The 144,179-nt window shown below is 42.0% G+C and overlaps 2 protein-coding genes across 3 annotated transcripts; one reads left to right on the plus strand and one right to left on the minus strand.

Moving 5' to 3' along the window:
- The first annotated feature begins 1,852 nt into the window (after window positions 1–1,852).
- LOC135505948 (inositol-trisphosphate 3-kinase B-like) lies at window positions 1,853–57,444 on the plus strand. 2 transcript variants are annotated; one of them, XM_064925226.1, is made up of 8 exons: window positions 1,853–2,290; window positions 4,326–5,515; window positions 42,596–42,695; window positions 43,086–43,299; window positions 44,490–44,694; window positions 46,797–46,898; window positions 51,110–51,181; window positions 53,795–57,444. In XM_064925226.1, the coding sequence occupies exons 2-8, from the start codon at window positions 4,457–4,459 to the stop codon at window positions 54,014–54,016; spliced, it is 1,974 nt and encodes a 657-aa protein (XP_064781298.1). In that variant the 5' UTR covers window positions 1,853–2,290; window positions 4,326–4,456; the 3' UTR covers window positions 54,017–57,444. The 2 variants fall into 2 exon arrangements, with proteins under 2 accessions (XP_064781298.1, XP_064781299.1); XM_064925227.1 differs by having other exon boundaries at window positions 4,329–5,515.
- Window positions 57,445–58,724: 1,280 nt separating this feature from the next.
- On the minus strand, window positions 58,725–89,810 carry stum (stum, mechanosensory transduction mediator homolog). The gene is made up of 3 exons (XM_064925228.1): window positions 89,462–89,810; window positions 64,714–64,893; window positions 58,725–62,935 (listed from the first exon to the last, which is right to left on the minus strand). The coding sequence occupies exons 1-3, from the start codon at window positions 89,628–89,630 to the stop codon at window positions 62,901–62,903; spliced, it is 384 nt and encodes a 127-aa protein (XP_064781300.1). The 5' UTR covers window positions 89,631–89,810; the 3' UTR covers window positions 58,725–62,900.
- Window positions 89,811–144,179: the final 54,369 nt, after the last annotated feature.

The following is a 144,179-nucleotide window of genomic DNA, read 5'->3' on the forward strand; positions in this document are numbered from 1 at the left end:
TTTCTTGATGCAGTAGCCATAACAGCTTCATGAACCATAATCTGTTGTTGATCTATAGAATGTCTGATCATCAATATGGCTATCATTCAGGCAGTTGAAAATTTGAATTACAAGCCCACTCCACTCTGGCATTTATTTTCTTTATTCTATCAATCACAGGATAAAGTCAGCCTCCGTAACATGTATTGTTAATCGTTAAAAGAGAGACCATGCACAGTGCACTTTATCTGACATTTGACAAATGATGACCACCAACATCTGCATAGGTCAGGGACAGATATAGATTGTTTTTCTCTACCTCAGTCAACAACAGATCTGGGTAGTGCCCTGCAGCCATAGCTTTCCATGTGGTCTTTATTGACACACAGGGCTATTGTCTCAAAGTTCACCTCATGATACCCTCCTTATGGGGCATAGAAAGGTCACATGATGTGATGTCTGTGTATGACAGGTGCACACATTAGAAAGTTAATTTCATGTTTATGACCACTTGTAAGGTACACACACACACACACACACGTGCATATGCAAACATTTACATCAAAATTCATAGTTCCACACCTTTTTTCCAGTGTTTATGTGCTGTGGTTTAATACAATCGGACTTTCTTGGCATCAGAAATGTCTATTTTTTATGTTGTTCTGATGAAGTATACACCACAGTAGATCTGTGGCTATGTGTCTAAAGCGTGTGTAAAGGTTCTCTCCTTAGTAACTTCATAAAAGTGTCAGAGTTGTGTGGGGCTGCAAGCTGGACATTGTGCATAAACAGACACTAATATAGTCAAACATGAGGCAATCATGTTCATTTCACAGCCACAATGACTTAACCTGGTCTGAAATCGTAAGGGATGAAATATAGATGTTCATACAGCCTATCAGGCAGCCGGGCCCATTCAAATCAGAAAGGCCACTAGTGTTGTACTGTATCTTCCTTCCAGTTTATTCTGCCAGCTGACACACTTCTTTTCATTCTACGAAATTGTCATTTGTTTGGCTGCTAATCTACGAAGTTATGGGGTAGAATTTACGTGGGTGAGTAATGACAGCTTAACAGCAAATGGCTGATTTCATTTTACAAAGATCTGTTCACACACATTGTGCACAATGTACCTTGTGTGGTAGGCTACTACAGTTGCTTTCAAAAAGGTTAAAATGGTCATTGATATCATATGAGTAAAATACATAATTATGAATGATCCATTTTTCTAAGTACAATTGAGACATTTAAACAACTTGCCTACAAGACAAACTAGAATAATTAATGTATGGTCTGATTTGATAAGCTGGCTGATGAGCCATTAGAGGAATGACCACCTTGACCACTTACCCCTAGAGCCACAAGCATAAGACAAAAGCAAATACAAGCAATATGGTAAATATATGGTAAGAGCACAGGCAGGACATGATATTATCATGTTGTAAAATGCTAATATTTAGCCTACTGTAGGTATATTTACTGTAGGTAAGCCTATATTATATCATATTTATTAAATATAACAGTTGCTGTAAAAACAAATAAAGCAATTAAAACACTGTTTGATCAAACAGTGATAAATGATCCATAATGTTTGAACATTTCGTTATATTGACAGGTAAAACGCCACCTGTTGCATGGTTTGTGGCTGTACAAACGATGCAGAAGAAAATAAAAAAAAAAACATGCAGAAATGTTTGGTCCTACATGATATTAAATATGTTTTGTGATATTAGCCTATAATATCACCAACGAGAAGAGTTAATCGTCATTGTCCTGGGTTTATCGAATAAATGTCACTCCAATTAAGTTTTATTATGTGATGACCCAAACAGATACACTAGCCCAGACAACAGAGTCGTCGTTGAAGTCAAAACTCAAGGCTGTGTGCGTATCGAGCTTTATCCTTCGCTAGGCAATTGGAGAATTGAGGGAAAAGCTGCTTGTTGCGTAGAAATTAATGTAAGCGTCTACTTCCTTCCTGCTTTTTGAAGTACACTACTAAGCAAACAACGGCCTAGTACTACGCCGACGCGAAGGGTTGAAGAAGTCAAGGGGTCATAAGAGCAAGTATTTTGGACACGCTGTGGGAGAAAAAGTTTATTTATAATTGAACTGGCCTTCCTTTTGCTTGTGAGGGAATAGGGAGATTGTGTGCTATGTGAAATCCGCTTAATTTAAGAGATGTTTAGTGTTCTGAATCGCGCTGAATTGCACTCAGTGCTGTAGACTTTCTGGACGGCTTTGAGGGTTGGACAGCCACGGGTTCGATATAGCAGGACTGCTATTAGGACGAGGTGTCTGTGAGTACAAGGTAAGACTTGCACTTACCATCTCCAATGAGTATGTTTAGTGTCATTCAAATTTTCCAAGCAAGGTGTCAGCATAAATAAAAATTTAGCTGCGTGGGTAAAATCTATTTAGATTAAACGCTCTTTATATTAAAGCTTTTTAGCCTTTATTTACACCTACACTGTTCACAAAAATAGTATTGTGAATAAGAAATACGTTATAGGCACTCAACGTAGCTATTGGCAACAAGGAAATAAGACAACAACATTAATTGCGCACAACGGAGTAACAGCAGCAAGTTGCTATTTGGTTATAACAATGTTACAACTGTAAAGATATAGCCCAGATGATGATGATGATGATGATGATGGTGATGATGACGAACAATAATAATACATATTTGTATTAGTGTTGTTATTATTTCAAACAAGGTCAGAGAAAATATTACTAATGATAGTTACTAATTGGCATAAGGCTTATAAACTTCTGCACGTTTGCTATTGGTTTCTTTTTGCTATTAGATTAAGAGTAGCTCAAGGCGATTGGCTAAAGAATGTCATAATGGTAATGATTGAATCCCAGTATGCGTTGTAACAACATTGTCAAATTGAGCTTGCAGTAAAACCCACATGGCAGCTAGAGTAACGTTAGATCACCACGTGCTTATTGTACTGGGGAGCGTTTGCTTTATGCCATGTGAACCAATTATTGTCAAAGTTGAAACATATATAATCACAACAAACGTAACTTGTAAATCATCGAATATGAGTTTGATAATATCCCAAGAAATACAGTCGCCACAGTAAATGTGTTGTATGGACCCGATTCATCTTATCATTGATTGGCACATCCTCATGTTTTTGTCCTTTCCTCTTTTCCCCTCATTTCGATGGAAATGCCAGGTCATAGAAAGACCACCAGGGAGTTCAGTTAGTCAGTGCTGACTAGCATGGAGGCTTCATGGGAACCATCACAGGCGCTACTCCCTCCATAGATACTGGAAGTGTCACTTTGCCTCTGAGCAGTGTGGGTCTGACTGGGAAAAAGAGGTGCTTGGTAGACAGAAACTGACCCGCCCAGGCACCTGGCCACAGGCACAATGGTGTCCCTGTGAATGCCTGTTTCTCTTCTTACTTGGTCCACTTTAATGTTGGCTGACATCTGCCTGGCTCGGCCCCCCCTTCTCTGCCTCCAGACCCTCACCATGCTTTGGGCTGATGGTGGGGACTCTGGGGGGGTTGTGTGGGGAGCCACACTGCTGCTGTTATTGAAGCATTATGCCACGTTAACCGACATTTCAGTTTGAGGTGAACAGTAGTATTTTCTGTAAGGTATGTCAGTGTAAAAATCTACTGTATGGAGAAGTGTGTCATTTTCAAAGCAACTAAAACTAATTTAGAACCTACATCATTCACGGGAAAATCCCAAACCCAACTCTGTGTGGTAAAGTTAATAGGGACTCATTTTGAAATGTTAAGTCAATGTTCTGTTTGTGTGACATACATTCACCAGGGTTGATGTTATTCTGGCTTCTGATCCAGGGTATTTCTATTCATTAGGGATCCCCATTACTCTTTCTTGGGTCCACACACATAACAAATGTGCAGTGAATACATTACAGTGAATACATTACAGTGAATACATTACAGTGAATACATTACAGTGAATACTGATATGGTTTGTTGCTTTCTCTCTCTAATACTAATGGCAACAAGTAAATCTATTCTTGTGTCTCATTATCTACAGTAGATTTTAAGTAGAAAAAGTTCAACTCTGGGTATTTTCTTAGCTAGAGAAAAAGCAAACACATGATTATTTCTTGGAACATTGATTTGTATCTTGTAAATAGGCAAGTTATCCGCCTTGCTTTGGGAAGGATTGCTACCTTTGTGAGGGATTTGCTGGATAATATTTGTAGATCAAAGTGAAAGTCCACACGCACCAGTGTGGGAAATAAATGTTATTCTTATTCAAATGCAAGTCATAAAATCACAGCCTTTATTGAAGCTTTTACTGTCTGTGTTTTGTTTTTCCTCTTCAACAACTCTCTTCCATAGAAGATTCAGCAGGGAATTCCACCTCTCCTCTCACATACCCCACCAAATGCTATGGTGGGGTGTAGACACCAGAGCAGCAACCAGGACTAGGGCTCGATGGGAGAACATACTGACAGTGCCAGCCTGATACTATGGCTGCTTATGCCCTGAGCAGTCTGATTATGATGAATGGCAACAATCTGACGAGTGCGAGCAGCCCTCGGACTGGGAGGCCTGTGCTGCATGTGCCAAACCGCTCCACCTACTACAGCCCTGGTAGCCTGATTCCTGGCTCCCCTGGGGGCTCCTTCGTCTCCCCCTCCTCTCCAGACCCCAGCAGCCCCAGGGCCCGCTCCCCCTGCCGCCACCCTGAAACCTTGGGGGAGATTGTGGGCAACTGCGTCCGCCGGCTCAGCAACAATGGAGATGATGAGGCCCCCAACTGGGAGGTGAAGCGCACGGTGCAGCTCCTGCAGATCCACCAGGAGCTCCTGAATGTGGAGGTCAACAAAAAGGTGGGTCTGTTTGAGGCCCACATCTTGAGGGCCCCGTGCAGAACAGTCCCAGCCTCCAAGCCCAGCCAGCCCGCCGAGGTGCCTCCCCCTAACCCCCCACAGAGAGACTGCCCTCCAAGCATTTCCAAGGAGCTCCAGAATGGGAAAGGGTGTCTCTGCTTGGAGGAGGGAGTAACAGGGAACGGCAGAGTGGAAAATAACACGACTGACCCAAATACGGAACAGGGCAGTCTGCTTGTGAACAAATCAGCAGGAACTTGGGCCCAAGCTGACAGTTCAGCAGGCAGTTATTCCCCAAGTTCACTGGGGGTTGGCAGCTTCTTGGCAGGCAGCAACAGCGAGCACCCTGTGGAGTGGGCCCAGACCTGCCTGACAAAGGCAGGAGCAGAGCCAACAGAAACCCAGCCACAAGCACCCTGGGCCAGCAGGGAGGGGAGCTGCCCAGAAGTGGGGACCACCATCCCAGCCGTCATAGTCACCGACCACGGGATGGAGGCCCAGGGAGAAGGCTGTGATCCGGGCAGTGAGCCCCAGCAGAGCCCCAGGTCATCCCGAGGCTTGAGGAAGCTGTCCTCCTCCTCAGCTTCCTCCACAGGCTTCTCCTCTTCCTGGGAGGAATCAGAGGATGACATCTCCAGCGACCCGGATAGAGCCGAGGGACTGTCACTTGCCTTCCTCAACACCCAGCAGAGAGCTGTGAGTAACACACCTTCATTAAGGAACAAAGTAAAATATTATTTACTTTGTCACTTTACTTTGTTTACTTTGTCATCAATTCAACCTCTCTTTCACATTGAATGAGTTTTGGCTTACATTTGGTTTATTGTTCAATGGAATAGGGACTGAAGTTGATAATAAAAATGTTTAAGAAAGCTTTGGAATAATGTGACAATTCTGTTTCGCCACATTTAAGAGCATGCATTTAGGGCCGACTCTCCCATCTCTAAATGAACTTTTAAGTTCGTTAGAGGGCCTCTCTTCACCAAGCTCTTTGTCATACGGCGCTCTTGCAACAAACCGGTCGGCATCCTCCCTGAGGACCGGTTGACATTCTCACAAACAAAGGTACTTCTGTGTCCCCGTCGTCAGCCTCAGACACTTTGACTCTGAGCGCTGTTGAACGGCCTTCAAAGGGGAGGCTTAAAGCACTGTTTATAAATGAGGGGGCTGTGTATACATTACTGGAAGAGTTTGCCTGGCCATGATTTCCACCTGCTCGATCGGCAATGATTCAAAACAATGCACCGCAATTTGCCTCCCGTAAGTGTTATTACCAATAAATGTTTGTAGTGGTGAGTGTGAACTGATGGAGGAACTGAGACATTAATTGCAATATACCTCAGAAATCGTCTGTGATAGTTTGCCATCTTCTAGAAACCTCCTTGGCCTGTCTAGGTCTGACTCTGACTCTACGTTGGAGATGCGTCACTGGTTACCGTCATGCAGCTGGAGCACACAGACACAGGCCTTCAGTGGCAGACTAAAGTAGCAGGATAATGGGTCCTACATGACATACAGGATGTGCTCCAGATGCACACAGGGCTGCTGAGGGGAGGACGGCTCATGATAATGTCTGGAATGGAGCGAATGGAATGGCATCAACCACATGGAAACCATGCCCTGATGGAGACATGCCCTGTCTGTCGAAACGTTGGATATTAGGTTATTCAATTATTGCATCTGAGCTCCTAGAGTGTGCGGCTCTCCTTTCATTTTTCAAGTGTTCTACTCCGCTAGCCAGCACCTTGCCTAAATAGGTGTGCATTTCTTTCTCCTCTAGATTGATGTATTTGAGGCCATTCCACTCTTTGCGCCCAAGTCATTACCACGAGCCTGTCCTCCTCCATTAAGGTGCCACCAACCTCCTGTGGCCAGGAGATCCATGTGATGTCTTATCTGGTATAAACACCGGAATCAAAACACTTCATTGTGCCCATCTGGCCTGGCGATAGCAAACAAAATAAATATGTGAATGCAGAGCAGAGCGGCAAGGCCAAGATGGCCAAGATAGCCTTGAAGTTAAGTGGATGGAACTGCGCTGGTTTTGTGAAGGCTGTTTACACTGTAACGGATTTGCTTTGGAGAGGAATGTCTTGCTTTGATGTATCCATGACAGCGAGGCAGCCCTCTCTCTATCAATTCTGGCCCATGTCTGAGAAAAGTGTAAGTCTCAGAAAAAGGGAAGATGCATGTAGCAAGCTACGTGATGGCAGAACCATCACCTAGGAGACCTCTGCTTAATAATGAGAGATATTTTCTTGCACTTTATGATACACTGATCTGTAACTGATCTCTTGCAGTGAGCTCAAATAGGTGGATAAGGTGTCTGGAGTGTAGACAGGAGAAATTAACTCAGCTTGAAAGGGCATATTTGGTTTTATAAAGGGGTTAATTAGATTGAATTCTACTTTACAATGTATTCATGCTACTTTACAATGTATTCATGCTACTTTACAATGTATTCATGCTACTTTACAATGTATTCATTCTACTTTACAATGTATTCATGCTACTTTACAATGTATTCATGCTACATTACAATGTATTCATTCTACTTTACAATGTATTCATGCTACCTTACAATGTATTCATGCTACTTTACAATTAGATCAAGTTAACTGGGTGTAACTGTGTAAATAACAGGATAACTGTGTAAATAACAGGATAACTGTGTAAATAACATGATAACTGTGTAAATAACAGGATAACTGTGTAAATAACAGGATAACTGTGTAAATAACATGATAGGATAACTGTAAATAACAGGATAATGGTGTAAATAACAGGATAGCTGTAAATAACAGGATCATGGTGTAAATAACAGGATAGCTGTGAAATAACAGGATAACTGTGAAATAACAGGATAACTGTGTAAATAACAGGATACCTGAGAAATAACAGGATAACTGTGTAAATAACAGGATAACTGATAAATAACAGGATAACTGTGTAAATAACAGGATACCTGAGAAATAACAGGATAACTGTGTAAATAACAGGATAACTGAGAAATAACAGGATAACTGTGTAAAAAGATCAAGACCCTCTAGGACTAGGGCTACATTATTTTGTTGATCTGAAATAGAAGAAGTTACCTGTGTTCTCTCTTCTTGTTCATCAAGTTCATCACTGTATAGTATCTTCTTTATTCGGACAAATTCAAAAGTTTTATGTGATTGTTAGTTTGGGACAGTACTGTTGTAGTTGAACCTTGTCCATTCCCTGAAATGTCTTCGTCACTTCTCTTCCCAACTCAACAGCTTCTACACCCAAGCCATTAAACTGCTGAACAATTCATAAATATTGCCACCGGACAATTTACATTGACCCTCCCCCTCTTGTACACTGCTGTTACTCGCTGTTTGTTTGTTACCTGTGCATAGTCACTTCGCCCCACCTACATGTACCGATTACCTCAACTAGCCTGTTCCCCTGCACACTGACTCGGTACCAGTGCCCCCTGTATATAGCCTCGTTATTCTTATTCTTATTGTGTTACTTTTTATTTTAGCCTACTTGGTAAATATTTTCTTTTTCTTGAACTGCACTGTTAGTTAAGGGCTTGTAAGTAAGCATTTCAGGGTAAAGTCTACACTTGTTGTATTCGGCGCATGTGGCAAATACATTTTGATTTGATTTGATCAAAGTTGACTGAAAGTTCCCTGGAAGAGGAATCCAGCAGGAATATGTTTGTAATCATTTAAAAAGAGGCTACCATGTTACAACATCCTGATAACACACACCTTTTAGGCGCTTTCTTGGCAGGATTTAATATGCTTTGCTATTAGAGAAAGAAACAGAAGCTTAGTGAGAGATGTCATCTGTCATGCACTGGTATTCTCTCTGTACTATACATGTGAGAGAGAGAAAGAGAGAGAGAGACAGGAAGACAGTGAAGAACAGTGTCCAATAGGGAAAGGCAGCATGTTCCTCAGAAGACAAGATCATTCCTTAAGGTTTGGTTTACTTTTGATAGGGTTGATTATCGCAGAATGGAATGTCCCTGGGCAGGTATCCTTGTTTTCGCTCACACACTGAAAACCTCAGCTCTTCAAAACACTTCAACATGTTCTAGCATCTATCCCCTTCCTGTCCCAATCACAGAGGTGCATTTGGACAGGTTGTGTCACTCCTGTGGGAGTTTCCCTACATCTCAGGCCTATGGCTCGAGTGCCGTTCTATAGTCAGCGTGGGTCCGGAGAAGTATACATTAGACTAAAATGATGACAACTACTGAAGTACGTACAACACCAAACCTAGGACATTATAACAGCTCCTATTAAGACAGGAGCTGTCTACTTGCCTCTGTACCAATGAGGTTTCCCAATCCCAACAACAAAAGTAAAGGAAGAGTATGATTGAAAGGTTCAATATATATTGGCTTATTATAACTTACTTACATTGTGGTCCTCTGTGGCTCAGTTGGTAGAGTATGGCGCTTGTAACACAAGGATAGTGGGTTCAATTCCTGGGACCACCCATATTTAAAATGTATGCACAAGTGAATGTAAGTTGCTATGGATTAAAAAGTCTGCTAAAAGGCATATATTATTACTAAATGGTCTTTATAGCTCTATTGTGTATAGCATCATGTATTCAGGTTGCTTTTTATAACCTGGATATAGAACTAATGCTTTAGCCAAGTCCTTTGTCATGTGCTATTGAGCTGTAGTAGATTTTGGCATGACAACGAACACAACAGAGGAGTTTTGCTGGGGAACAAACTGATTGGCTACCAGGCTCACTAGGCCTGTATGCAGTCTTATTAGGTGGGTCCTCTTGGCTGCGGCCGGGCATAGTGACACCCGCTTGGTCGGGGTACTGAAACCATGTCACAGTGAAATCATGTCACGGTGGTGTCTCCTTTTCCTGTGCCGGCCAGAGGAGGAAAGAGCCCTGCGTGCTACAGCGAGCGACTCAGAGTAGAAGTCTAACAAGGTTCTCTGCAGTGCAGATGCAGAAGGCTTGTGGTTGCCTGTTGTAACAGACCCAATAACAAGTGCCCAGAGGAGCTGTTGTCAGCACTGTGTTGCAGGCAGGCATTTCTCTAGCATTGTAAAATAGTTCTACAGTGGTGCAATAACATTAGTCATTAGTTGGACTGACTGTTGCGCTAATATTATATTATGATGCCAAAAATACTATTACTCACATGCCAGAATACATACATAATTAAATTATATTTTTCTCCTGGACTGTGACCAGTTCTTGTTGTACCTGACAGATTTTCATGAATTGAATTTCAGTTCAAGTCCAGGCAGAATCCAAATGGCCAGACTCACAAGGAAGACTCACATTGGAAACCCCATGTGGCTTTATCTGTTGTGTTAGCTGTTTGTTGTTGTTGTTGATGCTTTGGTTTTTCCTGGTCACACCAGTGTAAAGGGCTGGGTAGTCAATGAGGCTGCAGTGACTGATGACAGCCTCCTGTCTCCAACAGGAAGGATGAAGGGGTTTCGTCCTAGGTTTTGGCCTCTCTAGGGAGTTTTTCCTAGCCAACGTGCTTCAACACCTGCATTGCTTGCTGTTTGGGGTTTTAGGCTGGGTTTCTGTACAGCACTTTGAGGTATCAGCTGATGTACGAAGGGCTATATAAATAAATGTGATTTGATTTGATGAAGGGCGCTTATCACAACCACAAGGCTGGACATGGTGTTGTGGTGCTAAGGCTAGCAGGAGGTGATGTGTTGTGGTGCCTGGGTTATTAGCAGGATAGTGACACTCACTCAGGGATTAGATGACCTCATATCCTTTGAACAAACACTTTATAATGAACTTATCTCACGTGTTCTAATGAGAGAGATTTACATGTTTTGTGTTATTGTTGTTTACTCAGGATTATTTGTTTAAATTAATTTGAATGATTTTGTATCGCCATTATTCCTTTTATCGTAGTTGGGTCAATGCAGGAGGAATAGTCAGTCTTTTATAATAGACTAAATATATTTTTTGACAGATAGGCAATCCTTTGAGCTCAGTGAGAGGGACATATGAAGTGTTACCCATCAATCCCCTTTCCTATCGCAGTTTTCACTATTCAGACGCAGCAGTGATGTTAACAAAATACACACGCACACACTTCTCAAACACACACACTTTTCAAACACACACACTATTTGGTCATGGTTTCAATCCAAAGGTAAACTTTCTAAACCCAAGTTAATTTAGGGGAAGGATCTTGAGGGCTCAGAAGCAATGGAAAAAGTAGCACTCCTGTGGTAGCCTGTTGCCTGGGAGACCATGTGACGTCAAGACGGCTTCAAACAGAGAGAGTTAGAGTGAGACTGAGTGTAATATTTACTTTGTATTGCTTATTTCACTTTTGTTTACCCATTTCACTTGCTTTGGCAATGTTAACATATGTTTCCCATGCCAATAAAGCCCCTTGAATTGAATTGAATTGAATTGAATTGAGAGAGAGCCGCACTGCTGGAGGGAGGGAGGGAGGGACCTGCTTTCTTATGCATGAGGCAGGAAGTTTCTTTTAATGTGTATGAGGCAGACCCTAATGCACAGCAGAGAGCTTAGCCTTGCTGGTTGAGTAGCCACGGTAGGGAAAGTACCAGCAAACTCCTAATCTGTTTGTGTTTACTAACTTATTCTGTCGACGTAGAAAAGGCGTTTGCATTTCTCAAGAGGCTTGTTAGCGGTTGTACTCAACTTTTAGAAGTGCAGATGCCTTACCAGTTCTCTACTTATTCAGCCTGGTCACATAGACTAGATGTAACATGGTAAACATACATCCAGGACACTCAAATGACTTTGATATGTGACGTTTGGTATGGTTACTTGAGACATAAGCTTACTTAAGGCAAAAACAAAAAGGTTGCGTGTTCAAATCTTATCACGGACAACTTTAGCATTTTAGCTAATTAGCTGCTGTACTTTGAAACTACCTAGCGTGTTAGCTAACCCTTCCCCTAACTCTAACCTTAACTCATAACCCTAACCTTAACCCCTAACCCCAAGCCTAGCTAAGCATCATCCACCTAGCTAACGTTAAACAAACAAATGGAAATTTGTAACATACACTACATGACCAAAAGTATGTGGACACCTGCTCATCGAACATCTCATTCCAAAATCATGGGCATTAATATGGAGTTGGTCCCTTCTTTGCTGCTATAACAGCCTCCACTCTAGATGTTGGAACATTGTTGCAGGGACTTCCATTCTGCCACAAGTTCATTAGTGAGGTCGGGCACTGGTGTTGGGTGATGAGGCCTGGCTCACAGTCGGCGTTCCAATTTATTCCAAAGGTGTTCGATGGAGTTGAGGTCAGGGCTCTGTGCAGGCCAGTCAAGTTCTTCCACACCGATCTTGACAAACCATTTCTGTATGGATCTCACTTTATGCACAGGGGCATTTTCATGGAAAGGGCCTTCCCCAAACCTTTGCCACAAAATTGGAAGCACAGAATCGTCTAGAATGTCATTGTATGTTGTAGAGTGAAGATTTCCCTTCACTGGAACTAAGGGGCCTGGCCCGAACCATGAAAAACAGCCCATGGCCATTATTCCTCCTCCACCAAACTTTACACTTGGTACTAGGCAAATCCAAATCAAATCAAATTTTATTTGTCACATACACATGGTTAGCAGATGTTAATGCGAGTGTAGCAAAATGCTTGTGCTTCTAGTTCCGACAATGCAGTAATAACCAACAAGTAATCTAACTAACAATTCCAAAACTACTGTCTTATACACACAAGGGTAAGGGGATAAAGAATATGTACATAAAGATATATGAATGAGTGATGGTACAGAGCAGCATAGGCAAGATACAGTAGATGGTATCGAGTACAGTATGTACATATGAGATGAGTATGTAAACAAAGTGGCATAGTTAAAGTGGCTAGTGATACATGTATTACATAAAGATGCAGTAGATGATATAGAGTACAGTATATACGTATACATATGAGATGAATAATGTAGGGGGGCAGGTAGCGTTTTCCTGGTATCAGCCAAACCCAGATTCATCCATCAGACTGCGAGATGGTGAAGCGTGATTCATCACTCCAGAGAACGCATTTCCACTGCTCCAGAGTCCAATGGCAGCGAACTTTACACCAATCCACCCAAAGCTTTGCATTGCGCAACAGTGGTTTTAGGCTAGTGTGCGACTGCTCGACTATGGAAACCAATTTCATGAAGCTCCCAACAAACAGTTTTTGTGCTGACGTTGCTTCTAGAGGCAGTTTGGAACTCGGTAGTGAGTGTTGCAACCGAGGACAGTCAGTTTTTACATGCTACGCACTTCAGCACTCGGCGGTCCCATTCTGTCAGCTTGTGTAGCCTACCACTTTGTGGCTGAGCCGTTGTTGCTCCTAGATGTTTCCACTTCACAATAACAGCACTTACAGTTGACCGGGGCAGCTATAGCAGGGCAGAAATTTGACGAACTGACTTTTTCGGAATGTTGCACCCTATGACAGTGTCACGTTGAAAGTCACTGAGCTCTTCAGTAAGGCCATTCTACTGCCAATGTTTGTCTATGGAGATTGCGGCTGAAATAGCCGAATCCACTAATTTGAAGGGGTATCCACATACTTTTGTATATATAGTGTATCATATGTATTCCAAATTCATAACATGCTATACGAATTGCAATTCGTAATATATCATACAAAATGATGGACATCCACAAATGAATACATACCATATCATAGTAAATGGGGGGAGACAGATGTATGTTTCATATGTTAGGTCTACCCCTGAGTCCAGGTTGATTTATTTGCAAGGTGTGTTATGAACGGTTTGTGAGAACAAGGGCCAATGGCTTATAAGGAACTGCCACTCACTCAAAAACCTTGTGTTTAGTATTGATAAACCTGTTAGATACCCTAAGGGTAAGGTAACCCCTGTATAGTTGATGCTGCCTGCCACAACGATCTACAGTGACATGCCGAGTTGAACTCCAGCAAATAAGTAGAGAGATGCTGCTTTGATGCGCTCATCCTTGAAGTGGATTCATAGCTGTTGATTCACAGCCCCTACTTGACTTTTATATCTGTAAACAACCTCTCCTCTTACTACCACAGTATACTACAGGTATAGTCTACCTAGATGATTCCTACCCCTGGCCCTTGCTTACTGTGTGTCTAACTCACACTGTTATTGAAGAAACACAAATGGTATACATCGAACAATTCTCATTACATAGAAAGCAAGTTATTTATGCATAGAGTGGAACAGAAATGGGACATGGAGTCCTCTAGTCTAGTTTATTGTGTGCATGCTTTCAGTCCAGGGGTGTTATTTACAAGTTTCCACATGTCTGCCTCTCTCAGGGTATCAGCATAATAAAGACTGTAATGACAAGGCATGATTTTAGCAGAGGCCTGTTAAAGGATTTCCTTGTTGTTTATGGCCTATTGCCAGTAACTAGCATGCTATATTTCCCCAAAAGGTGGCCAGGCCCGCAGGTGATTTTATTTGTCCCTCCAAGTTTTCTTGGATATAAAAGACTTTAAAAACACCAGGAAATGAGCTCAATATTTTGTTAATTGAGTATATCTGTTCCCAAGTATTGCCACACATAAATATAGTGGCATATGTGATCGTCTAGTAATGTAATCGAGGTTTGAAATGATTTGTTTAAAAAAAAAATACTATATCTGATTGGGATTGTTGCGGTCAATTTGCAGTGTTCAAATTATTTTTAATTATGTTTCGGCCCTCTTACCATCCGCTCAAAGAATCAGCCCACTGCTGAATGTAATTGAGGACCCCTTGTCCTCCAGGACTCGGTTGGTCGGTCGGTCTGTCGGTCTGTCGGTCTGTCTGTGTCTGTCTGTCTGTCTGTCTGTCTGTCTGTCTGTCTGTCTGTCTGTCTGTCTGTCTGTCTGTCTGTCTGTCTGTCTGTCCTCTGAATGGTTACTGTTGTGCTGAGGGAAGACTAAAGCCCGGATGAGTTAAGATCATATTCTCAGAGGCTTTACACATAGTTATTACATTCTACAGAACATTTAACCTGAGGATTAGAGATGAAAGTAGTTATCAGCTTTAAGTAAATGCATTCCTCATCTAGTAGAAGAGTGGTGAGAGATATACCATACAGTCATATGGCTGCACAGTAATATAATACATTTTGAGTGTTTGAAGAGTGACGAGCTGCTGCTGCCTGCCACACAATGACCTACATTGACATGCCGAGTTGAACTCCAGTAAATAAGCAGAGAGATTTGCTTTGATGCTCTCTTCCTTGAAGTGGATTCATAGAATTTGATTCACAGCCCCTCCTTGACTTGTGTATCTGTAAACAACCTCTCCTCCTACTACTACAGTATACTACAGGTTAGGGCTGGGCAATATATCTCAATGTTTTCAAACTTATGGGCGATTCACAATATATATCTTGATTGTTTTTCAATGTTTCAATGTAAGCCTTGTTGCACCATGTACTCTCACTACTGGTGTCCCCCAGGGCTTGGTTTCAAGCCCTCTCCTTTTCTCTCTGTACACCAAGTCACACGGCGTTGTCATATCCTCACATGGTCTCTCCTATCATTGCTATGCGAATGACCCTCAACTACGTTTCTACTTCCCGCCTTCTGACACCCAGCTGGCGACACGCATCTATTTCTGTGTGCCTGGCAGAAATCTCAACTTGGGTGTCGGCCCACATCATGAGTTCAACCTCGTCAAGACCGAGCTGCTCTTCCTCCCGGGGAAGGCCTGCCCGCTCAAAGACTTCTCCATCACAATTGATAACTCCACAGTGTTAAATGTAAATGTAGATAAGTAATCCTTCTCACCCCCCCCCCTTAATGATTTAGATGCACTATTGTAAAGTGGCTGTTCCACTGGATGTCAGAAGGTGAATTCACCAATTTGTAAGTCGCTCTGGATAAGAGCGTCTGCTAAATGACTTAAATGTAAATGTGTCACCCTCCCGAGTGCAAAGAACTTTGGCGTGTCTGTGGACAACACCCTGTAATTCTCTGCAAACATCAAAGCTCGCTCCTACAGGTTCATGCTCTACAACATTTCTAGAGTATGACCCTACCTCACACAGGAAGCGGCTCAGTTCCTAATCCAGGCACTTGTCCTCTCTCGCTGGTCTACTGCAACTCACTGTTGGCTGGGCTCCCCCCTTGTGCCATCAAACCCCTGCAATGTATCCAAAATGCTGCATCCCGCCTGGTTTTCAACATTCCCATTCCCTCGCATGTCACCCCGCTCCTCCATACACTCCACTGGCTTCAAGTCAAAGCGACAAGACCATGATGCTTACCTATGGAACAGGAAGAGGAACCCTACACCCCAACCCAAGCACTCTGTTCTGCCACCACAGTACTTTTGGCCCTCCCACCCCTACGGGAGGGCAGCACCAGCTCTGCCATGTTCAAGCTCTTCTCTGTCCTGGCACCCCAATGGTGGAACCATCTTCCCCCTGGCGCCAGGACAGCAGAGTTTCTGCCCATCTTCCAAAAACATCTGGAACCCAACCTCTTCAAAGAGTATCTTTAATAATCCTCCTCACCTTTATTTATGCCTGTGATATGTGGTTGTCCCACCTAGGTATCTTAAGATTAATGCACTAACTGTAAGTAACTCTGGATAAGATCGTATGCTATATAAAAATAGTAAAAGTAAAATGTAAATAACTAATTGGACCTCATCTTTGCTCAGATTAAGACAGTCAGAAAGACAGATTTTGTTGGCCAGTGGAATGTGTACTCTTATCTTCATAAGACCTCTTTTTTTGTCACTTCTGTCACAGATGTGGAAAATACTGTCGCCACTAACGAGCCCCTACCACTTTCCTATCTCTTGTAGAGAGGTTCCTTTAGAGGGGTTAAAAACCACTTCCTCTCTGTGCTCGGCGCCGTGCTCAGTGGAAACTTTAACTGCACCAATGAGGTGGAGGAGTCACTGTAGAACTGCGGCATGCCTTTCCTCCTGCTCAATATGGAACGCTGCCTGGGTCTCTATAGCAAAACAATAGCACGACGCAATGAGGTTGCGTGCTCTCCCCACAATACGGAGCTGCCTCTTCCAGTCCCCAACTATCAAACCTGGCTGTGCTATTAATAGTGTGCATGTAGAACGGCTGGAATGGAGAAAGAGGGATAGATGGTGAGGGGTAGAGAAAGAGAGAGGTCTTCTGGTCCATGGCTGTCCTGAAAAGAGTCGATGAACATTCACACCCATTCTATCAGGGCCCCGGTATACACTGGATGCCAAAACGTTGGTTCATTCAACTACAAATTAATATCAGGGAGTATAATAGAGTTTATGACAAACATGTGTGGGGACATGTATTCACTGGAGTAGACTATTTTGAGGAAAAATGGTTTAAAACCCACCATGGCTGAGACTTATTTACAGTAGGATAGAACAGTCATACAGGATTACGTGGAGAAGGGAGGATCTGTGGGCCTTTTAGGATGGATGAAGACTGTGGAACACTTGTTCAGAGGTTATAGTGAGCGTCGGCCCCCAGCCTCTGCCCTGCTGTGTTGCTTGTTTTGGTATGGTCTATCTAAACTATTTACCTCCAGCACTGGCCATGTGATTCTCATCACTGTGCCAGACCATTAGATGACTGTGACTGATGCACTGAGGAGCACTTCATATCCCAATGAAGGTGGTAATATCCAAATGCCATGAGCTTGACTACAATTCACCAGTTCTCGCTCTGCTCTGAGGATTTGATGAAGAAAAACACACTGCACATGGAGGTGTTTTGAATCTCAACGTCTTCATCAACAGTTACTGAACGAAATTAACAGAAAAATCCCATCTATTATCGCTTGAACACAGAATGAATGCTGCCTGCCTGCCTCCCTGCCTGCTTTGCTAGGATACAATGGCAGCTTGCTTACCTCTATTCATGCCTGACACTAGGTGAGTGATTGCTGCAGCACGGGAGAGACGGTAGTAGGAAAGTATTGTGGTTTCACGTGGTGCTAGCGGTGCTGTACTGAAAACTCAACAGAAGCTGATATGTCTTCATACCTACAGTTGAAGTCGGAAGTGTACATACACCTTAGCCAAGTACATTTAAATTCAGTTTTTCAAAATTCCTGACATTTAATCCTAGTAAAAATTCCCTCTTTTAGGTCAATTAAGATCACCACTTTATTTTAAGAATGTGACATGTCAGAATAATAGTGCAGAGAGTTATTTATTTCAGCTTTTATTTCTTTAATCACATTCCCTGTGGGTCAGAAGTTTACATACACTCAATTAGTATTTGGTAGCATTGCCTTTAAATTGTTTAACTTGGGTCAAACGTTTTGGGTAGCCTTCCACAAGCTTCCCACAATAAGTTCGGTGAATTCTGGCCCATTAATCCTGACAGAGCTGGTGTATCTGAGTCAGGTTTGTAGGCCTTGCTCGCACATGCTTTTTCAGTTCTGCCCACACATTTTCTATAGGATTGAAGTCAGGGCTTTGTGATGGCCACTCCAATACCTTGACTTTGTTGTCCTTTTGCCACAACTTTGGAAGTATGCTTGAGGTAATTGTTCATTTGGAAGACCCATTGCGACCAAGCTTTTACTTCCTGACTGATGTCCAGATAATTTTCCTGGCATCTGTTTTATGAAATGCACCAGTCCCCCCTGCAGCAAAGCACCCCCACAACATGATGCTGCCACCCCTGTGCGTCACGGTTAGGATGGTGTTCTTCGGCTTGCAAGCCTCCCCCTTTTCCTCCAAACATAACGATGGTCATTATAGACAAACAGTTCTATTTTTGTTTCATCAGACCAGAGGACATTTCTCCAAAAAGTACGATCTTTGTCCCCATGTGCAGTTGCAAACCGTAGTCTGGCCTTCTTCCTTGCTGAGCGGCCTTTCAGGTTATGTCAATATAGGACTCATTTTATTGTGGATATAGATACTTTTATACCTGTTTCCTCCAGCTTCTTCACAAGGTCCTTTGCTGTTGTTCTGGGATTGATTTGCATTTTTTGCACCAAAGTACGTTCATCTCTAGGAGACAGAACGCGTCTCCTTCCTGAGCGGTATGACGGCTGCATGGTCCCATGGTGTTTAAACTTGCGTACTATTGTTTGTACAGATGAACGTGGTATCTTCAGGCATTTGGAAATTGCTCCTAAGGATGAACCAGACTTGTGGAGGTCTACAATGTTTTTTCTGAGGTTTTGGCTGATTTCTTTAGATTCTACCATGATTTCAAGCATAGAGGCAAAGAGTTTGAAGGTAGGCCTTGAAATACATCCACAGGTACACCTCCAATTGACTCATATGATGTCAATTAGCCTATCAGAGGCTTCTGAAGCCATGTCATTGTTTTCTGGAATTTTCCAAGCTGTTTAAAGGCACAGTCAACTTAATGTACTGTATGTAACCTTCTGACCCACTGTAATTGTGATACAGTGAAATAGTCTGTCTGTAAACAATTGTTGGAAAAATTACTTGTCATGCACAAAGTATAGTTTGTTAACAAGACATTTTTGGAGTGGTTAAAAAAACAAGTTTTAATGATTCTAACCTAACTGTATGTAAACTTCCGACTTCAACTGCATTATCTGAATGTGAAGTCGGCTCGACTATTTGTCCTGTCTGTGTGGCTTGCGTTTAAATGTATAGATATATTGCCTTTAATTTTTTCTTATTTTGTTGTGTTACAAAGTGCAGTTAAAATAGATTTAATTGTGACGATCTACACAAAATACCCTGTAATGTCAAAGTGAAATAGAAATATTATAATATTTGTCCAAAATAAATAAGAAAAATAAAACACTATATATATTGATTAGATACGTTTTCAACCCTCTGAGTCAGTACATGTTAGAATCACCTTTGGCAGTCTATCTGGGTAAGTCTCTAAGAGCTTTTCACACCTGAATTGTACAATATTTGCATTATTCTTTTTTAAATTCTTCAAGCTCTGTCAAGTTGGTTGTTGATCATCGTTAGACAGCCATTTTCAAGTCTTGACATTGATTTTCTAACTGATTTAGGTAACAAATGTAACTAGGCCACTCAAAAACATTCAATGTCGTCTTGGTAAGCAACTCCAGTATATTTAGTCTTGTGTTTTAGGTTATTGTTCTGCTGAAAAGTAAATTTGTCTCCCAGTGTCTGTTGGAAAAAGTCTCGACCAGGTTTTCCTCTAGAATTTTGCCTGTGTTTAGCTCTATTCCGTTTATTTTTATTATAAAAAACTCCCTTGTCCTTACCGATGACAAGCATACCCATAACATGATGTAGCCACAACCATGCTTGAAAATATGAAGAGTGGTACTCAGTGATGTGTTGTTTTGTATTTTCCTCATACATAACACTTTGTATTCAAGTTCATTATTTAGCCACATTTTTTTCAGTTTTACTTTGTGTCTTATTGCAAACAGGATGCATGCTTTGGAATATTTCTATTCTGTACAGGCTTCCTTCTTTTCGCTCTGTCAATTAGGTTAGTATTGTGGAGTCACTACAATGTTTTTTATCCTTCCTCAGTTTTATCCTATTAAAGCCATTAGATACTTATTGACCGAAGACATTTCAGCTTTTCATTTTTAATTGATTTGTAAAAATGTTATTTAAATGTTTAATTTGAAAAAACATAATTCAACTTTGACATTATGGGGTATTATGTGTAGGCCAGTGACAAACAAATCTAAATGTAACCTTTTACTGCAGTGGGCTAAATCATGGTCACACAGTGTTTCTTGGTTGTCTTCAACAAATGTACTTTGAAACCAAAGTATACACTTCACAGACATGGTTATGGGCTTAAAGAAAAAAAGACACCTGACCATGTGAATAATTTGAGTTGAAATGTATTCAATTTTGAGTTTGCTTCCCAATATTACACTTTATATACATCATAGAAGACTGAAATATAACAAAATAATTTGACATAGAAACAACAGATATTCTGCTGTTAAAAAAAGAAAAAAGTATTAATTGTGAAATGATATATACAGTACCAGTCAAAAGTTTGGACACACCTGATCAAGTATTGCTATGCATAGATATAGTGGCATATGTGATTGTCTACTAATGTAATCAAGGTTTGAAATTATTTTGTTTTTGTGAAATACCATATCTGATTGGGATTGTTGCTGTCAATTTGCAGTGTACAAATTATTTTTAACTATGTGCCGGCCCTCCAACCATCCACTCAAATGAGAATCGTCCCACTGCTGAATGTAATTGAGGACCCTTGTCCTCCAGGACTAGGTCGGTCTGTCTGTCTGTCTGATTGCCCTGTGAATGGTTACTGTTGTGATGCTGCTGAGGGAAGACTAAAGCTTGGATGAATTTAGATCATATTCTCCAAGGCTTTACACATACAGTCAAAAGTTTGGACACACCTACTCATTCCAGGGTTTTTCTTTATTTAAAAACAATGTTCTACATTGTAGAATAATGGTGAAGACATCAACAATATGAAATAACACATATGGATTCATGTAGTAACCAAAAAAGTGTTCAACAAATCAAAATATATTTTATATTTGAGATTCTTCAAAATAGGCACCCTTTGCCTTGATGACATCTTTGCACACTCTAGGCAAAAAATACAACCCCTTGAATGAGTAGGTGTGTCCACACTTTTGACTGGTACTATATATACAATTTAAAAAATAAATTTTAGAACATTCCACCCATTTGACTGAAGGAAAGGGCTTCCCCATTTTAGCACAACAACACGTGTAAAATTAGTCAACAAGTGTGAATACTTGCTGAAGGACTGTATGTGCTCTATATCCTACTGTCATCATAATTGCCACAAACATGTACAGACAAACTTGGGCTCATCAAATCATTCAAAACACATCACCTGGAGCCAAGATCTGGATGTCAATGATGTGTGTAACATTTCAGATTTTTAAGAGCACAAAGCAGATTGAGAAAATCTGGAGAATAAATGCTTAAGAGAATTACAAATGAGTTTTAAGGTTCATTTGCCCATAACCTCAATATTGAACTAACTTAGTTTGATTATGACCAATGGCCACAATTGTCATAGATACCCAATGACGTAGTTTCAACTCATCTCAATACCTGGTAACTTCACAAATCTTTTCAACCTCTGTAGAATTTAGTAGACTAACTTGCATATGTAAAATGGCCTCAATAACCTAATTGAAACTGATTGATACAGCAGAAACAACTCCTCAATAGTATAGTCATACAAATCTGTCTCTGAGTCTGGATGCAAATACCTGACCATTTTCAGCTCTGCCAATGACAGAGTGGCCTTTAATGTCTATGTGTGGACACAATGGTTCATTATGCACTGCAAATACTACACAACTGCATAAGTAACAGCTTTAAGTGTTCTATCAAGGATTATGTTACTAAAAAGTAAACAATGACTAGATTTCACTTGAATGGATAGTACTGTCAGTTTTTCCCTCAAAACACATCTCTCCAGTGCTTGGCATGGCTGCTGAGTAGGAATAATGACAGGTACTGTATATTATGTGCTTCCTAACTTTGATGGAAGTGGAGAGAATTATTGAGTCCAGAGAGGAGCAGCAGAGCTGGGGGAATCCATCATCCCAGGAATACAGGAAAAGGAAGTTTCCCTGGGACAAATCACCCCAAATACGTCACACCACTGGAGGGACCTCAGATACTCTCTGAACACAACCCCAGAGAATCCTCAGGAAATGAGTTTATGTAAATAACCTACAGTGCATTCGGAAAGTATTCAGACCCCTTGACTTTTTTCACATTTGTTACGTTACAGCCTTTTTTCTAAAATGGATTCAGTACAAAAGTGTCCTCAACAATCTACACACAATACCCCATAATTACAAAGTGAAAACAGTTTTTTAGACATTTTTGCAAATGTATTACAAATAACAGAAATATCTTATTAACATAAGTATACAGACCCTTTGCTATGAGACTCAAAATTGAGCTCAGGTACATGTTTCCATTGATCATCCTTGAGAAGTTTCAACAACTTGATTGGAGTCCACCTGTGGGAAATTCAATTGATTGGACATGATTTGGAAAGCCACACACCTGTCTATATAAGGTCCTACAGTTGACAGTGCATGTCAGAGCAAAAACCAAGCCATGAGGTCGAAGGAATTGTCCATAGAGCTCTGAGACAGGATTGTGTCGAGGCACAGATCTGGGAAAGGGTACCAAAACATGTCTGCAACATTGAAGTTCCCTAAGAGCACAGTGGCCTCCATCATTCTTAAATGGAAGAAGTGTGGAACCTCCAAGACTATTCTAAATTGAGCAATTGTGGGAGAAGGGCCTTGGTCTGGGAGGTGAACAAGAACCCGATGGTCACTCTGACAGAGTTCCTTTGTGGAGATGAGAGAACCTTCCAGAAGGATAACCATCTCTGCAGCACTCCACCAATCAGGCCATTATGGTGGAGTGGCCAGACCGAAGCCACTCCTCAGTAAAAGGCACATGACAGCCCACTTGGAGTTTGCTAAAAGACACATAAAGGACTCTCAGACCATGAGAAACAAGATTCTCTGGTCTGATGAAACCAAGATTGAACTCTTTGGCCTGAATGCCAAGCGTCTAGAGGAAACATGGCACCACCCCTACCAGGGGATGATAGGGATGAATGTCCTTGAGTGGCCCAGCCAGAGCCCGGACTTGAACCCGATCAAACATCTCTGGAGAGACCTGAAAATAGCTGTGCACGATGCTCCCCATCCAACCTGACAGAGCTTGAGAGGATCTGCAGAGAAGAATGGGAGAAACTTCTCAAATACAGGTGTGCCAAGTTTGTAGTGTCATACCCAAGAAGACTTGAGGCTTTATTCGCTGCCAAAGGTGCTTCAACGAAGTACTGAGTAAAGGGTCTGAATATTATGTAAATGTGATATTGAAGTTTTTAATTTACATTTTTTTGTAAACATTTCTAAAAACCTGTTTTTGCTTTGTCAATATGGGGCTTTGTGTGTAGATTGATGAGGGAAAAATACTATTTAATCCATTTTAGAATAAGGCTGTAACAGTTGGCTGGATGTCCTTTCAGTGGTGGGTCATTCTTGATACACACGGGAAACTGTTGAGTGTGAAAAACCCAGCAGTGTTGCAGTTCTTGACACTCAAATCGGTGTGCCAGGTACCTACTCCCATACCCCATTCAAAGGCACTTAAATCTTTTGTCTTGCCCATTCACACTCTGAATGGCACAAATAAGAAATCCCATTCCCAATTGTTTCAATGCTTAAAAACCCTTATTTAACCTGTCTCCTCCCCTTCATCTACACTGACTGAAGTGGATTTATCAAGGACATCAATAAGGGATCATAGTTTTCACCTGGATTCACCTGGTCAGTCTATGTCATGGAAAGAGCATGTTTTGTACACATGATATATTCTAGTACTTTAGTTAGCCAATAGTCACACACTGAATCTTGATTCTAAAAGTAAACCACTGTGTGTTTTATGGATTTAGTGGCAGTTATAATCTGGATATGAAAATAAACAGTGATAACACTACTCTTGTACTACCAAGTGTTTACCAAGTAGAGCCTAAATACACTAAAACTCCATATTAGTCCACCCCCGTCCTCAGTCGTTCCTTCTCAGACAGAGCTGGGATTTAGTATGTTAACTGTGTGCTGTTGAGTGTCGGTCCGTCTGTTATGAGCCTTACCCCAAAAACGTCCAAATGATTTTGCCGTTATCCAATACATACAGTGCCTTGCAAAAGTATTCGGCCCCCTTGAACTTTGCGACCTTTTGCCACATTTCAGGCTTCAAACATAAAGATATAAAACTGTATTTTTTTGTGAAGAATCAACAACAAGTGGGACACAATCATGAAGTGGAACGACATTTATTGGATATTTCAAACTTTTTTAACAAATCAAAAACTGAAAAATTGGGCGTGCAAAATTATTCCGCCCCCTTAAGTTAATACTTTGTAGCGCCACCTTTTGCTGCGATTACAGCTGTTAAGTCGCTTGGGGTATGTCTCTATCAGTTTTGCACATCGAGAGACTGACATTTTTTCCCATTCCTCCTTGCAAAACAGCTCGAGCTCAGTGAGGTTGGATGGAGAGCATTTGTGAACAGCAGTTTTCAGTTCTTTCCACAGATTCTCGATTGGATTCAGGTCTGGACTTTGACTTGGCCATTCTAACACCTGGATATGTTTATTTTTGAACCATTCCATTGTAGATTTTGCTTTATGTTTTGGATCATTGTCTTGTTGGAAGACAAATCTCCGTCCCAGTTTCAGGTCTTTTGCAGACTCCATCAGGTTTTCTTCCAGAATGGTCCTGTATTAGGCTCCATCCATCTTCCCATCAATTTTAACCATCTTCCCTGTCCCTGCTGAAGAAAAGCAGGCCCAAACCATGATGCTGCCACCACCATGTTTGACAGTGGGTATGATGTGTTCAGGGTGATGAGCTGTGTTGCTTTTACGCCAAACATAACGTTTTGCATTGTTGCCAAAAAGTTCAATTTTGGTTTCATCTGACCAGAGCACCTTCTTCCACATGTTTGGTGTGTCTCCCAGGTGGCTTGTGGCAAACTTTAAACGACACTTTATGGATATCTTTAAGAAATGGCTTTCTTCTTGCCACTCTTCCATAAAGGCCAGATTTGTGCAATATACGACTGATTGTTGTCCTATGGACAGAGTCTCCCACCTCAGCTGTAGATCTCTGCAGTTCATCCAGAGTGATCATGGGCCTCTTGGCTGCATCTCTGATCAGTCTTCTCCTTGTATGAGCTGAAAGTTTAGAGGGACGGCCAGGTCTTGGTAGATTTGCAGTGGTCTGATACTCCTTGCATTTCAATATTATCACTTGCACAGTGCTCCTTGGGATGTTTAAGGCTTGGGAAATCTTTTTGTATCCAAATCCGGCTTTAAACTTCTTCACAACAGTATCTCGGACCTGCCTGGTGTGTTCCTTGTTCTTCACGATGCTCTCTGCGCTTTTAACAGACCTCTGAGACTATCACAGTGCAGGTGCATTTATACGGAGACTTGATTACACACAGGTGGATTGTATTTATCATCGTTAGTCAATTAGGTCAACATTGGATCATTCAGAGATCCTCACTGAACTTCTGGAGAGAGTTTGCTGCACTGAAAGTAAAGGGGCTGAATAATTTTGCACGCCCAATTTTTCAGTTTTTGATTTGTTAAAAAAGTTTGAAATATCCAATAAATGTCGTTCCACTTCATGATTGTGTCCCACTTGTTGTTGATTCTTCACAAAAAATACAGTTTTATATCTTTATGTTTGAAGCCTGAAATGTGGCAAAAGGTCGCAAAGTTCAAGGGGGCCGAATACTTTCGCAAGGCACTGTATGTGATATAGGCTACTGCATATTCCGCAAACAGAAACACATAAATGTAGCTAGCTATATACTCTCTTGGCTAAATAACATATACTAGCTCCAGTAGGCTAATCTTTTTGAGTGTAAACTATATATCTGTATTGTATTGCATTATACTGTATTATATTGTGTGGAATTACAAACATTGTTCAAACCATGATAAAGCAGAAGAGAACATGTGATTATGGTGCAGCACATGCGGCCTACAAAGTTACAAGTATAGGCTAGCTAATTTGATTTTTGACATATAATAGGGCCTATTTGTATAATTAGTAGGCTGTTGCATGTACACTTTTCATAATATTTCCCCTGATGTTATCAGCCTACCTCTTTTCTATTGTTGCTTCCTTCCTCGCTTTCAACACTTAAATACACTTTGTTGTCCTCATCTTCATCATTCTAATGACATCCCTTGAATACTGTAGGACCATAATTAGATGCAGAAGGCTATCACTTCTCTTCACAAAGATCGAATGGTTATGGGGTTAATAAATAACCGCTATAGACTACCCCCATCGCACATTCACTCTTCTAGCAAACTACCCCTGAGTTCCTTTGGCTGCTGTATTTAACATTCATCAAAAAAAGCTTGCGTCCCTCTTCAAATAGTCTATTGGTATAAGAAATGCAACAACAACAACAAAAAATATGTGCAGTAAGCTATTCTAGTCTAGCTTTTCCTGCATAAGGCTCCAAGAGCTAAGGAGCGTTCTTTAAGGAGAGAGGGCAGCGAAGCATAGTGTGTGCGTATTGTGCAAGACAGAGGATATAAATTAGAAACATATTATGCATAACCCATCATCAATTAGCAAAAAAATAGGCCAATGCTGCATTGAATGTATTACCTGAAAGAGGTAGGCGAGGACATCTATATATCAATCTTGAACAGGATTACCTATTTGCAATGCAATTTGAATGGAGTTGATGGAGAGAGAGAAAGACTTCTAGAGACTGCTTGCACATGCACTGATTTAAAGCAATGATATTCGAGTGATAGGCTGTAGCATAGACTAAGCTTCAGAAAATGCAAGCCTACCTGTCACAAGAATAAAAGTTACCATGATGAAATCTACATGCGCTCCATACTGAGATGGGCTGTCTGTTCATTACCTGAGTGTTGATGATTCATCATGCAGAGGCCGTAGAGAAGCCAGATTTCGACATTGCATATCGTTTAACAGTTCCATTTCACGCCATGCTGTTCAAATACATAATTTATTAGAATTTACTGGTTTCTCGCAGTTATTTATCCCGGGAAAAGGGAGTGGTTTTGGGCGTTAAATCCTGGTAAATCTTGGTAACCGTGTTCCCTCCATTCAACCCTAGTCCTGATGTGTGTTTTACATGTCACTACCTGAGCAGTCTGCTGTCTATGCATTGCCCACATGTTTGTGATTTGTGTGTTTAAGGAACAGGTGATTTGCATGGACGCAGAAGGCACATAGATTCAGACCTGACTACAGGCAGACAAGGCCATGTCTACGGACGCTGGGTCGCCTGCCTCTCATGTCCTCACTCTCAAAGTCATACCAACTCATTTGCATGGCCCTTTGTTTTTCTAAGGTGGTTTTGTGAAACAAATGAGCCATAAACCCTATTGTCCTGCCCCTGTGAAGCCTCAGATTATAGCCAGCAGCTTGAGAAGAAAGTGGAGAGACAGAGTGCAGCATCCATCCCATTCATCTATCACCATGTTGTCTTTCACATGTGGAGCCTGGTTGTCCCTGTGCCGGATGTTGTCTCAGCGTCTATCCTCTTCTTCCTCAGAGAGCTGCAGGTACTGTAACAGCAACTTGCTGGCTTTAGAGATCAGTTTATACTGAAGTGCCTGTTCAGTGTTTTCCCTATGATTATTTTCAGCAGTGGTGGCAAGGATAGCAGAGGGCAGAAATATATATTGAAGAAAAATTACAACATATTATTTTGTAGCGGTGGCAACAATTTAGCAGCGATGTCCCCCAATGAATATAGGGGAAACACTTGCCTTTTGCTTTATTTTATAGCAGTATAGAGGTGCTACTCTCGTTTATTAAACCAAAACTAATTCTGTGTTCTGTATGGGTCTTATCTCTATCCTGATAAAAAGTTATCATGTTTTGTAAGTTCTGATGGGTGGTCAGAGGTCATGAAAGGAATTCAGTGACATATGTATAGTGCTTTTAGATATGAGGAAATAGGTTATGACTGCAGTGCTTATATACTGTATGTATCTTATTCAGCATGGATAATATTGAATTAATAAATGCATAACATTTCTCTCTCACAAACTTCCATGAATACTTTTGACCGCACATGGTCATCTTGACCTGACATCCTCCCTCCACCCTCCTCCCTTTTCCATCCCTCCATACCAGAGTCGCTCCAGTCAGTTCCTGTCTCACAGACTCTTCCTGCATCGTCTGTTTCCCCAGTCTCCAGTCAGTTCCTGTCTCACAGACTCTTCCTGCATCGTCTGTTTCCCCAGTCTCCAGTCAGTTCCTGTCTCACAGACTCTTCCTGCATCGTCTGTTTCCCCAGTCTCCAGTCAGTTCCTGTCTCACAGACTCTTCCTGCATCTGTTTCCCCAGTCTCCAGTCAGTTCCTGTCTCACAGACTCTTCCTGCATCGTCTGTTTCCCCAGTCTCCAGTCAGTTCCTGTCTCACAGACTCTTCCTGCATCGTCTGTTTCCCCAGTCTCCAGTCAGTTCCTGTCTCACAGACTCTTCCTGCATCGTCTGTTTCCCCAGTCTCCAGTCAGTTCCTGTCTCACAGACTCTTCCTGCATCGTCTGTTTCCCCAGTCTCCAGTCAGTTCCTGTCTCACAGACTCTTCCTGCATCGTCTGTTTCCCCAGTCTCCAGTCAGTTCCTGTCTCACAGACTCTTCCTGCATCGTCTGTTTCCCCAGTCTCCAGTCAGTTCCTGTCTCACAGACTCTTCCTGCATCGTCTGTTTCCCCAGTCTCCAGTCAGTTCCTGTCTCACAGACTCTTCCTGCATCGTCTGTTTCCCCAGTCTCCAGTCAGTTCCTGTCTCACAGACTCTTCCTGCATCGTCTGTTTCCCCAGTCTCCAGTCAGTTCCTGTCTCTCACAGACTCTTCCTGCATCGTCTGTTTCCCCAGTCTCCAGTCAGTTCCTGTCTCACAGACTCTTCCTGCATCGTCTGTTTCCCCAGTCTCCAGTCAGTTCCTGTCTCACAGACTCTTCCTGCATCGTCTGTTTCCCCAGTCTCCAGTCAGTTCCTGTCTCACAGACTCTTCCTGTATCGTCTGTTTCCCCAGTCTCCAGTCAGTTCCTGTCTCACAGACTCTTCCTGCATCGTCTGTTTCCCCAGTCTCCAGTCAGTTCCTGTCTCACAGACTCTTCCTGCATCGTCTGTTTCCCCAGTCTCCAGTCAGTTCCTGTCTCACAGACTCTTCCTGTATCGTCTGTTTCCCCAGTCTCCAGTCAGTTCCTGTCTCACAGACTCTTCCTGCATCGTCTGTTTCCCCAGTCTCCAGTCAGTTCCTGTCTCACAGACTCTTCCTGCATCGTCTGTTTCCCCAGTCTCCAGTCAGTTCCTGTCTCACAGACTCTTCCTGCATCGTCTGTTTCCCCAGTCTCCAGTCAGTTCCTGTCTCACAGACTCTTCCTGCATCGTCTGTTTCCCCAGTCTCCAGTCAGTTCCTGTCTCACAGACTCTTCCTGTATCGTCTGTTTCCCCAGTCTCCAGTCAGTTCCTGTCTCACAGACTCTTCCTGCATCGTCTGTTTCCCCAGTCTCCAGTCAGTTCCTGTCTCACAGACTCTTCCTGCATCGTCTGTTTCCCCAGTCTCCAGTCAGTTCCTGTCTCACAGACTCTTCCTGCATCGTCTGTTTCCCCAGTCTCCAGTCAGTTCCTGTCTCACAGACTCTTCCTGCATCGTCTGTTTCCCCAGTCTCCAGTCAGTTCCTGTCTCACAGACTCTTCCTGCATCGTCTGTTTCCCCAGTCTCCAGTCAGTTCCTGTCTCACAGACTCTTCCTGCATCGTCTGTTTCCCCAGCGCGTCTCCATGGCTCCTGTCTGCTTCCTTCTAACACTGAGCTGTTTTGATCCGTCCCTCTGTCTGTGAGGGGTACTGCCGGCCGGCTTCTCCTGCACTCCTCCATGTCGGCTCGGTGCAGTGGCCCAGTACCTGTCAGTCTGTGTTACTAATGTCTTTTTAAGCACCCCCAACCACAACGGCTGGCAGGTTTTGTTTCCCATCAGCAACTTTGATACATACCAGAACCCCAGTGCCTGAGCTGAGCTGTGAGAGACTCAGATGAGCCACTCACTCTTCTTTCATCTAAACGCACAGAAATATCACAGAACACAGAGATACCTTCCTTTAAACCGTTAACTCAAAGGGAGAATGTATTCACAATGTTCCAACACTAGTGATGGATGGGGTTTGAGGATTTCTAAGAGATTTATTTTGAACAGAACTAGGTGGAGCCATTATATTGTGCTCACTACTTAGCTACTTTCTCACTATGGATGGAATAGCACCAAAAAGTGCTATTATAGATTGGATGCAGAGGAGTCTGGTGGGAGGAGCTATAGGAGGACGGGCTCATTGTAATGGCTGGAATGGAATTAGTGGAATGAAGTCAAACATGTGGTTTCCATATATTTGATGTGTTTGATAGCGTTCCGTTTATTCCATTCCAGCCATTACAATGAGCCAAATCTCCTATAGTGCCGCCCACCAGCCTCCTCTGCTCAGATGTACATGTACTGGGTTGTTCCACCAATTCAAGTCTTTTGAGATGTATAAGTTAGTCATTTTGTTGTTGATTTCACCATTTTTTTATGTCATAAAATGTTAGGTTGTTCAACTTCATAAAAAAACATGTTTTCCCTTCTCAAAGTTAAATAAAACAAAATACCTATAGTAAGTGGATATTTTAAGTGCCAAATAAATTAACAGGGTTGACAGGAACAGGGTTGACGATATCATCTTAAATCAGCCATACATCTTGTGACAGGGAGAATGGAAGCTTGTGTGCAACAGGGAGTGGCAATTGAATGCAAGCTTCACAAAAGCTATTTAAATTATAACATTGTAGCCTGTCTGTGGGTAACAGGGTTGACGTATTATACTCGATCTGCTCAGTTTTCCACCACAAAACACCAGAAAAATAGCCAAAACGAGTAGAACCAGCCCACCTGCTTTTACCCTGATTTCACTATTACATGTTGAATGTCTTTGAATAAAAAAAAGGAATAGTTTCACATCATAGGGTGTCCTTAAAATGAGGGGCAGATGTAGATGAATAAATCTTCAGATATTCCTTTGTCAGAGCAACAAAATACTGACTAGGGTTTTACAATGATAGTGAAAACATTTTGGGGTTAAGTGGGTTAAAATCTTCCTAGAAGTCACAGAGGGTACACTGAGGGACATGTCAAAATGACAGTGGTAGAAGTACCCAATTGTCATACTTCAGTAAAAGTAAAGAAATGTTAATAGAAAATGACTCAAAAGTGAAAGTCACAGTAAAATACTGAGTAAAAGTCTACAATTATTTGGTTAATATACTTAAGTATTAAAAGGATCATGGCAGGATGTTCTGGACTGGGGACCGTCGCTGGAGACCCCGGGCTGTGGCCCGTCGCTGTAGGCGCCGGACTGGGGCCCGTAGCTGGAGGCGCCGGACTGGGGCCCGTCGTTGGAGGTTCCGGACTGTGGCCCGTCGTTGGAGGCGCGGGACTGGGTACTGTCGCCGGACGCTCTGGACTGCCGAGGCGCACTGTAGGCCTGGTGTGTGGTGCCGGCACTGGTCGTACCGGGCTGGGGACATGCACCTCAGGGTGAGTGCGAGGAGCAGGAACAGGGCGTACTGGACCCTGGAGGCGCACTGGAGGCCTGGTGCATGCTGCCGGAACTGGTGGTACCGGGCTGGTGACACGCACCTCAGGGCGAGTGTGGGGAGGAGGCACAGGATACACTGGACCGTGGAGATGCATTGGAGATCCAGAACATAGAGCTGTCTCAATACGTCCTGGCTGGATGTCCATTCTAGCCCGGCAAATGCGAGGAGCTGGAATAGAGCGCACTGGAGACACCGTGCGCATCGCTGCATAACACAGTGCCTGACCAGTTACACGCTCCCCACAGTAAGCACGCTCCCCACGGTAAGGTCTCCTACCTGACTTAGCCAATCTCCTCGTGTGCCACCCCCCCAAAAAAATGATTGGGGCTGCCTCTCAGGCTTCCGTGCTAGCCGTGTACACTCATATTGTCGCCGTTCCACTTTTCTCCGGTATTTCTACTCCTTAGAACGGCGATACTCCCCAGGCTGCGTCCAGGATCCTGCTCCATCTAGTATATCCTCCCATGTCCAGGATCCTGTTCTGTCCAAAATCTCCTCCCAAGTCCATAACGTCTGCTCCTCCTTTTCACGCTGCTTGGTCCTGTTATGGTGGGTTATTCTGTCACGTTCGTCGTTTCAACGAGACCAAGGTGCAGCGTGATTTGAACACATTCTTCTTTATTAAAAAAGAACACTAAACAAACGAATAAAATAACAAAACAAATGTGCCGCTAATAAGAACGAGTGCTGACATTAAATCAATCAAATCAAATTTATTTATATAGCCCTTCGTACATCAACTGACATCTCAAAGTGCTGTATAGAAACCCAGCCTAAAACCCCAAACAGCAAGCAATGCATGTGTAGAAGCACGGTGGCTAGGAAAAACTCCCTAGAAAGGCCAAAACCTAGGAAGAAACCTAGAGAGGAACCAGGCTATTCGGGGTGGCCAGTCCTCTTCTGCCTGTGCCAGGTGGAGATTATAACAGAACATGGCCAAGATGTTCAAATGTTCATAAATGACCAGCATGGTCCAATAATAATAAGACAGAACAGTTGAAACTGGAGCAGCAGCACGGCCAGGTGGACTGAGGACAGCAAGGAGTCATCATGTCAGGTAGTCCTGAGGCATGGTCCTAAGGCTCAGGTCCTCTGAGAGTGAGAGAGAGAAAGAGAGAAAGAAAGAAAGAGAGAATTAGAGAGAGCACACTTAAATTCACACAGGACACCGAATAGGACAGGAGAAATACTCCAGATATAACAAACTGACCCTAGCCCCCCCGACACATAAACTACTGCAGCATAAATACTGGAGGCTGAGACAGGAGGGGTCAGGAGACACTGTGGCCCCATCCGAGGACAACCCCGGACAGGGCCGGGCAACTACACATAGCCAATAACCCACAAAACCAAAATGGAAAATGGCAACCTAAATAGGATCCCCAATCAGAGACAACAATAAACAGCTGTCTCTGATTGGGAACCAATTCAGGCCACCATAGACCTACATTTACCTAGACAATCACAAAACCCCATAGATATACAAAAACCCTAGACAAGTGAATTTACCTAGAGAATTCCAAAACCCCATAGATATACAAAAATACCCAGACAAGACAAAAACACACATACCACCCTCTTCACACCCTGACCTAACCAAAATAATAAAGAAAACTAAGATAACTTGAACAGGCAGTTAACCCACTGTTCCCAGGCCGTCATTGAAAATAAGAATTTGTTCTTAACTGACTTGCCTGGTTAAATAAAGGTAAAATAAAAAAATAAAAAAAATTAAAGGGTGTGACAATAAGTGCATGTATTGGACCATTTTCCCATCCTGCTAAGCATTCAGCATGTAACAAGTACTTTTGGGTGTCAGTTAAAATGTATGGAGTAAAAAGTACATTATTTTCTTTAAGAATGTAGTGAAGTAAAATACAAGTTGTCAAAAATAAAAATAGTAAAGTTAAAAAAACTACTTTATTTTTTAAATGTATTTATTTGACCTTTATTTAACCAGTTAGGCGAGTTGAGAACAAGTTCTCATTTACAACTGCGACCTGGCCAAGATAAAGCAAAGAAGTGCGACACAAACAACAACACAGAGTTACACATAAACAAACATACAGTCAATAACACAATAGAGAAAATCTGTATATACAGTGTGTGCAAATGAGGTAAGATAAGGGAGGTAAGGCAATAAATAGGTCATAGTGGCAAAATAATTACAATTTAGCAATTAAACACTGGAGTGATAGATGTGCAGAAGATGAATTTGCAAGTAGAGATACTGGGGTGCAAAGGAGCAAAAAAAAAAACAGTATGGGGATGAGGTAGTTGGATGGGATATGTACAGGTGCAGTGATCTGTGAGCTGCTCTGACAGCTGGTGCTTAAAGTTAGTGAGGGAGATATGGGTCTCCAGCTTCAGCTTCATTTTTGTAATTCATTCCAGTCATTGGCAGCAGAGAACTGGAAGGAAAATGAGGAATTGGCTTTGGGGATGACCATTGAAATATACCTGCTGGAGCGCATGCTACGGGTGGGTGCTGCTATGGTGACCAGTGAGCTGAGATAAGGCAGGGCAAAGACTTATAGATGACCTGGAGCCAGTGGGTTTGGCGACGAATATGAAGCAAGGGTCAGCCAACGAAAGCATACAGGTCGCAGTGGTGAGTAGTATATGGGGCTTTCGTGACAAAACGGATGGCACTGTGATAGACTGCATCCAATTTGCTGAGTAGAGTGTTGGAGGCTATTTTGTAAAGTCAAGGATCGGCCAGATAGTCAGTTTTACATTTTTGGCAGCATGAGTGAAGGATGCTTTGTTGTGAAATAGGAAGCCGATTCTAGATTTAATTTTGGATTGGAGATGCTTCATGTGAGTCTGGAAGGAGAGTTTACAGTCTAACCAGACACCTATTTGTAGTTGTCTACATATTCTAAGTCAGAACCATCCAGAGTAGAGGTCGACCGAATATGATTTTTCAACGCCGATACCGATTATTGGAGGACCAAAAAAGCCTATACCGATTAATTGGATGATTTTTATTTATTTATTTGTAATAATGACAATTACAACAATACTGAATTAACACTTATTTTAACTTAATATAATACATCAATAAAATAAATTTAGCCTCAAGTAAATAATGAAACATGTTCTATTTGGTTTAAATAATGCAAAAACAAAGTGTTGGAGAAGAAAGTACAAGTGCAATATGTGCTATGTAAGAAAGCTAACGTTTCAGTTCCTTGCTCAGAACATGAGAACATATGAAAGCTGGTGGTTCCTTTTAACATGAGTCTTCAATATTCCCAGGTAAGAAGTTTTAGGTTGTAGTTATTATAGGAATTATAGGACTATTTCCCTCTAGACCATTTGTATTTCATTAACCTTTGACTATTGGATGTTCTTATAGGCACTTTAGTATTTCCAGTGTAACAGTATAGCTTCCATCCCTTTCCTCACTCCTCCCTGGGCTCGAACCAGCAACACAACGACAACAGCCACCATCGAAGCAGCGTTACCCATGCAGAGCAAGGGGAACAACTACTAGAAGGCTCAGAGCGAGTGACGTTTGAAACGCTATTAGCGCGCTAACGAGCTAGCCATTTCACTTCGGTTACACCAGCCTAATCTCTGGAGTTGATAGGCTTGAAGTCATAAACAGCGAAGAGCTGCTGTCAAAATGCACATAAGTACTGTTTGAATGAATGTTTACTGCCTACCACCGCTCAGTCCAATACTTAGATATTCTAGCGTATATGCAACACGCTAGATAATATCTAGTAATATCATCAACCATGTGTAGTTAACTAGTGATTATTATTTCTTACCTTTATTTAACTAGGCAAGTCAATTAAGAACACATTCTTATTTTCAATGATGGCCTCGGAACAGTGGGTTAACTGCCTTTGTCAGCTCAGGGGTTTGAACTTGCAACCTTCCGGTTACTAGTCCAACGCTCTAACCACTAGACTACCCTGCCGCCCCCTAGTGATAACTAGTGATTATGATTGATTGTCTTTTATAAGATAAGGTTAATGCAAGCAAGCAACTTACCTTGGCTTACTGCATTCGCATAACAGGCAGTCTCCTTGTGGAGTGCAATGAGAGAGAGTCAGGTCGTTAATTGCGTTGGACTAGTTAACTGTACGGTTGCAAGATTGGCCATTCCGATTAATCGGTCGACCTTCAGTCCAGAGTAGTGATGCTGGACGGGCAGGCAGGTGCGGGCAGCAATCGGTTGAATTTAGTTTTACTTGCATTTAAGAGCAGTTGGAGGCCACGGAAGGAGAGTTGTATAGCATTGAAGCTCATCTGGAGTTTAGTTAACACAGTGTCCAAAGAAGGGCCAGAAGTATACAGAATGGTGTCATCTGCGTAGAGGTGGATCAGAGAATCACCAGCAGCAAGAGCAATATCATTGATGTATACAGAGAAAAGAGTCGGCCCGAGAATTGAACTCTGTGACACCCCCATAGAGATTGCCAGAGGTCTGGACATCAGGCCCTCCGATTTGACACACTGAACTCTATCAGAGAAGAGGTTGGTGAACCAGGTGAGGCAGTCATTTGAGAAACCAAGGCTATTGAGTCTGCGGATAGGAATGTGGTGAGTGACAGAGTCGAAAGCCTTGGCCAGGTTGATGAAGACAGCTGCACGGTATTGTCTCTTATCGATTGCGGTTATAATATCGTTTAGGACCTTGAGCGTGGCTGAGGTGCACCCATGACCAGCTCGGAAGCCAGATTGCATGCCGGAAAAGGTATGGTGGGATTCGAAATTGCCGGTGATCTGTTTGTTAACTTGGCTTTTGAAGACCTTAGAATGGCAGGGTAGGATAGATATAGGTCTGTAGCAGTTTTGTTCTAGAGTGTCTCCCCCTTTGAAGAGGGGGATGACCGGGGCAGGTTTCCAATCTTTGGGAATCTCAGACGATACGAAAGAGAGTTTGAACAGGCTAGTAATAGGGGTTGCAACAATTTCGGCAGATAATTTTAGAAAAAGAGGGTCCAGATTGTCTAGCCCTGCTGATTTGTAGGGATCCAGATTTCGCAGCTCTTTCAGAACATCAGCTATCTGGAGTTGGGTGAAGGAGAAATGGGGAGGCTTGGGCAAGTTGCTGTGGGGAGTGCAGGGCTGTTGACCAGGGTAGGGTGGCCAGGTGGAAAGCGTGGCCGGCCATAGAAAAATTATTATTGAAATGTTCAATTATTGTGGATTTATCGGTGGTGACAGTGTTTCCTAGCCTCAGTGCAGTAGGCAGCTGGGAGGATGTGCTCTTATTCTCCATGGACGTTTTGGAGTTTGTGTTGCAGGATGCAAATTTCTGTTTGAAAAAGCTTGCCTTTGCTTTCCTAACTGCCTGTGTATATTGGTTCCTAACTTCCCTGAAAATGCTAATGCCGTACGCCACAGGATGTTTTTGTGCTGGTCCGAGGCAGTCAGGTCTGGAGTGAACCACAGGCTATATCTGTTCCTGGTTCTACATTTTTTGAACGGGGCATGCGTATTTAAGATTGTGAGGAAAGCACTTTTAAAGAATAACCAGGCATCTTCTACTGAGGGAATGAGGTCAATTTCCTTCATGGATACCCGGTCCAGGTCGATTACAAAGGCTTGCTCGCTGAAGTGTTTCAGGCAGTGTTTGACAGTGATGAGGGGTGGTCGTTTGACCGCAGACCCATTACGGATGCAAGCAATGAGGCAGTAATCGCTGAGATCCTGGTTGAAGACAGCAGAGGTGTATTTGGAGGGCAGGTTGGTTAAGATGATATCTATGTTTGTGCATGTGTTTGCGGATTTGGGGTTGTACCTGGTAGGTTCATTGATCATTTGTGTGAGATTAAGTGCATCCAACTTAGATTGTAGGATGGCCAGGGTGTTAAGCATGTCCCAGTTTAGGTCACCTAACAGCATGAGCTCTGAAGACAGATGGGGGGCAATCAATTCACATATGGTGTCCAGGGCACAGCTGGGGGCAGAAGGTGGTCTATAGCAAGCGGCAACGGTGAGAGACTTGTTTCTGGAAAGGTGGATTTTTAAAAGTAGAAGCTCAAATTGTTTGGGCACAGACCTGGATAGTAAAACAGAACTCTGTGGGCTATCTCTGCAGTAGATTGCAACTCTGTCCCCTTTGGCAGTTCTATCTTGTCGGAAAATGCTATAGTTTGGGATGGAAATTTCAGGGTTTTTGGTGGCCTTCCTAAGCCAGGATTCAGACACAGCTAGGACATCCGGGTTGGCAGAGTGTGTTAAAGCAGTGAATAAAACAAACTTAGGGAGGAGGCTTCTAATGTTAACATGCATGAAACCAAGGCTTTTGCGGTTACAGAAGTCAACAAATGAGAGGGCCTGGGGAATGGGAGTGGAGCTAGGCACTGCAGGGCCTGGATTAACCTCTACATCACCAGAGGAGCAGAGGAGGAGTAGGATAAGGGTACGGCTAAGGGCTCTAAGAACTGGTCGTCTAGTATGTTTGGGACAGAGACTAAAAGGAGCCGGTTTCTGGGCGCGGTAGAGTAGATTCCATGCATAATGTACAGACAAAGGTATGGTAGGATGTGAATACGGTTGAGGTAAACCTAGGTATTGAGTGATGATGAGAGAGGCATTGTCGCTAGAGACATCAATTCAACCAGGTGATGTCACTGCATGTGTGGGAGGTGGAACTAAAGGATTATTGAGCAGGGCTGGAAGCTCTACAATGAAATAAGGCAATAATCACGAACCAAAACAGCAATGGACAAGGCATATTGACATTAGGGAGAGGCATGTGTAGCCGAGTGATCATAGGGTCCAATGAGTAGCTGGACGGGCTGGAGACATGGCGATTCAGACAGCTAGCGGGCCGGGGATAGCAGGCTAGCAGAAGGGCCTTAGAGGGACGTCGCGACGGAAGAAGTCTGTTGTTGTAGCCCCCTTGTGCGGTTATGTTGGCAGACCAGTTGTGATGGATCAGCAGGGGTCCGTGTAGTAAAATTGGTCCAGGCCAATTGGCAAAATAGGTAATGTAGCCCAAGGAGTGGCTGATGGGCCTCTTCAGCTAGCTGGGAGATGGGCCTAGCATAGGCTAGCTCCAGGCTAATTGGTGCTTGCTTCGAGACAGGGACGTTAGCCAGGAGAAGCCAATCGGATAGCAGCTAGCTAGCTGCAATCATCCAGGTGAAGAGGTTCAGAGCTTGCGGTAGGAATCTGGAGATATGGAGAAAAAGGAGTCCGATAAGCTCTGGGCCGCTGACCCCAAGATCAGTCAGTTTCCACCACCTGAAAGACGAGTGTTTCTGAAAGACGAGTGTGTGTGTGTGTGTGTGTGTGTGTGTGTGTGTGTGTGTGTGTGTGTGTGTGTGTGTGTGTGTGTGTGTGTGTGTGTGTGTGTGTGTGTGTGTGTGTGTGTGTGTGTGTGTGTGTGTATGTGTGTGTGAAAGAGAGAGAGAGATAGAGAAAGAGCACTGTGTGTTTTCATGCACTTACATGTATGTCTGATACTCTCTCACACCCACTGTAGTGTGAAGAGCAAGTTGAGTGACTCCCCCCACCGCTGGAGCACAGCAGCACAGTCTCGTGATGGAAAACCAAGCCAGCACTGAGAGGAACTCAGTGAGCGTATGAATGTAACTTAATCTACCGTGTTACTGAAAGCAGAAGTCCACTGGAGTGTGGGGAAATGGGGGGGGGGGTGGAATATACACACACATTTCCTAGACGCAATGCTCATTTTTTAGTTGAGTCAGCGACATTTAAGATTTTACTGCCCTATACCTTATAATCGCATCGAGATATAAATCCTTCCATGTATGGGAAGTTGCTTTGTCATTGTTTTTTCCAAGTCAGCTGAGAGAAAATATATAGCCAAGCATATACTGTATCTAACTCCTGATTAAGTACATTTTAATGGTACTGACTCTGAAGTATTGCTCTTAAACGTCTCACTGAGAGAGAAGGGGCTTCTTGTGACTGACTTCTGTTTGCCAGAATGGCTCTTGTTTGTGCGTTTGTCCTTGCTATTGTGTGTTTGTGTGTGTGAGGGAGGCCCTGAACTCCCAGGCTTGGAACAACGATATTACCCTGCTGGCTCTGGTGCTTGTGGGGAGAGAGACCAGAGTGCTGTGGTTAGTTGGTGGCTAAGGGAAACCCCACATCCATCCATGGTGGAGAGCAGCTAGTGGAGTGAAGAATGCACTGGCCATGCCAAGACGGAAAATTAAAGAGAGCTGTCTCTGGGACGGCCAGTGAGAGGGAAAAACACAGTGTAACCATCAGCAGAGCACAGCGACTAGGCTGGAACCGAAAAACACACTCTGCCATTAAATCAAAATCAAATCAAATTGTATTTGTCACATGCTTCGTAAACAACGGGTATAGACTAACAGTGAAATGCTTACTTACGGGTCCTTCCCAACATTGCAGAGAGAAAGAAAATAGAGAAATAATAGAAAAGTAAAACGCATAATAATAAATAGATAATTAGTAACAATAACTTGACTATATACGTACATGGGGTACCAGTGCTGAGTTGATGTGCAGGGGTACGAGGTAATTGAGGTAGAATAAAGTGACAGATCGTAAACAGTAGCAGCAGCATATTTGATGAGTCAAAAGAGTTAGCGTGAAAAGGGTCAACGCAGATAATCCGGGTAGTTATTTGGTTAACTATTTAAACTGTTTAGCAGTCTTATTGCTTGGGGGTAGAAGCTGTTCAGAGTCCTCTTGGTTCCAGACTGGCCGCTTGCCATGCGGTAGCTGAGAGAACAATCTATGACTTGGGTGGCTGGAGTCTTTCACAATTTTTAGGGCCTTCCTCTGACACCGCCTGGTACGGAGGTCCTGGATGGCAAGGAGCTCAGCCCCAGTGATGAACTGGGCCAAATGCACTACCCTCTGTAGCGCCTTGCGTCGGATGCCAAGCAGTTGCCATACCAAGTGGCGATGCAGACAGTCAAGATGCTCTCAATGGTGCAGCTGTAGAACTTTTTGAGGATTTGAATGCCCATGCCAAATATTTTTAGACTCCTAAAGGAAGTTAACAGTTTTAACTGGGGCTCATTAGCCCATGGCTCTGACCGTATGCCCTTAGTTAGATTGATACCATCCTAATGATTTGATAGCAGCAGACACTGAACACCTTTTCTCTGAGGCGATAGGCACTCCGTTGAAATGTCCTAGGCTAATGCCCAAATCGATGGGTACTAGATTGCCAAGAACAGTTAGCTAACCATCGGCAGCACTGGATTGGTGTGTGAATCTTACCATCTGGAGGTGTTTCTGCATGAATAAGTGCTCATTATGTGTACACTCTAAACAATACTGGGTTCTCAGGATGACCCAACTGCTTGGTTGCAGGCATTGGTCACTTAGTTGGGGTGTTTTCTTTAACAAGAGTAGGTTTGGGTTGTTTATGCTGGGTTATTGGTGCTGGGTTATTGAGATATGACCCAGCGAGTCAGATCAGGAGATTGGAGGCGTAGTTTAGTAGGGTCGTGGCTTTCATATAGTTATTTTTAGCCACCCGTGAGAGTAAATGTCATTGCTGTTTATCTATACACATGTTAAGGTTAAACATTTACATTTTTGTTGCTTACAGTTCCCTAAAAGCCAATGGAAATCCCATTGTTGGGATAGATATCAGCTTATTATAATATATAATAAATATTTTTTATATTCTAGAAGAATGTATAAAATTCACCCAAAAAGTTAAGGAACATTTCAACTGTAAAGTTAACATGACTCTCACTGGTGGCCAATAAGATCTATCTGAAATCCACGCCTCCAATAAGCCACTCCTCCTGAAAATAACCTGAGGATTACATTAAAAAAGACCCAGCTGCTAGATCAACCCAGCAGCATGAAAATAGAACTACACAATTGATGATTAAATGAACCCATGTTTGGGTAATCCCAACAACCCAACATGTTGGGTTATTCACGCAACCCAACTGACTGGGTCAAAATAACCCAGCGTGTGACCGGTCCAATATTTACCCAGAACTGGGTTACCAAAGAATCCAAATTGGGTTGTTTTTAACCCAGCATTGTTTGTGTTAGAGCAGCAAGAGCAACTAAATAAGCTTTTATCTCCAATCAATGAGCTGAATACTCACTTCAGACTTCAGACTGTTATTATGAGCTAGGTTGGAGGAAGTATATTATACAATTTTCTGAGTTATACTGAAATAACTGGTATTATCACTTTTCCCTACAGCCACAAATAGTTTAATTCGTTTCAAGTGGGAAAGCATTTGTACTCTAGTGTAAAAAACTACAGATTCTTCTCTTCAGCAGTCAGGTGGAGAGACATTGCAAATTATTTTGTTTTTGTTTCTACTTCTTGTTGCTGTTTCTACTTGTTGTTGTTGTTTCCTGTGGTCTGTAATAATTCTGTGGTGTATGCTAATATTGGTTCAAATGTGTGCCTGACTCTGTGACTGTCTTCTGTGAGAGAAATCCCTGTTTGAATCATAAACTGCTAAATAATACACTCAACTACATCAATGAATGACAACAAAAGGAGTCAAATGTTAATGTGTGGTGGGCTGTATTCGAAATGTAATAAAGTAACAATGCCGTCCACACACAACAGAGCATTGTTCTGTGTTTTTTGTCTCTTGTAATGCTTGTAATGAAAACAGACAAGGATTGTGCGAGGAACACAACGCACAGTAGGTTTACTCAAAGCGTCCTCTGTTTGTTTGTCCATACAGCACAAGTCATGGAAGAAGATCAAGAACATTGTCCACTGGTCTCCATTCGTCATGTCTTTCAAGAAGAAGTACCCTTGGATCCAGCTGGCTGGTCATGCAGGTAGGCCTCGACAACGCTGCCTCTGGAATGTGGGGATTCTGGGATAAGGCTATGGAAGGAATGTGTGTTCTGTGTTCCGCTCTCATTCTCCTGGCTGGATTTGATACGATGCAGTGGCCAATGGCCAGTGTGTTTGAAATTCAAATCTAGTCTCAGGCTAAGTGTTGGGATATACTTGCAAATCATATATTCAAAGGCTCAGTACTAGGGCATAACTAAAAGTTTCATCCTATTTGTATATACTGTAGCTAGGCTATCTGAAATGGAATGGTCCATTCAGAATCAGATACAACCTTTTCTTTAGCAACAGGACAAAACAAAGTAAAGCAGGCCTACTGTTAACACTGAACATCCTCTAATGTTTTTATTGAATGTTTTGGTTCCTCTCAGGCAGTTTCAAAGCAGGGGCTAACGGGCGTATCCTGAAGAAGCACTGTGAATGTGAGCAGCGCTGCTTGGATTCGCTGATGAAAGACGTGCTGCGTCCCTACGTACCGGCCTACCACGGAGATGTGGAGAAGGACGGGGAGAAGTACAACCAGATGGATGATCTGCTCTCTGAGTTTGACCTGCCCTGCGTCATGGACTGCAAGATGGGTGTCAGGTGAGTGTGGGTTGACGGACCTTTATTGGCAGGTGCATCTCTTTGTTGAAGTTACACATAGGCACATATCTCAGTTTACCCTCTGGATATCCTAATCTAAACTTTTTGGGGGTGAATGAAAATAGACCTTAGATCAGTGTTGGACATCATTATAGCTCTCAGATCTCTTTTTTTCCATTTTGACAGGTTAGGGTAAGGTCCAATATTCAATCAGGCAGACATCCATTAGGTGTAAGGTCTAAGAGTGATCATCACACTCCCCTAGAGAGGAGATATGTACTGTAGCCAGCTGGCCCTTCACAGACACACCATGACTTAAATCAGCCTGTATTGGGAAACAAGTATTGGGAAACAACTTCCATTCCTTTGGGTTCATTATTGGGCTGCCGAACTCCACATACTGTACGTGTTATCGTTGTCAAAATCTCCCTTGTTAAGTTTACATCAGATGTATATCAGATATGGGTATACCGAGACACTTTGCAAAGTTATTACTGACCAGTGAAATATTGAAGACTCTTCTGAGGCTCTTTGAACTGGGTGCTAACAGGTCAGGCTTGTTTTGCTACAGTATCCTGTACTCTACCGCTGTGACGAATAGCTTTGTTGCCGGGTGGCCTTCATCACTCTCCCAGCTATATCCCACTCCTCTCATCTCCTTTCCTCTCTAGCACAACTTTGGTTGTGTGAGCCTTCTCTGGAATGGCCGGAATGTTAGGAAATGATAAACCAGCCCCTCCAAACACAACAATTTGGTGCAGTGCTAACAGACTAAAGTCTGGCCTGTTCTTGAGGTAGGTGGCTAGTGAGAAGGAGATTTGAATCTAGGAAAGGTTAAGACAATCCCTTATTCAGGGATGAACTGAAGAGAAGGGAACCCCTCCTCCTGTCTTCACTGCAATAATAATTCTACAGTATAATTATTATGTGAAAGAAAACTGTTTCTCTTCTTCATTCACATGTTGTCCCCTGGGGCATGATCACTCAACGGCTTTGTCAAACAACATCTGAATGATCAATATTGTATTGCACAATGTGTGCACAGTGATTGTATTCTAAGAAGTAGAGTCAAATTATCCTTTATATTGGCTCATAAAAGGAAAATAATTTGGTTGCTGGACTGGTTACAACATAAAATCTCATTCAACAAAGTCAGTACCAAACAGATGTGGCTTCTCTGTCCACCAAAGGACGTACCTGGAGGAGGAGCTGACCAAGGCCCGTAAGAATTCCAGTCTGAGGAAGGACATGTACCAGAAGATGGTGGAGGTGGAACCCCTGGCGCCCACCCCCGAGGAGCAGGAGCAGCAGGCGGTCACCAAGCCTCGCTACATGCAGTGGAGGGAGACCATCAGCTCCACCGCTACCCTGGGCTTCCGCATCGAGGGCATCAAGGTAAGCGACGGGACAGATTATGTACTGGGGTATATACGGTAGAGCAGGGGTCGGCAACAGGAGTGTTTTTTGGGGGGGGATCAAAAATGACTATAAAATCACCAGGAATTCAGCAAGAAAATCGGTTTAATTAAGGAAATCTGTTCCTAGCTTTTGCCATGAATTTTCTAAAAAGAGACGTATATGAGCGTGTCTCAATGTAATCAAAGTTTCAAATAAAATAAAAAACATTTGGGCTTAGTTGTAGTAAATTTAGCAGAGTACAAATTATGATAATTATGTTCCGTCCCCCCGACCATCCGCTCTGACAAAAATGGTCCCTTGGCTGAATCTAGTTGCCTATCCCTGCAGTGGAGTGATGCATTGTGCTATAAAGTCATACTCTGTAAAACCAATTTAACAGTCCATTATTGGTGGAGTGATGCGTTATGATATAAAGTCATACTCTGTAAAACTAATTTAACAGTCCATTATTGGTGGAGTGATGCATTATGATATAAAGGCATACTCTGTAAAACTAATTTAACAGTCCATTATTGGTGGAGTGATGTATTGTGATATAAAGTCATACTCTGTAAAACTAATTTAACAGTCCATTATTGGAGGAAGTAAACACTATAGGAAAGGTGACCAAACACTCCATCTGTCAGTCTGTACAGTCAGTAGTTACAAGTTGATTTTATAATAATTAAAACAGTAATAATGTGAAATTGAGAGTATAATTCCACTTAGAAGGGCTGACCTTGATGGTCCTGCTTGGTTTGTGTACAGACGTACCCTGCAGTCGCCCCTTAATAGCATTCTTCATACTGAGGGTTGCCAGGGCCAACAGGAAGGAATACCCTCTATTTGGTGTCCGTGTGTATAGAGTGTTGCGTGTTTTTTTCACACATAGGGCCTGCTTGTGACACCTCTACTGACAGTAACTTCAGTTGCTGACATGTCCCATTTGCTCCTACACACCATCAGTCTCCTTCAAGCTGAAACTAATAGATTCAATGCAGCAGCAGCACACACAGACAGACAGACAGACAGACTGACAGACAGCCTGATCATGTGATTCTGCCTTAGTAAACCTAAGCACACTAATAATCCTATTCGGAGAAAGCTGGGTGCAACAACAAAAAGAGCACATCTGCAACATATTCTTCATAGGCAATTATTTTACATGGGTCTAATTCCTCCTAAAGCCAAGAGGGAGACATCCTGGCTATGTTTGGGCCATAACACCACCAGAAGCTGTCTCCTCTAATGAGGCCCTGATATTTGACTCTGGAGGGCTTTAGACAGATGTGCAGGATCAATAGTTCAGACTGGACTGGCAGCGTAGGGAGCAGTGGCAGCAACAGGGCTGTCCGGAGTTTCCACTCCTCTGTCTCTCTTTCCCGACTCCAGCCATGTCCATAGATGGCCACGGCCCGCAGAGCTTTGATGGCTCTCTCTGTTGTCATGACACCAGGGGTTGCCCTCGGAGACTGTCTGTGGAATCAAAAGGTTCTGTGAGTTTTTAGAGAGCACACAGCTGCTGTTGTGTCTGTTGGGCCCCAGCTCAATGCCCATATTATTGTCTGCCTGCATTTCTACGGAGACAGTAGATCACGGTAGAGCACGGTGCTGTGGTAGAGTTAGAATATGAGCACATTAAGTGTGTGGAGACACGTCCTCTTGTCTTAGATGATGCAAAACGTTGGGCCATTTTCCTGTTTTAGTCACCTCTTTCAGCAGAGTTTTGCTGCTTAATAGTATAGTATAGCACTGAGTAGTAGGAATAATGCTTCCCATCCGAAACTGTTTGGATGAGTTTGTGCATACAGTATATTATGACGACATTTTGTGATGTTTTAGACTTCGGGAGGTTTTTTTCGGCTGTCCGGGCAGACAATTATTTTTCTGGCGGCAAGCCGAAGTCAGTAGCCGGTGTCGGTAGCCGAAGTCGGTAGCCGAAGTCTTTAGCCTCCCCTTGAATAACAGAGGCCATTTGTATCAAGCTAGCAGTGTGTGTCACATGTATACGGGGGGACCTCAGACATCATGTAATTGTTGGAGGCCCCATCCTGCTCGACTCTAAAAATATCTGCCTTTCTTTCCCTTCGTCTGTGCAGAAGGAAGACGGGACGGTAAACAGAGACTTTAAGAAGACCAGGAGCAGGGAGCAAGTGACAGAGGCATTCAACGACTTTGTCAAAGGAAACCAGAACATCCTGGTGAGTGTGTGTGCATATGTCTCTGTGATTCTTTCAGGGTGTGTTTGTGTGTGAGCCGGAGCCCCTTAATGCTCCGGCAGACCTCTCCCTGCCCCATGGTTAAATGGCCCCTGGAGGGAACTCCCAAGGACTTCCACCTCTCTAATGGCCCAGGAAGTGAGGTCATAGCCGGGACGGCTGTGTGTGATTTAGGTCTCCCGGGGTCCTGGAAAGAGAGCAGGGAAATTAAACACTCAAACAAGATGTCCTCCATTCCACATTGGTTTGTCATGTGTTTATCTAGTACCACTAGGCCCTAGCCAAACACATTGTATCTGTCACTGTGTGGTGGGCCTTGGCCCTACTGTTGTGTACTTAACTGTCACTCATATGTGGTCTTCATCTCTCTCTCTACTAAGCTGAGCTGTTGTCCGATAGGGTTTTGCACTATGGAGTTATCATAATTCATAGAATGGTCTGTTTATGGGTAATGTTCTGTAATGAATACAGGGCCTGTATCCACAAAGCGTCTCAGAAAAGGTCCTAGGAATCCAGTAGCGGTGTGTCGGTAAAATCACTGTGGAAGCCAAGCCAGGAAAAAATTACTATTACATATTGCTATTGACCTACAACATAGTCAATCAAGTTAATGTTTCCAACAGTTTACTAAACATCTACTGATTTAGAACCACAGAGAGCTACAACAAGTGAGCACTGCATCCGCTATTCCAGCACCATTTCAACTTTTAAACATAATCAAATCAACTCGGCTATGGGGGCTGATTCCAATTTAGGAAATTACGCCTTTCTTACGCACGGCTTCCCTACCCAGTTCTCAGTAGTTGGTATTCAGACTTACCTTAGGCAGGTTCGTAATGTGCTTTGCCGGTGTGGTTCCCTTGCACTCGCTGAATAAATGTAATTCAACTGCTGAAAACCCTCCCACTTGCTGGCCAACATATTTTCTTGTGGAGTTTTCATTCAATAGGGATGTCAGTACATTTATCTGAAGCCATCTCTTTAAATATGGTTTACCTTTAATTGGACTTTTGTCCACAGACTAGAATACATTGAGAGAACAAGGTCATAAAATTGGGATCAAAGAAAGAATGCCATCTATGCATCTTTGTCTCCGTTTCAGCACCAACTGGTAAATAAAAAAAAATACTGTGGTCTTGTAGATTATTTAGGCACATTTTAGGGTTAGGGAAATGGTTTGGAGAGCCTTTAAGCACAACACATATTGATGAGTAAAAAATACAGTGGTTTGATTCATCTTGTTGTCATAATCAAGTTCAATCCATGAAATAATGGAAGGTGTAACACATGGAATGGAACGGATTGAAGATAAATGGACACTACTGTACAAATTGAAGGAAACTTACATTGAAGTGACAGTTATAAATGTATGTGGGTATTACTTATAGTGGCTAATATATTTTTTTTTTTACCCAATTTTGTGTTATCCAATTGTTAGTAGTTACTATCTTGTCTCATCGCTACAACTCCTGTACGGGCTCAGGAGAGACAAAGGTCGAGAGCCATCCGAAACACAATCCAACCAAGCCGCACTGCTTCTTAACACAGCGCGCATCCAACCCGGAAGCCAGCCGCACCAATATGTCAGAGGAAACACTGTGCACTTAGTGACCTGGTCAGCTTGCACTGCACCTGGCCCGCCACAGGAGTCTCTAGTGTGCGATGAGACAAGGATATCCCTACCGGCCAGACTCTCCCTAACCCAGACGATGCTAGGCCAATTGTGCGTCGTCCCATGGACCTCCCGGCCACGGCTGGCAGCGACAGAGCCTGGGCTCGAACCCAGAGTCTCTGGTGGCACAGCTAGCACTGCGATGGACAACTGCGCCACCCGGGAGGCCCAGCGGCTTATTTTTAACATGATACAAATTGTAAAAAAGAAGAGAGGAAAGCCTGGGCATAGGCTATAATTAAAACATTCTAAAGCGCATACATCAGCCCGGCAGGTTCAGCCCTAAAGAAGCCTATGGCTTGGGTGTCCAAATGTCATCCACGCAAATTATGAGGGCACACAATACAAATTCAGAACAATGGCACGACTATTTATAGCCTATTTCACTGTGGAAAAGAGGCCGCAATACATGTCATGATGATATGATTTTCGGGTTGATTCCATATGGCTGGTTTCACATTCGTCTCCAGGAATTATAAGGTCAGCAGGTAGCCTAGCGGTTAAGAGTGTTGGACCTGGAACTGAAAAGTTGCTGGTTTGAATCCCCGTGCAGTCTGTGTGAAAAATATGCTGATGTTCCCCTGGGGGAAGTACAGTAGTTAACCCTAATTGCTCTTGTAAGTCGCTCTGGATAAGAGCGTTTGCTGAAATGTACATAAATCGAAATATAGGGAACAATTGCTATTTGTATTTACAATCCCCTTATCCAAACGGATTACTCATTTACCTAGCTCTTGGAGAATGCTGTTATTTCTATCGGGAAAAAAGAAAGTACACTGAACATAAATATAAACGCAACATGCAACAATTTCAAAGATTTTACTGAGTTACAGTTCACATAGGGAAATCAGTCAATTGAAATAAATTCATGAGGCCCTAATCTATGGATTTGACATGACTGGGAATACAGATATGTATCTGTTGGTCACAGATACCTTCAAAAAAGGTTAAGGGCGTGGATCAGAAAACCAGTCAGTATCTGGTGTGACCACCATGTGCCTTATGCAGCACAACACATCTCCTTCACATAGGGTTGATCAGGCTGTTGATTGTTGCCTGTAGAATGTTGTCCCACTCCTCTTCAATGGCTGTGTGAAGTTGCTGGATATTGGCGGGATCTGGAACACGCTGTCGTACACGTCGATCCAGAGCATCCCAAACATGCTCACTGGGTGACATGTCTGCTGAGTATGCAGGTTACAGAAGAACTGGGACATTTTCAGCTTTGAGGAATTGTGTACAGATCCTTGTGACATGGGGCCGTGCATTATCATGCTGAAAAATGAGGTGATGGTGGAGGATGAATAGCACGACAATGGGCCTCAGGATCTCGTCATGGTCTCGCTGTGCATTCAAATTGCCATCGAAGAAATGAAATCATGTTCGTTCTCCGTAGCCTGCCCATACCGTAACCCGACTGCCACCATGGGGCACACTGCCATACATGCTGTCTGCCATCTGCCCGGTACAGTTGAACTAGGATTCATCTGTGTCCACCATGGGGCACTCTGTTCAACATGGGGAACTCTGCCATACATGCTGTCTGCCATCTGCCCGGTATAGTTGGACTGGGATTCATCTGTGTTCACCATGGGGCACTCTGCCATACATGCTGTCTGCCATCTGCCTGGTACTATTGAACTGGGATTCATCTGTGAAGAGCACTCTTCTCCAGCATGCCAGTGGTCATTGAAGGTGAGCATTTGCCCACTGAAGTTGGTTACGACGCCGAACTGCAGTCATGTCAAGACCCTGGTGAGGACGACGAGCGCGCAGATGAGCTTCCCTGAGACGTTTCTGACAGTTTATACAGAAATTCCTTGGTTGTGCAAACCCACAATTTCATCAGCCATCTGGGTGGCTGGTCTCAGACGATCCCACAGGTGAAGAAGCCAGATGTGGAGGTCCTGGGGTGGCGTGGTTACGCGTGGTCAGCGGTTGTGAGGCCGGTTGGACATACTGCCAAATTCTCTAAAACGGCGTTGGTAGAGAAATGCACATTACATTCTCTGGCAACAGTTCTGGTGGATATTCCTGCAGTCAGCATTCCAATTGCATACTCCCCTCAAACATGAGGCATATGTGGCATCTTTGTGTGACAAAATTGCACATTTTAATGTCCCCAGCACAAAGTGCACCTGTGTAATGATCATGCTGTTTAATCAGCTTCATGATATGCCACAACTGTTAGGTGGATGGATTATCTTGGCAAAGGATAAATGCTCACTAACAGGGATGTAAACTAATTTGTGCACAAAATTTGAGAGAAATAAGCTTTTTGTGTGTATAGAACATTTCTGGGATCTTTTATTTCAGCTCATGAAACATGGGACCAACACTACATGTTGTGTTTATATTTTTGTTCAGTGTATATCTGGTATCCAGTATAATAATAGTTTAGTTTATGTTTTTTTCTGTGTCCTTAAAATTGGATAAATACTGAAAACTTTTCAGCTCAGATTTTCCCACGTCACCCTGGGTAGTTTTAATAATAAAAATGCTTTCATCTGTCTGTTTTCAGAACTGTTATCTGCACCGACTGAAGGACATTAGGGACACTCTGGAAATATCAACCTTCTTCAAGACCCACGAGGTAAACAAATCTATTTTTTGAGTTGTAACATTTACCGAAATAGAAGCATTTGAGATCCGCCCATGTACCACTCAACTGATACAGGAGGCTACAAATCTGTGCAGTGGAAACCCATGAACAATGGCATCCACACAAACACCAACCAATCACAGGACATTGTTAATCTAAACAGGAAGCGTTGTCAGGCTTCTGAAGGTACTGTGGCGTTTCAGAGGAAAGGTTGAGACACAGGCCCTAGAACAAACCTCTCTGGAATAACTTATGTCCTGCTGCTTAGGTGGAGTCAAATACAGGGTGTGTACATTAAGTACAGGGTGTGTCTGTTAATCCCTCATTTATGCCTACTGTATTTGACTTTATCGTGACATTTTACGTAAACTCAGGAATAGCTGACTAATACGATTATTTGGAATCCCGTTTACATCGACCATCTGTCCAGACATACTGTAGTGAGACACAACCTGTAACATACAATAGTATTTTCCCCGTCACCTAACGACAGAAAGCATAGAGCTATTTGATCAAATATGTATCTGATTTTCTAAGTCGGAAGATAAAGTGTAACAGTAAATGAACTATGTGCATACAGTAGTCAAATACAGCTGAATCATGACTGACCTTTACAGTAATAAGAGGGGTGCTTGAAGAATGTTGATTTAATGGGCAGTTATTTACTTGGTGTAGATAACATACTTAACATGATTATATGTGGCGATTATAGACCATACTTAACAGGATATGCTTCATTAGGTATCTCCGACTTTATTCTTACATTTATTTTTGGGCTCCCGAGTGGCGCAGCAGTCTGAGGCACTGCATCTCAGTGCAAGGGGCATCACTACAGTCACTGGTTCAAATCCAGGCTGTATCACATCTGGCTGTGATTGGAAGTCCCATAGGGTGGTGCACAATTGGTCCAGGTTTGGCCAGGGTAGGCTGTCATTGTAAATAAGAATTTGTTATTAACTTATTTGCCTATTTAAATAAAGGTAAAAAAAAGAAAGAATTAAGCGCTTTGAGATTTGATGAAAAGAGGTATACACTGCCTTGCGAAAGTATTCACCCCCCTTGGCATTTTTACATTATTGTTGCCTTACAACCTGGAATTCAAATAGATTTTTGAGGGGTTTGTCTTGTTTCAACGCAACATGCCTACCACTTTGAAGATGCTTAATGTTTTTTATTGTGAAACAAACAAGAAATAAGACAAAGAAACTGAAAATTTGAGCGTGCATAACTATTCACCCCCCAAAGTCAATACTTTGTAGAGCCACCTTTTGCAGCAATTACAGCTGCAAGTCTCTTGGGATATGCTCTAGCTCATTCAAGTTGGATGGGTTCCTGCTGGTGTACAGCAATCTTTAAGTCATACCACAGATTCTCAATTGGATTGAGGACTGGGCTTTGACTAGGCCATTCCAAGACATTTAAATGTTTCCCCTTAAACCACTCGAGTGTTGCTTTAGCAGTGTGCTTAGGGTCATTGTCCTGCTGGAAGGTGAACCTCGGTCCCAGTCTCAAATCTCTGGACAACTGAAACAGGTTTCCCTCAAGAATTTCCCTGTATTTAGCACCATCTATCATCCCTTCAATTCTGACCAGTTTCCCAGTACCTGCCGATGAAAAACATCCCCACAGCATGATGCTGCCACCACCATGCTTCCCTGTGGGGATGTTGTTCTCGGGGTAATGAGAGGTATTGGGTTTGTGCCAGACATAGCGTTTTCCTTCATGGCCAAAAAGCTACATTTTAGTCTCATCTGACCAGAGTACCTTCTTTTGGGAGTCTCCCACATAACTTTTGGCAAACACCAAACATGTTTGCTTATTTTTTAATTTAACAATGGCTTTTTTTCTGGCCCCTCTTCCATTAAAGCCCAGTTCTGTGGAGTGTACAGCTTAAAGTGGTCCTATGGACAGATACTCCAATCTCCGCTGTGGAGCTTTGCAGGTCCTTCAGGGTTATCTTTGGTCTCTTTGTTGCCTCTCGGATTAATGCCCTCCTTGCCTGGTCCGTGAGTTTTGGTGGGCGGCCCTCTCTTGGCAGGTTTGTTGTGGTGCCATATTCTTTCCATTTTTAATAATGGATTTAATGGTGCTCCGTGGGATGTTCAAAGTTTCAGATCTTTTTTTATAACCCAACCCTGATCTGTACTTCTCCACAACTTTGTCCGTGACCTGTTTGGAGAACTCCTTGGTCTTCATGGTGCCACTTGCTTAGTGGTGTTGCAGACTCTTGGGCCTTTCAGAACAAGTGTATATATACTGAGATCACGTGACAGATCATGTGACACTTAGATTGCACACAAGTGGACTTTATTTACTTAATTATGTGACTTCTGAAGGTAATCGATTGCACCAGATCTTATTTAGGGGCTTCATAGCAAAGGGGGTGAATACATATGCATGCAAAATAGGAAAAACGACAAGGAGGGTAAATACTTTTGCAAGGCGCTGTATAAACATAATAAGTTACTATTATTATTAAAATGGCTACCATACACACATTCCAACTCTATTTGAAACTTTCTGTCCTAGCCTATTGTAAACATATTTTTTTGTTTTGGTCTCAGTGTTTTGAGGACTAAGATGGATCCCTCTCTCCTTCCCCAGGTGATTGGCAGCTCACTGCTGTTCGTCCATGACAAGCGTGAGCAGGCCAAGGTGTGGATGATAGACTTTGGGAAGACTACCCCTCTGCCTAAAGGACAGGTCCTGAGTCACAGGGCCACCTGGGAGGAGGGCAACCGCGAGGATGGCTACCTCTATGGCCTGGACCACCTCATAGACATTCTCACCCACATGGTGGTGACCCCAAAGCCAGACTCACTCTAAAAAGGGACTGTCCCCCCCCTCAACTCAATCCTAACCCCGACAGGACCACCACCTCGCACTACAATGACGCCTCTGATGTCCCCAAAAAGCTACCCCTCCCTCCCTTATTCCCCTTCTCCCCTGGCCACAGATATCAAACTGTAACCACACAAGTGTTTTGTGTAAACTTGTAGATTCTGTACATACTGCTGTACAGTGTGTTTCTGTTCTGATGAGACAATGGGTTAGGTTAGGTTTCTTCTCTGCAGCTAGTCCGTGACAACCCTTCTTGAGATTTTAGTTTGTTTTGTTTTATAACCGTTTAAGAATATATTTTAGTGTTAGCTAACAGTGTGTATCACTGCAGTTACAACTTATATGGTGCATGGCCTTGTGGTGAAAGCCAAACATTTGAAATAGTTGGATTCAGAATTGTGGCACTTCCTGTGTTTATAAACTTATATACAATTTAAGATTTACAGAAAATGTCCAGGGTCAGGTAGACTGGCGGGTAGGAGCGTTGGGCAGTTGCTGGATCGAATCCCCGAGCTTGCCATGTAAAAATCTGTTGTTCTGAGCAAGGCAGTTAACCCAGTGTTCCCCGGGCGCCGTGGATGTCGATTAAGGCTCTCTGATTCAGAGGGGTTGGGTTAAATGCAGAAGACACATTTCAGTAGAATGCATTCAGTTTGTACCTCATTATGTAATAGTGTACTTCAGACTGCTGTTCCTATATTCATTCCAGTTTCTTTGGAGGGAAAGTAGAGAAGGTGGCATAAGTTAATGCACTCCGATATGTAATTATGACCTATTTTATTAAGGCTAATGTTGACATTCCTGTAATCCAAACCATTGAGGAGTGACTGTCAGTTCAGAGGTCAATGTACATGAAGCAGATGGAGTGGGCGACTGACAGGAAACGGCTCTTAACCAAGTGAGAATGAGTTTGCATTCTAAATATGCCTAGTGCCTCAGCCTTTCAGCAGACATAAAAAGACCAGGGCCCGGTTTCTCAAAAGCATCTTAAAGGGATACTTCGGGATCTTGGCAGTGAGGCCCTTTATCTACTTTGACTCAGATCAACCAGGATGAAGGAAGTTAGAGGTAGTTTTGTGAGCCAATGCTAACTAGCGTTAGTGCAATGACTCAGAGGTCGATGGATATCTGCTAGCATGCTAGTACCCTATGGTTCTAAGATGAACTTAGTCTTAAGATGCTTTTGGGAAACCGGGCCCAGGTTTTATTATCTTATTTTAATGGTTCCATTAGTCAGAGATGACATCACCTGTGACTCCGTCATTAATGTATATCGTCTACCACTGTACAACCATAATAATCACTGCTCTTAGAATGAGCCCACCCCATCCTGTTTTCCTAGGATCCTGTTATTGGGCACAAGACAGATGGTGATTGCTGTTTGCATGGCAATTTGACATTCATATATACCATTCCTGCCTGATGCCCAAACATCCTGAGGTGGCAAACAAAATGAATGGGGTGTTGTCTGTCTACTGTCTATTTATTAAGTCTACAGACAGAGAGATAGGCGTTTAACAGATCAACATTGTCATCATTGTCTGTTTGGATTCAATTAGCATTGAGTCATGTTTTTGAGTCATGTCGGATCACACGCGCATGACATTGACCATAGAAAGAGTAACTTGCATGGTATGGGAGTTTTTTATGGGCGTTAAAACCCTTTTTTAATAGTTTACTTTAGGGTTTAATAGTCATTCACCTTTAATAGCCATATCACATACAATAGTCCTAGTTATGAGAGTGAGGTGAGGTTGGCCTTGTTTTGAAATGACTGTTCTCTCACCTATATCTAAGGAACTGAGAGGGGTGTGGTGTGTTAGGACTGCAAACATCATGTCCTTAAGAAACTGCTCACTTCTCCATGGCCTTTAATGGGTGGAGCTTGAGGCGGTTGATTCCAGCAGGACAAACTGGACCAATAGTTTTGACCAATACCCAAGGCGTAAAACTTTACTTGTCCTGTCTTTGAGTGCCGTTGAACTACTTTACCTTTGCATCAGGGTTGTCAACCTGAAACGTTTCGGGAAAAATACAGTTTGGTATGTTAAAGTATGACTTGATATTATTGGCCTGCACTGTTGGAGCTCGGAGCTTAAGATGTTCACTGTACCCTGCATTTACATCTGCAACCCTGTGCATGTGACTAATACACTTTCTGAATCTAAATCTAATGTGACGTACAGGATTGTGGTACGTTTGCATGAGTGATACTATCGGCCCATTGCACTGGACCAGAAAGGACAGAAATAAAGAGTAGAGTGCCCTCTGCTGTTACTGAACTGTATTACATTGAGCAGTATAAAACAAATGACATGGGTGCATTTTCCAGAAACACATTGTGACTTTGATTTTAATATGTTGCCTTTATTCTCTTACTTCAATAGCTTCTTTCAAATCCCTCCTCTGTCGTTGTGCTTGTCGTTTTTGTGAAGTCTCTTAGAATGATATACTCATGACCATATTTATTTCTTTGTGACATTTGCACAAGAACACTAATGCATGTGTTTTCATTTTTGTTGAAAGTCAGTCAAGATATAATCATTTAGTAAGTCACTGTAATATACAATGGTCACTGCTTCTTACAATGTGTAAATAATACTGTATGTTTTAGAGATTAACAAGAAGTCTGTGTTCTGTGCACTCTACCAGGTGTTCTTTTGTGCCTTGTGACACCTATGATATGTAGACCTGGTTTTGGGCTACGCTGGCCAAAGAGTGGTTGACATGGAGATTGCCATAGCAATCTCATCTGTCATCCCTGGTCCAGGTTGACATGATTGAGTCCTTCCTCTCCCAGCCTTGTGCTGTGACACTGTGGGGACATTGTGCCTGAGATCCTCTTCAGGGTTGGGGTTCATTCCAATTTCATTTGGAATTCTTTAATTCGCTCATGTGGAGAGTTAATTCAGCTATCTTCAAGTTATGTAATTGCAATTGAATTGAAATAATATTGTTTGGACCGTTTGAATTTAAATTGAATTGGCATTGGAATTCAATATTGGTACATTCCCTAGTAAATTGAATTAATGCACTTAATATCAAACATTGACCGCAGGATTTGTTTGAAATCATTTCAACTTATATTTCTATATTTCCAGTACAGCTAGGCTGTCTGAATAGTGGCATGATCTGAAAGCCTGAGGAAATTGAATTTGAATTGGAATGTGGGAATTTTGGGGGATAATATTAAATTAGCTCCGAATTCAAAGACTGACCTGGAATTCTTATTGAATGAAATGGAATTTACAGGGAGTTGTGGAACCAATCCCACCCCTGGTCTTCAGGTCATTGTGGTGTCACCCCATGGATCTGCTTATGTAAACCATGCCATCATGTCAATACTGCAAGCAAAAATATGCTTGACTGTACCATTTTTACTGTAGTAAATTTGAACAATGGCTTAAACGCTACCATGTGTGTGTGCCTTTTATTTGAATGTACAACGTGCTCTCTGCTACGGTAACGACACAGGTAAGTGTAGCTATTCCACATGGGCTTCATGTCAAGCACATTTCACACAGTCTGCTCTTAATCTTTTCATCATGTCATATGAGACAAATCTCTCTCCCTGTCTCCCTCGTGTATAGTCATTTGACCAACCAGATCTCACAAGCACAGGGAGATGAAGCCTACATGCAACTTGGAATCAGATCAGGTAAATCTAAGGAGGTACATGGCAGCATGCTTTCAGAGCTCCCCGCAGAGAGGAGAAGTACACCATCCCACCCCTAGGCCGCTTTGCTACATGGGCTATTGTCTAAGAATATACCTGTTCTAGGAAGTGTTGTTTTTACCAGAACATGATTATGGTCAGAGAGTAAACACTCACACCAACTGTTCATGTGACAACTGACAGGCAAGGAGCCACCAGCACCTGGAAACACGACAACAATCACGCATCAACACATTTAGAAGAACACCAACCCTCGATGAGGAAGGTCATAGTTAGCCATATATGAATCTGCCACTTGACATGTAAAGACAAATACATCATTTGCTGGTGCTGTAGGGGTTTGTTTATTAATTATGTTTGTCTATTTATGTCTCCTCTTAGTCATCAGCTTATTACATGGGTCATTTTCAACATGGCATTGTAGCAGATAAAAGTGTTGTTAGTATGTATGTACCGCTTGGCTGACATAAAACATAAAAATATAATGTCAACAATCCCAAGCACTGAAAGTATAAATATAGATTATTCTAATTATATTATGTGGTCAATTACTGTATAACAAACTGTTGATTTCCTCTGAAATGGTTACAGCACCGAAATAGCACCAAATATATTCGTGTTTAGATGGTGTGATTCGCTCATTTCAGATCAGGCTCTTTTTTGGGGTGATGGAAATGCTGTTCTCTAGTGGCCAAACTACATCATGACAAGCAGATGTTATTTGTTCGACGGAAGGTCAAGGGGCATGAGAAGCATTACATTTCCACAAACAGTGTAATTCTCTGCGTGCGTCAGAGTTACAGGTCAAAATAAACACTTACATGAACACTAAAAACAGAACTAATGCAGAAGTGTGAGAAGAGGTGGTGTGGCCGTGGGAGAATGATGATGATCTTAGTGAGTTGCTCGGGTGTTTTTTCACCAAAGTAGGAGGAGAGGCCTGCCTTATTTAGTCATGCTTGGCCTGATTCAGGCGGCTGGCAGGGAGCCTGAACAACACTGCTGGCCTGGGGAGAGGGGCCATGCAGGAAACACACCCATACATCCTCTCTTCTTCTCTCCTCCCTCTCTTCCCCATCCCATCTTCCCATCCATATTCGTCACAATATACTGTAGCCAACGGCTTGCATGTGTAACAGGGTAAGCCTTTCTGCCTGTCATCTCGTGAAGTGTCGATATAAAAAGGCTCAGGGCTGATCTCCGGAGATGATGACAGATGACAGAAAGTGATAAAGCAAATCTCAGTCATGGGGTAAGGATGACATGTCAGCTGCACAGGAGGCTGCTGAGGGGAGAACGGCTCATAACAATTTCCAGAACGGAGCAAATGGAATAGCATCAAACACCTGGAAACAATATGTTTAATGTATCTGATACCATTCCACTCCACTCACTGACACGAGCTTGTTCTCCCCAATTAAGGTACCCACAACCTCCTGTGGTCAGCTGTCATCAATTGAACTGGGTGTAATGTTCAGAGAATTTCAAACACTGTACTTTTTTAAAGTCTTGAAGTTAGTTTGCACATACATTTTGCAGGGAAGTACAGCTCTGTCAATCAGGTTATGGGAATTGCCCAAGATGTTTATGGATCACTGTGGCAACATGCCCAATTAGCCCCTGGGACAGGTCTATCACACAACAGAGCAATCTATGAGGTCAATTTGTAGAGGTTTAGGTTGCATTTGAACAAATGTCATTAATGCCATTCAACAGTCCTAGCTGACTGCATTAGTGTGAGGGACATCACGTCCATGGTAGAAATTGCCCAAGATGCATGCCACAGTCAGAACATTTTGGGCTTCCCGGCTTCTGACGATAGACCAAACAATTATGTACAGCAGACATCACAAAGGATTACATTTACTTTACATCCACATGTGTTGTTTATTCAGTGATGTCACTGGTGAGAACACTTCTTGTACATTCCTCAGCCAACAGCATCATAGGAAACAGAGAGCGTGGAATGCTGGAGTCCCACTTTACAGAAACCCAGAGGATATGTGTGTCATCCCTCTGATAACCCTCAGACAAGAAGCAGAGCTGAGGCCTCGTCATATCCAAAGGATCGAGGAAGCACTGTCTCCCATTACCTTACATTCACTCACATTCTCTGAGACAGAAAATGAACAGCCCGCTGAGAGGTAGGACTCCATCAGATAGGTGATGTGTGAAAAGGAATGACATTAGACATCTGTGTCAACCAGTAATGTGAGGCACCTTGAGTTATAACCATGAAGACTCTACTAGAGATCAGCATAGTCAGGTTTTCAGTGGGACCATTGCTGAGATGAGCAGTGTTAGTCGTTTTATAAAGGTCAGAGCGCCCCCTACTGGCCTGTAATGTCATGGTTGAAACAATAGACTAATGCTCTTTCTTCTCCCACCGAAGGCTCTGGGATCAAATCTCTACCGTCTTGGTGTATCACCATCTTACCGTCACCTTACGGTCTCCTAATCACTAATAGAATGCTATATACTGTCGGTCGCTGTCTGAAAAGATCCAACATGAAATGTCTGTTCAACCAGAGAGAGAATTCCAAATGTGGAGAAACGGGATCTAAAAGCCCGCTATCAGAGGAAAGGAATCCTTCCAAGACATATTAAAGACAAATACTGTAACAATATCCTTTTTACTGTTGATTCAATAGAGATGATGTTTGTCTGTCTGCTGCTTTGAAGCAGAGAAAAAGAGGATATCCAAGGATAACCATTATCTAGCACGCTACATCAATGACACATTGTTAAACAGTCTGGTTGCATTTTCAACAATAAAATGTGAGACGCAAAAGACAAATTGCTCTACGTAAATAACCTCTTATACAATATTCCATCATAAACCTTAGACAATTGGTCTTAGGACAATTGTGAAGGCATGTCTGCCTACCCACAACAAGCCTTACCGAGGTTTTCTAATACTTTTGGGCACTGTACTGACCACGAAAGCGCGCAGGCACCTTTGTGTCTCTATCAACTCTCCCGCTCAGCTCTGCACAATGGCTGACCCCTCCCTCGCTATCCTCCCGTCCCTCAAAGCCCCTGTGTCCCCCAATTGCGGCACCCTTGTTCAAGTGCTGTTATCGTAGCAAGTGGAGAAGTACCAGAAACCTCTCAACAATAGGTCTGCTTATGAGGGGGGGGGGGGGGAAATTGGGTTAACTATCTGCTGTTAACAGTCTGGTTCAATGGGAATGGTCTAGTAACAGCTCTGGCCAATCAAGACAAGAGAGAGCCTGTTAAAACTTCCACATAAAACAGAGTTTTTCATGACATACTTTGTTTATTGAGCGTGTCACTTATATTTGATATTCTGTACACCAATGTGATATTACAGCTTTTTGTTGCAATCATCTTATTTATTCTGTAAAATAATTGAACAGTTGGAAGTGGTCTTTAAATTTCACAGATACATTGAATATCTCCTTTTGTGGAAGTCGTTTCAGTCTCCAATGAGGATTTTCTATTCTTCACAATCCATTGCATCCAAGTGCAGGGATCACAAAATGTGACATATCAATGCTGGGAGCTACATATTTTTCTTTATACTTTTGTTATCCGTAATAATTAACTAAACTTATCACACACTCTTCTTCAAACACAAGCCACTGACAAATGCTTCCATTCTTGAATCTTGACAAAGTACAAGATTAAACTGCATAACTTAAAGTATCCATCTGAACAAAACATAATATCTGGCAGACTGCTAGCTACATTCCTCTGACACTTTTTCTCTCCTGTCAGTTCTCACCTGGGTCTATTTAAGGGAATTGACTGTAATAAACGTCTTTTAAAAAAAAATAGATGTCTTCAAAACACAATCAAAGTGTATGCTACCATCTCTGTTTTTCCACTTCTCTATTATTTCTAGCTTAAAAATACCACTATTTAAATGGATCATACAGCACAACTGGTTGCTGTAGTTGTGTCTCACTCTTCTCCTTCCATTTGCACGAGGCAAAAATAACCAATTACATTCATTTTAGTCCCATGTGTACACACAGACACTTAATTAATGGACAGTATCTATGGCAACTGGCCCAGAATGATTCACTGAACAATACACTGACATTGAACAACAGAAACAACAACCATTAAATAGTAGTACAAAAGTCACAGAAGGCTATAAATGTGTGTGCGTGTGATGTGAGTAGTCTTTATATACGATAGACATATCTGAAAAACGATACAAAGGTATCCATGCAGAATAGTACTGTATATAAAACAAGTGCATCTCCATATGCCATACGTTTTAAAGGCCCAGTGCAGTCAAAAATGAGATTTGTCTGTGTTTTATATATATTTCCACACTATGAGGTTGGAATAATACTGTGAATTCGTAAGAATTATGATAATGCCCTTATAGTGTAAGAGCTGTTTGAAATGGCTGCCTGAAATTTCAGCCTGTTTTGGTGGGATGGAGTTTTGGCCTTCCATGGTGACATCACCATGCGTTAAAATAGTTAATAGACCAATAGGAAAGAGAGTTCCAAACCTAATTTTCAGTTTTCCCCTCCCTACTCAAACCACTCCCAGACAGCCCTAGTGGAATTCTTGCTTGAGTAATTGCCCTTCGCTAAGAAGCCCTTTTTGTTCTTTTTGACCATTTTAATGGAAAACTATTACAGTAAGGTACTTAATTGTTACCAAGAAATGATTGATATTGAGATAAAAACGGCGGCATTGGACCATTAATAACATCACATACTATACAATCCTGGCGGACTTGACAGGCACTGATACCATCTTCAGTCTACTGAAGTCTACTAGTCATAATAAGAGTGTGGTTGAACAGCTGATAACATACAGAGGAATAAACTGCACATTTCATTTTTTTCATAAAGACCCCTGAACACTGAATTAGTGCCCCAGACAGGATGGATAGTCCTTAGCACACGGTATAGTACTGTACATACAGTTGGCACATATTCATAATTCATTCTGTTATTTTCTTCACAGGACACTTTGGGCACATGTAGAAAACACCTCTCCATCAATGTTGACGTGCTCCTCATTCTGCCACTGAGCTGTGAAGTGGAGCTGCAGCTGCAGTAGTAGCAGTAAGCGATATGGTACAGTAGGTAGGGTGGGGTTAAGCCTGTGAATATCATCCTGCCTTGGCTCTCCCCCAGGGGGATGTTGCGATAGGAGACAACTGTACATCAAGGCTTCACGTTGAGTTGGGCTGGGCCAGCCTTAAACCTGCTGGGGAACCCTCTGATCCCTATAGCCTGGAGGAGAGAGAGGGCATAGTGAGGTTACACATCACCTGAATAAACTGAGTGCGCCCTGGAGTATAAGTGACCCCTGAATAACCTGAGTAAACTGAGTATGGCATAATGTTTCCAAGTGAAACTTTAATATATAAGATAATTACATTTTAATATATACTATTGGAAAATCCTTTAGAGAACTCTTCCCAGACATGCACTGCTGAGGCAGAGTCTTGATCTCAGTTGCAGATCCAGAACAGCTCAGAAGCAGTGTCTTCGCTGATCTGTGACGATGCAAGCTGCAAAGCATGCTCGGACTGGGACAGGGCTGAGGACATTCAGGGGACCGTTATAATGAGCACGACGGAGGACATCAAACCCAAACAGTGTGAGGTACAGCCAGAGGGGAGGTGGTGGAGGCACAGGCACATTGACGGAGATGGAGAGTTGATGGAATAGGAAAAAGCAATGGAGGCAGCGAGAGAGATGAGGCAGCTGTGTCGTACTATGCATGCAGTACCTACCATCAGAAACTTTCATCCATTTAGGAGGAGTAACAGAGAAAAGAAACATGAGAACAATTAATATTTCGACTGTGAAAAGCTGCATGTTACACAGTGGAACAGCATGTTCTAGAAAATGTCCAGAGAAAGATTACTGTAGTAACAAACACTGTTGAAAACAGCCCTCTTCGATATGAAAAGAAGATAAGTTAGTTAGAAGGCAAGATCCGGAGCTCAGTGGTTAAATTCAATAACAGGAGTAATAATAACAACACGAATATGCTCAACAGTGTTCCTCTCACGCTCACAGCAATTAATACCACATTGCTACCCTGACAAAGGCCTGCTCTCTGTGAACAATAGCAATTGTCACGATTCAAAGGAATCCATCCCCTTATGTGGCATGGAGAGAGAGAGAACTCTACTAATGAAATCCAAGCCAATCTGAGAAGCATTAGTGGAACCAATGGGGAGAACTCTGTAGCTATAGAGCATGGTTATTTTGAATGAAACTGCCTCAAGTGATAACATAAAGCAGACACAAGATAGTACAAGCGGAAGAGCGGGATCTATATGCCAAGTATCTCATTCACAATGTGAGCCAATATATCTATTCTGGTCATTTCCTCTTAAAGAGATTGAGATATTTTGAAATTCACATTCAGAAAAGTGCCTTTAGCTACGCAATTCAATCTGCAGTGAGCGTTGAAGAGAGAGAGAGATAATTACAGCACCCATCAAACCACATGGAAAAACCTGTCTATCTGACGGGGCTGTGGCTGCAAAGTGAATAGAGAGGATATCATACACAACCCTCTATGAACAGGACCAGGAGCTTTTCCTGTGGTCAAGAAATCTCCTAACCCTGCCCATGAACATAGATATGATATTATCTACGTTGACTTGGACAATAAGAATGCTGCTGCTTCCACATAAATACATCAAATCAATTGATGCAACATACAAACAACACCATCATCATACACACCCTCCCCACCCACACAAAAATGCATTAGTTCATGGAATGTTCGTATCTGTTCCGCCTGCATCTAGGCACCTTATAACGCCTCCCTGCTGACATCGGCTGGAACTCTTGTGTTCAGTACATGTGTGTTCAGTTCATGTGCGGGGTTCCCATATGACCTTTCTGGACCTTTTCTAACCTGTCTTATGATGGGCTCCTTGAAAATGTCCCGTAAAGACCGTTGATACACAATAATAAACCTAATCCACATATGACTTTCTGAAGTTACCTCAATCACGTGGAAATGCATAATGCAGAGGGACACATACTTGCCAGGATGACCATGTCCATGCCCCAGAAAATACTCATGATCCAGCCCACCATGATGATGGCTGTGAGGATCTGGATGAAGGCTGCCGCGATGTTCAGCCAAAACACACAGCACATGTGGCGGTCAGGCAGGTCTGTCCGCGCTCCGCACAGCACCGTGAAGGCAGACACGAACGTACCTGCAGAGAGAACACGCGGAGGCACGAATGCACGCACGCAAACATGCACACATATTAGGACTTGGGACAAAGAAAATTCACAAAGACAGGATTTAGGGAGATCAAAGAGAAAAGGCAGTTTAAAATACAGTATGAATTCATACGCAGCAGAGTAACACTATGTATACTGACTTATGGCCCAAAACATTGTTCAGTCAATTAGGCTAAGGTTGAATAACAAGCTTGAAGTGTATATGGCTGAGACTGATGCAACTCCTTGTGCCTTTGGGGATCTGAACCAAACCCTTTCTATCACCAACTCATACAGGTCCTAACAACCCCCCCCTCACACACACACACACAGCCCTGGATCTAAAGCTAAATTACATATTATTTACAGTTCTAGGTCAGAGGGTTGGGTTGGAGCTGTCTCATGTGACTAGGATAATGTTTAATTAGCATCAACATATTTTATGGTTGATTTGAATAGGGACCACAGTGTGTGTGAGAGTGCGTGTGTGTGTGCGTATAGCTAATGCTAATTTCAACACCCGTCCCTAAATTAGCCTTTAGGAAGGAGAGGAAAGGGAATTCCAAAGATAATGCCCGCTTAACTAGCTTGATTCTGCTGTAGTCATAGTCTACCTTTTTCTGGGGAAATCAAACAGATAAACCCAAAACAAAATGGATGGAAGCAAGGGACATCTATTCTCTGTCATTGCTGGGTCATTTGCCAGGAGGAGAACCACAATTAAGAGGAAAATATCAGTGCTTCCACAATATGAACTATTCTCAATCGTCAAATAAATCAGGGTTACTTCCCCTAAATAGGAACTAAAGGAAGTGGACAGATAAATAACCTTCCCCTTTTCCACAATGTTTCATTTGAATCTGGTTGATCAATGAGACATACCATTAATCATACTCGAGAATCCAACGAGACACATAGAGTACTTAGTGCCAGAGGTCTGCCTCCCTTTCCTTTACAACGGGCCAATCAGGCTAAGAATAGCCTTTAGTCCAAACACAGATAAACATCATTTACAGGGAAAGAGCCCAAAAATCTATTGGCAGCAGGGAACGAGCAGTCCTTGTGTTCACTGGTCCTGTGCCAAGATTGGCTTGTTCAGATGGTGAGCCCGTTTAATAATTTGATCAGATTGGTAGGTTTACATGGGGGTGGTCATAGAGAATCAATTCTACACAAAATGTTAGAAGGACCATCATTTTAATCTTTGTAATATGTTCTTTAACTGATTGATATAAGGATCTCATCCAAATCATTTAGAGGGTTATGTATGTGAGATTGAACATGGCAGGTCAGGTGATTTCGGACCGACTTAAGATGCTGCTTAATTGCTGTGTCCTTTTCAAATGAAGGATACATCCTTCTGTAAATGAATCAGTTACAAACTGATCTAGAGATAGTCAGACGAGTGTGATTAAAATCTAAATTATGCCATGCTTCTGGAGAGTAAAAAATATAAATTGACGAGAGATGACGGAAAACAGTCTCCTCCCAGTAATTTTATATACAACCAGAGCACACGTAGGAATGTGAGGGCATCAACTTGACTGCTGGCATGCAAAACATTTTAGAACTGTATATAACAGTGGGCTAGTGGGGTTCAAACCCTCCAACTGCAGCTTTCAACTACCACCCACAAATTTTATGTCTATTGGTACACACTGCAAAAGGCCTAAAACCATTAGTACAGCATCTGGTCACAGATATAAGAGCTTTCTGCAATGTAATTTATAACATCATACATCATTAGAGCTGTCATTAGCACAATAAATTAGTGTTGCAGGGATTCTTGAAAACCGGGACAATCCTTTTCTGGCATTGAAAAAATATCGATTTTGTTGCATTATTTGGGCAAACATTTAGGGGGATTTTATAAGGGAAAATTTGATTTTGGAATTTTATAAATATTTCCAATATTATTAATTTTCATGTCAGCTCTATGCTCTGAAATGCCCTTGTCCAGAGCAAAGGATCCCAACTTCGAACTCTCCTAAAACAGGCAATAATTCATATTAACTGAAAAAGGGCCTTATGAAGTTTCTTACAATAGTGCACTCTGAATTTAAATAATATTTATCTCAAAACTGTGATTCCTAAAGAATATGTTCAGAGATCTGAACTCCGTCAGAATTGTCTAAATTCCTAAATGAATCAGGAATGAGCAGGATCAGCTATAGTGCCTTCGTAAGGTATTCAGACCCCTTTATTTTTTCTACATTTTGTTACATTACAGCCTTCTTCTAAACTGGATGAAATTGATTGTTTGTTTTCCTCATCAATCTACACACAATACCCCATAATGACAAAGCAAACAAAAACACGTTTTTAGACATTTTAGCAAATGCATTAAAACTAGAAAATGTAAACATCACATTTACATAAGTATTCAGACCCTTTACTCAGTAACTTACCTTTGGCAGAGTTTACAGCCTCGAGTCTTCTTGGGTATGACGCTACAAGCTTGGAACACCTGCATTTGGGGAGTTTCTCTCATACTTCTCTGCAGATCCTCTCAAGCTCTGGGGGGGGGGTGTCCATACACAGCTATTTTCAGGTCCCTCCAGAGATGTTTGATCGAGTTCAAGTCCGGACTCTGGCTGGGCCACTCAAGGGCATTCAGAGACTTGTCCCGAAGCCATTCCTGCATTGTCTTGGCTGTGTGCTTAGGGTCATTGTCCTGTTTGAAGGTGCACATTCGCCTCAGTCTGAGGTCCTGAGCGCACTGGAGCAGGTTTTCATAAAGGATCTCTCTGTACTTTGCATCGTTCATATTTCCCTTCATCCTGCCTGACTGGTCTCCCTGTCCCTGCCACTGAAAAACATCCCACAGCACGATGCTGCCACCACCATGCTTCACTGTAGGGATGGTGCCAGGTTTCCTGCAGACATGACCCTTGGCATTCAGACCAAAGCGTTCAAACTTGGTTTCATCAGACCAGAGAATCTTGTTTCTCATGGTCTGAGAGTCCTTTAGGTGCCTTTTGTCAAACCCCATGCGGGCTGACGTGCCTTTTAATGAGGAGTGGCTTCTGTTTGTCCACTCTAACATAAGGGCCTGATTGGAGGAGTGCTGCAGAGATGGTTGTCCTTCTGGAATGTTCTCCCATCTTCACAGAGGAACTCTGGAGCTCTGTCAGAGTGACCATAGGTTTCTTGGTCAGCTCTCTGCCCAAGGCCCTTCTCCCCCGATTGCTCCATTTGGCCAAGTGGTCAGCTCTAGGAAGAGTCTTGGAGGTTCCAAACTTCTTGCAATTAAGAATGATGGAGGCCACTGTGTTCTTGGGGACCTTCAATTCTGCAGAAATGTTTTGCTACCCTTCCCCACATCTGTGCCTCGACACAATCCTGTCTCGGAGCTCTTCAGACAATTCCTTTGACCTCATGTTTTCGTTTTTGCTCTGACATACACTGTCAACTGTGGGACCTTTATATAGAGAGGTGTGTGCCTTTCCAAATCATGTCCAATCAATTGAATTTGCCATAGGTGGACTCCAATCAAGTTGTAGAAACATCAAGGATGATCAATGGAAACAGGATGCACCTGAGCTCAATTTCGAGTCTCATAGCAAAGGGTCTGAATACTTATGTAAATAAGGTATTTCAGTCTTTCATATTTATTACATTTGCAAACATTTCTAAAAAACAGTTTTCCCTTTGTCATTATGGGATGTTGTGTGTAGATTGATGAGGATTTCATTTTTATTTAATCCATTTTAGAATAAGGCTGTAATGTAACAAAATGTGGAAAAAGTAAAGGGGTCTGAATACTTTCCGAATGCACTGTATACCATCACTTCCTTATTACATGTAGTACAACAAAACCACTCATGGTTTGTAAAGTTCTCTACTTTTGATATATTTAAACAAACAAAGTTGAAATCACCAAGGTCACAACCATAAACTGTTAACTCCAGCTCCCTGATAGATTAAGATAGCATGTGAATTTTGGTTCAAATATGTTTATTTTAATTAGGTTTTAAAGTCATAAAGCAACTGAGGAAAAACAACAACAAAAATGTTGTGTACCACTTGAATGAGGATGAAAAATACAATTCCGTAAGATTTTTGCCTATCGTCAACTCCATCAGAGTGCTGAAAGATCTGATAGAATGGTTTTTTTTGGGGGTGATTTTCAAATGAACCATTTTCTTTGTTTTACAAACGCTTGCATTACTTTTATTTTCAGAGGCAAAAATATGTCTATTTTAAGTATCTGTTGTCAACTCCGTCAGTGGCTTGTCAACTCTGTCACTGATGGCTAACGCCCTTAAGATCCCCCTTTTATGAAAATATTCTCCCTAAAAAAAACATATGCTTAAACTATTTCAGTATTTGCTGTGCTAGATAATGTTTGCTTTTTTAAATGTTGTTTTATGCTCTGAATCTAGAACAACTAAAATGCTAACAAAATTAGCCCTGGAGCATTACATAGCACTATAAAATAAAAACATGTTTCGAGACTTGTATTACATATTTGAATAATCTAATGTTAGGATTAAACAGTCAAGACATTTAAAACACTTGTTGAACAATACATTTAAAAATGAAATGCCTTTTATGGTGTCTGACAGAGTTGACATAAATCCAGTTAGTTGCATTTTATAAACAAATGCAATAATTAGGTGTGATAGCTGATACAGTACTTTGGTCTATCAAAATATATATTTAAAATGGTATGAATACAAATATTTGGGGAAGAAATATGAGATCGTCCCGTCTTTCAAGAATCCTAAAATGAGAAGAAATGCGAACAAAAGTTATATCTCTTGGTGGAATTTTCATCACTAATGATGTCTCGCTCTCTGTTTTTGTCTCTCTCTTTTCTTATCCTCTCTCTCTTTCCCTCTATATCTGTGACACTAAGCTGTTAACAGACTGAGAGCATTGTCCACAGTCAACTGTCTCCCCGACTTACTAACGCCTTCACACCCAGGCCAATCCTTATTAGCAACATTTCAACCCCCATCAACCCCTCCATCCATCCATCCATCCCTCCCTCCCTCCCTCCTCCCGCCCACCCGCGCACAGAGTCTGTGTGTGGAGTGAGAGCCAGGAGTATGGTTAGTGTCATCGTCGTCATGCATTATGCCACTGATGACTGTAATTTTCTGAAGCGTTTGCACTTAGTGCCAACTGAAAATGTGGAAGGTTAATTATCCCATTTAGTTCTTGTTTTTTTTTTGAGAGAGAACTTTCACTGCAAGTGGCCTTGGAAGGGACCACTTGGGACAGAAATAAAAGGGAACTCATCTAAGCTCAGTGAGGAAGCAGAACTTTTATACAAAGGCTTTCTTGCCTCTTTCTCTTCCTGCCTGTTTATGTTTGTTTGAGTGTGTGTTTTGTCCCCTCCAGTATTGTGAATGCTTCTACTTTCCAGAGAGAGAGAGAGAGAGAGAGAGAGAGAGAGAGAGAGAGAGAACACATTTTTTTAAAGGAAAGTTGAGTTGCTTTGATCTACAGTAAGAGGGGTTTGATTATTTGCAGTTGCCCTATTTAACAACTCAAACTCAATGACAACAGTACTGAGCAACAATGGGCCTCGTATGTTGTTCCAAACTTCAGTCTAGGTGCTAACGTGTTCGATAACCTAAAAAGCTTTTTCTCCATGATTTGAATGGTACTTTTGCCTGTGCTACTCAAAGCTTAGACTTTCACATTTATGATTGAACATTGTACATGATGTAGTTTCAGAATGATTAAAAAAGGTCAGTTTCCCGCAATATTTAGATACACTGTCTTTGTAAAGTAAACATACGAAGGCTTGGGCAAAAAATGCACGAGTAAACTGAACCCTTAAGCGTTCACAGGCGTGTGCTAACCCATACAAAGAGAGACCATTGGATACACCAGGATGGAAATAGAAAATGACCTCTGCTAAACATACTCCCCTGCCTCACAACAACCACACCCTTCCCATCCCTTCTCCACCTCCACTCACTTTAGACCTATATAAGCCAGGCAGGTGAGGGCATTTGTCAACATTACTAGCAGACACACCCCATCAATCATCCACCCAGGAACCTGCACTCCCTCTTACTGGGCCTCCCTCCCTGCCTGGGCTCAACTTCCTCCCAGATCTGCTCTCTCTCTCATTGAGGCAGCATACCACAACATCCATGCTCTAGCAAGCTGGAGAGGGACATAAACATAATTTTGTTATGGTTATATCTTTATGGCTCCTCCTAACATATCGGGGCATCAAAGCAAGACCCACATACAGTACTTTGTGCCTTGCTGTGTGTTTTTGGTCCCCAGATACTAACACACTGTCTGTGACAGCTTGGTAATGTGTGTGTGTGTGTGTGTGTGTGTGTGTGTGTGTGTGTGTGTGTGTGTGTGTGTGTGTGTGTGTGTGTGTGTGTGTGTGTGTGTGTGTGCCTGGGAGACATGGTATTAGCCTTGAGGTTACATGTAGATGTGTAGTCTGCTCTGATGGTGCAATTTTCCAAGTCTTCCTGGCGCACAGACCCGAAATGGACAATTCTATGAGCATAAGTGACCTCAATTTATGACATTAAGCAGGGGCTCAAGCTCCAGGACAAGCCTAGAAGGCACTCTGGGCCTGAGACATCACCACCAGACACTAACAGGCTGCAGGTGCTACAATGTATGACCTGTCTAATTGAGAATGGCCAGAATCTAGAACAGAAAGAGATCCAGTATGAATTGAAATATACTAGATTGATTGACTGTGTTATAAAAGACAGTATCTCATATCAACTCCATTTATCTGTTGTAATTGTGGTGGGTTGTAGAACATTTCTGCACCATAAAGGAGAGTCAAAAAACTTGGCAACAGACACCATTCTCCCACTGGTATTAGACTCCACTTTATCAATGTTTATCAATGCTAACAATGTTAGCTTACAATACAGTCAATTCTAAGGGAGAGACTGGAACAGGATTCTCCTGATGGGGGACAGCCAATGATACCAGTGCTATGTCTCCCACAGGACAACTAGATTTCCAGGTGGAGCAGAGAAGGACAACATGAGCATTGGTCCAAAGCCTGTAGTTAATCTGATTAAATGGACTAACAGAGCTCCTCAAGGAGTTTTGAATTTAATGCATTCCCACTGTCAAAGATCAATTAGTCAACTCTCAACCAAGATCACAAATATTGTAACCTAGTGTCTGCTTGTCTGCATCTGAATAAACCCACAATTTAATCTATTTTCTAACCCAAGACACAAAGCCATTATGGGAGTTCAGTCAACACAATTAGAGACTGGGGGAGCACATCAACATGTCCGCATGCAGCCTGAAGCTCGTGCATCATATGAGGGATCTGTACTCTTATGAATCCTTTTGTGATGTGTACCCAGACCTCATTTTCCTCTGTTTTCAGTAATGGAAATGTGAATGTGTCCGGATGGAGCTGATTAAGTTGCTTCTAGGAAGGAAGGCTCATGTGTATTTCTTAGAGAGGGCTTGTCATTAATCATTCAGCATGCAGCTGGTACCGTACATACTCTGACACCTCACTTTAACCACTCACCACGGACGGCAAATGTTTTATAGCCCAGTGTATTTACATTTCTAATGGCCACCTGGTTGCTGTACAGTATTAAAGCAGGATGGATGAAGAGAGGGAAGGAGTGTGCCTGACATTATCTTACTCATCTAAAGGGTGAAACATAAATCTACCCTCTGTGATTCTGTTGGGATGAGGATATGTAAGCCAGGTTTGGTGCCGGACCAAGGACCAAGCATCTCCATGGCATCTCTTTCTCTCATTCTTTCTCTCTCTCTCTCACGCTCTCTCTCATGCTCTCTCTCACGCTCTCGCTCATGCTCTCTCTCACGCTCTCTCGCTTTCACGCTCTCTCTCTCTCTCTCTCTCTCTCACACAGTCATAATAAAGCTAGTTCACTTTTCCATGTGTTGGATGCACCACTATTGTACTGTAAGATACTGCATATGCCCTACTGTGTTCACTCACGTCATGACTCGTGTTCTAGAGATGTCAAGGTTACGTTAAGTCTTAGTGCAGCATCTTATTCATCACTGGCGGTGGAGAAGCTTAGACATGCATTTGATGCTTGTGCATGTAGGGGCTCAATCTAAGAATGTCAGTTATGGGTTGTACTACAAGTTTACTAAAGCCCAGTACTATGTCATTATTCATTTTCAATCACTTCATCTAGGGTTTAAAAATGTGAGTGGTCGTTTCAAGTGTACGCAATTAGCTTTCCCAAAAACAGCCCGTAATCTCCCTGTTATGCATCCTACTCCAGAAAGACAGGCACAACTGTCCATGGAGCAGACAGGTAGGAAAAGCCTTCTGTTCTGGTAGGCTCTAGCTGCTGTCATGGAAACCGCAGCTGTGCCATGGGGAGGGAGTGCAATGGGAGTGATACAATAGGGGCCATGTAACCATTCAGAAGGTCTTGTGATAAACATAAGCACTAAAAACTGCTATGTAACAGGTTAGGGGCTTCAGTGGTTTTACTTTTAAGAGTCTCTATGGGCTTTCCAATTGGGTTCCTAAGTTGTTTTTGATTCTGCCTTTGTCATTATGCGAATCCCATTGTAATGGTTTGCTATGGTCAAAATACCATTATATGACGTATCCAACTGTCTCTCTCTGTCTTTCTCTCCACAACAGCTGGACATGATGTAAACAATGGGAAGACACAAAGGTAGAGGAAAATGAACTAAAAGAGGAGTCTTTCTTTAATTCTCCATCAAGACCAATCAAATGAACAGTTGAACTAATTGACCTAATATACTGTATTTACTTTTATAGACCTTTATGCAGCCTACAATGAGGATAGGTCTATGCTGAACAGTTAAAATAACAGATACCAAAGTCTAATTTTAACATTTCCATTGGCATATCTTTGAAGGGTGTTTCTACGAACAGTCTTTGATCTCGATTGAAGTATGAAAGGCGAAAGCTGATAGAGAAACTGAATTCCAATTGGACGGGCCTCGCCAAACAGATAAGGATCACAGGGGATGAAAACTAATGCCATTTCCCTCAGTCAATGAATCCCCATCCCTCTGTCCTCACACTATCTGATCTTCCTCGCAAGGGAGTCTAATTAATAATAAATATTAATATTTTCGCTTGGTTATCTCTCTCTAGAAAGCTGCTGGTGACGTACTAACAAACATGCCAGCCAATTTTAATTTATTTCATCAGTTCAGAAAATATATTTATTTCAATTATACCCAAATCAAATCCAGTGCAAATTAACAAGATTTTGTTTAACTTAATTTGGCACACAGCACATGCCACTAGCAATTACAGAAAACACAAGGACAGGGTGTGTTAGATATGGCTAACTGACTCAAGAGGGGAAGAGATGTGTGACAACTCAGCAGCCCAACAGAGACCAGTCTAAATCTGGGCCTCGCAGAGATCAATCCTCATAATAATACAAATATCAACTAAGCCCAGCTCCTGTGAATGTGGCTACATGTATTCATTTTCTTTCAGTCTTCGGACTTGGAGACATCCCAGTTGACGTGATGGCCTTGTGGTGTTAAGGTGGTGAGAAGATGCTGTAGCCTGTTTAGTATAAACTGGCTGATGAGACAGCAATGCCAGCCAGGGCATGGGTCCAACCACAACAACAAGACTCAGAATGATGATTGGACCAAACCCGAAGTGACACGCTAGTCACAGAGCCCTCAGCTGCTGCTGGGTGACGTGGGAACTGGGAATGCGTGTTGGCAGGCGGCAGTCTCAGTCTCAATGCTCATTACAGCCAGTCCTGACTGAGGGGAGGACAGCTCTTTTTCACTGGTGGAACCGACCACCCCATGACATCTGGGCCAGCCAGGCACACAACGACATTACTGGGATGTCACAGATATGTCACATGGGAGACACATTTCTAATGTTACACACTCAGTGCCATTGAATCACCACACAGACAGTCTAAGGACGGACATGTCATAACTAGTACCCGGGCCACTTGCTTGACGGTCAATAACTGTGATCAATAACCATGGATACATGTATCTGTAATTAGACTAAGACAGACTGGGTGTAGCCTCCATCTGGCTCTGGGGAAACAGATACTGAATAGAAAAATGATCAAATAATAACAGTGACTCAGTCAGTGAATGGCCCCAGCAGAGAACAGCGCAGTAGTTCTTTTAACAGGGTCCCGAGCCGCTCCTGTGTCCTCTCCTTTCAGATGTGCCTGATATGAAAGGGATCAGTGGGCCTGGGCTCCACAGCCCTCATTAGGGTCAGTGGAGGATAGTGTGGAGATCAATGTTATGTTGATGCTACGTGGTGCATGCAGTGTGCCATTCCACTGAGAAACTGGAAATCATTACCATACAGATCCCATTACTCTTACTCCAGCATCTCTAACTCCACACTCCAGATATGGTACAGTGGCATCGGTACAAAGACAGATGGACCTATTGCCAGCCCAGCAACCCCTCTTGACAATTAGGAGATGAGGAAGAGTTGAAGATTAATGAGGATTGGGAATAAGGGAAGGATTATAACCCAAATTGCTAAATGCAGTGGCTTGCAGAAGTATTCACCCCCCCTTTGCATTTTTCATATTTTGTTGCCTTACAACCTGGAATAAACATGTATTTTTGGGGGGGGTTGTATCATTTGATTTACACAACATGCCTACCACTTTGAAGATGTTAAAAAAATAATTGCTGAAACAAACAAGAAATAAGACAAAAAGACTGAATACTTGAGCGTGCATAACTATTTACCCCCCCCCCCCCCCCCATAGCCATTACTTTGTAGAGCCACCTTTTGCAGCAATTACAGCTGCAAGTCTCTTGGGGTATGTCTCCATAAGCTTGGAACATCTAGCCACTGGGATTTTTGTCCATTCTTCAAGGCAAAACTGCTCCAGCTCCTTCAAGTTGGATGGGTTCTGCTGGTGTAGAGCAATATTTAAGTCATACCACAGATTCTCAATTGGATTGAGGTCTGGGCTTTGACTAGGCCATTCCAAGACATTTAAATGTTTCGCTTAAACCACTCTAGTGTTGCTTTAGCAGTATGCTTATTGTCCTGCTGGAAGGTGAACCTCTGTCCCAGTCTCAAATCTCTGGAAGACTGAAACAGGTTTCCCTCAAGAATTTTCCTTCCAAATTTTTGGGGAGTCTCCCACATCCCTTTTGGCAAACCCCAAACGTGTTTGCTCTTCCGTAAAGCCCAGCTCTGTGGAGACAACGGCTTAAAGTGGTCCTATGGACAGATACTCCAATCTCCGCTGTGGAGCTTTGCAACTCCTTCAGGGTTATCTTTGGTCTCTTTGTTGCCTCTCTGATTAATGCCCTCCTTGCCTGGTCCATGAGTTTTGGTGGGCGGCCTTCTCTTGGCAGGTTTGTTGTGGTGACATATTCTTTCCATTTTTTATAACAGATTTAATGGTGCTCCGTAGGATGTTTTATAACCTAACCCTGATCTGTACTTCTCCACAAATTTCTCCCTGACCTGTTTTGTGAGCTCCTTGGTCTTCATGATGCCGCTTGCTTGGTGGTTTCCCTTGCTTAGTGGTGTTGCAGACTCTGGGGCCTTTCAGTACAGGTGTATGTAGACTGAGATCATGTGACACTTACATTGCACACATGTGGACTTTATTTAACTGTGTGACTTTTGAAGGTAAGTGGTTGCATAGCAAAAGGGGACTCTCAATGAATCCATCCTAATTGAGGTGAAGAGGGGAGTAGGCCTAATAGTTTGCTGATGAAATGTCTTTCTAAAGTACATTGTATCATTTTCATCAACATACATTGCACACATTTTTTTATAATTACACTGTATGTCTTAAAAATATTGTTCTAATGATTACCCTTACAAAAATGAATTTGTTGTGGAAAATTTGCTGCAAACTGAAGTGTGCCACAGAATGTTGCCAGAAGTTTGCAAATGTTTGCCACTTGTGGTGAATTTTTGCAAAACCTTAGTCATCCATTTTGTTTTCTGAAAGACAATTCTCTCAAGATTCAATTTGAACTTGTGGCAAACCTGTGGCAACAAGTTCAAACACCAGTAACCACTGATGACTAGTGATGGGCATTCCGGCTCTTTTCAGTGAGCCGACTCTTTTGGCTCCCAAACAGCTCTTTAAAAAATATGTTTTGTATTTTTTCAAGTCAAACAGTTTGCGATAGTTTGACTATGATTGGTGTTAAAACAATTCTAATTAAATTATTAAATGAAATCATACTCTACCTTAACCACAATGTATTTAAAAATGCATTGGTTTGTTATGAAAAAGAACGCTATTAATCATTTGCATTTAAAGTATAACTTTTTAATTAATATAAACAAAGTGCATATAAATGTAACCATTCAAAACAAATACAATCTGAACAACATAATAATAGAATATTGCACCATATCAAAGAAAAATAAATAACAATGTGCAAAACTGCAGCATCCCACTTAAAACATTAAACTGGTCCCTCATTTCTCTCTCTTCTGTATTGCCATGTTATAACTAGCAGCACACAGCAATGCTGACCATATTTTGCTTTTATGAGAGATTTGCATTCAGAAATGTAAGCTGCCTCACTTTTTTCTCAGTAATTATTTGTCCCGTTTTCGAGAAGACCCTCTCAGAGGGAACAGATGTGGCCACTATGCAGTCTCTCCCTGTCATTACTTTAGTAAGACGTAGGTAGACAGAGGCCTTGTTCTTCCAACCGGCTCAGAGGATCTGCTGATCTTTGGACCGGACCTCCATTATGGCATCTGCTGAGGGATTCCTTTGTGATGCATCCCCAGTTGCTCTCTCGTCAAACAGCATCCAAACAGCGGATGTTTGTGGCACTACTGCTGGTGTTTCTGCTCCATCTGATCCCTCTTCTTCCTGTTGCCCTGGTGCCTGAGCCAGCTGACTGCTGGGGCTGTCCCTCCCTGCTGCTGAGGTTATTCTTTGAAGAGCCTCATCAATTGCTCTGGCATCACTGAAGGCTATGTTCTTAAACCTGGTGTCAAGTGCAGCGAATTCTGATAGCACGTGATTATATTCCATTCTGTGGAACATTCTGTCCATTGATAAATATAGGGTGTCCATCAACTCTGTCACATTTGCTTCTCTCTGGCAGCTGGCTGTGATTTGCTGCAGACCCTTATACAAGAGTATCATTTTTGAGGCTGTCACATAGCTGAAAAGAGATAATAGTAACTTATTAGTTCAGGTTCATGTTTGGTCTACTGATACTACATTCTCATCTACTGCTCATATACATATATAATACTGGATTAAATAATGATGTAGTAATAACTGCTTACTCTACCTCTCTCCACTGATCTCCACAGTGACCTGCTCAAAGGTTTCCAGGACTCTGCACACCTCCTCCACCACCTCCCATTCCTCTTGGGTCAGAGCATCAACAGGTGCATTGACAATGGCCAGGGTAGAGATGATGGCATCCTTTGACTCAAGAAACTGCTTGAACATAAAACATGTTGAATTCCACTTTGTAGTGCAGTCTTGTTTAGGCCTCAGCTCAGCCATCCCCATCTGGCGTTGTGTAGGCTTTAGTTTTTCAGCACCTACTGTTCTCCTGTTGAAATATTCCACAGCTGCTTTCACTTTGTCCACAGTGGGCTTCATCACCTTCAGAGCATCTCTTACAATCAGGTTGATTGTCTGGGCAAGACATGGGTGATGGGTCCATTTAAACAGGTGTGTCTGTCGCTGAACTCAAAGCAGTCCGAAGACAGCTGGACATCGAAAGATCTTCAATGAAGTGACATGTAACTGACATGTAAGAAGTGATTACCTTTGATGTCCAGCAGTCAGTGGTAAGGCAAACTGCAGTAGCTTTATGGTCTATATTATTTTATTAATTTTTTCGTTCTTTGAATTAGTTAATTATATTCATTTAAATCCTTTGATCATTCATATCTTAATTTTTTTATATATTTATAAATAGATTCGGCTCTTATGATATGCGAGCCAGCTCCCAACGTTCATCTACAAGAGTCGGTTCTTAGAGATCTGTTGGAAATCTGTTGGAAAACGGAAGCCAAGCTATCTAGCTTGCTACCTAACAAAGTTGTCCAGTGAGTGAGTAACTTATTAATTAAGCTTCCCAATCAACTTTAACATTTTATTAGCTAAATGATGCCTAGTTAGCAATATCATGTTTTATGGGATAGGGTGAAAAATATTTTGTGTATACCAGTTTCAATCTGTCAGTGCCACTGAAATCAAATAAAATGTTATTTATCACATGCGCCGAATATAACAGGTGAAAACCTTAACGTGAAATGCTTACTTACAAGCCCTTAACCAACAGTGCAGTTTTAAGAAAATAAAAGTTAAGGATTTATTTAAATAAATTTAAGTAAAAAAAGTAACACAATAAAATAACAATAACAAGGCTATATGCAGGGTACTGGTACCGAGTCAATGTGCGGGGGTACAGGTTAGTCGAGGTAATTGAGGAATTATGAACATGTATGTATGGGTAAAGTGACTATGCATAGAAAATAAACAGCGAGTAGCAGCAGCGTAAAAAATAAATAAAGGGGGGGGTCAATGCAAATAGTCCGGGCAGCCATTTGATTCATTATTCAGCAGCCTTATGCCTTGTGGGTAGAAGCTGTGAAGGAAGCCTTTTGGACCTAGACTTGGTGCTCTGGTACCGCTTGCCGTGCGGTAGCAGAGAGAACAGTCCATGGCTGGAGTCTTTGAAAATGTATTGGTCCTTCCTCTGACACCACCTGGTAAAGAGGTCCTGGATGGGAGGAAGCTTGGCCCCGGTGATGTACTGGGCCGTACGCACTACCCTCTGTAGCGCCTTACGGTCAGATGCCGAGCAGTTACCATACCAGGCGGTGATGCAACCAGTCATTATGCTCTTGATGGTGCAGCTGTATAACTTTTTGAGGATCTGGGGACCCATACCAAATCTTTTCGGTCTCCTGAGGGGGAATAGGCATTATTGTGCCCTCTTCACGACTGTACTGGTGTGTTTGGACCATGATAGTTTGTTGGTAATGTGGACACCAAGGAACCAAGAAGCTCCACGATCGGCTCCTTTGTCTTGCTTATGCTGAGGGAGAGGTTGCTGTACTGGCAGTCTCTGACCTCCATCCTATAGGCTGTCTCATCGCTGTCGGTAATCAGCAAGGTGGTGTCGTCAGCAAACTTAATGATGGTGTTGGAGTTGTGCTTGGCCACGCAGTTGTGGGTGAACAGGGAGTACAGGAGGGGACTAAGCATTCACCCCTCAGGGGCCCCTGTGTTGAGGATCAGCGTAGCAGATTTGTTGTTGCCTACTCTTATCACCTGGGGGTCCAGGATCCAGTTGCAGAGGGTGGTGTATAGTCCCTGGGTCCTTAGCTTAGTGATGAGCTTTGGGGGCACTATGTTGTTGAAAGCTGAGCTGTAGTCAATGAACAGAATTCTCACATAGGTGTTCCTTTTGTGCATGTGGGAAATGGCAGTGTGGAGTGCAATTGAGATTCCGTCATCAAATCCCTGCGGCAGTAAGGTGGAAGAATCTGCTGTTCTGCCCCTTGAGCAAGGCAGTTAACCCCCAACAACAACAACAACAACTGCTCCCCGGGTGCCAAAGACATGGATGTCAATTAAGGCAGCCCCCCCCCCTCTTATTCAGAGGGGTTGGGTAAATGCGGAAGACACATTTCGGTTAAATGCATTCAGTTGTGCAACTGCCTAGGTACCCCCTTTCTCTTTTGCAGTGGAGGAGTTAGACCAGGAAACCACAGGAGGTTGGTGGGACCTTAATTGGGGAGGACGGGTTCATGGTGATGGCTGGAGTGGAAGAATATGAAAGACTTACACACAGTGAGTATTCTGTAAATGCCCCCTTTTTTTTTATACACGAGGGAAGGTCCTCGGGACACATGTGGATAGGACTGTGGACACACCAAGCAATACATAAAGCTTTAGCCGGGTCTTTCCAGGTACATGTTGAAAGCATTGTTGTTTATTTTGAAAACTGATTGTTAAAAGGAATTTTTAATTGATTGAATACTTTGTGCTCGAGAGGACAGCCCAGATGACTGAGTTGTTGAAGAACAACCTTTAGCTCACAAACAAAGTTGCAGATTACATGAAGTAGACTGCGATCCAGTAGGCTCAGAGGACAAGACAGAATGGGGCCAAGACAGTCTAAATAGTTTGAGAGGATTTGCGTCTGCTGGATACACCAGACATGGTGGGTTTAATTGTTTACAAAAGCATTAGATTTGAATATGATTCTGTTTGCTGTGATTTACTAGCCTGGCTGAGGCGACCCACGGGTCTCAGCGCAGAGAGAGGAGGCTGTTTTTGTTAATGCGCTCATAAATTGTGCGACAGGGTTTGATTGGTTCTCTCAAATGTTTGTTTTTTCCTTGGGTTAAGACCTCCCATTGTTTGGATTTGAATATCCAACCATTGTAATACAAGGGGGCGGCGTTCGGGTTTGAGTGTGGCTGTACGCGCGGGTGTTTGAGTGAGAAAGACACAGGAGAGCCAACCAGTAAAAGCACAGCCCCCTTCATTATTGTCGCATTGAGCCAAAAATATCAAAGAGCCATTCCAGACTGACGTCAGGAGGTCTTTGAAAGTTAGGTGGTAGCCAGACTAATGATGAACTGCAATGAAAAAGTAATTTGCAATGAAAAAGTAATTGCTTCGATGCCTCGGGGAAACTCACTAAAGAACTGATCGCTGTCTTCAAGGACAAAAAAAATATTGCAGGCCCAAGATCTTCTCTTTGAAGTGCAGGCATAGTCAGAAATGACCCTCCTGGTGGTGCCTCAGATACTCATTAATTTTTTGCCTGAAACAATAAAGTTATTCACTAACCATTCTTCTCTGCATATACACAAGGTGACATCGCTTTAAGACTTGATGGAAGGAGCAAGTGCTGTAAGTCTGGCAGAAAGACCCACCTTCGAAGAGACCAGAACGTCCTTCATTGACTTGCGGCCTGGACGTTTAAATAGTGGATAGGCATAGGGAGATCGATGGTGAAATTAGATGATAGCACTTGTAAACCTTGAATGAAAGGAACAGCATTCCAAAATTGGTTAAATGCACACTCCAAGACATTGTTATGTAATTGAACCTATGAGCCTAAGCCCCCAATGAATGGAAGATGTAGGCATCAAACAGGGATTGGGTGTTTATATTGATGTTGAAGTGTAAATGGTTATATAGTATACAAAAATAAATGGTGTGAGATGGCATTGTCAGTGTGTCTCCAAGCTTTGCACAAGTTCTCATATTCTAAAATCGAATGATTTCTATCTAACAGGATGGGACCAACATGGTTGATTAACTGCACCAGGCGGAGGTGACCAGATCCTACCCATTTGTGTTAGCTCTTGGGGACAATTGTCTCTGCTCACACGTGTTTACAGTCATTAGTGGACAGGCATTGGAGCATGGTACATTGCTTGGGGCACTGGTTGTGTGTTTCAAGTCCTATTATGTGTTGGATATCAACCTTTATACAGACCACAGTATATCAGGAACAGAATCCCCCGCAGTTAGACTGTTGAGAGCAGGGGTGGAAGTACACTGTACCGGTAAAACATGAGCCTATCACAATGAATACAACATGCCCAAAAACCTTAAGGCTATTAGGCCATTATTTATTATTAATGCATGTCAGCCACATGAAACATTAGGGAATTGACTGGAAACCAGGTGGTATACGCTTCAAATTGAGTTGTGGTTTGAGGAGTACACATACATTTTGTCAAGGTCGGAGATGAGTGGCAGAGATGCTCTCGACAAGGCAGAGATGAGTGGCCGAGACGCACGTGGATAACAGTGGATGCATCAATTCAGGCTATATGTGTAGGCCTAATAACAATAGCAGAACTACAACATTACACTACAAGCAAGTGTTTCGTAACAGGTGTCAATTTCCATTCATCAAATTGCGAGTGCACAGTTCACTGTTGAGGTTTGGATGCTGAAATTATTTTGTGAGTGAACGAATGTGCTCGAGTAGCCTGCAGGAGCGCCTTTGTTAAGTGATTGTAAAACAATCAGATGAAAACATCATGACTGGTTGTGTTAATGCCACATTAAAAAGGTAGAGTCGGCGTCTCCATAAGGCTATGGGAAGCTAAGGTTTCCCTAAAATAAATTGCAAAAATTATATAGCCTAATTAGCTTACTCCTGTCTATACAGAAATAAATACAATCATTCAAAATAGGCTACTACGCCAGAAAGCATGATTTGGCCACAGAGCATAATTAGCCTCTTTAAAAAAGTAGTGGATTGTTTTAAATCCCATAACCTACAGTCAGATGGCCAGTGGCGGTTCTAGCTTGTATGGCTCCCTGTGCAAACCCCCCCCCCCCACACCAAAATAAAAAGCACCAATCTGCACTAACTGTAATTTTTATTCAGACATTTGGAACACAAATAAATAATCATAACAAAGACGAATAGAAACTAAATGTAGTATATAAATACAAATAAAAGTCAGAATCAAATTATTACACTATTTCCCTATTGCTAACAAAAAACACAAATAAAACTAAATTGCACGAATCCTATATCACACAAATACACAACTAGAATAACACAGTTATAAAGAAGAGAACCTGTGTATTGCACTTCAAACAAGAAACACAAACTAATTTGCACAACTGCCATCTAAACCCTGACCTTTCTTGCCTTCCTTGATGCAAAGTCATCAATTACATCATCATTAGAAATCTGCCCAGCAATTGCATGGTTAATACTAATGACAGCAAGGCCACTAAGGCATTCCTGTGACATGGTGGACCTCAGGTAGAATTTGATGAGCTTTGAAAAGCTCCTCTCTGCTTCAGCTACGGTCACTGGAAGAGTAAGACAAATTCTGAGAGCAGTCCACAAATGTGGATACATTTCTAAGAGCTCCCTTTCGTGTATAAATATCAGCAGCTCGAGCAGAGTCATGGTCTTCTATGGCAATTAGTGGTGCAACGGATCACAAAACTCATAGTTCGGATCGGATCACGGTTTTGAGTCACAGATCTGATAATTTTTCCAGATCAGAAAAAGAGGGAGACAAATAACTTTGCTTTCCATTTATTACTTAAATAACACTTAAAAACAAGGAACTTTTCAATGTTTAAATAAAATCTTAAAATATTCAATAATCAATTGTTAAATTAAAGCCAATGTAAACTGACATTTTTGGATATAAATATGAACTTCATCGAACAAAACATACATGTAGTGTGTAACAAAGTCCTATGAGCGTCATCTGATGAAGATCAAAGGTTAGTGATTCATTTTATCTTTATTTCTGGTTTTTGTGACTGCTCTCTTTGGCTAGATAAATGGCTGTGTTTTTCTGTGACTAGGTGCTGACCTAACAATCGTTTGGTGTGCTTTCGTCGTAAAGCCTTTTTGAAATCGGACACTGTGGCTGGATTTACAACAAGTTTATCTTTAAAATTGTGTAAACAATTTGTATGTTTGAGGAATTTTAATTATGGGAAGTTTTAGGTGGTACCTCACTTGGTCCTCTGCAAACTAGTTGTGTCCGAATTTTGTCAGTCAGAACTGAAGGCCTGTCAACAGGGTCTGGAGACAGTGATTCATCCTCAGCAGCAGAATTTGGTGGGGATGCTGCTACAGGCATTTCTAATGGAGAGCACATGGGCATTAGTTTACACACGTTATTCACATTATTTATAGTGGTGGAACATCCCACATACAGTGGGGCAAAAAAGTATTTAGTCAGCCACCAATTGTGCAAGTTCTCCCACTTAAAAAGATGAGAGAGGCCTGTAATTTTCATCATAGGTAAACTTCAACTATGACAGACAAAATGAGAGAGAAAAATCCAGAAAATCACATTGTAAGATTTTTAATGAATTTATTTGCAAATTATGGTGGATAATAAGATTTTTGGCTCTCACAGACCTGTAACTTCTTCTTTAAGAGGCTCCTCTGTCTTCCACTCGTTACCTGTATTAATGGCACCTGTTTGAACTTGTTATCAGTATAAAAGACACCTGTCCACAATCTCAAACTGTCACCCTCCAAACTCCACTATGGCCAAGACCAAAGAGCTGTCAAAGGACACCAGAAACAAAATTGTAGACCTGCACCAGGCTGGGAAGACTGAATCTGCAATAGGTAAGCAGCTTGGTTTGAAGAAATCAACTGTGGGAGCAATTATTAGGAAATGGAAGACATACAAGACCACTGATAATCTCTGCTCGATCTGGGGCTCCACGCAAGATCTCACCCCGTGGGGGCAAAATGATCACAAGAACGGTGAGCAAAAATCCCAGAACCAAAAGGGGGGACCTAGTGAATGACCTGCAGAGAGCTGGGACCAAAGTAACATAGCCTCCCATCAGTAACACACTACGCCGCCAGGGACTCAAATCCTGCAGTGCCAGACGTGTCCCCCTGCTTAAGCCAGTACATGTCCAGGCCCGTCTGAAGTTTGCTAGAGAGCATTTGGATGATCCAGAAGAAGATTGGGAGAATGTCATATGGTCAGATGAAACCAAAATATAACTTTTGGTAAAAACTAAACTTGTCGTGTTTGGAGGACAAAGAATGCTGAGTTGCATCCAAAGAACACCATACCTACTGTGAAGCATGGGGGTGGAAACATCATGCTTTGGGGCTGTTTTTCTGCAAAGGGACCAGGACGACTGATCCGTGCAAAGGAAAGAATGAATGGGGCCATGTATCGTGAGAGTTTGAGTGAAAACCTCCTTCCATCCGCAAGGGCATTGAAGATGAAACGTGGCTGGGTCTTTCAGCATGACAATGATCCCAAACACACCGCCCGGGCAACAAAGGAATGGCTTCGTAAGAAGCATTTCAAGGTCTTGGAGTGGACTAGCCAGTCTCCAGATCTCATCCCCATAGAAAATCTTTGGAAGGAGTTGAAAGTCTGTGTTGCCCAGCAACAGCCCCAAAACATCACTGCTCTAGAGGAGATCTGCATGGAGGAATGGGTCAAAATACCAGCAACAGTGTGTGAAAACCTTGTGAAGACTGACAGAAAACATTTGACATATGTCTTGCCATCAAAGTGTATATAACAAATCAAATTTATTTGACACATACACATGGTTAGCAGATGTTAATGCGAGTGTAGCGAAATGCAAAGTATTGAGATAAACTTTTGTTATTGACCAAATACTTATTTTTTCCACCATAATTTGCAAATAAATTCATTAAAAAATCCTACAATGTGATTTTCTGGATTTTTTTCCTTCTCATTTTGTCTGTCATAGTTGAAGTGTACCTATGATAAATTACAGGCCTCTCATCTTTTTAAGTGGGAGAACTTGCACAATTGGTGGCTGACTAAATACTTTTTTGCCCCACTGTACATAATACAAGTATCATTGTTACCTACAAAATGGAAACGTACAACTGAAGAATCCTGCTGGGGAGAAGTGGAAGTGAATGGGTCTTCATCCTCATCCTCATCCTCAGACAACATTTGGGAAGTCACCTGTGTGGCTGAGGAGGTGGATGATTCCTCACCCTGAGGCTCCGACATCATTTCTGAAGAGGCCTGTGTGGCTGAGGAGGTAGATGGCTTCTCATCCTGGCCAGTGCCAGAGGGTGCTCCAAAATATTTCAGAAGTGCCCCTGAATTTGCATTGGAGTACAGTATATGAGTGACACCCTAAATCCATTTGTTGCACAATTAAATATACATGTCATTAGGCACAATTTATCAAACTTTCAGAATAGGAATCAAATGAACCATACAACATCCTTGGCCAATTCTAGGCATAAGACACCCCAAAAGACGTAATATAATCACAAAAGATACAAGATATCAGCATAATATATACGTCTTAAGATGGTCTACAGCATTGGGAATTCCCCTTACTGAGCTCAGGACCTAGTCAACACAATACAATGTGCATATTCACCTTTATGATGTCACCTCAATGAAAGTGAACCAAATCAATGGTGTGCTAGTTAGGTTGTAATCGTTTTGCTGCAGGTTACACACCATCATGATGAAACTGTGTGAAATTACATCCAATGTTATGTAAGCTAGTTGGACAGAAAGTCGAATATTGTCACCCTATGTGTAATAGCATAGCAAGTAATATAGACTAACAAACAAGTATTATACTAGCCTACTTCATTACATGCATAATATTATACTCATAAAGAGATGACACAGCTGCATACCTTTTTATTTTTGAGCGTTTCTCCTCTTCTTTCCTCTTTTTCCTAAACTGGGCACCTGATGGCTTAGACCTCTTCTTATCCATTTGTGTTGATTTGGCACTCGAGCATCAGTACATTACCCATCCCCCAACACTGTCAACCAAGAGTCAAAACTAAACCAGTTCACCTTGGTGGTGCGCAGACTGGTTTTATATTATTCTTAACGATTTCCGACAAACCAGAAATAAAACAATATGTCTGTGAAACTATATATTCACAGTATTATGAATGAATTGTGGTTTACTTGGTAGCATTTCGTAGTGTGACTAACTCAATGAATGGATGAGCGATGAGTGTCTCTCTGATTCAGAGGGGTTGGGAATGCGGAATGCATTCAGTTGTGCAACTGACTAGGTATCCCCTTTGTTTTAATATCTTTAAACATGTGTATGATTAACATATATAATGACATTTTTTGTTCAAGATGGGCTGAAGCACATTCCTCTACCCTTTCATCCTATCACAAATATTTATTTTAAATAGAAATGCTACATTTTGGAAATTGTGAAAAGGGCTTTATAAGTAATGACAGTCATTAGTCCATGTCCTTAGTAGAGTGACCTTCAAATGTAATATTTTACACTTGTTAACTGTGTAAAAATGTTTTGACTCTACCCAAATATAGAACATTATGTGTGCTGTCACCTAAGATACCGTAGCTGAAGTGTGTCAGTGAATGTGAATATCTATGGATTTGCTCTGGCACAGTCTGATAGACAGATCTGTGTTGATACCACTTAGGATAGTGTAACGCACACAAATGCTTTGTTTTTATCAGATTGCAATCTGAGTGTGCACATCAAGTTCAGCTGTTTGGACTCATTAAATAATATAAATACATTTTAAGATTTCATAAGATATGATTGATTGTTACCTTGTGAAATAACACATACTTAGACAATAGGGCTTTGTTTCAATGTGTTATTTAAAAAATGTATATATTATTGTACATTGTGGACAATTCTCTGATGTGATGTATTTTCTGAAATGTAGGCAAAACAAATTAATTATTTAAAATTCAACACTGTACCTTGATTGTGTTTAGGGAAGGGAGGGGCTGGGATGGTAGGGAAATCAAAAATGTGTAAGCAAAATTAATTGCTTTCAGTGTACTGATTTAGTTTGTTTCAGTGCATGCATTCAACAAGCGTTGGACAAAGGACTTCCACAGGGCTGCCATCTCCAAAGTTCACTAAAAAGGCAATAGTTCTGAACTGGGTTTGTTTTTGTTTTTAATTCATAACATTTTGTTAATTATCTTTTAAACTTCCAATGGTTGAAATATATTGCTCAGTTATCACTTGGCTCATGTAAATAATTATGTAGTTGCCCCTTTAAACATCCTAAGGTCAACATCCCCATAGTTTTCACATTTCTCTCATGTAAATGTTGAAGCTACATAAAAACATTAACTAAACAATTTATTTGAGAAATATCCGGTCTTTGCTCTTTTCTTCATTACCATGCTGATGATTATTGTACAAATGTTCAGTATATTTACCACATTTAATATTTAAGTTTTTTTTTTCTCAGAGAACGAAGTTATGTGATTTGGTTAATGTCGATAAAACATTTCAATGTTGTTAACACACAGTAACCAAAAACGGATCTAATTTGCATATTCATACGGAGTTTGCAGCAAATTTGCAAAATGTTCTCCACAAGTTTCCCCAGAATTGTTTGCCAGTAGTTCGCAAGTTACAACAGATTGCCACAAAGCTAATTTAAAATGTGAAAATATGAGTATGCAGCAAATGTGACAAATTGGCCAAAGGTTTGCCACAACTGTTGCCATAAGCCTGCCTTTTGGGGGTTTGTATCACTAATGTGTATTTTGCTTTGTTTAAAGCTATAACCTCTCTTGCATCACAGGCAAAGGAGGGAACATCTCACCAGAGGACTGGTTCGCACCATGCAGTCCAAACTCCCGAGGTTGTAAACTTGACCAAAAGAGACACTTCTATCAGTTTTACGGTCTCGTTTTCTAAAAATGTTAAGGCAACTCCGAGCGCAAACATTACAACAACGCCACATGCATCAGGGGTGTAATCATTACGCCGATTCTGTTGCTACAAAACGTTTTGCAACAGAAATCGTTAACTCCAAACGGAAAACGCAAACGAGAGTTTATATTGGACAAAATTCTGGTAAGTCCCTCCCTATTTCGTTCCATTTGCTCTGTTTGCATCCATTTGGTTCTTAAACGGTAAACGGTTTCCGTGATGAATACACCCCAAGCGAGCCTAATGGTAAAATACAGTGATAATAAAAACGAAGTTCTGATGACAACAAAACGTTTGCAAAAATTATGCAAGTATCACATTCTAAACAGTGCCATATATGCCCACTGTACGTTTTCGACAGTGTTACCACATGATGTGATTAAAAAGTAGCAACATCAAAGTGTAAACTTACCTAAACCAGGTACAAATGTGTTGAGAAATAGGCATAATACAGCTACTGGGAATGGCATGTATGGAATAGCTGCACGCAAAGGTCCTTTCTTCTCTCTTACTTGGACCACAACTCCACTGGTCGAAGAAGTAACTCCCTTCTCATTCATTTCGGTGTCTTTTTGGTCCATGTTGAGGGTAAACAGGCAACGTGTGAAATATTTATTACTCTTGATTCTCTATCTGTCAAAGACTCCCTTCCGCAACACAGGATGAGCACACCTCTCCAAAAATGACTAACTGCATGAAGTGGACTGTGTGCACGTAAGCGGCGCGCAAGCACTTATGATAGTTCGCAAACGAAAGGCTCTTTTTAAACGGCTCTTTTTGTTGGGAAACGAATCGCATCTGTGAAAGAGCCGTTCATTTGACTCACTGATTTGCGTACTGCTACTGCTGCCTTTTGAGCGCGAGACATTACATGTATATATTATTTTTTTTAAACATTATCTGAAGATGGTAAATCCTCACTGCGGGAGCAAAAGGTAGTGTTTTTGCAAGCGATTTCATTTCGTCATGTACATTTTTTTTATTTGAACTCACATTTCACAATCTGACATATCGGTATGCAACTTTTTAGCTTTTACATTAGACTGTTTATATATATATATATATATATATATATATATATTTTTAGCACTGTGCTACTGAACAAAGAGGCGTTCATAAGGTAAACGGAGCCAAAAGATCCGGCTCACTAAAAAAACTGGGAATGCCCATCACTAACAAGCACTGAGCATCTGCTCCCTTGCACAGTTTAACTATTTCTTATTTATTTATTTTTATTCAACCTTTATTTAACTCGGCAAGTCAGTTAAGAACAAATTCTCATTTACAATGACGGCCTACCAAAAGGCAAAATGCCTCCTGCGTGGATTGGGGCTGGGATTAAAATAGTTATATAAATATAGGACAAAACACACATCCCGACAAGAGAGACAACACAACACTACATAAAGAGAGACCGAAAACAACTAGGCTAGTCTCATAGACTAAACGTAACATAGTAAACAACATACATGACACTCAAATTAGCATGATATGTTACATTTGGTATTGTTACATAAAACAGAAGGTTATTTAAAATGCCCACAACAGGAGAAATCCGCTTGTTTGAGCTGGAAGACTATGGCCAGAGTTTACCCATGATGTTGCACAATGATTTAAGTCAATAAGTCATTATTTTAATCAACGTATGATATTGGGCTTGAAGTGACAAATCTGAACTGCCGACTTTGTGCAAATCCGTGTGAATGCAGTGTCTTTTCCTATAATATGACATACAAATTCTTCAGCATACGTTTTGTTTCAGGACTGGGTTTGTTCACGGGCATTGTTTATTAATCAGAAACACCTGAAAAGCTATTCCACTTTGCCACTTTTTTTACCAGAAAATTTTCATAATCCATTGGAGAATTTGTCAATTTTCACTTGTTTTTTTGCTGGTGTGTATTAGAAATATATACTGTATATCTGACCATTTTATAAATGGTATAAAGATGAATATTTTTTACCACTAAAGTTTTGCTTCACAACACGCTCCACTGCTTTGATTGGTGTAGCGTCAGCTAAAAACTGCAAGTGTCTATCCAGATAATGAAAAGGCACCCGCAAAAGAAAATTCAAGGAATTTATAGTTACATGTAGGGATGCAAAGGGTCGGGAACTTTCCGGTAAATTTCTGTATTTTTTCCGTAAATATTCCATGGGAAGTTAAAGCCCTGGAATTTTGGTAATTTTGCTTAAATTGATCAAAAAGTTACTTTTTGGGGTGGGATACACAAGGCAATTCTAGGTCTTGTGACATATTTTGGTTAAACTATCCCAAATTCAATGGAATTGCTCTGCATGCACAGTGCATTCTTCCATCACATGTGCAGTGCACTCTCCAATCACATATACAGCTGATTCTCAAGACCTTGCACACTGTTGAGATGCTATTGAGCTCACACTACTACACTGAGCCAAGGACTACATGCTTTCTGGTAAGCTTTGATTACAATACTGGGTGGGGTCAATATATTTTATATTACATACATGATTTTTGTTAACTTGTAAATAGTAGCCTATTGTTTAAATAATTTCTAACTTGTTAACAATTTCTGCTAGTTTGTTTTTTCTACCATGTGGGTTTCAGCTTGCTTGAGCCTGCTAACTGAGGAGTGTTAATTGGTGAATTCACCAATTTGTAAGTCGCTCTGGATAAGAGCGTCTGCTAAATGACTTAAATGTAAATGTATGTTTCATTTTAAACATTTGTCTCACAAAGGAGTTGTTTAATCGAACTGCTTATCTTCTTAGAGATAGGGGGCGCTCTTTTAATTTTTGGATAAAAAACGTTCCCGTTTTAAACAAGATATTTTGTAACGAAAAGATGCTCGAATATGATGTAATTGACAGCTTTGGAAAGAAAACATGCGTTTCCAAAACAAAGATATTATCTGTGAGTGCCCCAGAACTAATGCTACAGGCGAAACCAAGATGAAATTTCATACAGGAAATGGTTCAGATTTTGAATGCGCTGTGTTCCAATGTCTCCTTATATGGCTGTGAATGCGCAAGGAATGAGCCTGCACTTTCTGTCGTTTCCCCAAGGTGTCTGCAGCATTGTGACGTATTTGTAGGCATATCATTGGAAGATTGACCATAAGAGATTACATTTACCAGGTGTCCGCCCGGTGTCCTCCTCCGAAATTATTGCGTAATATCCAGCTCCATGCGTGTCTGCATTTGCTTCAGAGGAGAAAGCCAACTGCCATGAATGATTTATCATCGATAGATATGTGAAAAACACCTTGAGGATTGATTCTAAACAACGTTTGCCAGGTTTCTGTCGATATTATGGAGTTAATTTGGGAAAAAGTTTGCGTTGTAATGACTTAATTTTCTTCTTTTTTTTCACCCAAACGTGATGAACAAAACGGAGCGATTTGTCCTACACAAATAATCTTCTTTGAAAAACTGAACATTTGCTATCTAACTGAGAGTCTCCTCATTGAAAACATCTGAAGTTTTTCAAAGGTAAATGATTTTATTTGAATGCTTTTCTTGTTTTTGTGAAAATGTTGCCTGCTGGATGCTAGGCTTAATGCTATTATGCTAGCTATCAATACTCTTACACAAATGCTTGTTTAGCTATAGTTCAATAGCATATTTTGAAAATCTGAGATGACAGTGTTGTTAACAAAAGTTTACAATTGCATTTAGGCCTATTTCAGCTCTGATTGTTTATGCCGCACCGGTATGTGTAGAGTAAGGGCTGAGTAGTGCGTGTCAATGTAATAGAATCCTACTCCGATGAGTTCTGCCTCCAACAAAATCTCTGAATAGTTTATTTTGGTATTTTCCATTGAAAGTGGCTGTTATTGCGTGGATTCTATCACCATTTGCCACAGTAAAAGGAAACGTTGATGGTGTTAACAGGGAAATCTCTAGAACAGTGGTCACCAACCACTTCTGAGTCAAGATCACGGAGTCAAAATGCAAGCCGATATCTATCTACGGTCAGATTTTTGTTTTGCTTAACTTGCCATGCCAAAGCATTGTTTTGGACATTGCTCACTCATACTTTTTAAATAATTTGCTTTTTATTTTACTGTGCTGATGGTGCCTGCATCTATCTGTTGGTCAGTCTCAGCAGAGGGAGAAAGCAGCAGACTGAGGGCTCGCCTCTCAACATCCCTCCACTCTCCCTTTACTCTACTGACCAAAAAGGTACACAGTCCTCCAGCTGCTAGTGAAACTCGAGTCGCACCGCATCATGCACAAATTCATGTTGTTACTCCTATGAACAAAGAGAGTGAAATATATCCTCTATATTAAAGAAGACTCAAGCCGCTAATAATAATCTGGCAGACATATCAGTGTGGATGACGGATCACCACCTCAAGCTGAACCTCGGCAAGACGGAGCTGCTCTTCCTCCCGGGGAAGGACTGCCCGTTCCATGATCTCGCCATCACGGTTGACAACTCCATTGTGTCCTCCTCCCAGAGCGCTAAGAACCTTGGCATGATCCTGGACAACACCCTGTCGTTCTCAACTAACATCAAGGCGGTGGCCCGTTCCTGTAGGTTCATGCTCTACAACATCCGCAGAGTACGACCCTGCCTCACACAGGAAGCGGCGCAGGTCCTAATCCAGGCACTTGTCATCTCCCGTCTGGATTACTGCAACTCGCTGTTGGCTGGGCTCCCTGCCTGTGCCATTAAACCCCTACAATTCATCCAGAACGCCGCAGCCCGTCTGGTGTTCAACCTTCCCAAGTTCTCTCACGTCACCCCGCTCCTCCGCTCTCTCCACTGGCTTCCAGTTGAAGCTCGCATCCGCTACAAGACCATGGTGCTTGCCTACGGAGCTGTGAGGGGAACGGCACCGCAGTACCTCCAGGCTCTGATCAGGCCCTACACCCAAACAAGGGCACTGCGTTCATCCACCTCTGGCCTGCTCGCCTCCCTACCACTGAGGAAGTACAGTTCCCGCTCAGCCCAGTCAAAACTGTTCGCTGCTCTGGCCCCCAATGGTGGAACAAAATCCCTCACGACGCCAGGACAGCGGAGTCAATCACCACCTTCCGGAGACACCTGAAACCCCACCTCTTTAAGGAATACCTAGGATAGGATAAAGTAATCCTTCTCACCCCCCTTAAATGATTTAGATGCACTATTGTAAAGTGGCTGTTCCACTGGATGTCATAAGGTGAATTCACCAATTTGTAAGTCGCTCTGGATAAGAGCGTCTGCCAAATGACTTAAATGTAATGTAAATGCTAAGCTTGAGAGCAAATATATTTATTTCATTTCATTTGCGATTTTTATGAATAGTTAACGTTGCGTTATGCTAATGAGCTTGAGGCTATAACTGGATACAGGTTTTTTTCATGGCCAAACGTGATGAACAAAACGGAGCGATTTGTCCTACACAAATAATATTTTTTGAAAAACTGAACATTTTCTATCTAACTGAGAGTCTCCTCATTGAAAACATCTGAAGTTCTTCAAAGGTAAATTATTTTATTTGAATGCTTTTCTTGTTTTTGTGAAAATGTTGCAGGCTGAATTCTAGGCTTATAGCTATGCTAGCTATCAATACTCTTACACAAATGCTTGTTTAGCTATAGTTCAATAGCATATTTTGAAAATCTGAGATGACCGTGTTGTTAACAAAAGGCTAAGCTTGAGAGCAAATATATTTATTTCATTTCATTTGCGATTTTTATGAATAGTTAACGTTGCATTATGCTAATGAGCTTGAGGCTATAAATAGGAGATAGCATTAGCTCGTCGCATAAAGTTAAATATTTACCTCTACACGGAATTGTATTTGGGTTTTTTACAAATTTTTTCCTAATCTTTACAGGAAAATGCCTCAGGCACTATCTAATATGTAGAGACATTTCACTGCAGCTAATATAGAAGGAAAAGCTAGGTACATTTGCAAATACTATGTCAAATCATATGTGAAGAATGCAACAAAGATGGAGAATCATCTGGCCAAGTGCATAAAGTTCCCTCAGCGCTTACAACAAGCAACCTCTGACAAAAGTCCTTCTACTTCTATTCAAAGTGAAAATTATGAATCGGACACCTTATCGATAGCAACAGCTCATGGTCCTCCTGGAATCAGAAGTTTTTTGACTCAGTGGAGGAACGTTGTCAGAGAAATGCTGATGAATGTCTTGCTCAAGCTGTGTATGCAATTGGTTCACCTCTGATGCTCACAAGCAATGTGTATTGAAAGAGATTTCTGAATGTTCTTCGCCCAGCATACACACCTTCAACCAGACATGCTTTATCAACCAGACATGCTTTACCTAAAGGTTGCATGTTTAAATCTCATCACAGTTAACTTTACCATTTTAGCTAATTAGCAAGTTTGCAACTACTTACTATTTTTTAGCTACTTTGCAACTACTTAGCATGTTAGCTAACCTTTCCCCTAACTCTTAACCCTTCAACCTAATTGCTGGATGCAGAGTTCAACAGAGTTCAAGTGAAGGTCAAGCAAATCATAGAGAAAGCAGACTGTATTGCAATCATCTATGATGGGTGGTCTAATGTCAGTGGGCAAGGAATAATTAACTACATCATCTCCACCCCTCAACCGGTATTCTACAAGAGCACAGACACAAGGGACAACAGACACACCGGTCTCTACATTGGAGATGAGCTGAAGGCAGTCATCAATGACCTTGGACCAAAGAAGGTATTTGCACTGGTGACAGACAATGCTGCGAACATGAAGGCTGCTTGGTCTAAAGTGGAGGAGTCCTACCCTCACATCACACCATTGGCTGTGCTGCTCATGCATTTATTCTGCTCCTCTATGGACATCATGGCACTGAAACCAATAGATACACTCTACAAGATAGCCAAGGAAATGGTTAGGTATGTGAAGGGTCATCAAGTTATAGCAGCAATCTACCTCACCAAGCAAAGTGAGAAGAATAAGAGGACCACATTGAAGCTGCCCAGCAACACCTGTTAGGGTGGTGTTATCATCATGTTTGACAGTCTCCTGGAGGTGAAGTAGTCTGCAAGAAATGGCCATATCACCGATATGGACAGCCCCATCATGAGGATCTTCGTGGATGATGTACAGTGCCTTGCGAAAGTATTCGGCCCCCTTGAACTTTGCGAACTTTTGCCACATTTCAGGCTTCAAACATAAAGATATAAAACTGTATTTTTTTGTGAAGAATCAACAACAAGTGGGACACAATCATGAAGTGGAACGACATTTATTGGATATTTCAAACTTTTTTAACAAATCAAAAACTGAAAAATTGGGAGTGCAAAATTATTCAGCAAGGTCGGAAAGTGACAGTGAAAATGAGGCCACAGAGTCTGATGTTCAAGAGGTGGACATTGAGGAGGTTCAGGGAGCAGACATGGAAGCCTGAGAGGACCACAACCAAAGCTTTAGTTTCGAGACTATAATTTTACAGATGTATGTTGAAAACGTTTTTGGGAGATACGATGGATCATTGGGGATCATTCAATATTCCCTTTCTTTTGTTGTTCAGTGAAATCATCCCATGTGAAGGGTCAACGCATTTAATTAAAGTTCAATTTGTAACTAATTTTAAGTTTTTCTATTGAAAGGATTTAACTTGCAATTATGTCTTCTTATGATAAGGTAAAAGGTTTACTGTGCCTTGCAAAAGTATTCATCCCCCTTTGCGTTTTCCTATTTTGTTGCATCACAAGCTGTAATTTTAATAGATTTTTATTTGGATTTCATGTAATGGACATACACAAAATAGTCCAAATTGGTGAAGTGATTTTTTTTTAAATGAAACAAAAATGAAACGGAAAAGTGGTGCGTGCATATGTATTCACCGCTTTGCTATGAAGCCCCTAAATAAGATCTGGTGCAACCAATTACCTTCAGAAGTCACATAATTAGTTCAATAAAGTCCACCTGTGTGCAATGTAAGTGTCACATGATCTCAGTATATATACACCTGTACTGAAAGGCCCAGAGTCCGCAACACTAACAAGCAAGTGGCACCATGAAGACAAGCAGCTCTCCAAACAGGTCAGGGACAAAGTTGTGGAGAAGTACAGATCAGGGTTGGGTTATAAAAAAATATCAGAAACTTTGAACATCCCACGGAGCACTATTAATTGGCACCACAACAAACCTGCCAAGAGAGGGCCGCCCACCAAAACTCACGGACCAGGCAAGGAGGGCATTAATCAGAGAGGAAACAAAGAGACCAAAGATAACTCTGAAGGAGCTACAAAGCTCCACAGAAAAGATTGGAGTATCTGTCCATAAGACCACTTTAAGCTGTACACTCCACAGAGCTGGGCTTTACAGAAGAGTGGCCAGAAAAAAGCCATTGCTTAAAGAAAAAAATATGCAAACACGTTTGGTGGTCGTCAAAAGTTATGTGGGAGACTCCCAAAACATATGGAAGAAGGTACTCTGGTCAGATGAGACTAAAAATGAGCTTTTTGGTCATCAAGGAAAACGCCTGGCACAAATGTCTGGCACAAACCTAACTGTCACGACTTCTACTGAAGTCGGTGCCTCTCCTTGTTCGGGCGGTGTTTGGTGGTCAACGTTGCCGGTCTTCTAGCCATCGCCGATCCATTTTTCATTTTCAATTTGTTTTGTCTTGTTTTCCCACACACCTGGTTTTCTTTCCCTCATTTAGTGTTATGTATTTAACACTCTGTTCCCCCCATGTCTTTGTGTAGTATTGTTTGTTGTAAGTGTTTGTGCACATTTGTTTGACTGGTGCTCATTGGGTTATTGTGCCCATAATTTGTATTTCTAATGCCGTTGGTTTTACTATTAAACTGCTCCGGCTATTACCTAGTTCTGCTCTCCTGCGTCTGACTTCCCTGCCACCAGTTACGCAGGTGGTCAGAATTGAAGGAATGATGGATGGCTCTAAATACAGGGAAATTCTTGACGGAAACCTGTTTCATTCTCCCAGAGATTTGAGACTGGGATGGAGGTTCACCTTCCAGCAGGACAATGACCCTAAGCATACTGCTAAAGCAACACTCAAGTGGTTTAAGGGGAAACATTTGAATGTCTTGGAGTGGCCTAGTCAAAGCCCAGACCTAAATCGAATTGAGAATCTGTGGTATGACTTAAATATTGCTGTACACCAGCAGAACCCATCCAACTTGAAGCAAGAGCAGTTTTGCCTTGAAGAATGGGCAAAAATCCCAGTGGCTAGATGTGCCAAGCTTATAGACACATACCCCAAGAGAATTGCAGCAAAAGGTGGATCTACAAAGTATTGACTGAGGGGGGGTGAATAGTTATGCACACTCAAGTTTTCTGTTTTTTTTTGTCTTATTTCTTGTTTGTTTCACAATAAAAAAATATTTAGCATCTTCAAAGTGGGAGGCATGTTGTGTAAATCAAAAGATACACCCCCCCAAAAAATCTATTTGAATTCCATTCCAAAAAAAGAATAATGCCAAGGGGGGTGAATACTTTCACAAGCCACTGTATGTTTCTGTCTCCATATGATATGGTAAATATATCCAATGCAAAAATCATCTACATTTAAATTGGTATTTATATTAATTTCCATTTATTCCCATTAATTCTCATATATTCCCGTTAATTTCCATGGAATATTTCCACCTCTGAATATACCCCAAAATGTTACATGTCATTTGTGGCATGCATGATCATGAAAAAGTCAATGTAGCCTATTATCCATTGATAAGAAACAATACTGTGCAGCCATATTTATTGACCATGGCTTTCGACTGTCAATCACCACATCCTCATCGGCAGACTCGATAGCCTTGGTTTCTCAAATGATTGCCTTGCCTGGTTCACCAACCTCTTCTCTGATAGAGTTCAGTGTGTCAAATCGGAGGGCCTGTGTCCGGGCCTCTGACAGTCTCTATAGGGGTGCCACAGGGTTCAATTCATGGACCGACTCTCTTCTCTGTATACATCAATGATGTAGCTCTTGCTGCTGGTGAGTCTCTGATCCACCTCTACGCAGACGACACCATTCTGTATACTTCTGGCCCTTCTTTGGACACTGTGTTAACAAACCTTCAGACAAGCTTCAATGCCATACAACTCTCCTCCCGTGGCCTCCAATTGCTCTTAAATGCAAGTAAAACTAAATGCATGCTCTTCAACCGATCGCTGCCTGCACCTGTCCACCCGTCCAACATCACTACTCTAGACGGTTCTGACTTAGAATATGTGGACAATTACAAATACCTAGGTGTCTGGTTAGACTGTAAACTCTCCTTCCAGACTCGCATGAAACATCTCCAATCCAAAGTTAAATCTAGAATTGGCTTCCTATTTCGCAACAAAGCATCCTTCACTCATGCTGCCAAACATACCCTTGTAAAACCGATCCTCGACTTCGGCGATGTGATTTACAAAATAGCCTCCCTACTCAATAAATTGGATGCAGTCTATCTCAGTGCCATCCGTTTTGTCACCGTCGCCAAACTCACTGGCTCCATGTCATCTACAAGAGCCTGCTAGGTAAAGTCCCCCCTTATCTCAGCTCGCTGGTCACCATAGCATCGCCCACCTGTAGCACGCACTCCAGCAGGTATATCTCTCTGGTCACCCCCAAAACCAATTCTTTCTTTGGCCGCCTCTCCTTCCAGTTCTCTGCTGCCAATGACTGGAACGAACTACAAAAATCTCTGAAACTGGAAACACGTATCTCCCTCACTAGCTTTAAGCACCAGCTGTCAGAGCAGCTCACAGATTACTGCACTTGTACATAGCCCACCTATAATTTAGCCCAAACAACTACCTCTTTCCCTACTGTATTTATTTTATTTATTTATTTAGCTCCTTTGCACCCCATTATTTCTATCTCTACTTTGCACATTCTTCCACTGCAAATCTACCATTCCATTGTTTTACTTGCTATATTGTATTTACTTGCCACCATGGCCTTTTTTTGCCTTTACCTCCCTTATCTCACCTCATTTGCTCACATTGTATATAGACTTATTTTTCTACTGTTTTATTGACTGCATGTTTGTTTTACTCCATGTGTAACTGTGTTGTTGTATGTGCCGAACTGGTTTATCTTGGCCAGGTCGCAATTGTAAATGAGAACTTGTTCTCAACTTGCCTACCTGGTTAAATAAAGGTGAAATAAATAAAAATAAATACAAATTATTTCAATTCCCCTGTGAGAACCATGAGCATGGGCTGACTTGGCTTTACTGTACCACAACCAAAGCCTGTCAGCAACCTACCTACCAAAGGTTGCACCGTATCCATTACAATTACAATGCATATCAGCTATTTTTAATAGTTATCCATATCTTATTCTTTCTAACTATTTCTATGGCAGATAAGCAGACACAATTTATGGAAGATACCACAACTTCGGAGTCAAAGATAGCCCTGTGCTTTCTATCTGTGGCAAAGTTTTCCATTAATCAATGCCTATGACAAATCCAGCTCCAGAACCAGCCATGGAGCTAGTTGGCAAAACGTTTGAATACAGTGCATAAAAAAACCTTATTCTTTCCCCATTCATTTTGCACATAGGAATAGCTGAATGAACCAGATGTAAATCATTTACGTTTTTTAGGACTACAGGCTGGCGAGCTCTAATTGTTGATGTTTATCAACTCCATGTGGAAATTCCCACACCCAATTCATGAATATGTATATGTAGCCTTCGAAGGGGAAAACTAAACATGCATTTCCTCTCTAGGACAGGGAATTACATCAAAATAGTGTTTGCAACTTCCCCTGGGGGCATGTTTAGGCAAAAACGGCAGAAACAAAAGGGGGATGGTTGGTTGGGGTGGATGGGTAGGCATGTAATGCGAACGTCTAGCAACGTAAAGGTTGCATGTTTAAATTTGTAAGTCGCTCTGGATAAGAGCGTCTGCTAAATGACTTAAATGTAAATGTATATGTTAAATCTCATCACGGATAACTTTACCATTTTAGCTAATTAGCACATTTGTAACTACTTTTTTAACTACTTTGCAACTACTTAGCATGTTAGCTAACCTTTCCCCTAACCCCTAACCCTTTAACCTAATTCTTAATCCTAAACTTAACCTTAATCTTAACTTCTCTAGGGTAGGGGGTAGCATTTGACATTTTTGGAAGAAAAGCATTCCCATGGTGAACCATATTGACTAATTTGTTAAGAGACTAATTTGGGGTCACTTGACCCTTGAACGAGATGGCCGCATGAACTAAGAACTCCGCACAAGTAGTTTCCAATTCCTAATCTTACCTCCACTTCAAGTTTAAACTCCTTTAGCTTTAGTAAAAAAGTCATGGCGGCTGCAAAAGGCGACACTACAGGTGACATTTTTACCCGGACTCGAGCATGAGAGACGGAAAAAGCCTCCAAGAAGCAGCTAGCTTCAGACAAAGCTAGCGCCATTAGCCAGGAGCAAGTTACCCCCCCGAGGCCCAATGAATGCCAACCTCGCACTCTGTCGAAGACATCCTTTTTGAGTTGAGATCCCAACATACAGAACTCAACATTAAATTAGATGTCATTAACTCTCAGCTCAGTGCGATAAGGTGACAATCCTGGAAAACGCTTTGCCTGACATCAACAACAAGATAACCATAAACGCGGGCGCCTGGGCGAGGCAGAGGGGCGAATCCTATCCATGGAAAAGTTATTGACATATGCCATGGAAACAATAGCATATGCTAAAAAGAAAATAGAGCATCTAGAAGAGAAAACAGAGGACCTGGAAAACAGGGGGCGAAGGAATAATTGTGTTCTATTAAATCTGGGTGAAAAAGAAGAGGGAAACATGCCACTGATCCGCCAACTGCAAGACAAACTTCCCGAGTGGCTCTACCTGTCCACTGACAGACCCATAGAACTCAAGAGAGCTCACCGAGCACTGAGGCCCCCACCAGCAGCCAGACAACCACCACGCCCATTCACCATACGTTTCCTGAGATTCACCGACAAGGAACGAGTCCTACAGGCGGCAAAAATCAACACCATTACAGCGGGAAACACCAAACTCCCTTTACACCAGGACCTGTCAGCTGGAATATGCCGAAAGCGCAGAGGAGGTGAAGAAATAATCCATTGACCGAGGCATCTTCAGGGGATTCAAATACCCAAACCAGCTGAGGATTCAGTGACTAAATGCGATTAATGCTACTACTAAAGGCGGTAAGACAACATATACAGTAGCCGATATCCAAAGACCCATCTGCCCCGCTTAATTTCATTATAGCCGTCCAATCTATATTTCTTTTCCTTTAGCTGAGAGGGATAGGCTCTATAGCCTAACCTAGGCCTACTAATGTTTTAGCCTACTTTTATTTCCCTTTTTTTGCTATAATTACTCGTGGTTCCCTATGTCCTTTGGGGGAGGTATATGTAGGCTGGGCTATTGATTTTATTTTCTCCCTCTTTTAATGTGGTCTGGACGGGGTCTACGTTGTCATTTACTCAATGCGGGGCGGAGAGGAGAGGATGAGGCATTTCTTTGGTGGGGAGGGGGAGACGTTGTGCGTTGCTAACTGTTGCCGTTTTTCGGAACACAGAATTGAGACTGGGCGGGGGGGTAATAGATCCAACGGGATGTATCAAAATGTGTGGGAACTCGGCTGGGGTGTTCAGAGATTGTTATTTTATGTACACCATTTATTTTCCTTTTATGTAAAAGCAGCTGTAACTATTTCCTTTTACACAGATATGACTTGCACTAAAGTTCGAGTACTATTCGATGACGATGACTAGTACCTTAAATCTATTGGAATGGAACTGCCATGGTCTGGGGCATGCAGTAAAACGGAAAAAGATACTATGTGCTCTAAAAAAGGAAAAAGCAGACATCGCGCTATTACAAGAGACACACCTCTGTGATGCCAAACATGTCAAACTCTGTAGAGCTTGGGTGGGAAAGGTGTATTTTTCATCTTTCAAATCAAACAGTGGAGGCACATCCATACTTATCCATAAGAATGTTCCATTCATAATTGACAAAAACATATCTGATCCGGAGGGGAGATTTATTTTGATAACTGGGTTACTGTATGGACAACCAATTACTATCTTAAACATATACGCCCCTAACACAGATACTCCTGCATTCATGTCAAAAATGATAACACTGTTCAATGAGCATTGTGTTTCCTTTGGCATGGTGGCCAGAGATTTTAATTGTACCCTTAACCCAACCCTAGACAGATAATCTCAAGTCCCCACCACAAATCCTAGATCTGCAAAGATGTTAAACTCTCTCACTAAAGAGATGGGACTGATAGATATCTGAAGAGAGACTATTAGCTCATCTATGGACTATACATACTACTCTAATGTCCATAACACCTACTCCCGTATAGATTACATTTTTATCCCAAAGAGTTTCATAAATTCAGCCACGTGTACAATCGGACCCATAGCACTTTCAGATCATGCCTGTGTCCACCTCCACTTTGACCTCTGCAAAAATCCAGAGGTCAAAGAGCTGGAAATTCAACACCTCCATTCTATCAAACGAAGCATTCCACTCATTGGTTACTACATGGATAGACAACTGCACACAAGACAACAAAGATTCTCCTGTTTCTCCGGCCACAATGTGGGACGCTGCTAAAGCCACACTAAGAGGTCATCTAATTGCATATGCTTCCTCTAAGAAAAAAGTAATGGAAGCACACAGGCTAGATCTTGAGAGGGAGCTGGAATGCTGTGAAAAAGTACATAAACAATCCCCAGACAGCACCTCCTGGAGTCATCTTAAAGCAGCCAAAGCCAAACTGAATTTGGACTACACTCGGGAGATTTAAAAAAACGTTTTCTTTACCAAACAGAAATACCATGAGTATAGCAATAGGCCCAGTAGATTGCTTGCTTAACAATTTAAAAAAGAGCAGTCAGAGTGTACAATCATGGCTATCCGAACAGCAGAGGACGAGGTCACATACGACCCAAAAAATATCAATTTAACTTTTCATGATTTTTACTGCAAACTATATACACCTCTGAGAGAAAACACACGGAGGAAGAACTCCACTCCTTCCTAGAGGGAATCTCGCTACCTAAACTATCAGAGACCGACCAAGAAGATGGTAGACCGACCAAGAAGATAGAAGACTAAACATTCTTTTTTCCAAAATAATAAAAGCGGACCAAACTGGATTTATTAGAGACAGATACTCTTCTGATGACATTCGCCGTCTTTTTGATATTATTGATCAAGTAAACGCATAGAAGACCCCTGTCCTGCTGTCTTCACTGGATGCTGAGAAGGTGTTGGACAGGATGGAGTGGAGCTTTCTATTTTCAGTCTTAGAAAAGTTCAATATGGGCACTAACTTTATTAAATGGATCAAATCGCTATACTCTCATCCAAATGCAATGGTGACTACTAATGGTCTGAACTCTGACAGATTCCCTTTGGACCGGGGCACAAGACAAGGGTGCTCGCTGTCCCCCCTGCTCTACTTGTTGGGGGCGGAGCCTCTGGCAGTGTTCACAAGGAGCAATCCAAGTATTATGGGTGTTTCTGCAGGCGGTCTGCAGCACAAGATTTCGCTTTAAGCGGATTATGTCTTGCTCTACATATCCAACCCTGAGAAATCCCATTTTAGACACAATTGCTCAGTATGGCAAGTTTTCAGGTTATAAGATCAATTTTAACAAATCCACTGTCTGCCCTCTCAATATTACACTCACCGGCACTATGAAGACCCTATGTCCTTTCCAATGGAAGACACAGGGGTTTCAATACCTTGGGATCTTCATAACACCAGCTCTGAATAGCCTTTTTAAGGAAAATTATCTTCCAAACCTGGATCTCCCTCCCAATTAGCTTAGTAGGAAGAATGAATGTCATCCATATGAACATCCTCCCAAGACTGAACTATTTATATCAGATGCTCCCATGCTATCTCCCTGTTTCCTTTTTCAAAACAACTAACCAACTAACCAAACAACTAACCAAAGCATCACCAAATGTATATTGGGCAATAAAAAACCTAGGATCAAGTTCTCCACCTATTTCATTAGAAAACCACTACACTGAAGTCCTTTCAAGAGCTCTGCAGTGAATTCAATGTGCCAAGATCCCATTTTGAAAAAAGAAATCTTCAAATTAGACGTAATTTCCTCATTTACTTCCAAGAGGAGGTTTAGAACTCAGTTGAATGAAGTTGAAACCCTTCTTGTCACAGCACAATCCATTAAAGGCTAAATATATTATATCTATAGACTCCTTTCTGAGAAAGGGGACTCCTCCTTTACTCCTTTGAAAATAATCTGGGAAAAGGACCTTGGTCTGACTCTCAGTGATGAGTTATGGGCGGAGGTTTGCAACAGGGTACACTGCTCCTCTACTAATGTAAAAATGAAAGAATCTAATTCCAAATTTTTGCACAAATTTTATTACACTCCTTTGAGACTCCATAGAATGAAAACCGACACGTCTCCTAACTGTAAAAGATGTACCTCTGAAAGTGGAACCTATATGCATGTATTCTGGAGCTGTAGAGAGATTGTCAGATTCTGGCAATCTAGACATACTGCTGCATAAAAAATATTAGCTGTACAGTTTGACATGACCCCATGTCTCTATCTTCTTAATGCCCAGCAGGACTTTGTTCTTGATCCTGACAGAGAAAATTTGCTTATGACTATAACATACTTTGCTAAGAAATGTATTCTTCTATTGTGGGCCTCTAATACCCCTCCTACATTTAAAATGTGGATTGACCAGATTGTTGACTTTCTCCCTCTTGAAAAGCTCACTTATGACCTCCACAAGAGACAGCCCAAGTTTGATAGACTCTGGTCTCCACTACTCAACTCTATTTCAAATTGGACAGAGTGAATGGGGTGATTAGTGAAATGAGCAGATACATGTTGTGTAAGTTGCTGTAAAATCTAAAAACGAATTATTTGCTCGTCGTCTCAGCTAAGGCTAGAAATAGCTAATAAGAACCTTGATAGTGCTGCTGCAAGTTTTATATATGTGTTTATTTTTTAAGCCTGTCACATCTGAGAATGTGTCACATTCTGACCTTTTATTTATTTTGTTTTGTCTTTATTTAGTATGGTCAGGGCGTGAGTTGGGGTGGGCAGTCTATGTTTGGTTTCTCTTTTGGCCTAGTATGGTTCTCAATCAGAGAAAGGTGTCGTTAGTTGTCTCTGATTGAGAATCATACTTAGGTAGCCTGGGTTTCACTTTTGAGTTGTGGGTGTTTGTTTCCTTGTGAGTGTTTGTTGCCACACGGTACTGTTTCGGTTTTCGTTCAAGTTCACGTTTATTGTTTTATATTTCATAGTGTTCAGTTTATATCTTAAAATAAACGTTATGGACACTTACCACGCTGCGCATTAGTCCTCCGATCCTTCTCGCTTCTCCTCAGAAGAAGAGGAGGAGGAATGCCGTTACAGAATGTGTTGTTGGTTGATTGAAAAACAAGAAAACTTCATAAAATTTTAAATTGAAAAATGAAAAGCATGCCCAAATTAAACTCCCTTCTACTCAGGCCCGGAAGATAGGATAGGCATATGCAGTGGGGAGAACAAATATTTGATACACTGCCGATTTTGCAGGTTTTCCCACTTACAAAGCATGTAGAGGTCTGTAATTTTTTATCATAGGTACACTTCACCTGTGAGAGACGGAATTTAAAACAAAAATCCAGAAAATCACATTGTATGATTTTTAAGTAACTAATTTGCATTTTATTGCATGACATAAGTATTTGATACATCAGAAAAGCAGAACTTAAAATTTGGTACAGAAACCTTTGTTTGCAAGAGATCATACGTTTCCTGTAGTTCTTGACCAGGTTTGCACACACTCCAGCAGGGTTTTTGGCCCACTCTTCCATACAGACCTTCTCCAGATCCTTCAGGTTTCGGGGCTGTCGCTGGGCAATACGGACTTTCAGCTCCCACCAAAGATTTTCTATTGGGTTCAGGTCTGGAGACTGGCTAGGCCACTCCAGGACCTTGAGATGCTTCTTACGGAGCCACTCCTTAGTTGCCCTGGCTGTGGGTTTCGGGTCGTTGTCATGCTGGAAGACCAAGCCACGACTCATCTTCAATGCTCTGACTGAGGGAAGGAGGTTGTTGGCCAAGATCTCGCGATACATGGCCCCATCCATCCTCCCTTCAATATGGTGCTGTCGTCATGTCCCCTTTGCAGAAAAGCACCCACAAAGTATGATGTTTCCACCTCCATGCTTCACGGTTGGGATGGTGTTCTTGGGGTTGTACTCATCCTTCTTCTGAAGAAAACACGCAAACAAAACTGAGGTTTTCGGATATAGAGAGACTATCAAACAAAAGGAACATTTATTGAATAAATGAATGTCTTCTGAGTACAAGCATATGAAGATCATCAAAGGTAAGTGATTCATTTTTTCTCTATTTCTGACTTGTGTAACTCTTCTACTTGGCTGGTTACTGTTTGTAATGATTTGTCTGCTAGGCTATGTTCTCAAATAATTGTACGGTATGCTTTCGCCGTAAAGCATGTTTGACATCTGACACTGTGGTTGGATTCACAAGAAGTTAATCTTTAATCCTATGTAAAATAGTTGTATTCTTTATGAATTTTTATGAGTATTTCTGTATTTGAATTTGGCGCTCTGCAATCTCACTGGATGTTGGCCAGCTGGGACGCGTCCCACATAACCTAGATAGGTTTTAACCCTAACCTTAACCCCTAACCCTAAACAATAGCCCAGCTAACATTAGCCACGACTAATTGGAATTCGTAACACATCATACGTATTGCAAATTAAAATCTCTCAAATCAAATTTTATTTGTCACATGCTTTGTAAACAACAGGTGTACACTAACAGTGAAATGCCCTTCTAAACAATGCAGAGAGAAAATCAAAATCTAAATAATAGAAAAATAATAATACATACACAATAAGTAACGATAACTATATACATGGGGTACCAGTACCGAGTCAATATGCAGGGTATGAGGTACATATGTACATATAGGTAGGGAATAAGATAGATAATAAACAGTAGTACCACTGTATATAATGAGTCAAAATAGTTAGTGCAAAAAGGATCAATGCAGATAGTCCGGGGAGCTATTGGTTGACTGTTTAGCTAACTATTTAGCACTCTTATGGCTTGGGAGTAGAAGCTGGTCTGGGTCTTGTTGGTTCCAGACTTGGTGCATTGGTACCGCTTGCCTTGTGGTAGCAGAGAGAAAAGTCTTTGACTTGGGTGGCTGGAGTCTGAGACCATATTTAGGGCCTTCCTATGGCACTGCCTGGTATAGAGGTCCTGGATGGCAGGGAGCTTGTCCCCAGGGATATACTTGGCCATACGCACTACCCTCTGTAATGCCAAATCTTTTCAGGCTCCTGAGGGGGAAGAGGCATTGTCATGCCTTCTACATGACTGTGTTGATGTGTGCCGACCATGATAATTCCTTAGTGATGTGGACACCGAGGAACTTGAAGCTATCGACCCGCTCCACTACAGCCCCATCGATGTAGATGGGGGCATGCTCGGCCCTCCATTTCCTGTAGTCCACGATCAGCTCCTCTGTCATGCTAAAATTTAGGGAGAGGTCACTGACCAACCTCGTTGGTGCTCATGCCAACCACTGTTGTGTTGTCAGCAAACTTAATGATGGTATTGTGGAGTTGTGCTTGGCCAGTTGTGGTTGAACAGGGAGTACAAGAGGGGACTAAGCAAGCACCCCTGAAGGGACCATGTGTTGACGGTCAGTGTGGCGGATGCGTTGCTGCCTATCCTCACCACCTGGGGGCGGCCCGTCAGGAAGTCCAGGATCCAGTTGCAGAGGGAGGTGTTCAGTCACATGGTCCTGAGCTTAGTGATGAGCTTGGAGGGCACTATGGTGTTGAACGCTGAGCTGTAGTCAATGAACAGCATTCCCACGTACGTGTTCCAGGTGGGAGAGGTATTAGAATGGGTGAGGGAGAGGTTAAAAATGTCAATTAAGACACTTGCCAGCTGGTCAGCGCATGTTCTAAGTACGCTTCCTGGTAATACGTCTGGTCCATCAGCGTTGTGAATGTTAACCTGTTTAAGGGTTTTACTCACATCTTCTACGGAGAGCGAGATCACACAGTCACCCGGAACAGCTGGTGCTCTCATGCATGGTTTAGTGTTGCTTTCCTCAAAGTGAGCTTAGAAGAAACATAGCTTGTCTGGTAGGTTAGCTTCACTGGGCAGCTCGCGGCAGTTTTCAAGCCCTGCCACATTTAACGAGTGCCAGAGCCGGCGTATTAGAATTCGATCTTAGTGCTGTATAGACGTTTTGACTATTTTATGGATCGTATCAGTTTGTAGAAGAATTTCTTATAAGCGTCTGAATAAGTGTTCCGCTCCTCCTCGGTAGCTCTAGCCTTAATAAACTTATTAGTGCATATGTTGCCTGTAATCCATGGCTTCTGGATGGGATATGTAAGTATGGTCACCGTGGGGACAACGTTGTCAATGCACTTATTAGTGATGCTGGTGACTGATGTGGTAATCTCGGGACATACCCCGGGACATACTGGGACATATTCCAGTCTGTGCTAGCGAAACAGTCCTGTAGGTTAGCATCCGTTTCATCGTAACATATTGTATGAATTGCAATTCATTACATATCATACAAATTGTAATTAGTCCAGGTTAGTTTTACGAACAGTAGTGGACTACTGTACACTGAGTGTACAAAACATTAAGAACACCTTCCTAATATTGAGTTGCCCCCCCCCTCCCCCCTCAGAGAAGTGGCAGCAGGGTATTCTAGTGGTTAGAGAGTTGGACTAGTATCCGTAAGGTTGCAAGTTCAAACCCCCGATCTGACAAGGCACAAATCTGTCGTTCTGCCCCTGAGCAGGCAGTTAACCCACTGTTCCTAGGCCGTAATTGAAAATAAGAATTTGTTCTTAACTGACTTGCCTCGTTAAATAAAGGTTAAAAAAAAGAACAGCCTTAATTTGTTGGGGCATGAAAGCGTTCCACAGGGATTCTGGCCTATGTTAACTCCAATGCTTCCCACAGTTAATGTTAAGTTATCTGGGTGGTGGACCATTTTTGATACATACGGGAATCTGTTGAGTGTGAAAAACCCAGCAGCGTTGCAGTTCGTGCCTGGTACCCTTTGGCCATACCCCGTTCAAAGGCACTTAAATATTTTGTGTTGCCCATTCACCCTCTGAATGGCACACACACAATCCATGTCTCAATAATTAAAAATCCTTCTTTATCCTGTCTTCTCCCCTTCATCTATACTGATTGAAGTGGATTTAACAAGTTACATCATTAAGGGATCATAGCTTTCACCTGGATTCACCTGGTCAGTTTATGTCATGGAAAAAGAAGGTGTTCCTAATGTTTTGTACACTCAGTGTAGCTTGATAGATTTACAGCAGCAGTACCCTGCTTGGTGTTTAAAAATAGCATCAATTAATGCCACTGAGACACCTTTTCCCCTTGTTCCTGTCTGTTTCTAGTTCTCCCAGTTTTGACTATTCTACTTGCCCTGACCCTGAGCCTGCCTGCCGTTCTGTGCCTTGTCACACCACACTGGATTATTGACCTATGCCTGCCCTGACCAAGAGATTGCCTGCCATTCTGTACCTTTTGGACTCTGATCTGGATTACTGACCTCTGCCTGCCCTTGACCTGTCGTTTAGCCTGCCCCCTGTTCTAGTAATACATTTTTGTTACTTCGACACTGTTTGCATCTGTGTCTTCCCTAAAACATGATAGGCAATGTAAATTCTTGATCTTTTTTTTTCAAAATACTTACTTTTATGTTTGCTAGCTGGACAGGCAAATGTCGCAGAGTATTGTAAACCAATCAAAACTTGTACTATTCATGGTACTATCTCTGCTGATAATGTCTGCCAATCAAGTCATCCATACCTCAGGTAGTAGATAGCTTGGTGACAGCTCGAGAGAGATCTCCGTCTGACATACTGCTATCTGGTCAAGTATTTGTTTGTTATTTGTAATGTAAATAGTTATAGAAACGTGATACCATCAATGCAAGCTGTAAAATGACTCCCAACTTAGAACATAGCAACCTTAGTAATGCAGATAGCGTACAACATGTAGATCTGTTATTTCTAGCTCACAAACTACATTCCTTTGCTGATTAATTTTATTAATTCTTGTCCCTCACTTTTGTCTCAAGTGGGGAAATTCACTCACCTGGGAGGAGAACTGTTCTATTGCAGTTTGAACTTTCCTTGCCATCACTATTTAAACATTGGAAACACATGCATTTGCCTGTTGTCTTTTCCTTGTGGATTTTTTCATACACTGTCTAGTGCATTTTAGAGTTGAAGAACATCAACTACAGATACACATACTTGTTTGACAGGTGACAAGCGTATTATTTTACTATTATACAACGGGTGGGTCTAATCCTGGATGTTGATTGGTAAAAATCGCATTCCAGTCGGTGTCTATTCGACAAGTTACACCGGCTAAAGCTATGACGTTGAAAAGCCTATTTACTCTGTTCCGCCTGTCTCTCTGACATTTGCAACATTGTTTCAATATTCAAATTCGATCTCCAGCTGTCCCATAGTAATCAGTGTGACGGGAGTCGGGACGAGACAGACAGGCAGAAAGCTTTTCTCAGCCAGTCGAAATTATAAATCAGTGAAAATTTTATGGATATATGCAAAGAACTATCAATAGAAAACAGGTATTACTAAATGAAGTGCAGCTAGTTTGCAGTCTTTCCAGCTTCAGTTTGAAGTGATTATGTTAGCTGTGTTGTTGGCTAGCTCTCGAACAACAGTCCTGACGAGAGAGCACATTTTCTATGCCAGGTTAATCGCGAATCATTAGTTCATGTTATGGATGTATCCAAATAAATGTCACTATACAACAGAAACAAATGCAATTACTCTGTTGTTATTCTGGCTGCACTGTTTGACGTGACTAAGTTAGCCATAGTTGGCTAGCTAGCAAGCAAGGGATAAGAACGTTGCCAGCCAGTATGGCAACCGGACCGATAGAACGAACAACCATCCGGCTTGGGTAGCAAACCTAGATTTGTGTCGAGACTATATCTTGTGGAAGGATGAAATAGTATGAATAAATTCATCAAAATAAATTTTTTATGAAAATATGTCTACCATTATTTGAATATGTTGATAACCCATTGTATAAAAGCGATAATACTCCCTCGATGCTGGTGTTTGTAGGATATATTTAAAAATAAAACAAAAAACAGAAATTTCTGATTTACATAAGTATTCAGACCCTTTGCTACGAGACACGAAATTGTGCTCAGGTGTATCCGGTTTCCATTTATCATACTTGAGATGTTTCTACAACTTGATTGGAGTTCACCTGTGGTAAATTCAATTGATGTGATTTGGAATGATTTGGAAAGGCAGACACCTGTCTATACAAGGTCCCACAGTTAACAATGCATGTCAGAGCAAAAACCAAGCCATGAGATCTTAGGTATTGTCTGTAGAACTCTGAGACAGGATTGGGGGGAAGGGTACCAAAACTATTATTACGACTATTCCTAGAGCTTCTCTGCAGCACTCCTCCAATCTGGCCTTTATGGTAGAGTGGCCAGACGGAAGCCACTCCTCAGCAAAAGGCACATGACAGTCGGCTTGGAGTTTGCACAAAGGCACCTAAAGACTCTCAGACCATGAGAAACAAGATTCTCTGTTCTGATGAAACCAAGACTGAACAATTTGACCTGAATGCCAAGCATCACATCTGGAGGAAACCTGGCACCATCCCTATGGTGAAGCACGGTGGTGGCAGCATCATGCTGTGGGGATGTTTTTCATCAGAGGGGACAAGGAGACTAGTCATGATTGAAGGAAAGATGAACGGAGCAAAGTAAAGAGTGATCCTTGATGAAAACCTGCTCCAGAGCCTCAGAACCTCAGACTGGGGTGAAGGTTCACCTTCTAACATGACAACGACCCTAAACACACAGCCAAGACTACGCAGGAGTGACCTCTCAATGTCTTTGAGTGGCCCAGCCAGAGCTCGGACTTGAACCCGATCTAACATCTCTGGAGAGACCTGAAAATAGCAGCGACGCTCCTCATCCAATTAACAGAGCTTGAGAGGATCTGCAGAGAATGGGAGAAACTCCCCAAATACAGGTGTGCCAAGCATGTAGCGTTGCAACCCAAGAAGACAACCCAAGAAGGCTGTAATCACAAAGGTGCTTCAACCAAGTACTGAGTGAAGGGTCTGAATATTTATGTAAATTTGATATTTTAGTTCTTTATCTTTAACAGATTTGCAAAAAATAAACAATTTAATCAATTTTATAATAAGGCTGTAACAAAATGTGGAAAAAGTTAAATGGTCTGAATACTTTCCAAATGCACTGTAAATAGATCTAACATTATGTGTGCCCATCATTGTGCTGGTTAGCTGCTTTATTTGAGAACTCATCTGGTTTTGAAATCAAACTCTGGTTATCTTATTGCAGAAACAATTGTACAACTGTCTTAAGTCACTTTAACTCTACCTACATGTACATATTACCTCATTACCTCGACTAACCTGTGCCCCCGCACATTGACTCTGTACCGGTATCACCTGTATATAGCCTCTCTACTTTTATTTTACTGCTGCTCTTTAATTATTTGTTATTTTTCTTTTTACTTATCTATTTTTTACTAAACACTTTTCACGTTTTTCTTAAAACTGCATTGTTGGTTAAGAGCTTCTAAGTAAGCATTTCACTTTGTCTACAACTGTTGTATTCGGTGCATGTGACAAACACAATTTGATTTGAAATTTTATTTAAGATAATATTGTTTTGCAAGGTATGTTATATGTGTAGGCTATGCCATATGTATTGGCTAATATGCATCTGTCATTTTCAACCTCCATTCTAGCGTACATGACACACATATTTCTATCTATTTGCTTTTATTTGAGTTTGTATGCAAATTGTATAATTGCATGTTTCTTTAAGTCTGCAGCAAGTTGCTTGAAATGAGACAATCATGACTCAAAATTGAATTCACCGATAGCTAATAAAGCACTAGCTTCCTGAGCAGGTGCATTCAATAAATTGTCTAAATGGTCAATGAAGTTACCTCTTCATATGATCAAGACCATTCGTATTGCATGTTGCATACTTCAAGTACACTCGAAAACAAATATTTATCTTATATCAGTCTTTGGAGCTTTTTTAGTTCCTCTTAACACACTAACAGCAGATCACGATTTCATGTGAGGCTGTGTTTACGTTTTCGATAGAAGCAGCACAGGAGTTCTGATTGGTTCCAAGTTTAGCATTTTGCCTGAGTGGACAGTGTTAAAATATACTTTTTCTGAGAAAGATTTGAAGGTGCCAAGTAGTTTTATGGTATTCAGAAGAATATTTCATTGCCATATACAAAAAATCCTATATAAAAAAATTCCTATACAAATAATCCCATATATTGTCATATACAGAAAAATCATATACAAAAAAATGTTCCTCCCTTGATATAACAACTTCACTGTTTTTGGCGTTGGTCCAACACCTAAAATTATTGATGAATGTTGAATATGTCACAGGCTATTAAACTATTAAATCCAATTTTTTAGATGCTACAGGTACATTCATTGGACCATGAGTAATCTCAACTCGAACGTAGCCATAATGGATTGCCCTTATACCTTGTCTCATTACTTATTTAAATATTTGGCTAAGAAAGAGAAAGAGAGAGAAAACAGAGAGTGAGAAAAAGGTGAGACAGCTTGACATGTTATAGATTAAGGCTGGCCTGAGCCACTGGTCTCTTAGCCCTGCTCCTGCTCCCTGGCTGCTGCTGTGCCATCATGCCTGATGTCTCCAGTGGGCCCACAGATCAGAACTGACATCACTGGGACTCAAAATCACAGAGTTATCCTATCAGAGTTCCTCGTAGCTGGGTTTACGCTATAATTCATCGGAGGACACTCTCAAAAGGGCCGTATGGGTCCAAATCAAGGGCACCGTCCCAGAGATACACAAGGACAGTCACTGGATATGACAGGAGGACCTTTTACTCTGAACTTAGTACAGTGCCCCTCTGCCTTATTGGAAGTCACCACTTAGACATTTCTCTGTGATCGACTGGTTTATTGAGCATGATCCTCTATGTTCATGTTGTAAGAGGGTTATAATTATGATGCCTGAAGTGTTTTTTTTCTTTAGGGTTGGTGTAGTTTGGTTCCTTCCTCCAAGCGCAGGACTAATTATGTTGTCATTGTCTTGTGAACATGATTGCTTTGTAATATCTTTATGACAGAAATAAGAAATCCCCTAATAATAATTTGAGAAATCTTTTCTGGCAATCTAAATTTGATTCAGTTCAGTAAAGTACGAGTGGTATTATTCCATTATGGTACTATATACAGTGCCTTGCAAAAGTATTCGGCCCCCTTGAACTTTGCGACCTTTTGCCACATTTCAGGCTTCAAACATAAAGATATAAAACTGTATTTTTTTGTGAAGAATCAACAACAAGTGGAACACAATCAGGAAGTGGAACGACATTTATTGGATATTTCAAATTTTTTTAACAAATCAAAAACTGAAAAATTGGGCGTGCAAAATTATTCAGCCCCCTTAAGTTAATATTTTGTAGCGCCACCTTTTGCTGTGAATTACAGCTGTAAGTCGCTTGGGGTATGTCTCTATCAGTTTTGCACATCGAGAGACTGAAATTTTTTCCCATTCCTCCTTGCAAAACAGCTCGAGCTCAGTGAGGTTGGATGGAGAGCATTTGGATTCAGGTCTGGACTCTGACTTGGCCATTCTAACACCTGGATATGTTTATTTTTGAACCATTCCATTGTAGATTTTGCTTTATGTTTTGGATCATTGTCTTGTTGGAAGACAAATCTCCGTCCCAGTCTCAGGTCTTTTGCAGACTCCATCAGGTTTTCTTCCAGAATGGTCCTGTATTTGGCTCCATCCATCTTCCCATCAATTTTAACCATCTTCCCTGTCCCTGCTGAAGAAAAGCAGGCCCAAACCATGATGCTGCCACCACCATATTTGACAGTGGGGATGGTGTGTTCATGGTGATGAGCTGTGTTGCTTTTACGCCAAACATAACGTTTTGCATTGTTGCTAAAAAGTTCAATTTTGGTTTCATCTGACCAGAGCACCTTCTTCCACATGTTTGGTGTGTTTCCCAGGTGGCTTGTGGCAAACTTTAAACAATACTTTTTATGGATATCTTTAAGAAATGGCTTTCTTCTTGCCACTCTTCCATAAAGGCCAGAATTGTGCAATATACGACTGCTTGTTGTCCTATGGACAGAGTCTCCCACCTCAGCTGGAGATCTCTGCAGTTCATCCAGAGTGATCATGGGCCTCTTGGCTGCATCTCTGATCAGTCTTCTCCTTGTATGAGCTGAAAGTTTAGAGGGACGGCCAGGTCTTAGTAGATTTGCAGTGGTCTGATACTCCTTCCATTTCAATATTATCGCTTGCACAGTGCTCCCTGGGATGTTTAAAGCTTGGGAAATCTTTTTTTTTATCCAAATCCGGCTTTAACTTCTTGAAACTCCCCATCCCGGATCCGGGTTTGTGACTAAAGCCTCAGGCTCATTAGCATAACGCAACGTTAATGATTTCTGAAAATCGCAAATAAAATGAAAATAATGCGTCTGCTCTCAAGCTTAGCCTTTTCTTAACAACACTGTCATCTCAGATTTACAAAATATGCTTTTGAACCATAGAAATTGACTAATTTGTTTAAGAGTATGCAAAGCTAGCATAGCATTTTGAGTAGCATTTAGCACGCAACATTTTCACAAAAACCAGATAACCAAATAAATAAAATCATTTACCTTTGAAGAGCTTCTGATGTTTTCAATGAGGAGACTCTCAGTTACATACCAAATGCGCAGTTTTTCCGGAAAGCGTCTGTGTGTAGGAGAAATCGTTCCGTTTTTACATTCTTCGAAAATTCAGTCATGATGCGGATTAACTACATAATATCGACCGAAACATCGTTGTTTGGAATCAAGGTGTTTTTTCACATATCTCTTCATTGATATGCAGTTCATGGAAGCTTGCTTTCCTTTTAATGGACCTCTGAGACTAAATTATGGTCAATCTTCCAATGATCATGCTGTGCTTGGGGAAGGTGCATTCACAGCCATATAAGGAGACAATGGAAAACAGAGCCTCAAAAATCCTTGTCATTTCCTGGATGACAGAGAATATCTTGGTATTTTGATCGAATGGTATCAATTATATGCATAGTCGAGCATCTTTTTGTGACAAAATATCTTGTTTAAAACGGGAACGTTTTTCATCCAAAAATGAAATAGCGCCCCCATAGATGTAAGAGGTTAAACTTCTTCACAACAGTATCTCGGACCTGCCTGGTGTGTTCCTTGTTCTTCATGATGCTCTCTGCCCTTTTAACGGACCTCTGAGACTATCACAGTGCAGGTGCATTTATACGGAGACTTGATTACACACAGGTGGATTGTATTTATCATCATTAGTCATTTAGGTCAACATTGGATCATTCAGAGATCCTCACTGAACTTCTGAAGAGAGTTTGATGCACTGAAAGTAAAGGGGCTGAATAATTTTGCACGCCCAATTTTTCAGTTTTTGATTTGTTAAAAAAGTTTGAAATATCCAATAAATGTTGTTCCACTTCATGATTGTGTCCCACTTGTTGTTGATTCTTCACAAAAAAAATACAGTTTTATATCTTTATGTTTGAAGCCTGAAATGTGGCAAAAGGTCGCAAAGTTCAAGGGGGCCGAATACTTTCGCCAGGCACTGTAACATGCTGTATACGAATTGGGGATTTTGAACAATTTAAACCATTTGTGAGTGTAGACTTGTTGGCAGAAATGGGACCTTGATACTGTGTGGTGAGACGGTAGAGGTCAAACAGATAGCGTTTCACAAGGAGTGGACCGGGAAATGTAATTGTCAATAAATGATCATAACCTAACCCTCCAACCATTAAGTCACTATTCATCACAACGAGGTCGCCTAGCAACAGTGAAAACTGTAGATAGAAGGGGGCATATTGTGTCTAGTGGATTTCTTGTCTCGCAGCCTGTCCTGTATGAGGGATTTGTGTCATTAAAACTACAATAAGGGAATATGCTGAAATCCCTGCAACACAGCCCTAAAGCATTTCAAAGATGCATTGCATCCATTTAAGAGGCGCTAATTTGGATTTTATGAAGATTGGTTGGTCTCACCATAGAGTTAGAAATAATTATATTTCTATGGTCTCACTTTATAAAATCTAACTATGCACATATTTTATTATTTGTAAGTGTTTCTAATTGTGTTTTTTAATCATGTATTTTGATAACATTTAGTTTTATTGCATATTTCTGGTGGTTTTGACCCACAGATTTGCAGATGGACTGGCTTGGCTAGTTAGCTAGATAGCTGGCTAATTGTTTTTGTTTGAATGATGCATCTGGACCCTGTACCAGCTTTTTTGTTTCACCTGGTTGCTATTTCCTGATCTTTTGAAAACATCAATTGAAGAGTCACTGGAAGCTTGAGAGGAATTGGAGATGCAGTAAAGGAATGCAGTGCTGAGGCAGAGGACTCATAGTGAGGACGACTGGCTACCACTCTGAACTGTGTGTGGTGAGCTTTCTGGCGCACAAAACTGCTGAGGCATCACCCAAGTAGTGATACACAGATTGAAGGAGAAGTCCAGTAGCTACACAACAGGCTGGATCCAGGAGTAGCCCTCTACATGATCGCCACTAGACTCTTCATCAACCATCTCCCTGACCATCTTCATCTGATTAAGCCATGAACCCTCCCTCTTCATCTTTGGAGGATGTATGCATTCAAAGACTTGGCCTCTATTGGTTGACCTAACTATACTATAGCTAGACTACTCATGATGATGTACTGGTTGTTTGTTTTTTGCTTATGAAGTGCTTTGAGATTCTTATGAAAAGCGCTATAGAAATGTAATAAGTTATTATTATTTATTATTGTTATTATTATCGTTATTATTATTATTATCATTATTATTATTATTAGGGAGCAGTCAAAATGTACACCATTGTCACGCCCTGACCATAGTTTGCTTTGTATGTTTATATGTTTTGTTTGGTCAGGGTGTGATCTGAGTGGGCATGCAATGTTGTATGTCTAGTTTGTCTGTTTCTGTGTTTGGCCTGATATGGTTCTCAATCAGAGGCAGGTGTTAGTCATTGTCTCTGATTGGGAACCATATTTAGGTAGCCTGTTTTGTCGTTGTGGGTGATTGTCTATGTTATGTTGCTTGTTAGCACAGTGTTTGATTAGCGTCACGGTTGTCACTTTGTTGTTTTCTAGTGTTCAGGTTTTTTTTTCATTAAAATGACGAACACTTACCACGCTGCATCTTGGTCCTCCTCTCTATCTCCAGACCACAGCCGTGACAACCATTTTTAAATAGGGGAGGATCATGCTTTTTCAATTTCAGTCAGCATGACGGTTTACTATTTTTTTATTCAGTCCAGTGTGTCATGGATTCCCCCGGTACTGCTGCTCATTCTGTGCACCAGTCCTGGAGGTCTACGTCACCAGCCTCTAGGCGTCACTGAACTGTCTCATTACGCACACCTGATTCCCATTCCCCCTGATTAGTAATTGTATATATGTGCCCTCTGTTCCCCATTGTCCTGGTAGTTTATTGTTCCTATGTCCGTTGGTCTTGTGAGGACCTGTGCTTTGTTTCGGCTTTCGTGCTGCGTGTATTGTGCACTTGTTATTATGGGTCTCGTCCCGGGTATTGTTGTGCACAAGTTATTTCGTCCCATGTATTGTCTTGTCCCATGTATTTAGTAGAGGTTTAACCTCACTCTCTTGTTTGGGTTACATCCCTGTGTTTTGTATACGTGTTTGTATTGGGCTTCGTCCCCGTGCCTTTTCATGACATGTTATAATCTGGGTGGAGTATTAAACCTCCCTATTACGTATTCCTGCACCTGTCTCCAATCAGTTATACGACGTGACACAGTGGAGGGTCATATCATTTGTAATCAATTAAATGTCATATTGCTCAGTGTTTGAGAATAAGCAACTAATTCTATCTCGAGGTGCCCGATGCTGGCCCTCATCCTGGATTCTCTGCTGGGCTTGTAATAGTGTGCCTAGTGTGGTCTCAATAAAATGATCCATAGCCTATACTATAGGCTAAAGGCATAGAATATATGAAGAACATGCTCTGAGTAGCACAGGGAAAAGTTATTTCTAATCAAATGTGCTTACTTCCTGAGTTTGTGCTGCTGAGATGGTGTGTATAAAACTAGGCTACACTGCATTACACACTGCAATAGATAGTGTCACGTCCTGACCTTAGTTCCTTTTTTAAGTCACTATTTTGGTTTGGTCAGGGGATGTGAGTTGGGGTGGGCATTCTGTTTTTCATTCTGTTTTGTTCTGTGTGTTGTATTTCTATGTGTTTGGCCTGGTATGGTTCTCAATCAGGGGCAGCTGTCAATCGTTGTCTCTGATTGAGAACCATACTTAGATCCAATTTGTAAGTCGCTCTGGATAAGAGCGTCTGCTAAATGACTTAAATGTAATGTAAATGTAGATAGCCTGTTCCCACCTGTGTTTGTGGGTAGTTGTTTTGTGTATTGCACCTTGCAGAACTGTTTGTTTGTTGTTTTTGTTTTTATTTATTAAACACATCATGAATACTTACCACGCTGCACCTTGGTCCTCTTCTCCCGACGACATTCGTTACAGATAGGCTATCCCAATCATGAGCCCAGGACTGCCCTGCTCTTGCTGAGGTGAACCCTTTTGTGCTGCCTAACCAATGACTGTGCTGTGTACAGTGTCACTTTAGGAGGCGAGTCAAAGTTCTATGAATTTGTTTCATTTATTTGTCCAAAAAATGCTAAATCTGTGCGCTAGGTCTGAGGTCCTGTTCAGTTTGAGAGGGATAGTGTGATGAGGACATGAGGTAAGTTTGTTATTAAAATCAATTATAGCAGTAGCAATGTTTTGTTGCTAATGAAGCTATTTATCAGAGTTATTGAGTTATTGACCTCGCAATAAGCCATATTCAAGTAATTCACACTACTATGAAGCAGCAGCTGCAGAACTGGACAGCGCATGGGTGCTGAAAGCCTAATTCATTTCAACAGTCCTCATTTTAATTAGACTTTAGGCTATTAACAACATGAGGGCTTTGTGTTGGAGCATATTTATTCCTATGAAATTATAGTCTACTATCCATAGATTTTGTCAGCCAATTCCTTCATGCACTCCTTAAATATCTGATTCAGTGAAGGGCTTGTTGTGTTAAGTTAAAACCAGGGATCGAATTGAGTGGGTATGTGGGGGTACAGTATGTGAGGGTATTGAAGGTTTTGTTAATGACTACAAGCATTGTCTTACCTCTTGTTTGCCTAGAAATAAGGTGTAAGATGCCAGGGAAAGACATGACTCCGATGGATATGGGATATATTTGGTTTGTCAAATCAAAGTTTATTTGTCACGTGCGCCGAATACAACAGGTGTACCTTACAGTGAAATGCTTACTTGCAGGCTCTAACCAATAGTGCAAAAAAGGTATTAGGTGAAGAATAGGCTATATACAGTAGAGGCTAGATAAGTAGCGAGGCTCCATACGGACACCAGTTAGTCAGGATGATTGAGGTAGTATGTAGATTAAAGTGACATGCATATGATGAGCAGAAAGTAGCAGTAGGGTCAAAGAGGGGTTGGCGGGCGGTGGGACACAATGCAAATAGACAGGTTAGCCAATGTGCGGGAGCACTGGTTGGTCGGCCCAACTGAGGTAGTATGTACATGAATGTATAGTTAAAATGACTGCATATATGATAAACAGAGAGTAGCAGCAGCGTAAAGAGGGGGGGGGGGAACAATGCAAATAGTCCGGGTAACCATTTGATTTCCTGTTCAGGAGTCTTATGGCTTGGAGGTAAAAACTGTTGAGAAGACTTTTTGTCCTAGACTTGGCATTCCGGTACCGTTTGTTATGCGGTTGTCTTTGACAATTTTTAGGGCCTTCCTCTGACACCGCCTGGTGTAGAGGTCCTGGATGGCAGGCAGCTTAGCCCCAGTGATATACTGGGCCGTACGCACTACCCTCTGTAGTGCCTTGTAGCTACCTACCCTCACCACCTGGGGGTGGCCCGTCAGGAAGTCCAGGATCCAGTTGCAGAGGGAAGTGTTTAGTCCCAGGATCCTTAGCTTAGTGATGAGCTTTGAGGGTACTATGGTGTTGAACGCTGAGCTGTAGTCAATTAATAGCATTCTCACATAAGTGTTCCTTTTGTCCAGGTGGGAAAGGGCAGTGTGGAGTGCAATAGGGATTGCATCATCTGTGGATCTGTTTGGGCGGTATTCAAATTGGAGTGGGTGTGACGATCGTCTGTTGAAGAAGGTGTGGACCAAAGAGCAGCGTGGTAAGTGTTCATACTGTAGTTTCAACTAAACACTAAATAACAAAAGTCACAAAACCGAAACAGTCCTGTCAGGTGCCCGAAACACAAAACAACTACCCACAAAAACCCTGTGGGGAAAAAGCTACCTAAGTATGGTTCCCAATCAGAGACAACGATAGACAGCTGTCCCTGATTGAGAACCATACCCGGCCAAAACAAAGAAATACTAAAACATAGAATGCCCACCCAAATCACACCCTGACCAAACCAAAATAGAGACGTAAAAAGCTCTAAGGTCAGGGCGTGACAGTGGTTCTAGGGTTTCTGGGATAATGGTGTTGATGTGGGCCATTGTCTGGGCCATTGACGTTCAGAGGCTGCTCTACAACCTTCTATAGCTGAGAAGACAAAATGTACTTTGCTGGGAAGTAATGTGTGATTCTGTCACTATTAATTGAAGTTCAACATTTCAACAGGCTATTAACCCGAATATTAACTCAGTCAGGAGCAAGCCAGGTAGCCTGAGAAATACATTAAAATAGATTATTTAGGTTATATTATTATTTCAAGGCTATAGCCTGCCATTTAAGATGCTATTATATTCCCATGCCCTAGTCATAGTAAACACATCTGTTTTGTAACAACCATATCGTGTAATAAAATAGAAAATGATAGTTTCCCAAATGAACAAAAAGTTACAAGTACATGCAGGCCGACCTGATTATATGTGGCTGCTGTGTTAAAAAACAAATGACTTTCTTGAATTCATTGATGATCAGTTGTAACTGGTTCTGTTGCGCTAAATTTGTACAGTTGACAGACAACTTTAGCACTGTTCCAGGTTATGCAGCATTCGCTCATTCGTGGTCATGCTCTGTTGCAAAATTAAAAAAGATTCCACTTGTCTCCAGTCATGTAGAATTGCATAAAATGCGTTTATATAAAAAAATTAGGACCGCAAATAAGATAATAGATTCATGCACTGCTTTATTATAATGGAGCTCTTTTCACACCTACCCTTGTCCGCGGTGGTCTGTGAATCACAACCTTCTGAATGCTTCTTAAAAAAACGAAAAACAGTTTCTATAACCGCATGACTAAGGCTCTGGTCTCTCCTATGAGTGTGGGTAAATGGTCGGCACGTTCTCTGCTATCCACTTATACAGTTGAAGTCTGATGCCTCACCTCCTGGTTACACTAGTGACCATATCCCCTGCGCATCCCACAAAGGCGGAGGTGTTGCTAACATTTATGATAGCAAATTTCAATTTACAAAACAAAAACAAATCTTTGTCTTTTGAGCTTCTAGTCATGAAATCTATGCAGCCTACTCAATCACGTTTTATAGCTACTGTTTACAGGCCTCCTGGGCCATATACAACATTCCTCACTGAGTTCCCTGAATTCCTATCGGACCTTGTAGTCATGGCAGATAATATTCTAATTTTTGGGGACTTTAATATTCACATGGACAAGTCCACAGACCCACTCCAAAAGGCTTTCGGCGCCATCATCGACTCAGTGGGTTTTGTCCAACATGTCTCCGGACCTACTCACTGTCACAGTCATACTCTGGACATAGTTTTGTTCAGTGGAATAAATGTTGTGGATCTTAATGTTTTTCCTCATAATCCAGGACTATCGGACCACCATTTTATTATGTTTGCAATCACAACAAGTAATCTGCTCAGAACCCAACTAAGGATCATCAAAAGTTGTGCTATAAATTCTCGGACAACCCAAAGATTCCTAGATGCCCTTCCAGACTCCCTCCGCCTACCCAAGGACGTCAGAGTACAAAATCAGTTAACCACCTAACTGAGGAACACAATTTAACCTTGCACAATACCCTAGATGCAGTCGCACCCATAAAAACCAAAAACATTTGTCATAAGAAACTAGCTTCCTGGTATACAGCAAATACTTGAGCTCTGAAGCAAGCTTCCAGAAAATTGGAACGGAAATGGCGCCACACCAAACTGGAAGTCTTCTGACAAGCTTGGAAAGACAGTACCATGCACTGCTGCTTGATCATCCTATTTCTCCAACTTAATTGAGGAAAATAAGAACAATCCAAAATGTATTTTTGATACTGTCGCAAAGCTAACTAAAAAGCAGCATTCCCCAAGAGGATGGCTTTCACTTCAGCAGTGATAAATTCAAAAACTTCTTGAGGAAAAGATCATGATCATTAGAAAGCAAATTACGGACTATTTAAATCTTTGTATTCCTCCAAAGCTCCGTTTTCCTGAGTCTGCACATTTCTGCCAGGACCTAGGATCAAGGGAGACACTCAAGTGTTTTAGTACTATATCTCTTGACAAAATGATGAAAATAATCATGGCCTCAACCTTCAGGCTGCATACTGGACCCTATAAATAGGGCTACTTAATGTTAGATCCCTTACTTCAAAGGCAATTATAGTCAATGAACTAATCACTGATCATAATCTTGATGTGATTGGCCTGACTGAAACATGGCTTAAGCCTGATGAATTTATTGTGTTAAATGAGGCCTCACCTCCTGGCTACACTAGTGACCATATCCCCCGTGCATCCCGCAAAGGCGGAGGTGTTGCTAACATTTATGATAGCAAATTTCAATTTACAAAAAAAAAGACGTTTTCGTCTTTTGAGCTTCTAGTCATGAAATCTATGCAGCCTACTCAATCACTTTTTATAGCTACTGTTTACAAGCCTCCTGGGCCATATACAGCATTCCTCACTGAGTTCCCTGAATTCCTATCGGACCTTGTAGTCATAGCAGATAATATTCTAATCTTTGGTGACTTTAATATTCACATGGAAAAGTCCACAGACCCACTCCAAAAGGCTTTCGGAGCCATCATCGATTCAGTGGGTTTTGTCCAACATGTCTCTGGACCCACTCACTGTCAGTCATACGCTGGACCTAGTTTTGTCCCATGGAATAAATGTTGTGGATCTTATTGTTTTTCCTCATAATCCTGGACTATCGGACCACCATTTTATTATGTTTGCAATTGCAACAAATAATCTGATAAGACCCCAACCAAGGAACATCAAAAGTCGTGCTATAAATTCACAGACAACACAAAGATTCCTTGATGTCCTTCCAGATTCCCTCTGTCTACCCAATGACGCCAGAGGACAAAATCAGTTAACCACCTAACTGAGGAACTCAATTTAACCTTGCGCAATACCCTAGATGCAGTTGCACCCCTAAAAACTAAAAACATTTCTCATAAGAAACTAGCTCCCTGGTACACAGAAAATACCCGAGCTCTGAAGCAAGCTTCCAGAAAATTGGAACGGAAATGGCGCCACACCAAACTGGAAGTCTTCCGACTAGCTTGGAAAGACAGTACTGAAGAGCCCTTACTGCTGCTCGATCATCCTATTTTTCTAACTTAATTGAGGAAAATAAGTACAATCCGAAATTCCTTTTTGATACTGTCGCAAAGCTAACTAAAAAGCAGCATTCCCCAAGAGAGGATGACTTTCACTTTAGCAGTGATAAATTCATGAACTTCTTTAAGGAAAAAATTATGATTATTAGAAAGCAAATTACAGACTCCTCTTTAAATCTGCATATTCCTTCAAAGCTCAGTTGTCCTGAGTCTGCACAACTCTGCCAGGACCTAGGATCAAGAGACGCTCAAGTGTTTTAGTACTATATCTCTTGACACAATGATTAAAATAATCATGGCCTCTAAACCTTCAAGCTGCATACTGGACCCTATTCCAACTAAACTACTGAAAGAGGTGCATCCTGTGCTTGGCCCTCCTATGTTGACCATAATAAACGGCTCTCTATCCACCAGATGTGTACCAAACTCACTAAAAGTGGCAGTAATAAAGCCTCTCTTGAAAAAGCCAAACCTTGACCCAGAAAATATAAAAAACTATCGGCCTATATCGAATCTTCCATTCCTCTCAAAAATTTTTGAAAAGGCTGTTGCGCAGCAACTCACTGCCTTCCTGAAGACAAACAATGTATACGAAATGCTTCAGTCTGGTTTTAGACCCCATCATAGCACTGAGACGGCACTTGTGAAGGTGGTAAATGACATTTTAATGGCATCGGACCGAGGCTCTGCATCTGTCCTCGTGCTCCTAGACCTTAGTGCTGCTTTTGATACCATCGATCACCACATTCTTTTGGAGAGATTGGAAACCCAAATTGGTCTACACGGACAAGTTCTGGCCTGGTTTAGATCTTATCTGTCGGAAAGATATCAGTTTGTCTCTGTGAATGGTTTGTCCTCTGACAAATCAACTGTAAATTTGTGTTCCTCAAGGTTCCGTTTTAGGACCACTATTGTTTTCACTATATATTTTACCTCTTGGGGATGTTATTCGAAAACATAATGTTAACTTTCACTGCTATGCGGATGACACACAGCTGTACATTTCAATGAAACATGGTGAAGAAACAAAATTGCCCTTGCTAGAAGCATGTGTTTCAGACATAAGGAAGTGGATGGCTGCAAACTTTCTACTTTTAAACTCGGACAAAACAGAGATGCTTGTTCTAGGTCCCATGAAACAAAGAGATCTTCTGTTGAATCTGACAATTAATCTTAATGGTTGTACAGTCGTCTCAAATAAAACTGTGAAGGACCTCGGCGTTACTCTGGACCCTGATCTCTCTTTTGAAGAACATATCAAGAACATTTCAAGGACAGATTTTTTCCATCTACGTAACATTGCAAAAATCAGAAACTTTCTGTCCAAAAAATGATGCAGAAAAATTAATCCATGCTTTTGTCACTTCTAGGTTAGACTACTGCAATGCTCTTCTTTCCGGCTACCCGGATAAAGCACTAAATAAACTTCAGTTAGTGCTAAATACGGCTGCTAGAATCCTGACTAGAACCAAAAAATTTGATCATATTACTCCAGTGCTAACCTCCCTACACTGGCTTCCTGTCAAAGCAAGGGCTGATTTCAAGGTTTTACTGCTAACCTACAAAGCATTACATGGGCTTGCTCCTACCTATCTCTCTGTTTTGGTCCTGCCGTACATACCTACACGTATGCTACAGTCACAAGACGCAGGCCTCCTAATTGTCCCTAGAATTTCTAAGCAAACAGCTGGAGGCAGGGCTTTCTCCTGTAGAGCTCCATTTTTATGGAACGGTCTGCCTACCCATGTCAGAGACGCAAACTCGGTCTCAACCTTTAAGTCTTTACTGAAGACTCATCTCTTCAGTGGGTCATATGATTGAGTATAGTCTGGCCCAGGAGTGGGAAGGTGAACGGAAAGGCATTGGAGCAAAGAACCGCCCTTGTTGTCTCTGCCTGGCCGGTTCCACTCTCTCCACAGGGATTCTCTGCCTCTAACCCTATTACAGGGGCTGAGTCACTGGCTTACTGGTGCTCTTCCATGCCGTCCCTAGGAGGGGTGCATCACTTGGGTTGGCGCCCCGCCCTTGGGTTGTGCCGTGGCGGAGATCTTTGTGGGCTATACTCGGCCTTGTCTCAGGATGGTAAGTTGGTGGTTGAAGATATCCCTCTAGTGGTGTGGGGGCTGTGCTTTGGCAAAGTGGGTGGAGTTATAACCTGCTTGTTTGGCCCTGTCCGGGGGTGTTGTCGGACGTGGCCACAGTGTCTCCCGACCCCTCCTGTCTCAGCCTCCAGTATTTATGCTGCAGTAGTTTGTGTTGGGGGGCTAGGGTCAGCCTGTTATATCTGGAATATTTCTCCTGTCTTATCGGGTGTGCTGTGTGAATTTAAGTATGCTCTCTCTAATTCTTTCTTTCTTTCTCTCTCGAAAGACCTGAGCCCTAGGACCATGCCTCAGGACTACCTGGCCTGATGACTCCTTGCTGTCCCCAGTCCACCTGGCCATGCTGCTGCTCCAGTTTCAACTGTTCTGCCTACGGCTATGGAATCCTGACCTGTTCACCTGATGTGCTACCTGTCCCAGACCCGCTGTTTTCAACTCTCTAGAGACCGCAGGAGCGGTAGAGATACTCTGAATGATTGGCTATGAAAAGCCAACTGCCATTTACTCCTGAGGTGCTGATCTGTTGCACCCTCGACAACCACTGTGATTATTATTTTTTGACCCTGCTGGTCATCTATGAACATCTTGGCCATGTTCTGTTATAATCTCCACCCGGCACAGCCAGAAAAGAATTGGCCACCCCTCATAGCCTGGTTCTAGGTTTTTTCCTAGGTTCTGGCCTTTCTCGGGAGTTTTTCCTAGCCACTGTGCTTCTACATCTGCATTGCTTGCTGTTTGGGGTTTTAGAATGGGTTTCTGTACAGCACTTTGAGATATCAGCTGATGTAAGAAGGGCTTTATAAATACATTTGATTTGAAGTCGGACGTTTACATACACTTTTTTTTTAGGTTGGAATCATTAACTAGTTTTTCAACCACTCCAAAAATTTCTTATTAACAAACTATAGTTTTGGCAAGTCGGTTAGGACATCTACTAGTAATTTTTCAACAATAGTTTACAGACAGATCATTTCACGTATAATTCATAATACCAGTGGGTCATTTCACTGTATCACAATTCCAGTGGGTCAGAAGTTTACATACACTAAGCTAAGTTGACTGTACCTTTTTAAACAGCTTGGAAAATTCCAGAAAAGCTTGGTCGCAAATGGGTCTTCCAAATGGACAATGACCCCAAGCATACCTCCAAAGTTGTGGCAAAATGGCTTAAGGACAACAAAGTCAAGGTATTGGAGTGGCCATCACAAAGCCCTGACCACAATCCTATAGAAAATTTGTGGGCAGAAATGAAAAAGTGTGTGTGGAAGCAAGGAGGCCTACAAACCAGACTCAGTTGCATCAGCTCTGCCAGGAGGAACGGAAATTCACCCAACTTGTTGTGGGAAGCTTGTGGAAGGCAAGGTAATGCTTTCAAATACTTAGTGTATGTAAACTTCTGATCCACTGGGAATGTGATGAAAGAAATAAAAGCCAAAATTAATCACTCTACTATTATTCTGACATTTCACATTCTTAAAATAAAGTGGTGATCCTAATTGACCTAAGACAGATAATTTTTACTAGGATTAAATGTCAGGAATTATATAAAACTGAATCGAAATGTATTTGGTTAAGGTTTATGTAAACTTCCGACTTCAAGTGGAGGGTCACTTTTTTTTTCAAGCATTCAGTTAGGGTATATTTTACTGAAGGGAGGGCCATCCATTTTCATTTAAGAGAGGTCAGATTTTCTCCTGGTGTCCCTCATTATAAATAACGTGCTGTCCTTTGCCGCTGCAAGTACTGATATTCCTCCTCAGTTGTAAGCCTACTGTAGTTTTGTATTGAGCCATCCACACCAAGTAAATATCCTCACAAGTAATCTACTGGCGGCCAATTCCTCATGTCATCCTCCCAATTACTTACAATGAACAAAAATATAAACACATGTAAAGTGTTGGTCCCATGTTTCATGACCTGAAATACAATACCCCAGAAATGTTCCATATGCACAAAAAGCTTATTTGTCTGAAAATGATGTGCGATTTTGTTTAAATCAATCCACCTGACAGATGTGGCATGTCAATATGCTGATTCAACAGTATGATCCTTACACAGATGCACCTTGTGCTGGGGACAATGAAATATATGCAATTTTGTCACACAACATAATTCCACAGATGTCACAAGTTTTGAGGGAGCATGCAATTGGCCTGCTGACTGCTGAACTGTCCACCAGTGCTGTTGGCAGAGAATTGAATGTTAAATGATCCAAAGTCATTTTAGAGAATTTGGCAGTACGTCTAACCGGCCTCACAACCGTAGACCATGTGTAACCAAACCAGCCCAGGATCTCCTTCTTCACCTGCGGGATCGTCTGAGACCAGCCACTGGGACAGCTGATGAAACTGTGGGTTTGCAGAACTTAAGAATTTCTGTGCAAACCATCAGATACCGTCTCAGGGAAGCTCATCTGCGTGCTCGTCATCTTCACCGGGGTCTTGACCTGACTGTAGTTCAGCGTCGTAACCGACTTGGCCACTGGCACGCTGGAGAAGTGTGACTCTCAGTTTCAACTGTACCAGGCAGACAGCATGTATGGTGTTGTGTAGGTGATGTTTGCGGATGTCAACAGAGTGAACAGTGTCCTATGGTGGCGGTGGGGTTATGGTATGGGAAAGCATAAGATACAGACAATGAACATAATTGCATTTTATTGATGGCAATTTGAATGCACAGAGATACCGTACACGAGATCCTGAGACCCATTGTCATGCCATTCATCTGCCACCATAACCTCGTGTTTCAGCATGATAATGCACGGCCCCATATTGCAAGGATCTGTACACAATTCCTGGAAGCTGAAAAAGTCCCAGTTATTCCATGGCCTGCACACTCACCAGACATTTCACACATTGAGCATGTTTGGGATGCTCTGGATCAAAGGTGCATGACAGCGTGTTCCAGTTCCTGCCAATATCCAGCAACTTCACACAAACATTGAAGAGGAGTGGAACAACATTCCACAGACCACAATCAACAGCCTGATCAACTCTATGTAAAGGAGATCACGCTGCATTAGGTAAGTGGTGGACACACCAGTTACAGACTGGTTTTCTGATCCACGTCCCAAACTATTTTTTTTAAGGTATCTGTGACGAGTAGATGCATATCTGCATTCCCAGTCATGTGAAATCCATAGATTATGGCCTACTGAATTTTTCTCAATTGACTGATTTCCTTATGTGAACTGTAACTCAGTTACAGTTGTTGCATGTTGTGTTTATATTTTTGTTCAGTGTACTTTGCAAAGTTTGCTAGGATGTGAGATGTATTTCCCATTTCCTAAATGATGTTCTGAGATAGGTGACATGTTATGTATTTTCTGGTTAGCCTCAATGCTAGCTTGTGTATCAGGCAGATTAAACCGGATGACGCGTTAAAATGACGTAAGTGTTCACCATCAATGCGAAACCAAGAAATATATTTACTCATGAAAATAACACTTTTCTAAATATCTTTCTCAAAAATGTTTGTATATTATCCCATACAATAATCTGAACTCTTAATTCTTTGTTTGTAATTATTATTATCATCATATATATATATATGATAATAATTACAAATAAAGAATTAAGAGTTCAGATTATTGGATGGGATAATATACAAACATTTTTGAGAAAGATCATTTGAAAAATATTATTTTATATATAATATATATATATATATTCGCGACCCCACTGCAGTTCCCCCGCGTCCCTCTAAGGGTTGCGACCCCGACGTTGAATACCACTGATCCAGAGTCTGATTTTACAGTTCTGAATAAGAGAACCTGACTTGATGTAGCATTTCACACAGAATAACTATACCTGACTTTGAAAAATACATGAGGTGTACGGGAGGAAACTTCAGCCTTTCAAAGCACAGCCTTCTGATCGGTGAGAATCTCTCTTCTCACAGGGCAATGCCATTTGCTTAATAACATGGTTAGATACAGTAATAGATGAACAGTTGTTCATTAGCCTTCCCATTCTGCCTCAGTGTGAGAGGAGTAAGTGCAACCCTTCTAATGTAATAAAGACTATCTTATTCCATCGAATGTGTCTCGTCACCTCGGGAGAGCATAAGACTCCCTTTGAAGTAGCTCGCTATTCAGCACTGTGACTTTATTCACAAGGCTCATTGCATCAAGGAGATGCACAATCAATTAATTGTATATTTCATTTGAGTCTCTCAATGAGCACAGCAGCGCTAATTATTCTCTCATATTTTCCACAGTATGTGAGACTTCCGAGATAGCAGCTCCTCATATTTAGGCTGTTGTTGGGCTGCTCTGTTTCCTCGCTGTTCGTGTCAGAGTGACCTTTCAATGAAGGGTCTTTATCGGCAGGACTGATGGGAGGGGAAAGCTTTTCTCTATGCTCCACTGTATTCTCTATACCCCCTGTTCTGAGCAGTGGTGGACTTAGCATTAGGCAATTCAGGCAATTGGCTGGGGCCTCACATCATCAGGGGCCTTGTGAACTTGGCATAATTTTGTTTAATAATACATCATTTTTCTGATGTGTGCTGAAGTCACTCCTCCAATGTGTGCTATATAGCGGTTGTGACCGTCTCTGGTTGTGACAAATGGAGCGATTTTTTTGTTTTCTTTCTCTGAATTTGGCGCTATCTTTTGTTTTTCTATGCTCACAAGTATTACCTGATGATGTTTCCTGATGTTTTCCCGAACTTTACAATATTTCTTATGCATTACTCATTTTTTTGATTCAGTTTTGATTGAGTAATACACCTTTCCCATACTCTAGTCATATTACATATTTTCAAATTACCCTTTTAAACATAGAAACTTGGTTGCAGTTTATCTCTGTGCTAGAATGGTTAAAGCCCATAAAATAAAATAAAATATAGCTGATACAGTATATACACGGCTTCCTCTTCCTAGTATCCTAATGGCTAAGGCTTCAATTGCAGGCGGACATCAGGCAAAGCTGTGTCTTTGTTTTTATTCACTTGACTCTGCTTTTCAACCAGACGGCTTTTCCATTTTCCGGATGTACTGAACGGCGCCTTCTGCTAAGAGTTCCTGTTCACCTGAACTGGAGTTTCTGATGCTAAAATGCCGACCTCACTATGTGCCGAGGAATTCACGTGGGTTATTATCGCAGCTCTGTACATACTTTCACAAGCAAACATCAAGGCAGCACTCAGCATACTGTACAAGAACATTAGCCAGAAATAATCCTCTCACCTGGAAGCAGTCTTTATTGTCGTGGGAGATTTTAACCAAGCAATTTTAAAACAAATTCTTCCAAAGTATCACCAACATGTATCCTGCCCCACGAGAGAGGAAACAACGTGCTAGAACATGTTTATACAAACATCCGTGACACATACAAAGCCATCCCCGCCTTCGATCGGAAAATCAGATCATGTCTCTCTGTTCCTACTCCCCGCCTACAAGCAGAAACTCGAGGGAGCCACCAACACAGAGAATAGTGAGGCGCTGGACAGAGGAGGCCGACTCAATGCTGCAGGACTCTTTTAAGAATACTGATGAAAATATTTAAAGATGAATCCATCCTCGACTCATCCCGCAACATTGAGGAAAATACAGTGCATTCAGAAAGTATTCAGACCCCTGGACTTTTCCCCCAAAAATGTTGTTACAGCTTATTTGAAAATGTATGAAATTATTTGGTTGATTCAATACCCCATAATGACTAAGTGATCACAGGGTTTTAGAAATGTTTGCACATTTATTTAAAAAAACAAACAAATTCCTTATTGATAAAAGTATTCAGACCCTTTGCTATGAATCTAGAAACTGAGCTCAGGTGCATCATATTTCCAGTGATAATCCTTGAGATGTTTCTACTACTTGATTGGAGTCCACCAGTGGTAAATTCAATTGATTGGACACAATTTTGAAAAGGCACACACCTGTCAATAGAAGGTCCCAGAGTTGACAGTGAATATCAGTGCAAAAACCAAGCCATGAGGTCTAAGAAATTGTCCATCGAGGCACAGATCTGGGGAAGGGTACCAAAATAGTTCTGCAGCATTGAAGGTCCCCAAGAACACAGTGGCCTTCATCATTCTTAAATGGAAGAAAGTATCTTCCGGTTGGAGCGAGCGGTCGCATCTACACTTCGGTCCGCAGGTAGTATAACTTTTCATTACATTTCATTACATTTCGTTATAGTACAACGGTTTGATTTGTCTTATCTTAGCAATTTCTTCTTAGCTAGCTACATAGCCGTCTTTGTATCAACGACAATTGCATATTATCGTATTTCGTCGTCCTAACGTATCTGCCCAGCAGCTAGCTAAGCAGCTAGCTAACATCCACTGTCCACTAGCACTGTAGAAACTATTACACTCAACTGAACGACTCGATTAGCGTAGTGTCAGCTAGCTACATAGTTGTCTTCGCTGTCTTCGTATCCAGGATAATTGTGCAGTTTAGAGTGTGTAGACTTAGAGTGATTATCTTAATTTACCGAGGTTAGCTAGCCAGCTATTTGTCGTCCTTAACGTAGGAAATGCTGCTAGCTAGCTAGCCAACAGCTAGCCAACCTCTACCGAATTGAACTCCAACTACCCGGTCAACATTCCGTCGCTCCACAGGTAGTATCACATTTTTCATTTCACTTCATTACAGTACAACGGTTTGATTTGTTTGATCGTAGCTAGCCAGCTACATAGCCGTCTTTGTATCTAAGACAATTGTGTAGTCTAGAGCGATTTTCTAGGTTAGCTGGCCAGCTATTGTCGGTCTTTCAACGTAGCTAGCCAGCTAGCCCCCGAATAGCAGCACTGTAGTAACTATTACAGTACAACGGTTTGTTTTGTTTGATCGTAGCTAGCTAGCTACATAGCCGTCTTTGTATCTAAGTCAATTGTTTAGCCTAGAGCGATTTTTTTCTAGGTTAGCTACATCGCAGCCACTACCAGCTAGCCTACTCCAGCAGTACTGTATCATTTCAATCATTTTAGTCTATAAGATTCTTGCTACGTAAGCTTAACTTTCTGAACATTCGAGACGTGTAGTCCACTTGTCATTCCATTCTCCTTTGCATTAGCGTAGCCTCTTCTGTACCCTGTCAACTATGTGTCTATCTATCCCTGTTCTCTCCTCTCTGCACAGACCATACAAACGCTCCACACCGCGTGGCCGCGGCCACCCTAATCTGGTGGTCCCAGCGCGCACGACCCACGTGGAGTTCCTGGTCTCCGGTAGCCTCTGGAACTGCCGATCTGCGGCCAACAAGGCAGAGTTCATCTCAGCCTATGCCTCCCTCCAGTCCCTCGACTTCCTGGCACTGACGGAAACATGGATCACCACAGATAACACTGCTACTCCTACTGCTCTCTCTTCGTCCGCCCACGTGTTCTCGCACACCCGAGAGCTTCTGGTCAGCGGGTGGTGGCACCGGGATCCTCATCTCTCCCAAGTGGTCATTCTCTCTCTCTCCCCTTACCCATCTATCTATCGCCTCCTTTGAATTCCATGCTGTCACAGTTACCAGCCCTTTCAAGCTTAACATCCTTATCATTTATCGCCCTCCAGGTTCCCTCGGAGAGTTCATCAATGAGCTTGATGCCTTGATAAGCTCCTTTCCTGAGGACGGCTCACCTCTCACAGTCCTCGGCGACTTTAACCTCCCCACGTCTACCTTTGACTCATTCCTCTCTGCCTCCTTCTTTCCACTCCTCTCCTCTTTTGACCTCACCCTCTCACCTCCCCCCTACTCACAAGGCAGGCAATACGCTCGACCTCATCTTTACTAGATGCTGTTCTTCCACTAACCTCATTGCAACTCCCCTCCAAGTCTCCGACCACTACCTTGTATCCTTTTCCCTCTCGCTCTCATCCAACACTTCCCACACTGCCCCTACTCGGATGGTATCGCGCCGTCCCAACCTTCGCTCTCTCTCCCCCGCTACTCTCTCCTCTTCCATCCTAACATCTCTTCCCTCTGCTCATACCTTCTCCAACCTTTCTCCTGAGTCTGCCTCCTCAACCCTCCTCTCTTCCCTTTCTGCATCCTTTGACTCTCTATGTCCCCTATCCTCCAGGCCGGCTTGGTCCTCCCCTCCCGCTCCGTGGCTCGATGACTCATTGCGAGCTCACAGAACAGAGCTCCGGGCAGCCGAGCGGAAATGGAGGAAAACTCGCCTCCCTGCGGACCTGGCATCCTTTCACTCCCTCCTCTCTACATTTTCCTCCTCTGTCTCTGCTGCTAAAGCCACTTTCTACCACTCTAAATTCCAAGCATCGGCCTCTAACCCTAGGAAGCTCTTTGCCACCTTCTCCTCCCTCCTGAATCCTCCTCCCCTCCCCCCCTCCTCCCTCTCTGCAGATGACTTCGTCAACCATTTTGAAAAGAAGGTCGACGACATCCGATCCTCATTTGCTAAGTCAAACGACACCGCTGGTTCTGCTCACACTGCCCTACCCTGTGCTCTGACCTCTTTCTCCCCTCTCTCTCCAGATGAAATCTCGCTTCTTGTGACGGCCGGCCGCCCAACAACCTGCCCGCTTGACCCTATCCCCTCCTCTCTTCTCCAGACCATTTCCGGGGACCTTCTCCCTTACCTCACCTCGCTCATCAACTCATCCCTGACCGCTGGCTACGTCCCTTCCGTCTTCAAGAGAGCGAGTTGCACCCCTTCTGAAAAACCTACACTCGATCCCTCCGAAGTCAACAACTACAGACCAGTATCCCTTCTTTCTTTTCTCTCCAAAACTCTTGAACGTGCCGTCCTTGGCCAGCTCTCCCACTATCTCTCTCAGAATGACCTTCTTGATCCAAATCAGTCAGGTTTCAAGACTAGTCATTCAACTGAGACTGCTCTTCTCTGTATCACGGAGGCGCTCCGCACTGCTAAAGCTAACTCTCTCTCCTCTGCTCTCATCCTTCTAGACCTATCGGCTGCCTTCGATACTGTGAACCATCAGATCCTCCTCTCCACCCTCTCCGAGTTGGGCATCTCCGGCGCGGCCCACGCTTGGATTGCGTCCTACCTGACAGGTCGCTCCTACCAGGTGGCGTGGCGAGAATCTGTCTCCTCGCCACGCGCTCTCACCACTGGTGTCCCCCAGGGCTCTGTTCTAGGTCCTCTCCTATTCTCGCTATACACCAAGTCACTTGGCTCTGTCATAACCTCACATGGTCTCTCCTATCATTGCTATGCAGACGACACACAATTAATCTTCTCCTTTCCCCCTTCTGATGACCAGGTGGCGAATCGCATCTCTGCATGTCTGGCAGACATATCAGTGTGGATGACGGATCACCACCTCAAGCTGAACCTCGGCAAGACGGAGCTGCTCTTCCTCCCGGGGAAGGACTGCCCGTTCCATGATCTCGCCATCACGGTTGACAACTCCATTGTGTCCTCCTCCCAGAGCGCTAAGAACCTTGGCGTGATCCTGACCGACACCCTGTCGTTCTCAACCAACATCATGGCGGTGGCCCGTTCCTGTAGGTTCATGCTCTACAACATCCGCAGAGTACGACCCTGCCTCACACAGGAAGCGGCGCAGGTCCTAATCCAGGCACTTGTCATCTCCCGTCTGGATTACTGCAACTCGCTGTTGGCTGGGCTCCCTGCCTGTGCCATTAAACCCCTACAACTCATCCAGAACGCCGCAGCCCGTCTGGTGTTCAACCTTCCCAAGTTCTCTCACGTCACCCCGCTCCTCCGCTCTCTCCACTGGCTTCCAGTTGAAGCTCGCATCCGCTACAAGACCATGGTGCTTGCCTACGGAGCTGTGAGGGGAACGGCACCGCAGTACCTCCAGGCTCTGATCAGGCCCTACACCCAAGCAAGGGCACTGCGTTCATCCACCTCTGGCCTGCTCGCCTCCCTACCATTGAGGAAGTACAGTTCCCGCTCAGCCCAGTCAAAACTGTTCGCTGCTCTGGCCCCCAATGGTGGAACAAACTCCCTCACGACGCCAGGACAGCGGAGTCAATCACCACCTTCCGGAGACACCTGAAACCCCACCTCTTCAAGGAATACCTAGGATAAGATAAGTAATCCTTCTCACCACCCCCCTTAATGATTTAGATGCACTATTGTAAAGTGGCTGTTCCACTGGATGTCAGAAGGTGAATTCACCAATTTGTAAGTCGCTCTGGATAAGAGCGTCTGCTAAATGACTTAAATGTAAATGTAAATGGAAGAAGTATGGAACCACCAAGAAACTTCCTAGAGCTGGCCGCCCGGCCAAACGGAGAAATCAGGGAAGAAGGGACAAGAACCCGATGGTCACGCTGACAGGGCTCCAGAGTTCATTGGTGGAGATGGGAGAACCTTACAGAACTATCTCTGTAGCACTCTTCCAAACAGGCCCTTATGATAGGGTGGCCAGACGGAAGCCACTCCTCATTAAAAGGCACATGACAGCCCACTTGGAGTTTGCCAAAAGGCACCTAAAGAATCTCAGACCATGAGAAACAAGATTCTCTGATCCAAATGCCAAGCGTCATGTCTGCAGGAAACCTGGTATCAACCCTACGGTGAAGCATGGTGGTGGCAGCATCATGGTGTGGGGATGTTTTTCAGCGGCAGTGAGTTGAGAGTAGTAAGGATGGAGGGAAAGATGAACAGAGCAAAGTACAGCGAGATCCTTGATGAAAACCTGCTCCAGAGTGCTCAGGACCTCAGACTGGGGAAAAGGTTCACCTTCCAAAAGGACAACGACCTTAAGCACACAGCCAAGACAACGCAGGAGTGGCTTCGGGACAATTCTATGAATGTCCTTGAGTGGCCCAGCCAGAACCCGGACTTGAACATCTCTGGACAGACCTGAAAATAGCTGTGCAGCTTGCCAGGATCTCCAGAGAAGAATGGTAGAAACTCCCCAAATACAGGTGTGCCATGCTTGTAGCGTCATAACCCAAGAAGACTTGAGGCTGTAATCGTTACTAAAGGTGCTTCAACAAAGTACTGATTAAAGTTTCTGAATACTTACGTGAATGTGAAATTCCAGTTTACATTTTTTTATACATTTGCCAAAAAAATACAAAAATGTTTTAGCTTTTTTGGTTGTGGTATATTGTGTGGAGATTTATGGAGAAAAAAAAATTCATCCATAAAAAAAAAGACTAACATAGCAATTATCCAAAATGTGGAAAAAGTCAAGAGGTCTGAATACTTTTCGAATGCACTTTATATGCAGTACAGTACCAGTCAAAAGTTTGGACACACCTACTCATCCAAGGGTTTTTCTTTATTTTTACTATTTTCTACATTGTAAAATAATAGTGAAGACTTCAAAACCATGAAATAGCACAGAAATCAAGTAGTAACCATAAAAGTGTTAAACAAATAAAAATATATTTTATATTTGACATTCTTCAAAGTAGCCACCCTTTGCCTTGATGACAGCTTTGCACACTCTGGACATTCTCTCATTCAGCTTCAAGAGGTAGTCACCTGGCAAGAACAGCTTTAAAAAGCAAAGAGAAACAACAGTCTATCTTTACTTGAATACATGAAGGTCAGTTAATCCAGAAAATGTCAAGAACTTTGAAAGTTTCTTCAAATGCAGCCTCAAAAACCATCAAGCACTACGATTAAACTGGCTCTCGTGAGGACCGCCACAGGAAAGGAAGACCCAGAGTTACTGTTGCTGCAGAGGTTAAGTTCATTTGTGTTACCACCCTCAAATTGCAGCACCAAATAAATACTTCACAGTTCAAGTAACAGACACATCTCAACATCAACTGCGTGAATGAGGCCTTCATGGTCAAATTGCTGCAGAGAAACCATTATAAAGGACATCATTAATAAGAAGAGACTTGCTTGGGCTAAGAAGCATGAGCAATGGACATTAGACTGGTGGGCAATCTGTCCTTTGAGTCCAAATTTGAGATTTTTGATTCTAACCGCCGTGTCTTTGTGAGATGCAGAGTAGGTGAACGAATGATCTCTGCATGTGTGGTTCCCACCATGAAGCATGGAGAACAATAACAATATATCCCATTTAGCAGACGCTTTTGTGCGTTGGGGCCACCCATGGGTGGCCCCATGAAGCACTCTTGGCGTTGCGCCAGAACTGAGCCACACAGGAGGTGTGATGGTGTGGGGGTGCTTTCTGGTGACACTGTCTGTGATTTATTTAGAATTCAAGGCACATTTAACCAGCATGGCTACCACAGCATTGTGCAGTGATACGCCATCCCATCTGGTTTGTAGTTAGTCCCAATATCATTTACCTTTCAACAGGCCAATGACCCAACACAAGGGCTATTTGGGGTGACAGGTTAGTGGTTAGATCGTTGGGCCAGTAACCGAGAGGTTGCTGGATCAAATCCCCGAGCTGACAAGGAAAAAATCGGTCATTCTGCCCCTGAACAAGGCACTGTTCTCCGGTAGGCCGTCATTGTTAATATGAAATTGTTCTTAACTGACTTGCCTAGTTAAATAAAATATATATACAGTATATACATATATTTGTCCGTGATGGAGTGCTGAATCAGATGAACTGGCCTCCACAATCATCCAACCTCAACCCAATTGGGATGAGTTGGTCTGCAGAGTGAAGGAAAAGCAGACAACAAGTGCTCAGCATATGTGGGAACTCCTTCAAGACTGTTGGAAAAGCATTCCAGGTGAAGCCTGTTGAGAGAATGCCAAGAGTGTGCAAAACTGTCATCAAGGCAAAGAATCTAAAATATGTAACACTTTTTTGGTTACTACATTATTCCATATGTGCTATTTCATAGTTTTGATGTCTTCACAACTATTCTACATTGTAGAAAATAGTAAAATAAAGAAAAACCCTTGAATGAGTAGGTGTTTCCTAAATGTTGACTGATACTGTGTAAATAGTACCTTGAGAAATTATTCACACCTCGGGACTTTTTCCACATTTGGTTGTTTTACAAAGTGGGATTAAAATGGATGTAATTGCCATTTTTTTGTCAACGATCTACACAAATTACTCTGTAATGTCAAAGTGGAAGAACAATTCTCACATTTGTAAAAAATATTCATGACAAATAAAATATTAATATATCTTGATTAGATAAGTATTCAGAATCACCTTTGGCAGTAATTACAGCTGTGAGTCTTTCTGGGTAAGTCTCAAACAGCTTTCCACACCTGGATTGTGCAACAATTGCCCATTATTTTCTCCAAAATTCTTCAAGCTCTGTCAAATTTGTTGTTGATCGTTGCTACTCAGCCATTTTCAGGTCTTGCCATAGATTTTCAAGCCAATTGAAGTCAAACTTTAACATTCACTGTAGGTAGTCTAGTGGTTCGAGCGTTTGGCCTGTAACCGAAAGGTTGCTGCATTGAATCCCTAAGCTGACAAGGTAAAACTCTGTCATTCTGCCCCTGAGCAAGGGCGCTGAAGACATGGATGTCAATTAAGGCAGCCACCCTCACCTCTCTGATTCAAAGGGGTTGGGTTAAATGTGGAAGACACATTTCAGTTGAAGGCATTCAGTTGTACAACTGACTAGGTATCTTTCCTTTCCCTTTTTTGGTAAGCAATTCCTGTGTAGATTTGGCCTTGTTTTTTTATTATTGTCCTGCTGAAAGGTGAATTAATCTCCCAGTGTCTGGTGGAAAGCAGACTGAACAAAGTTTTCTTCTCGGATTTTGCCTGTGCTTAGCACCATTCTGTTTATTTTTTTTATGGTGAAAAACTCCCTTATCAATTACAAGCATACCCATAACATGATGCAGCCACCACTATGCTTGAAAATATGGAAATTTGTACTGAGTAAAGTGTTGTATTGGAATTGCCCCAACATAACACTTTGTATTCAGGACAAAAGTTCATTGCTTTGCCACATTCTTTGCAGTATTACTTTAGTGCCTTGTTGCAAACAAGGAACCTTCCCTGGTCTTTGAAGTTGAATCTGTGTTTGAAATGCACTGCTCGACTGAGGGTCCTTACAGAGAATTGTATTGTATGAGTACAGATGAGGTATTTTTACTCCTGGATTTATTTAGGCTTGCCATAATAAAGGGGTTGAATACTTATTGACGTAAAGTGGAACCAACAGCATTTTAGCAACATGAAATCTTATTCAAATCTGTTCATATACACCCCAATGAAGAATATAATATTAAACTATTTTCTGACAAGCAAGCACTTAGATATGGTCATTTTCACGTTTTCAACAACTCTTAGAATGTCTGGGAATTAAGTATACTAAGGAATTTGTGAAATTCTATGGCAATATAGAGTGGGAAAGCGGACGTTCATTTGGACAATAATTAGACACTGCAGGAAATAAAACCTAATAAAAACATGTTTCTCGTCTACGCAGACCGGTGCACCATAGCCAATCAGAGCTACAGTAGGCCTTTATACAAACAAGCCATTTGTCACACAGGCCTGTCATCATTCACTTTGAACTGGACTGTGTGTTTGCAGGCAGTTGCAACAGCACAATTTTAGATCATTAGAACGCATTCGCCAAAAGCCACAAAATACACCTGAATGGATTTCAATATGTAAATACCACAGGAGTCCTCTTACATTTGGTGACATTACAGTCCTATTGATCAAACAACCATGAAAAAGTAGGCTCTCTCTCCCTCAGTTATGCACATCAATAACAACAAGATCAAGCACTAATGCTAGCCAGAGAAAGATTAGCTAAAATCTAACAAAGGAACATTAGATAAACCCTCTCAAACCTTTTCAGCTAAATGCCTGTCAAAATTGCACTGAAAAACGATGGGGAATTGTAGCCTACTTGTCCTTCTGCAGCTTGCCTACCATTTTTTTAAACATTTTATTTTATTTAACTAGGTAAGTCAGTTAAGAACAAATTATTTTTTACAATCAGGGATTCAATCGAGCAATCTTTTGGTTACTGGCCCAACGCTCTAACCACTAGGCTACCTGCCGCAACCAATGCATTCATTCTTGTCCCAACCAAGCACCCAAGCTAACTGGCTAACGTTGGCTTGCTTGCTAGTGTTGGTTCCGTTGTTCTGTGCTCCGTTTTAATTACTTAACAAATAAGGACACTCAAAATATGCACTTATAAATCATAACAATTTAAATCAAAATACAGCTGTAGACAGAAATCAAACATCACACATACAATTAATGTTTCTGCAAAATAGGAAAAGTCCAAGTTACTTTTATCATGCTTGTAGTCAACCCCCTGTGATGTCACTGCATACATCATTACCTGCTACCCCTCAGACCAAGTCCATACATACACAGCTATACAAACTTGCAAGAGCGATACAATAGTTCCAGTGTTTTCTAAAGCCTCAGCAGTAAATGTCCACTCCCCCAAGTTGATTTATAGAGGTATGTCTGACTAGCCTCTTATCTATTTTACTCCCCAGGGCTCTATGTTTATCTTTGAAGTGCTTTCTCACAGACCCCATGCAATAACTCACACATTTCTCAGACCATTTATTCATTAGAGGCAGAGACTTAGAAAATACTGTGGAACAATTTTAAAATCTTATAATGAATAAATATTGTTAATCTGTAGTCTAGGATCCTATAAATGTAGTGGGGAGGGGTCTTATAATCCTTCCCCTTCTATTAATACAACATAAGCATAATCAATTATTATAATACATCAAACACTTGGTACAGCCCCTATCATGACCCCAATTTGACTCCATCACTAGCTAGCTACTTCCAGACAAATGAGAGAACACCTCACTCTGACCATTTTACTCATGGTAGCAGAGCTGGTTAGGCTGTTTACATGTTATCTACATTTACTGACTGGGTGATGCGCGTTCATAAATCAGTTATTCTGCAATCTGGCACACTCAAACTAGAGTGCTTTGAAATCGGAATAGATAGCCAGAGTGAATTTGGGAACGCAAGAGAGATGCTAACTGGATAGCAGTTATTCAAGTTATTGCTAGCTAACCAAATGACACCTGCATCTCTAGCTGTGTATTGCCACCAAAATATGATAGGAGGGAAAAAGTCAGTCACTCACCTATTCCTCCAATGACATGACATCCTAGCAGCTAGCTATCTAGCTAATGTTAGGCTCCTTGTTTTTAGCTTGCTACATAAGTAGATACACTAGCCGATTTGCCACGTTATAACTGCTTTGTGATCAATGTCCTTGCTAATTTGATTGTATTGACATTCCCAGCCTTTAGTTACATTCGTCTGTTTTTGTCCAAAATATTGACTCATTGAAACTGAAACAGTGCATCCCAAATGTAGGCAGCAAACAATATACCAGGCCAGCTGTGATTTACAACCTGTTTTTTGGACTACCAAGTAATGTAGGGTTGAACTATATGATTCATGCAGTGAACTTCATCATCTATTCTGCCAACAGTGCCTTTGTGTACATCATGGAATGTTGAGTCAAATATAACCTTGTAGCATCAACTGGGGATTGTATATTTTGGACTTATATTATGATTGTCTGTTTATTTCATATCTGCTATTCATT

The sequence above is a fragment of the Oncorhynchus masou genome, chromosome 19, assembly GCF_036934945.1.
Source record: "Oncorhynchus masou masou isolate Uvic2021 chromosome 19, UVic_Omas_1.1, whole genome shotgun sequence".
Taxonomy (NCBI): domain Eukaryota; kingdom Metazoa; phylum Chordata; class Actinopteri; order Salmoniformes; family Salmonidae; genus Oncorhynchus; species Oncorhynchus masou.

Coding starts and splice junctions, on each gene's coding strand:
- LOC135505948 (XM_064925226.1), top strand. CDS start 4,457: ATGGCTGCTTATGCCCTGAGCAGTCTGATTATGATGAATGGCAACAAT. Junction 5,516..42,595: donor TCAACACCCAGCAGAGAGCT/GTGAGTAACACA, acceptor TTGTCCATACAG/CACAAGTCATGGAAGAAGAT. Junction 46,899..51,109: donor AAGGAAACCAGAACATCCTG/GTGAGTGTGTGT, acceptor GTCTGTTTTCAG/AACTGTTATCTGCACCGACT.
- stum (XM_064925228.1), bottom strand. CDS start 89,630: ATGGACCAAAAAGACACCGAAATGAATGAGAAGGGAGTTACTTCTTCG. Junction 64,894..89,461: donor CACATTTGTACCTGGTTTAG/GTAAGTTTACAC, acceptor TTCTCTCTGCAG/GTACGTTCGTGTCTGCCTTC. Junction 62,936..64,713: donor GGACATGGTCATCCTGGCAA/GTATGTGTCCCT, acceptor TCTCTCCTCCAG/GCTATAGGGATCAGAGGGTT.